The 144,179-nt window shown below is 42.5% G+C and overlaps 1 protein-coding gene and 1 long non-coding RNA gene across 12 annotated transcripts in view; one reads left to right on the top strand and one right to left on the bottom strand.

Moving 5' to 3' along the window:
• LOC116421777 overlaps positions 1 to 9,938 on the bottom strand; it is a 10,472-nt gene extending 534 nt beyond the window's left edge. The window contains exons 1-4 of one of the 3 annotated variants that reach the window (XR_004232305.1): positions 9,905 to 9,938; positions 5,515 to 5,606; positions 739 to 858; positions 1 to 189 (exon numbers count right to left, since the gene is read on the bottom strand). The exon at positions 1 to 189 is cut by the window's left edge and continues 534 nt beyond it. This is a non-coding gene — a long non-coding RNA (uncharacterized LOC116421777). The remainder of the gene's footprint in view (positions 190 to 738; positions 859 to 5,514; positions 5,607 to 9,904) is intronic. The other 2 variants (XR_004232306.1, XR_004232307.1) reach the window with 2 other exon arrangements.
• A 45,266-nt stretch (positions 9,939 to 55,204) lies between these two features.
• SIRPA (signal regulatory protein alpha) lies at positions 55,205 to 130,561 on the top strand. Of its 9 annotated transcripts, none has more exons than XM_031954617.1 (10): positions 55,205 to 55,425; positions 56,814 to 56,910; positions 74,401 to 74,754; positions 103,378 to 103,692; positions 109,631 to 109,957; positions 115,966 to 116,070; positions 118,008 to 118,032; positions 118,766 to 118,861; positions 122,561 to 122,600; positions 128,214 to 130,561. In XM_031954617.1, the coding sequence occupies exons 2-10, from the start codon at positions 56,823 to 56,825 to the stop codon at positions 128,478 to 128,480; spliced, it is 1,617 nt and encodes a 538-aa protein (XP_031810477.1). In that variant the 5' UTR covers positions 55,205 to 55,425; positions 56,814 to 56,822; the 3' UTR covers positions 128,481 to 130,561. The 9 variants fall into 9 exon arrangements, with proteins under 9 accessions (XP_031810477.1, XP_031810482.1, XP_031810479.1 ...); XM_031954619.1 differs by lacking the exon at positions 55,205 to 55,425 and adding an exon at positions 55,645 to 55,903 and having other exon boundaries at positions 56,817 to 56,910; XM_031954616.1 differs by lacking the exon at positions 55,205 to 55,425 and adding an exon at positions 55,645 to 55,903.
• The last annotated feature ends 13,618 nt before the right edge of the window (positions 130,562 to 144,179 follow it).

Genomic DNA, 144,179 nt, shown 5'->3' with positions numbered 1-144,179 from the left:
TGGGTGAGCACCTCCCTTGTGTAAGATCTCCATAAAATAGTCTTTTAGGAAAGCGTACTTTTGGCATCTGAACATGATCAGCCCATATGACTGCATTCTCTGCAGAAAGTCAGAATGCTTGGCAGTTCAGCTGGAGAAAGGTGCTCAATGTCCTGGATCTTATCTTGCCAGGTGATCTTCAGAAACTTCCTACGACAATTAAAATGAAAGTCATTCCATTTCCTGGTATATGCTGGTGTATTGTCTAGGTTTTACAGGCAAACACAACAATGAGATCAGTACAACTCCTCTGCAGACTTTCAGTTTGGTAGGCAATTTAATACCTCTTTTCCCCTATGCTTTCCCTTGGACTTTCCCAAATATTGAACTAATTCTGGCAATGGACACATCAACCTCATCATCTATGTTGATGATGGAAAGTTTACTTTCAAGGTAAGTGAAGAGCATTCATTGTCTACAGCATTCAAAATCTCTCCATTGGTTGTAGCTGATGGAACACAAATAAATGATATAGTGAGGGCTAGTGGAGAACCTGTGGTTTTTTGGCTTTAATCATGAGGTCAAAATTAGCACAAGTGACAGAAAATCAATCCCTACTCTGTAGCATCACAACTTCAGAACCTGCATTGAGTGCACAATCATCTGGGAGCAAAAAATCATGCACCAACTCTCCCTCTACTTTAGTCTTGGCTTGTAGCCTTTTCAAGTTTTAAGTTTCAAGTACGTTAAATAATTTACCATCAGTGTGGTAGCTGACCTTGATGTCATTCTGTCCTCGTGGAAGGTGTTTGGCAATGTTGGTGAGAATATGTCCAAAGCATGGGAACAGGCACCCATCTTCCTTCACTCCACAGATTCCTGGGGAAGCACAAGAGCATCGTCCATCACCTAGGGCCTGCAAGCCAGGGACTTCCAAGTACAATACTAACACACTTCTTTGAGCCACCAAACAGCACCATCATTTTCCACAAGCCCTCACAACTGAATTATCAAAAGGCCTCTATTCTGCTCCTGGAATTGCTGGGCAGCAAACATTCTATCCACTGCTCCTTGGCCCTTTCTGAAACCCCAATGGCTCTTGGATAAGTGGCCATCCTAATGGTGAAGGAGGTCAGTCTGTTCTCGTAAGGAGGACTCTGGCAAGGATCTTGCTGGCAATGACTAGGAGAGATATCCCCCTGTGGTTGACACAAGACAAACTATTTTCTTTTCCTGCACACAGTAGGCACTTGATAAATGTTTGTTGATTTATTGGTTATTCAAAGTCTCTAGTGATTCCCCACCTACTCAGAAAAGTATAACATCCTGACTTTAGAATTCAAGGACATCCACAAGATGGTACCAAATGAACTTTACAGAACACATATCTCCTACCACACAACAGCTCTTCATTCATGTGCTCTATATCCAGCTAAACTAGATTATTCTTCTTTATTTATCCTCACATCCTCCAAGTGAGAAATAGACTCCCTTATTCCTCTCCCTTATCCATCTTTTGAAGTTCCTCCTTTTCCTTCAAAGCCCAATTCAGGTTCCACACATTCTGAGAACCCTTCCTGCATGACCCCCAAGTGATAGGGATCTCTCTTTCCATAAACTTCTCATGGCACATTGCCCAGATCCCTCTATTATATCTATGTTCCTCTTCTTGAAACCTATAATACCTTTGTCCTTACTCCATTCGATTGTAAGCTCCTTGAGAATTGGGTCTATTTCCTTTATCATTAAGGACAAAGATGGCTTTTAATCAAAGATGGATGAATTGAATTGAATTGACTTCTTCTCTTTATTATTACTCTGCTGGATCCTGGACTCATCAGATTGAATTTTCCCCCTGTCATGACATCCTACCCCTCAAGAAGCAAAAGACCCACAGCTCAAGCCCCTTCCCAGGGACTTTCCCTCTGAGTAATGCTCATGAAAAGAAAAACAATCATCATGAAAAAGAACAAGAAAAGAGGAAGAATAAATTCAAGAAAGAGAAGTGATCTAAAAAGCTTTTCTTAGGCAAAGTCACATACACAACAGGTCACATGAAGTTTTTATAGTAAAAATAGGTCCTAAGTTTCCAGTGGAATTGGCATTTTCCTGAACTATCTCCCATGTTCTTCTCCCAGTCTCCCCACCATAAGTGAGTAATTGAATGCTAGGATATCAAAGCTGGAAGGACGCTTAGAATGCAGAGCATAAAAGGAATACAGACTAAGAGCTTAAAAGGAACTTTAGACCATAAAATATCAGAACTAGAAGGAACCCCAGAACATACATGAGACTTGGAAGGACATAGAATGCCAAAGCTAAATGAGACCTGAATTTCAGAGCTGAAATGGGCCTTAGAATATAAATGGTCAAAAATGATCTTGGGAATTTGAGTGTCAGAATTGAAAATTTTCACTTACTCTAACCCCCTGTTTTTTTATAGTGGAAGAAACTAAGGGTTTTAAGAAGGGAAGTAAAACCATACATCTAATCAACAATAAACTTGGGGCTAGACCCCAGGTCTTATGAGGCAGTCTGGAGCATATTTTCACAGAGATGAGAGATCTGAACCTGAATTTCTGACAGTGGATGCATCTCTCCTGATTAGCTCCCACTTACTCCAGAGAAAGGCAGTCATTGCCTCTCCCCCCACCCCCCATCTATCTCTCCCCAAACAGCTGCCTTCTGAAGCCACAAACACCTTCCAGCCCGCCCCGAGCCTGGAGGTCAGGAAAGGTGAGGTACCCACAAAGCCAGAAATCACAACTGGTTTCCTACACAGCTGTTTTATAATTACAGTACTCTGAATCACAGCCTATCCAGGCCCCACAGGACTTGGACCCCGGAGCCCAGCTGAGCACGTGCCTGGGGATGGCTTCCAATTGAATTTCATTATCAACTCATTATAGACCATGAAAACCCAGGTCTCTCTCTGGCATAGACTGAATACCTCCACATAATCTTAGCTGACAATAATAAGTGAAGTGGTGGTGATGAGAGGGGGATGGACTAAAGAAGAGAGAAAGAGGAATTGAGGGAAGATACGGATCTTAGACTCCCAGAAGCATCTTCAGGGCTGCTCTCGGAGGCAGGATAATAAAGTAGAAAGAGCAGCGAATAAATAACTTGAAGTCTCAGGGGTCTGTCACTATGTGACCCTAAACTAATCCCCTTCTCTCTGTTTCTGTCTGTCTCTCTGTGTGTATGTGTATGTATGTCTCTCTCTGTCTCTCTCTCTGTTTCTCCTCCCTATCCCTGTTTCCTATTCTTAAAATGCACAGCTCCAAAGTCCCTTCCCACTCTACTCTGCGGTCCTCTGACCCCTTCCAGCTCTGACATTATATGAGCACAGAGCTGTACACAAGAGGCACTCCATAAATCAGTGAGTTTCTAAGTAAACAACAATATTAAGGGACGAGGTGGAACGCCAAAGGACAGACAAACCCGCTAAGTGACTGCTCTGGTTGGATTCCTCTGCTCGGTTCTGTGGGGGAGGAAGATGAATGAGGGAATACAGCCACATCTTCTTTCCTCTGGGGAAAGTGGCCCATTTCCCCTCACACTTCATGACTGAGCAACAAACGCCCACCCCTTCTACCCTGCCAAGAGCTGTCCCAATGACAGCCTATAAACTCCCATGGGGCCTGATAAGCTCACTGAGAGCATCCCCCCTGGATGCCCGCGTCTCCTCCTGCTTTTTGCTGGGCGTCCCGGGAAGCCAATGCCTGTGAGAGGGCTCTCTCTTCCTCTGGGCCCAGGAGCAGAAGGAGGAAGTCGCTTGGCTGGGGGTGGAGGCTCTCTCCCTCACACTTGGCTATGCTCCGGCTGGGTCAGCTGGGCTTGTTACAGCCCAGTGCCTTTGATTTTCAAAGCAGCTGCTCTTCCCGGGACTCACTCACCCTGTGTCTGCTCCGAGGAGCTGGCTTAGAGCAAAGCTTTAATGAGGTCAAGGTCACCAGGGCCTTGAATGCCGGGCAACTGGGGCAGGGGTGGGATCTAGAGCTAGAAGATCTTCCAAGATCACTGAGATGAAGTCCTTTCATTTTACAGAGGGAGAAACTCAGAGGAAGTGACTGCACCTGGCCGCACACCAGACAGAGCCACCAAACTAATTCAGAACCTCTCCATTAAAGGCCTGTACTCTTTCCACTATCCCACTAGGGAGTCCATAATAGCGGGTCCCCAAGACTGAGACCTGATTGGACGGCTCCGGATAACATAAACGCTGCTATTTGTCCCACAGGTGTGATGGATGAGCAGGCAATGGCTGCTCCTACAGCATCCGGAGCCCTCTCCAGGCCTCTTGATTTACATCCTGCCACCGGCCCCAGATGGTTCTGGAGGGGAAAGTGAGGCAGGTGACCTGGCACAGTCCTCCCTACTTGCATCCAATTCCCCTGCATGTGACGGCCTCCCCTCCCTGAAGTCACGGTCCTCTTAGAGAACGACATCCATCTCTGCTCCAATGGCGTTTGATTATTAATTCCAGTTTTTACAAATGAGGAAACTATGGATGGTTGGAGTGACTTTCCCCACAATCAATTCAACAAGCTGGTCTATGCACACAACTAATAAGGAGCAGAGTGAGAACCAGAGCCCAGGAGAAGCCTCAGAAGGCAGAGTCCTGGGTGCAAAATCTCCCCCTACTGAGGGATTTTCAAGGGAGAGGTAGCATGATATAATAACTGGAGAGGGAGTCTTTGCCAAGGAAATCCCCTACGTGGTATGGTCCATGGGGTTACCAAGAACAGCAATAAAGCATAATATAGTGCAAAGAAAAACAGGTTTGGGTTATAAAAGGAGTTCAAACTGTGTGACTGTAGGATTATCTTCTTCCCTTCCTTGGATCTTAGATTCCTCATTTATAAAATTAGAAAGTTGGACTAGATTAGAAGTTTTTAAGCCAGGTTCTTACATCTCCCTCCACCTCCAAGAGATCCATGGAGAGCTATTAGGGTAGGGTCTATGAACTTGGATGGGAACAAATTACATCTTTATTTTCACCAATCATTGGTTTCTTACCAAATTTTATGTATTTAAAAACTTTCTGAGAAGGGGTCTGTAGACTTTATTTCCAAAGGGATCATGACATAAAAAACATAGTAAGAGCCCCAGATGAGATGTTCTCTCCCAGCTTCCACATTCTGTGTTCTTTATTTTAAGGTTCCTTCCAGCTCTAAGATTCTAGTATAATTTTCTAATTCTGCATTCTCTTGGCTCCTCTGGTCCTCTGTCTGCCCCTGAGCCAGGCCTTTCTATAGCCCGACATAGCCCCGAAGGAGGCCCGTTCACTACATGTCCACCAGCAAGCAGCTTCCCATTGCCAGTATCAATCGGTCCTTGGAGACAGGAGATCTCACACAGCTGTGGGCCACCTGGAGCTCCCTCGGCTCCCCACAGGCACCCTGATCCCAAGAGGTTTCACCTCTGCCAGAATTCAAGGGCTTTGTTACATACTCAGAGCACAAATGGCAGCTCGGCTCAGCCAGGAGAACAGAGCAACCGCAGGAGCCCCTCACCTCTGGGCAGCCTTACCTTGCTCTGCACCTGCCCCTGGATGAGAGCTTATGGAATAGCTGGGGAGGCCATGGAGTCATCACAGTCCTGCTCTGAAATACTGCCCATTGCTAGAAAATAGGAAAATAAAAGTCTTTGGTTTAAAAGCAGAGGTCTTGGGCTCCAGTTATGACCATACTACTTCCTAACTGTGTGATATTGGTTAGCACAGTTCATCCTTTGAGCCTCAGTTTCCTCAGTTGTAAAGGGCTGGAATATGTGATTTCTAAGGCCCCTTCTAACTGTAAATCCTAGACTCCCCTGAGTCCTAGTATCATTGAAAGGTCTTTCTTCCCAAACCTCTTCCCCATCTTCTTATACCCCAAATCTCTTGCCCCATCAGCCTCTCATCACATCAAATTTAATGTGATGATGTGGGGAAAGCCTTGTCCTTAAAATCAGAAGACAAGAGATTCCACTTCACAATTCACTGACTTTGTGACTTTGGGCAAGTGATTTCACCACTTTCTGCCTTACTCTCCTCCTCTGTAAAATGGAAATAACATTATTTGCAATACTAAACCTCAAAGCTCTGTTATGAGACTCAAATGAGATAGTAGATATGGAATGCTAGAAAACTGTAAACCTCTTCCCAAGGACTCCCTAGCACCTCTTCTGGCTGCCCATCATCCTACTCCAAACTCAATTTGCCCAAGGTGCCCAAATTCCTTATCGTGGCTCTTATAAATATAAATATCTTACAAATATCACAAGATTCAGTGTTCAAGACAGTCAGAGAGGTAAAAACTCAGGGGCAGGAAAGAATCCTAAGGACTGAGACAGTTAGGGAGGTTTCCTGGAAGAGGGATTTTGAGTTGGGCCTTGGAGCATGAGAAAAATTTGAATAGATATGGGGAGGGAACAACAGGCTGCTGAGTTCTTGGATGCTCTACCTGGCCTGCTGAGGGCATCTGATAAATCTGGGGGTTTATTTCACTCTTCTCTTCCCAGAATGTTGCAGCTGAGAACACAGATTGTTAGAAATGGAAAGGGCTTAAAAGAATCAGGGTTCCAATTTTGGGGAGGTGGAAATGTGGGGCCCAGAGGAAGGTGCTTCCCCAAGGCCACCTGGCTAATCAAGAGAAGAGCCAAGATTCACACACAGTCCGATGCTGCTTCCCCTGCTTGCCCAGGGAGAAGGCGCTCCCCCTCCCTCTAAAACTTTGTTGTAAACATAGCTAACACTTAGGCAGTGTTCTTGGCCTAATTTCAGGCCCTTTGATTTTGACCATCTCTGGGAGGGTGAGATGTCGGATATGTTGGAGAGAGTTCAGAGAGGCTCGATGCAAGCGATTGAGGAACCGTAGGGATATATTATTAATTATCATGTAACATTTATTAAGAGCCCCTGGTGCACCCGGGGCTCCACAGAGTGAAGGAAGCACACTCATGCTGCCTGCTTGGAGGAGAAGCTGATTAGCAACATTTGGAAAAAAATATTCATCACATCGCAGAAAGAAGAGAAAACACCTCGGGGGTATGTGGGATCTCCCTCTCCAGGGATCTTTCAGAGCAGTTGGCAACAATCTGGAGTGAGGAACAGAATGGAGGCTGAGGAATGGACAAGATGAATTCGTTCCCCTTCCTCTGGCTCAGAATTCATTCATTCTCTCATTCATCCAACAGGCATTTATTAAATGCCTCCTGTGCACCAGGTACTGTGCTATGGGATTCCTCTGACAGGGTATCAGGCCCAGCAAGAGGCCCGGGCCCAGATTCATAACTGAGTTAGTCACTCTCTCTCTGGCTGTGTGACCCTGGGCCCCAGTGTCCCCTCTAAAATGAGGAAATTAGTCTAGTTATATTAAAGATCCTTTCTAGCCGCCAGTGGAACACACCAGTAAAGTTCATTAATACTGGCTGCCATCTCTCGAGTCCATTACAGACTGGAATTACAGGTTGGAATGGGAGCGGCTTGGCAAAATGGAGAGAGACCTGGACTCAAAGCCAGTCAGTCAGTAACCAATTATTAAGTGCCCACATACAAAAAATACATGGAAAGGCACTAGAACTGAGAAAGACCGGGGCTCTGCCCTGACACACTTTGGCTGTGTGACCTGGCAAATCATTCAGTCTCTCCATGTTCTAACCAATTCTCTAAGATTTGGGGCTGTGAGAAGAGGAATTGCTGCTTTAATGGAGAGAATTTCCTCATGTGGGAGTCCCCTGTCTCCATGAAATCACAGGCCCAGAATCCATCCCTATCACAATAGGGTATATTCATCACAGTACACTCTATGATAAGGTCAGCAGTACAAATATCATTATATTTATTTTGTAGATGGGGAAAACTGTCTAGTTCCTGGCACATAGTAGGTGCTTAATAAATAATGCTTGTCCCTTACCCCCCCCCCCCATCCAATTTCATGGCATTTTATGTTCCTCTTGAGCATACTCATTTTGATTTATATGTATCTTATTCTTATTATCCTCTCCTCTCTTTCCACTGATTTTAATAGTCCAAACTATGTCTTGCTTATCTTAGTGTCTCCCCCACTGCCTGGCACATAGTAGGTGTCAAATAAATACTTGTCCCTTACCCCTCCCTCATCCAATTTCATGGCACTTTATGTTATGTTTTCATCCTAACTTATAGTATTTTGATTTGTATGTATCTTTTTATCATCTCTTCCTTTGCCATAGATTTTAATAGTCCAAATCATGTCTTGCTCATCTTAGCGTCTCCCTCAGTGTCTAGAATGGGCTAAGGTCTCTTAATAAAGATGTACTGCATGTCCTGGGGACAATGGTCATCTCACCCATTTACATTGCAGCTAACTTGTTTCTGATGCTGAAAATGTCATTTAACCCCTCAGAGTTTCAGTTTCTTCATCTATAAAATGGGGATAATGATATTTTCACTTCCCACTTCACAAAAGTAAAAGCTATTATCTGGGGCCAGAGTTTCTTTCTGCAACTGAACTTGCCTAACTCAGACTCACAGCCTTCATACAGACTCACGAACCAGCCTCGGCTTTTAGGGGAGGAGAGGAGACCCTGTCCTGAGATGTAAACAGTCTAGACTCTCTACTGGACCATAGGCAAAAGGACTTGTCATCTCTGAGATTATTTTTCCATCTGCAAACTAGCGACCAGGATATACATGTCACTTAGATTAAGACACAAGGGATAAACTCCTTTTCCCAAGAAATAGGTCTCCATTACTTCAGAAATGCAGAAAATATTAGACTAGGAAGGGACTTTTAAATATAGATTATCAAAGATGGAAGTGACCTTGAAATGAGTATTCTGTGAAATCCTGTCAGAACTTAGAAATTTAGATCTGAAGTACAGATCAGAATTAAAAAGGATCTTCTAGATTACCTACTCCAACCACCTCATTTTACAGAGGAAGAAAATGAGGGGAAGAGTTATTCATCCAAGGTCATACAATAAGTCAGTAGCAGAACCAAGATTAAAAACCTGGATCTCCTGATTCTCAACCCAGTACTATGTCTATCCTAGAAAGAACTAGCGTTTACTGAATATCTACTCCATGCATCCCTCAGCAGCTATGCCATAAAGGACACAAAAGAAGTAGATTTGGTCTCTGCCCTCTGCCATAGGCTCTCTGGGGAACCAAGACTCATATATAGGAAACAATTAGAGAATAGTATGAGACAGTATTGCATATAATTGTATTAAATTGTAGGTTGCAGGCTAAATAGTTTAGGAATTTAAAGGAAAGGAAAAGTTAAGGTGAGAAGGTCTGGGAAACCTTCCTGGAGGGAAGGAATTTGAGCCAGGTCTTTACCTATGAGCATTTAGGTTGGAAGAGATAAAAAGGGAAAATGGTTCCAGACATCTCCAGCTATGAAAATTGACTGAGAGAACTATTGTAATAAGTAGTGGGAAGTATGTAGAAGGCATAGGCTCATGGAGTTAATAAGAACCTTACGGATCATTGAGTTCAAATACCCTTCCTGTTTTCCAGATGGGGAAGTTAACATCCAATGAAGAGAAATGACAGTCCAGTGACATATAGCTCCTCATGAAAAGCCCCAAGATACAAACCCATGTTTTTAGATTCTGCCATTAACATATTCATCATTAAATGAAAACTATTCTCTTCAAAATCACAATTGATGGCAAAGAATTGGCCACTGAGAAGATACCCATCATTTGAGAAATAGACAAACAAATTGTGGTTTATGATTGTGATAAAATACTACTCTTGTTCTATAAAAAATGATGAAAGGGATGGTTTCAGAAAAATTTGCAAAGACTTTTATGAACTGATACAATGTGAATTGAGCAGAACCAGGAGATCATTGTACACAGTAACAACAATATTATAATGATAATCAACTGTGGAAAACTTAGTTACTTTGATCAAAACAACAATTCATGACAATTCCAAAGGACTTACCATGAAAAATGCTTTCCTCCTCCAGAGAGAGAACTGATGGATTCTGAGTGCAGATTGAAACATGATTTTTCTCATTTTCTTATTTCTTGCTTTTTTTATAGAACACACCTAATAAAAGAATATGTTTTGCATGACTTCATATGCATAATAAGTATCATATTACTTTCCTCCTCAATGGGTGAACAAGGGACTGGAGGGAGGGAAAGAATTTGGAACTCTAGATTTTTAAAAATGAATTTTAAAAATAAATAATTTCAAGAGTATTTTAAAAAGTTATCCTCGGAGATGGTCTTTTCTCATCCTTCTTGACCTCTCTGCAGCATTTGACAACACTGACCTTCATTGCCTAGATACTCCTTCTGTGGGAACTACTTTCCTAGTTTTCCTGATATCTGTCTGTCCCTCTCTTCTGTATCCTTTCCTGGGATCCTTATCTATATCCCCAACAGGGAGTGCACACCCCAGGGCTTTGTCCTGAGGCTTCTTCTCATCTCTTTTTATTCTCTCCCTTGATGATCTCATCAACTTGCATGGACTCAAATACCACCTCTAGGCATGTGATACCAGAATTATAAATCCAGCCCTAGTCTCTATCCTGAGCTCAGGCCCCAGATCCCCAACTGGCTTTGAGATATTCCCCACCCAATGTCTCTTGACTAAAGCAAAAGTACTAAAGCAGAGGCCAGTGGCTCTCCCTACAAACCCACCTGTCTTTCAAATCCACCTATTTCCATCAAGGACAAGACCAGACTTTTAGCCATCCAGGTTCCAAATCTCAAAATTGTCCTTGGCTCTTCCTTCTTCCTATCCCTTATATCCAATCAGTTGGAAAGTTTTATTAATTCTACCTTTTCAGCGTTCAGTTCTTCTCTCCTTACACGGCCAATTATACCTAATCAGCCCCAAGTATCTCCCCACATCACCCCCCTGCTCAAGAATCCACAATGGCTTCCTCTTGTCAAGGATCAAAAACAAATTCCTCTGTTTGTCCTCAGAGTCCTCTGTGGCCTGAGTCCAATGGTCTTTTACAGCTTATTATACATTTTCCCCTTCATGCACTCCACAGTCCAGCCAAACTGGCATCCTTGCTATTCTTCAGGCATAAATATTACATCTTCTACTTCTGTACCAGTGCACAGCATGTCCCCCATGCCTGGTACATAATAGACACTTAAGAAATGGTTGTTGATTGGCTGATTGATCATTTGGCACACTGATCATTAACATGCAATTGTGTTTAATCAAGAGGTGGAAAGACTTTGCCTCTTTAGAGAAAGACTGAAAGGTTCGGTGTTTAGAGAACAAAGACAATCTGGATGTTCAGGTTATAGATGGAAGTATATGGATGGAGGGAAGCCAGGAGCCTTGGATATGCTGGACCTGAAATGATCCTTCCATTCTGTGATGTAATAGTTATCCTAAATCTTTCTTCTGCACTAAGTTTGTACTCCTGATTCAGGCTTGTACTAATAATTGTGCTACCATGTGAGTATTCCTCCCACTCTCTCTCACTAGCCGGTAAGTCCCATACCTTCTCTAAACGTTGTGCTGCTTTCAGCATCAATCCAGCATAGTGCTTGGAACAAAGCAAATGTTTTTGTTTGTTTGGTCTTTATTTTATTATTCTTTTTATCCCCAAGGCAATCAGGGTTAAGTGACTTGCCCATGGTCAGCAAATGTTTAATAAAGGTCTGTTTAATTGAATAAACTCTATATGGACCCCATGTGCTGCTGTTTTAGAGATAAAGAGATTCAGATAAAAACAGAAAAATGAAAGGCAGAGACAAAAAACAGAAATAGACTGAGAGATAAGAGACAAAGGACCAGAGACATAAATAGAAATTAGGAAAAGGTGGGGAAAGACCAAAACAGATATGGACAAAGAAACCAAAACAAAAGCTGACCTAATGAAAAAGGAATTTATTATACTTTACTATGTGCTAATACTGTACTAAGCACAGAGGATACAAAATAGTCCCTTCTTTAAGGAATCTACAGTTTAATAGGGGAGAAAATACATAAACGGGAATGTTGGCCAGTGGTACTTGAGACTAGAGGGTTCCAAGAATAGTGTATGAGACTTCAGGGGACTAATGTGACATTCCCATTCAGCCTCAATGACAGAGTTGATTTGATAATGATTCATGTTTCCAAAAGGTCCCCATGTGAAAGGTAGTGATTGGGGCTATGGAAGAGATAGCTAAATAATTGGAACTGAAATGAAGTGTGGTTGGAGCTTTTCCTGAAAGTCAAGAAAAGCAATCACCAATCAAGGAAGATGACATTAATTCAGAAAAGGCATCATTTTCCCCTTTGTGGGGTCACTGCAGATCCAAATAAAACCAATTTTATTCATTATCTTCTCCTCCCTTCCTTTTCACCACAGGGTAAATTTAGGCCCATGGGCCCAAATTCCCATAACCCAAATTCACCAGAGACTGAGACTGACTGATGAACCAAATGTGTTCATTTATATTGAGCTGGGAGTAGGGGGGGAGGGGTGTTTGCTGTAGAGCCAGACCTTCAGCAACCAGACGTTCACTTTTTCTCTCCAGGTCCCATTCAAAGAAAAGGATATTGTCTGTGATGTGCAGGAGTCAATTCATACCAGCTTAAAAGAGCCAGTGATTACATTTTCAGTGTGAACATTTACATCCCAAATTTTTGGGAGCGCTACAAATCAGGGCTTGATTTATTGTTTTGTTGATTGTCTAAACTTAACAGAGTGATGGAAAAAATGTTAGTAATACAAATTAAACTTAAGTGTGTTATGCATATATATATATATATATTTTTTTTTCTTTTTCTTTTCTGTTCCTCCCAAAGAACTAGTTGAACATTTGCCAGACTATCTTTGGTTACCATCATCAGAAAGTTACTTTGTGAGCCCAGCCTGAGAGTGATGGAACTTGGCTGATCTTGAGAGGCAGTGCCTACATCTGGTGCAGAAGCTGGAAGACAGAGCCTGCATCTGCCCCACTAAAAACCTCATTTTCAGGAAGATGATAACTGACTTCTATAGGACTTTTAAGATTTACAAAGCGTTTTCATCACAACACCCTTGGGAGGGAGAGAAGGAGAAAGGAGGAAGTAAAAATACTCATTTCCCCATTTTATAAATGAAAAAAACTAAAGTTCAAAATGGAAAACCAACATCCCTCAGCACCCAGCTAACTAATCATTTGCTCTATCATCCTAATAAAATCGTCTTGTGCCTCAGTTGCCCAATCTTTTAAAAGAGTGAATTTGGACTGGTGTGTGAGAGACAAGTTCTGTAATGGGAAAAGTACTGGGTGACTCACTTTGAATCTTGCCTCTGCTACTCATTTGCTCTATGACCCTCAATAAATCATCTTGTTTCTCTTATGCCTCAATTGCATATTCTTTTAAATAGTGAGGTTGGAAGGGATACCCCCTTTGGGCTCTTAGATGCTCAAAACTCCATCCTTATTGAGTCACAGGCAAGATTCAAACTCAGTTCTCTATCTCTACATCCATTACATCCCATTGACTCTTCTTTCTAATCCTGCCCTTGCCACGGCCATTTTAATCAAATGAGAGATACATTACTAGGATAACTGAGGAGGGGGCAGGCAGAGGAACAAGGGGCTGATTGAGCCCTGAGCAGAGCAAGGCTGACCTCAGGACAGGCAAAGGCGGTGGTCACCTACGGAGTCCGGCTTTAGGAGCCACTCTGCAGACCACCAGGCGCCTCCTTAAGAATCTCCATGCTTGGCCACATGCCCCAGGAAGCTGGCAGAGCCAAGTAGGCATCCCCAGCTCTCCTTGGCCAGGAAGCCAAGAGAGGAAATAATGTTTAGAAAAGGGAAAACAGCACTGAGGCCAAAAAAGCACATGGACAGGGGTCACCGGGGACAGGCTGATGGGGGCAGGTCAGCCTCCACTGGAGCCCCAGTGCCCAGGGCACAGCCAGGGAAGCTGGCGCCAGCTCTGACTAGAAATCAGCAAAACGGAGAAGAACATCACTGGTCCCAAGGCTTAGCCATTTCAGAATTTTTCTCCTTTGTGGCCCCCATTCCCACTACCCTTTCTTAATTAAAACCTCCGCCCAAAGAAGGCACAGAGCTGTAATGGCAGGCGTAAGGGACTTAAGTTTCAGAGGTTACCTGAGCCAGGGGAAGTTCAGGGAATACAGAGCATTTTGGAACATGGAGACATTAGCAAGCCAAACACCTTTATTTTACCTGTGAGAAATCTGTGGCCCTTGAGGCAGGTACCAATGTGTTCAAAGCCACACAGGAAGTAAATAACAGTCAGGATTCAAACACAGGTCCTTTGTGCAGTGAAGTTAAAACACTGGCAGGCAGGATGCTGAGAATTCTGCAGGAAAAATATTACAGGAGGGATTCTTAACCTTAAAGCACTCCACCCACACAAACTCGGAGAACTAAAGACATCGGCCTTATTGCTGTTCCAAAAACAAGACACTCCAGGTCCCAACTGCGGGCATTTTCCCTGCTTGTTCTCCCACTCCTGGAATGCTCCCCCTACTCATCCCCATCTGGCTTCCTTAACCTACCAGCTAATAACCCACCTTCTACAGGAAGCTTTTCCTGATTCTTCCTCATTCTAGTGCCTTGATTATTTTCTAATTATCTAGTATATAGATGCTCTGTATGTAACATGTTGTCTCTCCCACTACACTAAGTTCCTTGAGAAAAAGGACTGCTTTTTACCTTTCTTTGTACCACAAGTGCTTAACAAAGTGCCTGCCACATAGAAAACTCTGAATAAATATTTATTGATTAACTGGGATTCATGAATCCCAAGAGTTTTTGAATAGATTTTGAATGGAGAAAAATCCATCTTTATTTTCACAAATCCTTAATATAAACTTAGCCTTTTCTTTAATAATCTTAATTTTTTTAAAGGAACTTTCTAAATACCAGACTGCCAAAAGGATCCAACAACACTCACACACATTAGCAACTCTTCCATCTAGAAAGCTAGGTGGGACAGTGGATGCAGTCTAGAAGACCTGAGTCCAAATTCATCCTCAGATGCTTACTAGCTACATTAGCCTGGACAAGTCACATAACCCAGATGAGGAAGAATGGATAGAACATACTATATAGTATATAGTATAAACCTCCCCATTCCAGCCTATCTGAAAACCAACCGCAAACTGCAAGGGGATTTTCCAAGGACTTCCTCCCAGTTAGCTCTATACCTATACCCATAGACTACATCTTATTTACATTTCAGTTTGGCCCAACTAGGAGGGCAATCGCACTGCATCCTGGGAAATTGAATGAGAGGTAGATTGCTAACTTAGTATTTCTTTCCTTCCCCCCAATTGTCTAAGGGTTTTTCAGCATCTTTTAGCCTCTATAATAAGTCTATATAATAAGGAAATATATATTTACCTCCTGCAAGGGAAAGTTTCCCTAAAGGAAAAAAAAAACTTCCCCAAGTGCGCTACCTCTACTTCCAATAAAAGCCATTACTCTACTTGGAGATGCTCTGAATTCTGGGGCACACAGCAACCCATGAGCCTGCTCCCCTCAGTTCTGTTGGTCTCAGTTTCCTCATCCATAAAATGAGCTGGACAAGGAGATGGCGAGTATCTTTGCCAAGAACAGCCCAAATGACTGAGCAACCATGACAATGGACAGCACCAGGCCGCCGTCCTGTTAGACCGGACACTGAACATTAGAGAAGGAGAGGACCCTGCAACATAGAGAATATTGTAATGGCAAAGCTTCTCGGAGATCATGAAGCTCAGATCATCTGACTCGGAGTCCAGTCGGATAAAGAACTAGACCAGTTACTCTAATTCTTGACTCCAGTAGAAGGCAACCTATTCCACCTCAAAAGAGACAACCTGGGACTTGGAGGGGTAGTCTGGGACGGATTCTCAAAGCTGCTTAAAAACCAAGTAAAACTGAGTTTCTTAATTATTCATCATCTCCAGACGAGCCCAACCAGTTCTTACGTTTTTTTCTGGACAATCCCCATGAGGGGGCTGGGATAATTAGCCCAGTTCTGCTGACAGAGGCTCTTCTACTCTCAGCCCACAGACCATTCCTAGTTCCCCTGTTCCCCAGCTCCTCCCACACCAGCTCCAGTCAGAGTGAGGGGTAATGTCTCCCAGGCACGGCGCTTCAGACAAATGCCAGTCATCTCCCTCCTGGGCCTGACTTCCCCTGGCCTGCACCCAAAGGACAGGGACTGGAAGTCCCCAGGTTGCTGATGGCCCTCTCCGGGGGGCAGGAGGAGGAAGAGCTCAGCTCAGTAACAGGAACTGCCATGTCTCTGGGGGTTTTAAGATCTGCCAAGTTCTTGACCTGCCATCTAGCTGTGGTGTAGTGGAAAGAGCCCTGGATTTGGCTTGGGGGAGAGGGGAAAAGGGAGGGAACCAGCATTTCCCAAACTTCTTGTTACTTGTCCTTCGTTCTGGAAGGAGACCAGGACCATCAGGGAGGGGATGCTGGGATATGCAAGTGAGTTGGGCTTAAGTGAGAGAGGCTGGGTGAGGTCTCCTGCCTCACCTTCCCCTCCAGAGCTGTCTGGGTGATTTAGATATAGATCAGGATGACTGGAGATGGCCCTGATGCAGTGGGAGCCCCTGACTTCTAAACTGCTAAGAGCTTAATAATAGCGAACATTTAAGTAGCATCCACCATATGCCAGACACTATGTCAAGTACTTTGCAAATATTGTTTCATTTGATTCTTCACAACAATCTTGGGAGTGAGTGTTAATGTCCCCATTTTATGGATGAAGAAACAGACAAACTGAGGTTAAGCAACTTGACAAAAATCACATTGATAGTTAATTTTAGTTAGCTAGTTAGGGGCCATATTTGAATTCAAGTATTCCTGACTCCTGTGTCAGCTCCTTGCTTCTCTGAGGAGCTGGGTTCAAATCTGCTCCTGGCTCCCTTTGTGATCTTGAGTGCTGACTTGACTTGTCCAGGTCTCAGTTTCCTCAAATGGAAGGCAAGTTTTGTTCTAAATGCCCTGTAAGAAGTCTTCAGGCTCCAAATCCTCCATCCTAAGGAAATAGTCCAGACCTTATCTCCCCCATTTTACGGTGAGCCACTCATTTAAAAGAGAAGCAGACCAAGGCGAGCTGGCATGAAGTTCAGAAAAGCTAAATGATTTATCCACAGTCATTTGACATCCACTAGCCATGAGGTGTCAGGAGGGAATCCCTCTCCCCAGACATGCTGACTCCTCACTGCTGATATGGTTGAGATCCACCCCCACAAACTGGTTTTTCCCCCACCCCCAAGGCGGAGAGTGGGCCTCCCATGCCCCCTCAGGCCACCCTGCTCTGATCTCACTTCCCTTTCTTACCTGTGCCAGGATGTTCATTATATCTGGGTTTCACCTGGATAACATAATTGGAGGGCAGGGAGATGGGTGAGTAATCCGACCTCCTTCCCCCATTATCATCTTTTAATAGACAAGTGTCAGATCTGGGAAGAGCCAGATAACAGAGAATGTCAGAGTCAGGACTGACCTGCAGAGGATTGAGCTGGGACCTGAAAGACCACCCAGCCCGACCCTCTCATTTTATGGACACCCAGAACTTGTCCAAGGTCACACAAACACTCAGCTGCACAAGTGGGGCAAGAACCCAGAGGTCCCTGACTCCCGGGCTAAGAACCCTTCCCTCCGTGCTTCCCTACTTGTTGGATGATTCATGAACTGTAAACAACAGCTCAAGGTCAGGAGAGGGAAAGGGACTGAGCCATGGCCACACAGCCCCTGAGCAGGAAAGCTGAGAGAGCTTTCAACCCCAGCTTATGCCTTCCTCTCCATTGCTGCCTCCCGAGTGGCTGCTCCAAGAATTCAGATAATCATGAGAAGTGAGACAGAGGTCTCAATCCTGGCCCTGCATCTGGGAACCATGGTTACGTGTCCCTGTGATTGGCAGATGGTGGAGCCCAGATTAAAGTAGCCTCCTTATTCCTAGAGGTCACCCTGGAAGTCAGGCCGAGGGGCCCCGGTGAAGACAAACCGGGAAAAGCCTATAGGCTCTGGGATAACAAGAGCCTGACCTCCAATCTCCAAAGACTTCAGCCGAGCGCCTTTCACCACCGAGAAATCCTTTTTAAAGCGCCGAATTAAAAATAAATTTGCAAGCACATAACCAGATGTTACATAGGGAAAAGATAAATAACTCGGCCTGTCAAGGAACTGCCTCATCTCAGTCAACCCTCTCTCTTTCACAAGGTTTTAATTTTTAATTTCACAGTGGTAGCTATAGCAACCTGCAGAAATAATATATTCCATAGCAAAACAACTTTTCTTGGCTGGGGTTTGGTGTTTCCTCGCTCTGCCACAGCTCTCTCTCCTAACTTGACTCAGGTCAATCTCCGTCTTCCTGGGCCCTGCCCATGTCTCTGAGCTCCTCCCTCGAGACACGGGAGATCCACATGGTACCAGAGCTGCTGCCACCCAGGCAAGACTACGGCCAAACCCTGGAGGGACTTCTCGGTCCCCATTAATTGAAAGAAGGGAGAGACAGAGCGTTAGAATGGGAGCCGGGAGACATGACTCCAGCTCTGGATCTACTTATTATGTTATGTGTCATTTCCCTTCCTTGGTCCTTTAAACATTCTCATGCCTTTGAGTGCTCATTCTGCCTTTCATTCAATAAGGGTTAAGGCAGCCTGGGAAGATGGAAAGAACAGGCTTGGACTTAGAAGGCCTAAGTCTGGTCCCAGGCCTCTGCCAAGGGACTTCACCTCCCCTCACAGGGCCTGCTTCTCAATATGTAAAATGAAAGGGTAAAAGAAGGAAGGAGGGACAAAGGAAAGAAGGAAACAAAAGAAACAACCATTTTTTAAGGACATAGTATTTTTCAGACACTATATTAAGCACTGAGGATATAAAAACAAACCAAAGAAAGACTTTTCCTTCCCTCAGATAGCTTACATTGTAATCAGGAAAGACAATGTATGAGAGGAGATGGGGGAAAGAAGGGGGTAGTGGGAGAAATGACTTATACAAACCCTGTATACAGGATTTGGATCCTGAAATCCAAAAGTTAGGGACAGAGTCAGGAGAGGAACGAAGGAGGCTTCTCCACAAAATGCAAGTCCCAGAAGGGACTCACCAGTGGGAGAAAGGGGCAGAAATATCACAGGTTGGGAAAATCACATGGTCTAAGGGGAAGAGAATCTAGGTCCTGATGGAAGCTCCAGGATGAAACAGCAGGTGTTCCAGGAGTGGGGAACATGATGACCTCAAAGGGACATTCTGGCTTTTATGATCTGGGTTCTAAGATCTCTTCCTGCTCTAATATCCCTGCTCTAGCATCCTCTGCAGCATGGTACAGTAAAAGGAGGGGCAGCTAAATGGCACCATGGATAGAGCACTGGACTAGGAGTCAGGAAAACTCATCTTCGTGAGTTCAAATCCACCGCAGACATTTAGGGGCTATGTGACCCTGGGCAAGTCACCTAACCTTGTTTATCTCAGTTTTCTCATCTGTAAAATAAGGTGGAGAAGAAAATTATAGACTACTCCAGAAGTTTTGCTGAGAAAACCCCAAATGGGGTCATGAAGACTCAGACAGGCCTGAAAAATAAAACAATAGCAATACACTGCAAAGAACCCTAAGTTTGGAACCTAAAGACCTGAGTTATAACACTAGTTCCATCACTTACTACAAGTATGAATCTGGTCGAGTTACTTACTGATGCTTTTTAATTCTAGTGCTTTACCTCTCTTAGTTATTTCCAATTTAATCTATATATAACTTGTTTCCATGTTGCCTTCCCCCTCTATTTACCCTAGTATTGTCAGGGTTTAGCATCTTATTTGACACATAGTAGGTGTTTTACAGGTGTTTACTCATTGACTGGGGTTTACTTTTCTCGTTTGTAAAATGAGAGAATTGGGTTAAATGATTTCCACTTTCCGGCATTGAACCTCATAGTTGTACGAATTTATGTACAAAGGTTCTTCCAGCTCTAATGTTCTGTGATTATAACAAGTATTTATTGAGCACTTACCATTCCACAGAGAGAAATGCTGACAGGCTACTAAGCAACACAAAAAAAACATGCTCTCATCCCCTGGCCCTTGATCTCTCAGAATCTAGATTTGATGACACAGCGACAGCTGTTGAGAGGTGATGGCCACAAGGAGACAAAAGAATGAGTAAACTCCCCATTTTCCTGTCTCTCTGAGGTGGAGGTTCAATGAAAATCTTCAAAAGTACAGTTCAGAAAGTCCAACCTTTCCCCGATTTCCTTCAGACCAACTCAGTCTCTTTTCCAAACTGACAGGACAAGTGAGTACTTAACCCTGCTCCTTGGCTGCCCGTGCCAGATGTTAACCAGGAGAGGAAGGAGGGTTCGAGGACACCTTCCTGAAGGGAGGGATGCACTGATAATATTCTTTCTCATGACCCTGGAGCCCAAGGATGTGTGTTTACATAGAGACATCCTGGAGTCTCTATTGCTTCTGAGTGGTTGTCCTGGGGTTGGGGGTGGGAAGAGGGAAGGGGACTGATTCCCAGAAAAAGGAAAATTGGTTATTCATCCTGGGACTGCGTCCACAGCAGCATCTTCAGCCTGCACCAGCCAGAGACTTTGATGTAGAGATTTGATAACATGATCTGTGTAATTCTAAACAAATAAATAGAAACAACCCTGAATATAAAATCTCTCACTATTTTAATTTGTCCTGAAAGGAATGTTTCTGGAACGCGAGCTAGGGGATTGGGCTGGCTGCTCAAAAACTCAATGTTCAAAGCTCCCTTCTGGCTCAAACATTCTGTTTCAGATCTAAAGGCTACCTTTTCCAGATCTGATATTTTAAAGGCCTTCCAGCTGTGCAATTTTATATTCTAATGGCCTTTCTAACTATTAATATTCCACGGCTGAAGATCCTTCCCATTTCAAAATTCTGTGTTCTTTATCCTAAGAATGGGTCAACATGGAAGGCAACAAGTTATACAGTCTACTCAATGTTAAAGTCATGGGAGAAGTAAATCAGAATGAGTTTAGGAGCCCTTATTGGATAGGATGCATAATTAGTCAATTAGTCAACAGGTATTTTTTAAGCACATACTATATACCAGGAATCAATTGTCCTAGATGCTGAGGGATATTCAGAAAAAAATGAAACAGTCTCTAGCTTCAAGGAGCTTACATTCTATCATATCAAATTTTTTGCCCTTCTCAATGAGTGAGGTAAGTGACAAGCAGGAAAGAGGAAGAGAATTTACAACTCAAAATTTTTTTAAAGAAATGTTAAAAAAAAAAAAAAAGAAAGAAAGAAAGAAAGAAGCAATAATTAAAAAAAGAAATCAAATGAGAAATTTTAAGTAACTTTTTCTATCTCAAAACTGCACAAAAGGCTACTATAGATAATAGGAAAAGGGCGCCCTCAAATAAAGCCAGTGTCAGCATAATCGGAGACTGGACATATGTATTCTTCAAGGCTTTCTAAAGGCAGAAAGCAGAAAACTCTTCAAAAAAAACCCATTGTGTTCAAGAAGCCCTTGGATGGAAAATTTGGAAGCCCCCAGATTTAGGATAAATAATCTAAAAATCACTAGCAAGATCATAAATGAAAACTACCTAGATATCTTAAAACTACAAGTCAAAAAATGGAAAAAACCCATTGATCACCTTTTGAAAGGAACCCCCAATAAAAAATTTTAGGAATGTCATGAACAAAATCCAGAGTTCCTATGTCAAAATAATAATAATAATACAGTGCAAGTACCAAGGAACTGGAGACAGGATCACACAAGATGTGGTAGCTTCTAATAAAAAGAAGAGGAAATTTTGGAATATAATATTTTAAAAGGCAAAAAATATAGACTTACAATCAAAAATGCAAAGCTAAATATAATTCTACAGGGAAGGAAAATGGATTTTTAATGGAATAGAGGACTTTAAAACATTTCTGATGAAAAGACTCAGAGCTGAGTAGTAATTCTGAAATACAAATACAAGAGAAACCTGGAAAAGTAAGATTATTTTGGCAGTCGAAAGGAGCTGTATGATACTATTGTGCTATCATTATAACAGAGGGAGAAGAAACAAGTCTTGCTAAAGAAACTTAAGGTTTTCAAAAAGCATCTAGGAAGTTATGTAAGAAAAACAAAACTGAGAGTAGATTGTTTTTGGTATGGTTTTTTTTTTTTTTTTTGAATATTAAAGAAAAGGAAGGGTAAAAGGAAGAATACACAGTATAGAAAGGAAAAAAAAGAAAGTAGAACTTGCTATTCCTTATAATTGGGATATGAAAGAAGAATATACAAATATGAAAGAAGGGATGAGGTAATGGGCATCAAATGAACTTTATTCTTACTTGAAATAGTAAAAGGAAAGTTGAACACACAGAGAGGCTGGCTTAGAAATACATCAAATTCAACAGAGAAAAAAAGCAAGAATGGAAGTATGGGGAGAGTAGTAAAGGGAGAATAATACTAAGGAAGAAATAATTAAAACAAACTTCCTCATTTGAAAGGGGGAATTAAAAAGGAAAAAAGAAATATCCATCCTTTTTCATTAGTTTCCTGCCTCCCTGTTTAACTATAATGATTTGTTACAAGCTTTTCCCAACCCTCCTTTTCTTTCTTTCTTTCTTTCTTTCTTTCTTTCTTTCTTTCTTTCTTTCTTTCTTTCTTTCTTTTTTCTTCCTTCCTTCCTTTCTTCCTTCCTCCCTCCTTTCCTTTCTTTCTTTCTTTCAATTAATGGAGGTAAGAAGAGAGTCAGGAGGGAAAGAAAGGTTAGCGATAGTATCCCCCCCTCCAAAAATGAGGGCCATTCTGTATATTTTAAAATACAGAAGAAAACAGAACGAAACACGGATTAACAGGACAGTTTTGAAAGTAATGTGTAGAATTTAGCAAATATCTAGATATATAAAAAAGCAAATGGCATAAAATGGAGATTCATGGTTTCATATTGAATCTTCTTTTGATATTCTGTTGTATCTATGGAAATATTCTTTTAGTTCTTTTAAGTTCAGAATAAAAAAAATATTTTTAAAGAAGGGAATTGTTGCAAGAGATCCAGGCAAGACAAGCAGCTGGTATTGGGAGTCAACAAAGACAAAGGCAAGCAGTAGTTCAGATGTAAGCTAAAGGCTCTGGTGTCCTAGATCAAAGAAAACTTCAGGTAGCAGCAGTGCAGGACCCTCCATAACTTCCTGGGAGAGGAAATGCTCTCGTGGACCTCAAAGGTGCAATGAAAACTTTTATCCTCAGAATTCTAAGCCTTCGCAGTTAGTTTGTCTCTGACACGGGGACTTCTGAAAGGCCCTACCTTCTTTCTGACAGCTTTGTTCTTAAGAACTGTGGAAGGGGAGAGCTATTCCCACGAGGAAACCAACATCACCACAGAAAAGACAAACAATCCCATCCCCAGCCAGGTTTCCTTCTAGCAGCGGCCCGGAATGGAGAGAAGAACTAGGAGCAGTCAGTCAAGGCAACCAAAAATAAATGAGACATTTGTAAAAAGTGCTTAGCACAGAGCCAGGTACACAGTTGGCATTCTATAAATGCTCATTCCCTCTTTCTCACCTCTCTAAGGACCCCAGCAGCACAGCACAGCTGGGACGAGCTCAGTGAAAGGCATATGAATGAATACATACCCATTCCACAAAACATCTCCTTGCCATCCCTGTGTTAGGTACAATGGGAGGATTCATGGGAGGATTCAAGAAAAGATAAAAAAGAATCTGTCAAAACTTACCCTTTTGTCTCTGTAGGTATTCCCTGTACAAAGGAAGGCTACAACCCTACTAAGACTTATTAGTATACCGCTGTGGTATAGAAAATGATGAGTTGATTTAGAAAAACATGGGAACGGACCAGAGAAGGAAGACACTATCCATCTAAGAGAAACAGATGCTAGGAGGACAGGAGCAGAGTATGGCCTACATATATGTGTGTGAGTATATATGTGTGTATTTATGGACATCTATATTATCTTTAGGGTGGTGGGGGAGGAAGAGTGAAAAATAAAGTAAAAAATGCTCAGGAGAGAAGAAAAGAAAACCATCAAGAAAGCAAAGCTGGATAGCTTTGAAAACAATATGTAGTATTTATTATATAGGTTTCTTTGAAATGGAAATTTATTATTTTATATTGAATTCTCTCTTATTGTCTGCTGTGTATATGGCAGCTTTTTTTCTTTTCTCATTTTCTATTTGTTTGCAATAAAAAAATTATTGGAAAAATAAGACTTAATAGTTGTCAACTTTTAGAGTTTAATATGTTCCCCTTTCTTCTTCCAGGAAAGAGAACTGCATCATGCAGAATGTGTCATGCACTATCAGCCATGGTCACTGTGTTAGTCAGCTTTGCTGAAAAGGGTTTGTTTTACAAGGGGTTGGAAGATGGGGGACAGACAGGGATTGGAGAGAAGGAGTCTCCTTCCCACAGGACAATCCATACATCTACTTACCATATATATAAGTATTTCTTTTGCCCCTTATCCCCCACACAACGCAAAGGGAAAAGGATACCCAGACTGCCCAAGCTAATGTCAAGATAACATGTCCTGGGTTCAAATCCTACCTGCTCAGACATTTACTAGCTGTACAAATCTTTTAACTTTTCTTCACCTGTTACCTCGTCTGTATAAAGAGGGAGGTGGTCTTGAGCTCTAAGATCCATTCCAGTTCTCAGTCTATGATTCCATGATTTCATGACTATAAACTAAAAAGAAACTGCAACGGAAACTTTACATTATTAGCAGTGCCCTAAAATTCATCACCCTGCAGCCAATCTGATGAAGAACCTCTCTTCACTTGGGGCTGGACTAGACAACAAGCACACTGTCCATTATTAGGCCTAAATTCTGGGACTTATATCTCCTGCTGAGCTTATGTTCCTCTAGCATATTCTTCAAAAACCTAGGCTCACCCCCATGCACCAATAAGAGCTTTAACTGAGGAATAAAAATAGTCTTATTTCCTTACTAGACTATAAGTTCTACCACGTTTTAGTATGGGTTTTTTGTTTTTTTTTTTTGAAGATTAAAGAGAAGGAAGGGTAAAAGGAAGAATATACAGTATAGAAAGGAGAAAAAAGAAAGTAGAAGTTGCTATTCCTTATAATTGGGATACGAAAGAAAAATATACAAATATGATGTTATTGAAAAATCTATAACTGAGGTACCTATTCCAGGCCTCTGCACACATTAAAATTAATAAATGGTTGTTAAAAATTGTGGCATATAAATATAATGGAATGCCATTGTGCTATAAGAAATGGTGATCAAGAGGAATTCAGAAAAACCTGGAAAGATTTACATGAACTGATGCTGAGAAGTAAACAAAACCAAGAGAAAGTTGTACACAGTAACAGCAAGATTGCATGATGATCAAGTGACAGACTCCGCTCTTCTCAGCAATATAATGACCTAAGACAATTCCAAAAGATTCATTATGATTGAAAAAATAGAATATAGAATCTGAATGCAAATCAAAGAAAATACTGTTTTCACTATGTTTGTTGCTTTTTTCTTGTGGTTTTTTCCTTTTGTCTTTATTCTTCTTTCACAATATTACTACACTGGAAATAAGTTTAATATGATTGTACATATATAACCTATATCAGATTGTTGTCTCAGGAAAGGGAGCAGAGAGAAAAGGAGGGAAGAAAATATCTGGAACTCAAAAGCTTATAAAAGTGAATGTTGTAAACTATCTCTACATGTAATTGGAAAAATAAAACTTTAAAAATTTTAAATGACTGTTAAATGATTAATGTGAAAATATATTTAACATGATTTCACATGTATAACATATTAGATTACCTCCCATCTTAGGGAGAGGAGGAAAGGAAGGAACTCAAAATCTTATAAAAAATCAATGTTGAAAACTATCTTTACATGTAATTGGAAAAAATGAAATACTGTTCACAAAAATAGAAAGTTCACTGAGCTTGGTGGAAAGAGCACTCTGTTGGCAGACAGAAGACCCCGTCTCGAAACCCAACGCCATCCCTTAATGTGTGCCTGGGCAATTTCCAACCTATTTGGCTTTCATTTTCAACATATGTAAAATGGGGGATTTGGGCCTGTGAATCCCCTTTCTATGTTCGTCTTAGACAGGAGGAAGCTGAGGTCTGTTTGCCCAAAGTCACACAGCACAGGGAGAATGGGGAAAGATCTGAGGAGAACCACAGCTCAGAAATAAAAGGAGGAGAGAGACCCCCTGGGACCCAGGGCCCAGGCTCCTTCATGTCCACATCCCAGCCATTTGTGGCGGGTTGTACAGAAAATGGGAGAGCAAGAAGCAAGGGAATTGACTGGAGGAGGAGGCAGCCTTGCTGTGGCGCCAGCCAGCCAGTGGGTGACGAACCCGAGCCCCAGCTGGGAGAGGTTCGGTGACACTCAGCAGAATGACACCGGGAAAAGAGAGCACGGGTGGGCGAGCATGATTGCGCCCTCGCCCACGAACGTGCTTCTTCTGAAGATCCCATGTTGAGACTGCTGCCGATTCAGAGTTGGGGGCTGGGGGTGGGGAATGACTCCATGTTTGGGTGGGAGTTTCTGCTGTGACTAATTACGGAGGGGAACTCCCTGGGCCCCCTCCCAGGGACCTGGGGGAAGGGGAGTCGCTAGCACTCCTTCCCTTCCCGGACTTGTTTCCCACTGCCGCAAGTTAAAACTCATAGGCCTATGGGACTATGGGACGTGGTGCTGAAAAGGTTCTAAGCCAAGTTCTTTCTTTTACAGTCTCAGAGAAGGAAAGTGACTTGTTCAAAGCCACACAATTACTAAGTGACCTCAAATGTTCTTTCCGCCATCACCCACCCGCCACTCTTCATGATCTAGCATGGCAATAGAAACCTCCCCAATCTGGCCCCAGCTTGTCTTCCCAACTTTATCTTTCACTGCTCCCTACAATGATGGTCTCATCCAACCATGTTGGTCTCCCCATTCTCTCTCAAAACACCAGGAAGGGCGAGGGCAAACCTAGACTTTGCCCATCACCGTTAAGTGAAACACTCAGGTCTACAGTGAGAAACTGGCTCTCTAAGGACGCTGAGTAAATTTTCTTTTTGGGTTCAGGAAATGAAAGGGAAAGCCTCAATCCCAGGGTAGTACTCTTAAGTCAAGGTAACGGATAGGCCCGGAGGAGAAGAAAAACCCATGAGATGAATGCTGTTGTTTTTTAAAATCTAAACAAGGTATTATACTTTCCCCTTGGGGGAGGGGAGAGGGGAGAAGATCATACTCAAAGTAGAACTATAAGTATAGAGCATTATCTTATTTGTAGGAGGAGGCCCAGGTTGGATATCCTTTTATGTTTTTCTGCAGTTTTGACCAATTAAATAAAACCTATCCTACATTCAATATTTTGTTAGCCTGGGTGCTTGCATGGAATCTGGGGTTCCTTACTTTTTCAGCAATTTGGGTATGAGCCGAATTCTGGTATTCCTAAGAGAAATCCTGGACCAAAAAAACAAACAAACAAACAAACAAAACACACACACAAACCAAAAAGGTACTAAAAAATCACTAAAATTGAATCATATAGGTAGCTGAGAGCCAGTTCATCTTGGTAGAGAGAACACCAAAATTAGGAAATCCTGACTCAATCTCTTTAGGCTTCATTTCCCTTTTCTGCAAAATGAGAGTAATAATAGCCCATATATTCCTGGGTTGTTAGTAAATGGAAATAGCCCTGGTTCTGGAATCAGATTTGGGTTCACAGTGATCTCTGAAGCTTACTGTCTAATGTAACCAGGGGTAAGTCTTGCCCCTACTCCGTTTATTTAATATATTTATATATATGGCAATCCCAATAGACTGGATAGAAAATGTCATCTGTATCCGGACTGGTGATTCAATGTAACTCAAAACATGTTCACTTCTTTTTTCTGTTTTTTTTTTTTCTCTTCCATGTTTTTTCCCTTTTGTTCCGATTTTTCTCTCCTAACATGATTCATAAAGCAATGTGCCTTAAATTCATTTTTTTTAAAGGACAAAAGAAAAGGTTGGGGTGGAGTGGGATAATTGGGTTTTGAGTTGAATTAGATGGACTAATAGTGACTCTCCGAGCCCTTTGTCACATTTTCAGTGTGAGGATCTGCCCCTCGGAAATGAGCCAAAACCAGGACTGGATCTATTGTTCTGTTGATTGTAGACACCGAAGAAAGTGACGGGGAAAAGACGAGAATAAAGCAGAACAAACTTCCAAGAGCTTCCTGTGCACAGTTTTTTCTGGAGCGCGGGTTGTAAAACCTTCACCAGAACACCTCGGCCTCGGAAGTCCCCTTGCCTTCCTAGGCCTATGAAGCTATGCAAAGTGCTGCACAAATGTCAGCTATTGTTATGTAAATCCAAAGTTGCCGCGGCGGTGCACAGGTTATACAAAGTAACGTCAGCCGCACTTTATGTTTCAGGGCCCAGCTCCGGGCTTAGTAACGCAGATGCCCAAGAATGGAATTAGCTCAAGACCCCGCCAGTCTGCCAGCCGTGTAACTTTCTGTGCCGTGACATTGCGGGGCGCCGGACGCCCCTCGGCGTTCCAAGATCGCCCCCTCTGCCCCCACCCCGGCCAGCTCCTGCGTGCTACGTTCGAGACCCCCAGGCTCCCCTCCCCCACCCCTCGCCCCCTCCGCCCCCCAGCTCTGGCGCGGTCCTAAAAGTCCCGGGAGCAGAGATCCGCAGCCTTTTGGGGGAGCCTGCCCCGGGGTCAGTGACGCAGTCCGGATCGGCGTGGCTTTCGGAGGCTCCAGCCCTCCCCGCTTAATGAATCTCCTCCAGCTTCGCCCGGCGGGGCCCGGTGGGTGGAGAGCACTGCTGCAGTGGTGCGGGCGCGAGAGGGGGGAGAGGAGAGCGGGGAGGGCCCCGGCAAAGGCCGAGGAGAGGGTCGGCTGTGAGCGCCGCGCCGCCCGCCCGTCCGGAAGCGGAGCGTGTCCAATGCGGCCGTTTGCATTCAGGGACTGCCGCCCTCCTGCCACCTCCGAGCAAGGAGAGGCGCGCGGGGGTGGCGGAGCCGCCGCCCGCGGAGCTCGCTGGGCGCACTGGCTGAGCCAGGAGCCCCGGGCACCGTCCTCCCCTCCCCCGCTCCGCCTCTCTCGCACCCCCAGGGAATCGCACCCCCCGCTCGCCCCTCCAGATGCGACCTTTCCTTGCAGGGAGTGGGGGTCCCGAGTGGCGTGGGGGTCCCGGGCCCCCCCATCCCCTGGGCCAGAGGCAGTCAGTCTCTGCAAGGGCTGCGCATCCGGGGCCTCCCGGGCTCAGGGGGAGTGGGGGAAAGGGAATTGTTCATTCTAGGTGATCGGTTCCGCCGCCACACCGAGCATCATTACTGCGGCCCCATCCCCGGTCACCTGGCCCGAGCAACCCCTACAAAAGGCACTTCCTTGAAGGATGTCACCGAGTTGTCCCAGTGAGTGAGAGCTAAGGATGCTCCCCGGGCCCTCCCCGCGAGGGATCGCCCCGCACTCTCGGATCTGCCTCATCCGAGCTCCCGCACTACAAGAAGCCACTCTGCTATTTAATGTGGCTCCCGCCTGTTCCACGGCTTGCTTTTCTGTGTTTCAGACTAACGCCAGAAGTTCTGACCCGGTCATTCCCCTGCTCAGAGCTTACCCGGGCCTCCTGTGGCCCCTAGGATAAAAACATACAACTCAGCCTTAGCACTTAGCAACGGGTCATCATGAAGCCCCAACCTGCTTTCCCAGACACATCCCTCCGAGTATCCGTTAGCACCCAAGCGGGCCGCTAGACGCTTCTCTGACCCAGCGCCCCATCGGGTCACTCTCAGAATCTTTATGGTCTTATGTTCAGTTCAGGTGATGCTTCCTCTATGAAGAGTTCCTGCTCCCAGGTTCCTGATTATTAGGAGGCATATGTTCTCTTCCTCTAAATTTTCTGTTATTGCTGCCAATGCTGCATCCCTGGGAGCACATTAGCTCCTTGAGGTCAAGGACTTTTTTTATGTTCCCATTGCCTGAGCTTAATGCCATAGACCTTTATTAGGAACTTCATGTGTGTTTCTTGAATCAGGGCTAGACAAGCCTTTAGAATCCTGTAGATTGTCAAATCTTCTAAGAAGGGGTTTGAGGGCATGAGCAGCCCAGGGAAGGGAGAAAAGCTGAGCTCTGGGGAGTGGGGATGACTTACTCAGGAAAGCCGGAAAGTTAGTAAAAAGGCAAGGAATAGGACCAGGACCCTGACTCCCAATCCAGAAATCTTTCCAATGAATCTTGCTGTCTGGTTTACATTCTTGTTCACTTAAGTCTCTTGCATCACATGGTATCTTTTTTACACCTTTCATCTTGTTGCCCCAACTAAATGTAAACCCTCTGAAGATTTTAGCCAGATCTCTCCCTGATGCATTTCATTGGGATTAGAGAGCTCTTGATTCCTTTGGGTTTGTCTGTCTAATTTCTTTTATTTCTCTGTCTCTCTACCATTTTCTTTCTGTCCACCTTAGTTACTGTTTTCTTTCTCTCTACCTTGTTTCCTACGCCCTCCCTCACCTTTCTGTCTCTGCTTCTGCCAGTCATTCTCTTGTTTATCTTTGCTGTATTTGTGTCTGTTTCTCCCTCTGTGTATGTCTGTCTCTGCCTCTCTACCATTTTCTTTCTGTCTACCTTAGTTACTCTTCTTTCAATGTTTTCTTTCTCTCTACCTTATTTCACACAACCTCCCTCGCCTTTCTGTCTCTGCTTCTACCAGTTGTTCTCTTGTTGATCTCTGCTGTATGTCTATCTCTCTCTGTCTTTATCTCTCCTCTGCCCACTCCCTCCCCCCCCCCACCTCTGTATTTCTCTGTGTTAACCTGTTTTGTCTATCTTTGGGGGTCTCTTTCCCACAGGACATGTCACACTTCTACTTACTATGTAGGTATCTCTTTCGCCCCCTAATTCCCCACACAATCGAAGGAAGAAAGACCTGAACAGAGAGATGTTTTTCAGGACATGGAGGCCACCCAGATTTTCCAGATGACTTGTCGTCCCTGCTGGAGCTGGCAGCTACCAAGCTCTGAACTTCCTGTGATGTGAAGCCCTTGGTTCTCATATAGCCCCCATCCACCTGAGAACAGAAGAGGGATCTGGGGGAAGAGACCATCGTGAAGGTACAGACAACCTTGCTGCTATGGGAACCAATGCAGTTCAAAGAAATGATCCATTCTGGGGAGCAGTCTCACCTGGGAAGAGTTAAAACTCTGTGTTTTAATCATTGCCCTCCTAATTATATCCTGGGTGACCCTAAGAAAGTCAGTTAACCTCTGAAAGCCTTCAGTTTCTTTATCAGCTTTTTGGTCAGAAGCTGTGGATAATGAAGGCTAAGAATGATTGCATAAAGCTAGAAGAAACATCAAACTCATTTGCTTTCTTTGCTACAAGAGCAAAATATTTTAATAGCATCTTGTACAGCAACCTCCCTCCTCCCCTGAGCTTGAAGTTAAAATTCTTATTGCAGCTTGGGATTGATTTGGGGGCTACCTGCACACACACACACACACACACACACACACACACACATTCACACCTAGCAGGAGCTCTGCCCTTGCCTGGACTGTCAAACACCCAGCTTATTTTTCAGCAGAAGCTGCTGGTGCAGGTTATAAGGAGATAATCTCATAGCTGTGATTACGACATCGGCAGTGAGGCAGAAGGGCCCACAGCAGCTGTGGCTCTGCCTTATCAGGACAGACAGGCGGGAGAAGGCTACCCCCAGAAAGGACAAACCTGGCCTGGGATGCCTGAGAGGGTGGGAGATGAGGGGGGACCACTCCCCAAGAAACGAGGCAGGGGAGCGAGCACAGGGCCAGGGTCAGGAACACTGAGCTGGAGCCTCCACTCCACTGCTGGGTCCCACAATTGCTAAGCCACTTTGGGCAGCTCCCTGCCTTTTCTGGATCTCATTTTCCTTTTTCCATAAAATCAGGAAGCTGGGCTAGTTTTTCCCTAAGATTTCTTACCATTCTAAAGTGCATTCAGATCTTTGATGTTCTAAGGTCCCTTTTAGCTTCCACCCTCTTCTATGAATCTGCTGCTAATCATGTCCTGATAATGGCCACATGGTTTATGCTTTTGAGGCTGGGAAGATCTTAAAGTGCAGCCCTTTTCCCAATAGAGCAGAGTAAGACCAGAGCTAGAGCTGGAAGGGACCATCTAATCCAAACTTCATTTTATTACACGGAGCACTTATGGCTCCTGCCTCCTCCCTTCCCCCACCATATACATGGGGTCCCCTGAATAGCAGGTTCAAGATTCCTACTCACATGTCTACTTTTTCTCTAGTTAGCCACAATATTCCGGAAGCCTTCTCAACCAGGAAGATCCCTCTGTTTCTGTGATCCTTCCCCCTTATTGGCCCATTCCTCCCAGAACTGCCATAGTTAAGCAAGTGCCCAGGTCAGTTATGTACACTGGTTCATTGCTCTCAGATTCCAAAGCTGATTCTCCCCAGCTCTTCTAATTTTTCCCTCTACCCCCCAACTCCAACTTTTTTTTTTCCTGCTTCCTTTTTTTCTTGACTTTTCCCTACTTAGAATGGAAGCTCTCTGAGCCCAGGCACTATCTTTCTTTTTGCTTGCATTTGTATTCCCCAGTGCTTGGCACAATTCCTGGCATATTGTGAAGATTAACAAATAATTGTCACCTGAGCTAGAGAGATATAAATATAAAACAGAGGTAATCCTTGCTCTTAATGAGTTTGAATTTTAATAGGAAAAACAATACACATATATAATTTAATTTATATATTTTGTTAAATTTCTACATTTTATAACATACACCCATGGATATGTGCATACACATGTATAAAATATTCTACTAACTGTATACATGTGTATGGACAACTGAATATGGGAAGCTACATGGAGTAGTGGATAGACCACGGGCCTGGAGTCAAAAAGACTCATCTTCAGGAGTGCAAATCTGGCCTCAGATACTTAATAGCCAGATGACTCAGGGCAAGTCACTTAACCCATTTGCCTCAGTTTCCTCATCTATAAAACAAGCCAGAGAAGGTAACAGCAAACCACTGCAGTCAAGAAAACCCGCAATGGGGTCACAAAGAGATGGACTTGACTGAAATGACTGAAGAACAGTATCTGTGTGTTCCAAATATACACACATGATGTTGGTATAGATATATAAATCAGGAAAGGAGATTTTGTTCAGGAAAGCCAGAGAAAGGTACATTGCTATATAAGGCATTTCTAGAAGTGACACTCTTGATTTGATGACATTGTCCAGAGATGCAAAGCAGTAAGGAGGAAGGGAACAGTGACAGAGCAGGTCCAAGACTGAATGGCCTGAGTGATGAATCTCTGGCTAGCTGAGAGAAGGCCATCTCGGTCTTTGCCTGAAGCTAGGAAATAAATATAGTGGGCTCAATTACCAATTACCAGTGTCCTGGGCTGGATCCTAAGGTGGTGATGTTCGGTCTGTTTTTTTCCCAGCAATGTCTGATTTTTCATGACCCTGTTTGGGGTTTTCTTAGCAAAGGTACAGGAGCGGTTTGCCATTTCCTTTTCCAAGATTTGAATTCAGGAAAATAAATCCCCCTGACTCCAGGCCAGGCTCCCACCTCATTGGGCCCTAGGACAGGGGCTCCCAAGATGAGAGGAGTAAGCCCTCCAGAGATCTGCCATAGACTCTGCTCCTTCCCCAACACAGCACACCACTTAGATGCACAATCATTGGGAAGAATGGGCTGCTCAGAGAGCTCATCCCACCTGAGAGGGCCCCCGGGAAGGTGGACCTCCTCCCTGGGCCCTCCAGGATGCAGCCTGCTCTTAGCAGGCCTGCTCCCCACTTAAATGAGCTCCCTCTCAGGTATGGGGAGGCATCTGTCCTTGTCACTGTTCCTCAGTGGGCAAGGTGGCTTCCCTGGAGCCCGCCTGCCTGGGCATGGGCTTTCTGCCTCGCTGGGCCGCCAGTCCGGGACAATGCAGTGACCAGAAGGTGCCTCCGGGCCAGGCTGACCGACTTGTAGTCATCCCACCACGCCCAGCCAACCCAAACCAGGAGAGTGCTCAGGGCTGAAATGAGGTTGAGCCAGAGATCAGCGCTGCCTGGTACTGATAACGCCTTTCCCACTCAACCACATGAACCGGTCCAAGAAGCTCTCCCATAACAACTGGAGCAAGAACAAAAGGGGATGGAGGCAGGCAAGGTCTGTGCTCGCCATTCTCATATTTATTATGTACCTCCATCAACAATGAAGCTTCATTATGTTGGGGCTACATTCTAGCCGACTTCAATCTTCCTATGGATGGATGGTGAGACTGAGGCACTGGGAACTCAGATGGCAAGCATCGAGGTCAGATTCACCAGCATCCTCTGACTGCAGAGCCAGCACCTCTGAGGAAGGAAGGCCATCGCCCTCATGGAGTCTGCATTCGTACCCCCCAGTGTGGGGGATAGAGCACTGGGCCTGGAGTTAAGAAGCCTTGACTTCAAATCCGGCCTCTGAGCCTGGCTGTACGATCCTGGATAAGTCATTTAACCTGTCTGCCTGTTTTCATAACTGTAAAATAGAGATAATAACAGTACCTGACTTCCACAGTTGTTGTAAGAACCAAATGTTTGTAAAGCTCCACAGTCCCTGCACATGTAAATGATATATAAATGTTTATTATTATTATTATTATTATTAGCAACTAGGTAGCACAATAGACAGAGCTCCAAGCCTGGAATCAGAAGTCCTGAGTTCAAATATGATCTCAAACACTTACTGTGTGACCCTGGACAAGTCACTGCCTCAGTTTCCTCAACTGTAAAACCGACCTCTCAGGTTTGTTGTGAGGATTGAATGAGATAATATTTGTTAAAACGCTGGCAAAGTGCCTGGCACATAGTCCCCACATAAATGCTGCTTCCTTTCCCCTTCTCTTTCCCTTATTTGTCCAGAGATGACTTTAATCAAACCAAAGAAGTAACAGCTGACAGTGACCTCCCATCTCCATCCCAAATCAGGTACGGTGTTCCTGCTTTGGTTCCTTTGCTTTGGTCTCTGACCCATAGATGCGAGCCACCAACTGTCCCCAAAAGAATCAGCTTTTGGGGAGGTTCCATGGGTGAGTAGCAAAGTACTTGGTTCATTCCAAAAGACAGCAAGATAGCATAAAAAGCACCAGAGGCAGACCTCAAAGACCTTGGTGATATAAGGACCCAGGCCCTGCGGAAGCTACCTCCAACAGGTTCATTAGACCTGAGGGGACACCAGGGAAGGGGGAACTCCTGCCTCAGACACTCCAGAACACAATCTGCATCTCACAGCTGCTCTCAACAGGCTTGCTCCTGACTTAAATGTGCTATCTCCCTCAGGAGAGTTGGTGGTTCAATTTATAGCATGAATATTTATTATATTATATATTATAACTTGGGAAATTGGCAAATGCTACTACTCAAGATTGGTATATTGTTTACATTGATTATATAAGCTTAAGAAAATTATAAAGAAAATGCCGTTTATGCAGATTAAAAAAGTGTATTCTGGGTACATTTTTTTTTTTCCAAGAGAGCTAATAGCTAGCTCTCTATCTAAATAGTTAAACATTTACCCATACAACTTTGTGTAGATCCCTTTCACAATCTGATAAGGACTACACAGCCCTTCTTAGAATAATGTTATTATGTGCGTGTGAGAGAGAGATTAAAAATAACATATATGTGTGTGATTTAAAATAATATATTTTAAGTTTAGTAATTTTATTATTAAAATTAAAATTATTAAAATATTTAGTGTAGTTAATTTATTATATATTACATATTATAAAGATAAAATGAAACACACAGAATTACAAATTATTATATTAATTATATTAAAAATAAAAGTGTCATGTTTGCTTATCCAAGTGTATAGACTACTTGAAATATATCCACAAACCCCTTGGGAGTTCTATGAGCCCCAGGTTAGGAACCCCTATTCTGAGGTCTCTTCTAGATTCAAATCCTAGGATCTATGCAGATAAAAATGCCTTGATGTAGGAAGAGAATTATAGGATTTAGAACCAAAAGGACCTGAACATCATCTACTTTAATCCTATCATTTTAAAGATGGAAAAACAGGCTAAAGGAGTAAAGACGTGACTTTACCTAATTGCATGAATTGGGATTCACAGCTAGATTCTCTGAAGCCAATTCAGGTTTCTGTCCACTGTGGCCCACTGCCTCCAGACGAGGCTTCTCCTTGGCCCCCACACTTTCCCTCACTGGGCCTTGCATTCCCCTTCTCAGGGGGCTTTCACATGGGGCTCTGGGCTGCTCGGTCCCACCACTGAGCCGGAAGCAGTCCGGCTGGCCTTCCGGGCTCCCCGTGAGAGAATTACCAAACCAAATTCCACAGAGCCCACAGGGAGCCAAGGCGAACAATCGGGTGCTGTTTGTGAGAGAGAGGGCTGGCTGCAGCTCAGCCCTACACTGAGTCCACTGCCAAAATCAGGGCTGGGCTGCTGCCTTCCAGTGCCAGCCCTCACGTGGAGGGGGGCCATGAGAGGGAATTCATTTCTATCCTCTTCAGAACCCTTGCTGAGGGTCAAAGAGTCCCCGAACACTTGGCATTCCCTCCCAGGAACAGGTTTTCTCAGGGCTGGGAAGCTTCTCCCCACAGCCTTTAACAAGATTCCAACAGTGGGCTTGATTATCACAGAATCACACAAGTTTAGAGCTGGAAGGAGCTCTTAGAACCTAGAATGTAAGAGCTGAAAAGGGCTCTTAGAACCTAGAATATAAGAGCTGCAAGGGGCTCTTAGGACCTAGAATGTAAAAGCTGAAAGGGGCTCTTAGAACCTAGAATGTAAGAGCTGAAAGGGGCTCTTAGAACTTAGAATGTAAGAGCTGGAAGGGCTTTTAGAACCTAGAATATAAGAGCTGCAAAGGGCTCTTAGAACCTAGAATGTAAGAGCTGGAAGGGCTCTTAGAACCTAGAATGTAAGAGCTGAAAAGGGCTCTTAGAACCTAGAATGTAAGAGCTGGAAGGGCTCTTAGAACCTAGAATGTAAGAGCTGAAAAGGGCTCTTAGAAGCTAGAATGTAAGAGCTGGAAGGGTTCTTAGAAGCTAGAATGTAAGAGCTGAAAGGGGCTCTTAGAAGCTAGAATGTAAGAGCTGGAAGGGCTCTTAGAACCTAGAATGTAAGAGCTGAAAGGGGCTCTTAGAACCTAGAATGTAAGAGCTGGAAGGGCTCTTAGAACCTAGAATGTAAGAGCTGGAAGGGCTCTTAGAACCTAGAATGTAAAGCTGGAAGGGCTCTAGAACCTAGAATGTAGAGCTGAAAGGCTTAGAACCTAGAATGAAGAGCTGGAAGGGCTAGAACCTAGAATGTAAGAGCTGGAAGGGCTCTTAGAACCTAGAATGTAAGAGCTGGAAGGGCTTTTAGAACCTAGAATGTAAGAGCTGCAAGGGGCTCTTAGAACCTAGAATGTAAGAGCTGGAAGGGCTCTTAGAACCTAGAATGTAAGAGCTGCAAGGGGCTCTTAGAACCTAGAATGTAAGAGCTGGAAGGGCTCTAGAATAGAATGTAAGAGCTGAAGGGCTCTTAGAACCTAGAATGTGAGCTGAAAGGGCTCTAGAGCCAGAATGTAAGAGCTGAAAGGGCTCTTAGAACCTAGAATGTAAGAGCTGAAAAGGGCTCTTAGAAGCTAGAATGTAAGAGCTGGAAGGGCTCTTAGAAGCTAGAATGTAAGAGCTGAAAGGGGCTCTTAGAACTTAGAATGCAAAAGCTGGAAGGACTCTTAGAACCTAGAATGTAAGAGCTGGAAGGGCTCTTAGAACCTAGAATGTAAGAGCTGCAAGGGGCTCTTAGAACCTAGAATGTAAGAGCTGGAAGGGCCCTTAGAACCTAGAATGAAGAGCTGGAAGGGCTTTAGAACAGAATGAAGAGCTGAAGGCTCTTAGAACCAGAATGTAAGAGCTGGAAGGGCTCTTAGAACCTAGAATGTAAGAGCTGCAAAGGGCTCTTCGAACCTAGAATGTAAGAGCTGAAAAGGGCTCTTAGAACCTAGAATGTAAGAGCTGGAAGGGCTCTTAGAACCTAGAATGTAAGAGCTGGAAGGGCTTTTAGAACCTAGAATATAAGAGCTGCAAGGGGCTCTTAGAACCTAGAATGTAAGAGCTGGAAGGGCTCTTAGAACCTAGAATGTAAGAGCTGAAAAGGGCTCTTAGAACCTAGAATGTAAGAGCTGAAAAGGGCTCTTAGAAGCTAGAATGTAAGAGCTAGAAGAACATAGAATGTAAGAACTGGATGGGCTCTTAAAACATAAGAGCTGGAAGAACATAGAGTATAAGAGCTGGAAGGCACCAGTCAGTCCACTAATTGACTAGCATTTATCAAACACCTACAATATACCAGAGACTGTGCTAAGCTTTAGGGATATAAGAAAATATCTGGTCTCTTCTCTCATGGAGCTCATAGTGTGCTGGGGAGGCAGCATTCAAAACTATAAAAACAAGATATATACGGGACAAACTGGGGTCATGGCGAAGGGAAGGCCCCAGCATTAACAAGAGCCTGGAAAGACTTCTTATACCAGGTGGGATTTTAGCTGAGGCTTGAAGGAAAACAGGGAAGCCAGAAGGTGGGGATGAGGAGGGGGAGCATTCCAGGGATAGGGAAACAGCCAGGGAAAATGTGAGACAAGAGCTGAAGTGTCTGGTTCAGGAAACAAAGAGACCAGTGTTATTCAGCTACAGAGTACAGGCTGGTAAGGTGTCAGAAGACTGCAAAGGTAAGAAAGCACCTGGTTATGAAGGGCTTTGAAAGTCAATATTGAGTTTTATATTTGACCTTGGAGATGAGGGATGTTAAAAAATCAGACAGAATCTTGAGGCTAAAAGTGATGTTATTGTTGTTCAGTCATTTCAGCCATGTTCTCCCCTTCCAGAATTTCATTTGGGGTTTTCTTGGCAGAGATAACTGGAATGGTTCACCTTTTCCTTCTCCAGCTCATTTTACAGATGAGGAAATTAAGGCAGAGTTAAGTGATTTGCCCAGGGTTACACAGCTAGTAAGTGTGTGAGCCCGGATTTGAATTTGTGTTTTCTGGACTCGAAGTTCAATGCTATATCCATTGTATCACCTGGTTCAATCCCCTCAGCTTATATTGTATAAAACGAAGACCAAAAGAAGGGGAACTCTTATTAAAGATCACACACGGAGTCATAATTCCTAGCTCTGTACACTTCCATGTTGTTGTAGAGTTGGCCCTTGGCAAAAGTGGGAGCTGGAGGAGTGCTTTGGGAGCTTTGACCCCTCTGGTCCCCAGAAGACCTGAGTACAAGTTCCAGTTCTGCTTTTTACTCTCTATGAAACATCGGACATAGTCTTACTGATCCTCAGTTTCCCCATCTGAGAAGTAGGAATGTTAATCTCTTGCCACACCAATTTTACCCAGTTGCTTTGAGGGAACTCCCTGAGAGCAGGATCTTACTTCTGTCTTTTCATCCCCAAGACCAAGCCCAATACCTGTCACGGAATAGATGCTTAACAAAAGCTTGTTGACTGAGCACCCAGGAGCCTCCATCCTTTCCTTGATCCTTGGGCCCAGCAGGGTCTACCAGGGCAGTAGCTCCACTTGGCTTGGGAGTAGGAATTAACAGACTAGTGTGAAAACAGGAGGTCTCCAGTGCTTGGAGAGCTGAATAATAAGGAGTGAAGCAGACAACAAAAGGCATTTTCATCAGAGAATGGATAAAGTGACTTGTTATTTCATTAACAAATGTAGCCTGTAAGCTGAGAAGAAAAGGGCTGAAGATCCACAGTGGGGAAGTGGGACAGTGGAAGGAGAAAGAATTGAACTTTCAAAGATCTAAAAGACCCTTATGACTCCCCCAAGAAGAGATAATGGAGCATGAGCTCTGGAAGAGTAAAGTCTTGGAGTTGTCAGAAAATCTTATTTTGATTTCCAGCACAGATATTGACTGACCAAATCACCCTCTCTTTGGCAGCCTCAGTTTCCTCATCTTTAAAATGGGGACGATAATACTTGTTCTGAGAAACAATGTGATAGTGGACAGAGAGGTATCCTGAGTCATGAAGATGCAGGTTCAAGACTTGTCTCTGATACCTACTATCTATATTAGAGATTCTTAAACTTTTTCCATTTGAGGCCCCTTTTTGCCAGAGAAATTTATATGACTTTGGGTATAAGATTAATAAAATAGGGTTACAAATCAGATATTTACTGATAATAAATCATAAAAATTATTTTCAAATAATTTTTGATATATATATATATAATTTTACCATTTATTAAAAATGAAAGCAAATTTGCATATTAACAAGATGAATGTGCTTGTTTATTTTTACATAAAGAAGTAAACCTTGGTGGAATATTTGATATCTTTTACTGTTGCCTAATTTTTCATAACCCCCTCATTTCAACCTCATAAGGGGTCATAACCCACAATATAAGAAGCTTTGATCTCAGGTAAGTCATTTAATCTTCCAGCATCTCAGGTAACTCTCTTGTGCATAGCTTACATCAGGGATCTTCATGATAAGGGAAATTATTCTCCACCAAGTTCTCTATACCAAATCACATCATATTAAAAAAAAAAAAAAATCCACTCATCCCAGAGGACTATTGTGAGGGAATCCATTATAAACTGGAAAGCATTTGAAAGGATAAGCTAATATTACTGGCTATGTGACCTTGTACAAGTCACTTCCCTTGCTCTGTCAAATGTGGAGGTTAAACTCTAGTTAGACTAGATGTTCTCCAGGGTTTCTTCCAATCCTAATGTTCTATGATTCAACCTAGCAAGATGGATGACAGGATCCAGTGACATATTGCATAAGAAAATCCCTTGGAAGCTCTAAAACTCTATATGGCTGTGAGGAATTCTCAATGTAAAAGTAGAGAGAATCTAACCCTCTCTTGACATTGCTGCTACCCTAACTCTCCATCCCTGCACCTAGACAAACGTTAGGAGAGCACACAATCACAGCATCATGGATATAGCTGGAAAAGGCTTCAGAGCCCATTGGAGGACAGCCTCCTGATTTTATGGATGAGAAAAATGGGGCATAGAGACCTTGGTTTTCACACCAGCATCATAGGATTCAGAGCTAGACAGTCCTTAGAGACCCTTCAGTCTACTCTCCTTTTTACACATGAGAAAATTAAGGCTACAAAAATAGTTAAGTGACTTGCCCAAAATCATAAAGATAGCAAATAGTGGAGCCAGAAAAGGTTCTCTTGGCTCTTTCTCCCACCCCATGATGAAATGGGACTGGGACAGAAACCTTGGCCATTCTCTGTCACAGCCTCATAAGGTCATAGATTTTGATCTGAAGGAATCTAGAGGGTCATCAGAGTCCATCCATTCATTTTATAAATGAGGGAATTGAAACTCAGAGAAGTCAAAAGAAGACTTGTCCAAGATCTCTCATCACATAAATGTCAAAATGGGGGTTTGATCCAGCAAACCTTTGCCACACTACATCATCCCAAAAAAATCCAGTCTCCACCCTGGACCTCAGTTCTCTCAACTGCAAAACAAGAGTGTCGGACACAATGCTCCCTAGAGCCTCTTGTGAGTCTGTGATTGGTTAGGTAATGTGCACTGCAGCATGAAGGACCCTGCTGATGCCAGTCAAGGTCGGCCTTCTTATCAGACCCTTCTGTACCACAGAGACTGCTGTCAGAGAGCCTTGAGCCACTCCATAAAGGCTTGGCTACTCAGGGTAACATACTCTCTGCTTATGTTAATAAGGTAGCTCTAGGTTTATAAAGGGTTTCCCTCACAACAATCACCAAGCTCATAAATCAGAGATCCTGGAGTTACAGGAGACCTCAGAGTCCAACCCCCTCATTTCACAGATGGGGAAACTGAGGCACGTGGAGGTTAAATGACATGCAGTAGCCAGTACAAGGGTTATCGCTTTATTTACATGTGGGAGAACTGCCTAGATTTGAATCTTGACAGGGTTGCTATGTGATCTTGAGCAAATTGTCTGTTTGCTTACAGGAGCCTAAGAGGGACTGGGACTAGAAATCACCTATAAGTTTCCTTCTAGCTCAGTGTCTTATGATTCTATGCTTTTAACAAAGTCATCACCCTTTTGGGAGTCACAGTTTCTTTAACGATAAAATGAAGGGTTGGATTCTGAGATAACTTCTATTTTTTTTTTTTTTTTTTTTTGGTGAGGTAATCTGGGTCAAGTTGACTTGCCGAGGGTAGCCACAGTCAGTAAAGTGTTAAGTGGCTGAGGCTGGATTTGAACTTCGGAGATGAATCCTAAAGTCCCATCCAAGCTAAAAATCCGGGATGAGAACATGAAACTTGGATTGGTTAAGTGATTTGTGGAGGCATGCAGAGCTCGTTCTAAGTCGGGATTGGAACTCGGCTCTCTGGACCCCACACTGAACGTGTTTTCTACTGCTCTGGCCCCCCAGTCCCCAGACCACTCTTGATCCTTTCCCTTCCTCTGGGCACTGAAGGCATGAGCCAGTGGGCCCATGGGGGCCAACACCAGCCTGCTGGAGGGGTCAGGATATTCCCATGACACGTTGGGGCCCTTGTTCCACTGTCGACAACCCCCAAGCTCTCAGCCTCCCCTTTCCAGAGCTCGCTGGATTGGCGGGGAAGCCAACATGGTGATCGGTATAATTACTTAACCTCTGAGCACTTCCAGCTCACTCCAGGCCAAGTTCAAACAAGAGGCAATCAGGGGCTTAAGTGGCTGCCAGGAAGGGAGAGCAGCTCAGTTATTAAATATTAAACTAGGTTGGAGACATATAATTGTAAATGAGAACCGTAGGCAGATGGGCCAATTGGGCTGCTTGGCGCGGGAATTTCAGCTCGCATGGCTCACTGACCAAAGCTATGAAGCCCGCAGCCTCCCTGGGTGACCACTCTGTGGCAGGCCCGCCGTGCCCTGGAAGCCTGCTGGGGTTTCACAGGAGCTCCTAGGACAGGTTCGCTTGGCGTTCTCCCGGAGGATAACCAAGGGAAAATTGATATGAGAAAAGCAATTATGGAAAGGAAACACAATCGCCAAATATTCTCATGTGTTCTGGGCCAAGTGAGGCTTAGAGTGACTGGGGCCGTCCAGTGGTTCAGGCTTGGGATTGAAGTAAAATGAGACAAAGTTATCATTTAACAAAGGGAAGTTTCTTTCACAGCAGCATGAAAAGGCTATTTGGCAAGGACACGGTGCTGGTTCCTTTGGACACAGTTTTTAGACTCTGATTTCGCCATGATGGTTATTCAGAAGGGTATGCTGTCCTAGGAGTTACCCAGAGACAATGGGAAGTCCAACAAATATGAGAAGGCCAGATTGGACTGGAATTTTATGCTTGAACAACAGGAAATTTTGTTAAGGATGAGGGCCTTAGTCCTCTTAAGTCTTGAGAACAGTTGACTCTGGCAATAGGCCATAGAGGATTTCAACTTCAGGTTTGGAGGGAGAAGAAAAGAGGCAAAAAAAGAAAAGAAAAAAGAAGGCAAAATCCTGGGAGTAGCATAAGCAAAGGCAAAAAGCAAGAGAGGAAGGCCCCCGCTGGGGAGATAGAAAGCAATTCAAGTTGCCTTGAGGTGCAGGATAAGGCTTGATTGTGATGACTCTGAATGTCAAGTAAAGAAATATGGGCTTCATTTGATGGGCAATGGGGAGCCACAGCATGTCAGAGCTGGAAGGAAACTTAGGAGGCAGAATGATCGAACTGAAAGAGACTTCAAATCAGAGACAACAAACATTTATTAAACTCCTACAGTACAATAGACTGTGCTTGGTATACAAAAATGAAAAATCTACTTCTGAAGAAACTTACAATTGAATAGACTTAGAACATAGAATGTTAGGAGCCAAAAAAGGAATCTTATAAACATGGACTATAGAAATAAAATGTTAGAGGTAGAACCTCTATCAGCAGTGTGCTATATTTCCTGCTCTTCTGACATGTCTCATGAGCTCTGATTATTAAATTTTCAGCACAGAGAGAGCTGGTTGTTATAAGTTTTCAGCTCACACATTTACAACTGGTAAATCAGCAAATGCTACATATCAAGGCTTGACTTATTATTTTTTCAAGATTTAAGAAAGTGATAGAGAAAATACTTTAGGCTAAATTTAAAAGGATATCAGGTACATTTCCTCCCTTCAGAGAACCAGTTGTAAAAACATTTACCAGCACATCTCTGGTTCAAGACCATGATTGAAGGGTAAGGCTTGTTAGAGACAAGCAGACTCTGAAAGTCAGGTAACAAACAAATTTTATTGAAAAAGTTCAGAGGAATCCGACATTTCTGGCCAGAAGCGGAGTCTGCCCTTCTGCTGGGAAGAGGGAGCACTAGGTACAGAAGCAGACAAGCTTTATGTCCTTAGTTCAGGGCTGTTCCCTCCCCCTCAAAGATTGGATTGGTCAGTTCCCCTTGGGGCCACATCATCTCTTGCATGCTACTCCTAAATATGTTCCCTCTCCCCCATCATGCATCCCATGTTCTGTTAATGAGGTTTTAATTCTATTTGTGGAGTGTCAGTTTAAATGAATGAAGCTTATTAAGCAAGTGCAACAAAGAAAAACCCTTTTCAGGTCCTTCATCCTGGTCAGTTTAAACCAGTTTTCAGCCTAGACGAAAAATTTGGAGGCAAGTGAATCTCTTCTTCTGAGAGCTCATTGGTCAGGGATACTTAGAGTGTGAGATATTACATCACTTTGTGGCTTCACATTCTGTGAAACCCTCTCTGCTCAGGGTTTGGAGGAACCTTAAGGGTTCTGTGGAACTTCACTTTAGGTTGTCTCTCAGAACCCCAAGTCATAGGGTCACAGATTTGGCAATGGGAACAACCTCAGATGCCATTGAATCCAGTAACCCCATTTCACCATTGAGAAAGCTGGATCCTGGGCAGAGAGGTTCAGTAACTTGCCTGTGTTTGCACCATGAAGTGGCTGGGTCACAAGTTGAATCTGGGTCCTCTGAAAATCCACCCACCTTTCCACACCTCAGGGCAAGGGAAAGTCATTCCTGAAGCCTGGAGTGGGAACTCAGAAAAACCCGAGTTCAAACATGGCTTCCTAGCTGGGTGACTCTAGGCAAGTCCCTTCATCTTGTCTGCCTCAGTTTCCTCAACTGTAAAATGAGCTGGGGAAGGAAACGCCAGAGCGCAAACCCAAAGGGGACTTGAAAGGGGTGGACCGGATTTAACAATGCCGAAGAGGAGATAAACCATCTAATCCCCATTTATGAAGCACCCACTCCATTCCAGGCATTGTCTTTAGGCAGCCTGAGAAACCCTCACAAAAGCCAGATAATCCTTGCGCTCTAGGAGTTAATTTTCTCCAGATAAGATATACCGGATCAGACCCAGGGCTTCCGGAGAGAATTACGCTCTCCCGTGACTCTGGCGGCAGGCTTGTTTTTTTCCTCTCTCCCTTTAAAGTGGATCCTCTCTCCCTAGTGTCTGTGGGATTCCTGCGGGCCTCCAGCCCTCCTCCTTTCCAGTCTGGCAGCAGAACATGGGCCATCTGCATATAACCCACTGATTACGGCGGGCGGGCCCAAGCTCCTCCCAGCCTGCAGGCACCTCTCCTTAAGCCTAATAAGGTTACTCTCCGGAGCCCATGGAGGTTTAGTTTGAGAAATGAGAGCCCGCCCAGCACAGACGGCCTTCTGGTCTCCCTGGTCTGCCTTCTCCCCAGCAGCCCCTTCAACAGGTGAGCGGAGGGGCTCCAGGCTCCTCTGCCTCCCAGGGAGGCCCAGACAAGGGGACCGAGGCTCCAAGCCACAAAGACAGGCCTTCTCGTTTCAAATCCAGCCCACTCCACTCCGTTCCAGGCTGCCTCTCAAGATGAACACTCATGAAACCGCAGTGAACGATCCATGACAAGGTATAATTAAGTGCTAAATTGTGTAGTACTGACTCCGAGTGATAGAAGAGATCCGAGGAGGGAAATTAGGAAGGCTACAGAGGCCTTCAGGAAGAAGTCGTTTGAATTGGGCCTTGAAAATCAATCAAAAAAGCAGTTATTAATCACTTATTATGGGCCAGGTATGGTGCCGGGTCCTGGAAATATAAAGACAAAAATACAATAGTGTCCCTGCCCTCAAGGAGCTTACAATATTAGGCCAATGCCGTACAATTCTTTTTAATAAATGTTTGTTGAATGAATAAGTTACGTGAATGACTTTCTCTAAGTCCTATCTAAAATCTTATCTTCTACAGGAAGCCTTCGCCAACCCCTCTAAATTCCGATGTCTGTCTTCTATAATTATTTCCTATTTATCCTCTATATATCTTATTTGAATATATTTATTTGCCCTTCATTTCATGGACTGATGGCCCTCCTTGAGGGCAGAGCTGGCCTTTTGCTTCTTTTTACATCCCTGGCACTTAGCACAATGTCTGGAGCAGGGTAGACATTTGATAAATATTTATTGCTCGAATGAATGAATGAATCATGTAGTAGAAAAAAATACTAGTTTTAGAGTCAGAATATGTAGATTCAAATTTCATCTCTACTCTTAGGGGAAGCAACACACAAATATAATAATTAGTATTACATAACACCTTAAGGTATGCAAAGTGCTGAGCTTTTGAACTTGGGTGACAAGGAAAATGGTAATTCCCTTGACAAAAATAAGAAGGTTTTTAAAAAGGCTAAGTTTGGAGGAAAAGATAATGAGTTCTGTCTTGGATACATTAAATGTGAGATGTCTGCTGGGCATGCACTGGGAAATGCCCATAAGGAAATTGCTGATCTTAAGGAGTACCCAGAGGCTGCTTTTAGAAAAGCCTGAAAAAACTTACATGAACTGATGCTGAGTGAAGTGAGCAGAACATTACAAGACTATGTGATCAACCGTGATGAACTTCAACAATGCAGTGATTCAAGACAATTCTAACAGACTTGAGATGGAAAATGCATCCAGTCAGAGAACTATGGACATTGAATGTGGATCAAAACAGTATTTTCACCTGTTTCTTATTATTGTTGTTTGTTTGGTTTTGTTTTCTTTCTCATGTTAGTTTTTTTCCCCTTTTGGTCTGATTTTTCTCATGCAGCCTGTTAAATATAGAAATATGTTTAGAAGAAGTGTACGTTTAACTGCATTGGATAGTTAGCTGTCTTGGGGAGGTGGGGAGGAGAAAGAGGGAGAAAATTTGGGGAAAAAGAACAGCTCAGGAGAATGTCACCAAGCATTTATTAAACACTTAAATGTGTCAGCACACAGAAACTCAATCAACTTTTATTCTAATGAGCAAAAAGAAATTAAAAAGCAGATCAGGGAGAGGTACTTATATGGGAACATGATGATGAAATACATAGAATGAAGGATGGTGAGTGTGGTAATTATCCTCAAAATGGAGGTTTGTGGTGGAACGCGTCAATGGAAGAAGGAGATCCAGGAGCAGAAGGAGAAGGCAACCAGAACATGATTTGGATGTGCAAATCTGGAAGTCCTCTCCATAGAGATAACACACAATATTATGGTGAAAGGACAGTAGGTGCTTGTTGTTCAGTCACTTCAGTCACATCCAATTCTCGTGACCCCATTTGGGCTTTTCTTGGCAGTGATAACTGGAGTAGTTTTGCCATTTCCTTCTCTGGGTCATTTTACAGATGAAGAAACTGAGGCAAATAGAGTTAAGTGATTTCCCCAGGGTCACATAGTGCCTAAAGTCAGATTTGAACCCCAAAAGATGAGTCTTCTTGACACTCCATTCACCACATCACCTAGCTGCTCCTGGGACAATAGATATATGTGAGCCATTTAATAAAGGTTTACAAAATGAATGAATGTGTAGTAGGATGGACAATGGCTTGGGAATTAAAACATGTGGATTCAAATTTTATCTCTACTCCTTACTACCTGTACCACACTGCAAATCCTCTGAACATAACACAACAGTATAGATTGAGGGGCTACAGAGGTGTCAGTTGTCAAAAATACAAAAAAGTCTATTTCTGCAAAAATTCCCACACAAGCATAGGACCTCATACCTCCTCAGTGACTAAGACCAATTTGTAGCTAGATCCCTAGAGTCACCCTCTAAGATATGGTCCCATCAATGACTCTCTGCATCTTGCTTTTCATCAAAATTTTACTATCCATCTAGCTCACATTCTCTCCATCTGGTCCACTTGGATAATACAAGAAATGTTGTTAAATGTTCTGCTGAAATCCAGGTAAGCTCTTATGTACAAAATTCCCCTGATTGATAGTCAAAAAAGAAAAAGTTTGGTCACTCATAATCCCTTCCCAATGATGCCATAATGTTTCCTAGTAATCACTGATACCTTTTCTAAATGTTCACAAACCATCCCTTTAATAACAAGGTCTAGAATTTTGCCAAGAATTGGAAATCAAACTCATTGACCTGTGGCTGCAGACTCCACTCTTTTTTTTTTTTTGAAAATGGGGAAATATTTGCCTTTCTCTAATCATCCAAAACCTCTTCTATTCTCTCTGATCTTTCAAACATCAGTAGCAATAGTTCAGCCATCACTTCCTGATATTTCTTTCAAGATATTAGGATATAGTTTATCTGGGTCTGCAGACAACTCAGCAGCTAAAGCAGTTAGAGGCTTTCTTACTATTTCCTCACTTATCTCAGGTTTCAACTACTTATTAACTGCTTTTATTAGGTCCTTTCCAGTCCAAGATCTTTCTTTTTGGCAAGAAAACAAGCATAATAAGTGTTAAGTGGTTCCCACCCCCTCATTTTGCAAAGGAAGAAAATATAGCCCAGAGAAGTTTAGCAATTTGCAAAATCACACAGGAGATAAAATTTGAATCCAAGTCCTCATATTGGAAATCCAGCACACTTTGCAACATGTTTACTGGCCACATGGCTGTCAAATCTCCTAATCTCTTGGAGCCTCTGGGTTCCTCCTCTAAAAATCCGAGGACAATCCGGTTCTCCCCATCCCACAGAACTGTTGGGACAAAAGTGCTCGGCAGGTTATCATTATATCATTACTACTTCTACTACTACTACCACTACTATTACTACTACTACTAAGTTCCAAAGTGTTAGGGAAATGTCAGATGCTAATATAATTAATAAATGCTTGTGGAATTGTTGCTCAGTTGAATTGAACAGTAGGTGCTGAATAAATACTCATTGACTTAGCATCTGAAACAGACCTACTGCTACAGCTCTTTGAATACAGACTGTGGCTTACTTCATGGGGACATCATTTAGACACCTGCTCTTAGTTACAGGCAGGAATGCCGTCTGGCTGTGGACACCTGCAGGCCTCAAAATTGAACCTCAAATAGACTCAGCTCAGGAGAAGCTTTCTGCCGTTCAACAGACGAATGGCGACTCACCTACTACATGCAAAATGAACTTTCCCCCTTAAGGCAGCTGCTAAGCAGTGACCTGTTAACAGATTTTGTCCCCATCCCTTCTTTCCTATGAATCAAGAGAACGGGTCCTGAACCTGGTTCAGCCACAACTGGCTTCGGACCTTGGGCGAGGAATTCTGCTTCTCCTTATTTCTTCTGTAAGGAGGAGACAGTGGTCCTTTCTGATTTCCTCAGAGGATGGATGTTAACTTCAAAAGCAAACAGAATTTACACAGGACCCAGTACTGTGCAATGGTTATTTATGCATTAGCTCATTAGATTCCACAACAATCCTGTGAGGTACATGCTACAGGTTATATTATCCCCATCTTATTAATTTTCCCCCAACTGTATTTTATTTTTCCAAATACGCATACTTTACCCCCTCCCCAAGACAGCAAGCAATCTGATTATCTCCATTTTAGAGATGAGGAAACTGAGGTTCAGTGACTTACCTATGATCACAAAGGTAGTAAATTTCAGAGGTAAGATTTTACAACCAGTTTTTTTGACTCCAAGGCAGGGACTCCGTCCACTCTGCCAGGTCACAGCTATGGAATCAGAGAACCTTAGAGCTTAGAAGGTACTTAGAGCTCATGTATGGCCCAACTCTCTCATGATGGAGAAAATTTGCCCAGAGTGGCAAAATAACTTGCCCCAAATCACAGGGTTCTTTTGTCACAGAGCAGGAATCAGAACCAGATCTCCTGGCCCCCCTCCACTGGGGCAGGAGTCGGGGCAGATCTCCTGGCCCCTCTCCCCTCCACTGGGGCAGGAGTAAGAACCTGATCTCCTAGCTTCCCTCCATTGGGCAGGAGTCAGGGGCAGATCTCCTGGCCCCCTTCCATTGGGGCAGGAGACAGGGGCAGATCTCCTGGCCCCCCCCCTCCACTGGAGCAGGAGTCAGGGGCAGATCTCCAGGCCCCACTGTGGAAGGTTGGTTGATTTGTTTTTCCTCTCCCAGCCTCCCGCTGGCCTCTCTCTGAGCCCCAGACTTGTGTCCCCTGGGGGGTAGGCTCAGTTAGGGAACAGGGAGGCTTTGCAGGGCCTGGATGCCCAATAACTCTATTTCAAACCTGCAGTCCTTAGCCCACTCCCCCAGGCCCCTCTCCCACCCGGCTGATGAATAGAACAGCAAGCTGTCTGCAGAGCTGTGGGTGTTGCATTCCGAAGGAAACTACTAATTATGGCGTTCTGTCTCTAAAACAGCTCAGGACTCGCGGCACTGTCAAAGCCAGGCGCCTGGCTTCAGAGGGAGGTGGAACTTTCATCTCAGCTGATGACTCTGAACAGGCAGCCTTGCCACAGCCCAGATGCCGCTCCCCAGAGCTCAGCTCCAAAAAGTGCCATTTGCTTGAACGGGGTGATGGTGGGAGGGAGCCAGGAAGCCCTGGGGGGCAGGACATGGACAGACGGCGGCCCCCAGGTCGGCGTACCTTTTGTTTTTACTATGAGAGAGAAAACAACATCCTCTTTCTCGCCTCTCTCTTCTCTGCCTCCCCTCCCCCTATTCTCTGTCCCTTAATAGGATTTAGAGCTGAAAGAAATCTTAGACCTTAGAATGTCAGAGCCCGGAGGGGTCTTAGAACACTGGGTGTCAGATGTAGGAGGGTCTTGGAACATGAAGTGAGAGAGCGGGAGGGGTCTTGGGACATGGAATATCAGAGGAGGGGTCTTAGAACACTTAATGTCAGAGCTGGGAGGAGTCTTAGAACATGGAATATCAGAGGAAGGGTCTTAGAACACAGAATGTCAGAGTTGGGAGGAGTCTTAGAACATGGAATATCAGAGCTGGGAAGGATCTTGGAATATGGAATATCAGAGCCAGGAAGGGTCTTAGAACACAGAGTGTCAGATGTAGGAGGGTCTTGGAACATGAAGTGAGAGAGCCGGGAGGGGTCTTAGAACATGGACTGTCAGAGTTGGGAAGGGTCTTAGAACACAGAATGTCAGAGTTGGGAAGGGCCTTAAAATACAGAATGTCAGAGCTGGGAGGGGTCTTAGAACACTGAGGGTCAGATGTAGGAGGGGTCTTAGAACACAGAGTGTCAGTGCTGGGAAGGATCTTGGAATATGGAATCTCAGAGCCAGGAGGGATCTTAGAACACGGAATATCAGAGTTGGGAAGGGTTAGAACATGGAGTGTCAGAGCTGGAAACAGTCTAACATAGACTTCAATGAATCTATAATCTCATAGATGTGAGTTCTTCCTCCATTCATTCAGTTGGCAACTTGTCCACATCTTCTCGTGTCTTATGCTTCTTGTTCATACCCTCCCATAAATCCGTGGAAGATCTATTCATGTATGGGATACCTTTTTCTCTAGTTCTTTTAACATACTTATAAATAGTCATGGTAGTCTTTTAAAGTAGCCTACTCATGAAAACGGCTCCAATCTCGCATTTCTATAGTACTTTAAGGCTTCCAACGTGACATCTCCTCATCATCATCATAACTTTGTGAGACAAGGCAAATAATATTATCCCCATTTTACAGATGAAAAAATGGAAGCCCAGAAAGATTTAAGTGATTGGCTCCAGAACTATTATCTCTTTCCACCTCACTGAGTGGCTCTGTATAAAGACATTATTATTATTACAATCCAGTTAGGTCCTTAACTCTCCTCTAAGTCACTAGCCAGGGCTACAATTTGTATTAATTACCTGTAGAAACAGCCACATTTTAGAGCTGGCAGGGGCTATGAACTAACTAGTCCACTTTGTAGCTGGGGAAACTTGGGCCTAGAAGAGAAAGCAGTTTTTCTGAGACCCCTTTCACTGTTTTGCATTAGGTTTTACAGGTATGGGTCACATAGCCCCTGGCAGATAGCTGGCAGACAGGAAAATCTAAAAGCAGCAAGATGCCCCAAGAGCGGGATAAGGGGCAGCACGCGCTTACCAAGTCAAACCCCAACGGCCACTCTGACCACCACTGCTCTTCAGACCCCATATAGACAGCCCAGGTCCCTGAACCCGGGCTTCCAGACCAGGGCCTCAGCCATCACCTGGAAAGCAGCTCCTGGAGCAACTGCTCCCCAAATTACTCCAGCCTACCCCCGAAGACCCAGTTCTTGCCCTCAAAGTCCTCGACTCCATCCCAGACCGTTAAGGTTGCATTCATGGAAATGTCACTGGAGAAGAGGTCTGACCATCTGCTCTGCCGCTGCACCACGGGACCTTTCTGTCTGACCTGTAGCCAAAGCGTACACCCCTATGAGAGCTTCTTGAGGGCAGGGCCCATCTGACTTTTCTGTTTGTGTTCCCAGAGCTTTGTACATGGTAAGCACTAAATACATTCTTGAGTCGTTGATTCACTCACCCAACAATAAGATCTTTGAAAGCAGAAACTGTTTTTCATTGGGCCATTATATCTCTCTACCTCTCAGAAAAGGTGACTTGCAAACAGTCAGTGCTAATTATACACAATTTGGGAAAAATTTGTTCTGGAGCCAAGAGTATTGGCACAAAACGCCAGCTTCCTACTGTCCAGAGAGCTGGTAAGAAGGAAGGAAGCCCCTCTGCAATGCCCTGAGAACTGCCTAAAGAAAGGGGCTTTTTATAAATAAATAGCAGGTGGTGTGATTATCATCCCATACTAATCCCCCAGGCCTCCTAATCCCTTCCTGGTGTGTGTGTGTCTGTGTGTGTTTTGCATCTTGGTGAGGGTAGATCTTTCGGAAGTTTGGGAGGGTTGATACTGAGGTCTCAGCAGAAAGAACAATGGATTTGCAATCAGAAGACCTGGGTTTGAAACTTATCTCTAGATCCTCATGGCTTTCTCTAGGACTCAGTTTCCTGGTCTTTTCAATGGAGTGGAGCAATGGTTCTCAAACTTTTGTCTTCAGTATCTTTATCCTATTAAAAATTATTGAGGATATCTCCAAAGCATTTTTGTTTATCTGGATTATATTTATAGGCATTTACCATATTGGAAATAAAAACTATTTTTGAATTTGTAGATCCTCTAAAAGGGTTTCAGAGATCCCCAGGATTCTCTAGACCATATTTTGAGAACCACTGGGGTAGAGCATCAAAGGTTCACAACCTTCTCCACATAGTAGACTTCTTTAACTTCCTTCTCAGAGTAATGTTTTTTAAATGCATAAAATAAAATAGCAGGATTGCAAAGAAAACCAATTATATTGAAATATAGTCATCAAACTACTTCAACAAGTTCATAGAGCCCAGACTGAGATGATCTCTAAAATCCCTTCCAATTCTAAATCCTGTTAAAAGTCTACAGCAATTTAGTCTTCTGGGAAAGCTCTCTCCCATCCCACAAAGTCATCCAAACATCCAGGTATCAGCCAAGTTGGAGCCCAGGGATATTATCAGACTGATTTCATTGTGGCAGTTCTCAATTTCTTCCTGTCAGGAAATAGTAATCATGACTCACACTTTTGATGTTATTTTGATTTCCGAGTTGCTTTTCTCACAAACATCCTATGAAGTATGCCATAATATGATTTCCATTTTACAGATGAGAAAAATAAGGCTGAGAGAGGAGAAAGCCACTTGTTCAAGAAAGAAAGGGAAGAAGAGCCAGAAAAGGAGGAGAAAAAGAGGAGGAAGAGAAAAGGGAAGCAAACAGAAGTTAAATGATTTGACCAGGATCACACAACTAGCAAGAACCTGATTTTGGATTTGAACTCAGGTCTTTCTGACTCCAGGACCAGATCTCCATCCACTATAGCACCTGAATCTAAGGTGTGAGGGGGTGTCTTTCCACTACATCACCAGTCTAGTTGACATGTTCTCAGAACAGATAAGAAAGACTTTTCCCAAGAGATGGAAAATTAGTTTCCTTTTCAATTCACATGCTACCCAGAAATCTCCACGCTTCTCGTAATTTATATTCAAAACTTAACTAACACTCCCAACAACCATTTTCAGCTTCCACAATTCCCACTGACCTTCAGATATTAGCACAGGACAAGAAATGAAGTAGAAATCAGGAAAGCCAGGTTTGGGTTCCAGCTCAGACATTAACTCACAGTATGATCTTGGATAAATCAATTTCCTGATCTTGGCTTAACTTTTTTCCTCCTACTTCTTCCAACCCCTTCTTCTGCCAGTTATCAATATAGAATCGGATTTTCTCCAAAAAAAATTTTTTTTAATGGTAATCAAGGTTTCTCAGTCCTGTTCTCATCCTCTCTCAGCTACCCTTTCCTCATCAAAACATCATAGATTGATGTCATTGATAATAGATTGCATTTAAAACACACTTTCAACTTTACAGAACACTTTGCTCAAAACCTTCAGAGGTAGGCAGGGGAGTGACTTGAGCATAGTCACATGACTAGGAAACATTAAACTATGAAACAATCTTGGAAATTATCTCATTTCTCCCTCCCTGTTTGTTTTTTTTTTTTTCCCAGGTGAAGGAACCGAGGCCCAGAAAGGGGAAAGATCACAGGGTCACAAAGACATCATCTTCAGTCACCATCACATCTGCAGAATGGACTGGAGTCCAGAGTTCTAACCTAGCCTAAAACCTAGATTTTTAGAGCCAGGAATCAAGTGTAAACTTGATTCTACTTTCTGAGTCTGACTTCCTTGCCGCATGACTCACCTGGGATGATCTGGCCCTCCACCAGGTGAGGACATACATCATTTCTAGCTATAAGTAAGGCATCCCTTTTTACTCTCCCAGCTTGCCATCCGTTGCTTCCCTACCCCACCTCCTCTTCTCCTTTCTCTCCATCTTCTCTTCCTTTCCCTTCTGCTTCTTTTCCAAACGGTGTTGAAGTCCTTCCTACACACACTCTATTTTTGTCCCTATCACCCTACCCTTCCTCCCTTCCCCCCTCCCGACATACACACTTCCCGCTCTTCCATCTCTCTTTCCACCTCAGGAAAGCTTTGAAATAAACAGCCATGGGGGGAGGGGAGGGCGGGAAGGGAAGGAGGAAGGGGCCCTTCGTTGTTCTGGCTGGAGGAAAAGTGGGGAGGCAATGGGGAAGGAGCCCTGCAGAGTCGGAGGCCCGAGGAGCGCGGGGGTCAGGCTTGAGCATCTCTACATACCTTTTGTGATCTTGGAGAAGTCATTTTACTTGTCTAGTTCAAAGTTTCTTATCTGTAAAATGAGGGCATCGCTTATTGGTCCTTAGCCCCGGCTGCCTAAGCTGCTTCTCACATCTAAATTCAGACGGGGATGAGAAGGATGGCCTAGGGGCGGCGGGGATGCCCCTGGGAAAGGCGGGCTTGGGAAGCCCGGGAGGCCCGTTTCGGCTCGGCCCAGGACTACTGCATGGGGCACCGACTCGCTGGAAGGGTTCCCCAGGGCCAGGAAGGTAGGCCGGCCAACTCTCCCAGTCCACCTTAAGAGAACAATGTTTAAGGCACACCGAGATGACCCTACAAAAACAAGTTTGCTCCAAGTGTAGCAGTGCCCTCTGTCTCCCGTTACTCCTACCAGTTGCCTTTTAAACTACCTTAAATCCATCCCGGGCTGAGCCTTCTCGGGATGGCTGGGGGGGGGGGGGGGGGGGGGGGAGGTTTTCTGAACTGGTACATTGTTGAAAACCGAGCCCCATTTAGTTGCGAATGCTAGGCAACGGCGGAGTGGGGGTGCTGGGAGACGTTATCGGAGGAATCGAGAGAGGAAAGGCAGCAGCCGGAGAGGAAGGGGAGGAGGAAGAGGAGGACCCTGCTGGGGGAAGCGGGACTGAACAAGAGGGAAAAGGAAGCCTTTTGGAGCAAGGGAGCGGGCAGCTGCGCGCTTCCGGGAGGGCGCGGGGCTGGAGCGGCCCCAATCCCGGGCTATTGTAGGTGCGGCTGGGGGAAAACCGGCGCAGACTCGGGAGCGCGAGGGCTGAGCCGCTGTGGGGGTGGCGGGCGGACGGACTATGTGACTGCCTGTGCCAGGCGGCCGATTTCCCCGAGTGTTTGGGAAAGGCTCCTGAGCAGCGCACGGGTACCACGGCCAAGATTGACCAGGTCAGTGCAGCCGGCACACTCTCCCGCGCGCGCGCGGATACACACACACACACTCACACACACGCACTCCTCCTCCCCACCCCTTCCATCTCTCAGTCTCTCGCTCGCTCTGCCTCTTTCCCCTCTTCCTCTCTTTTCTCTCTTCCCCTCTCCTCTTTCTTCTTTCCTTCCTTTGCCGCTGTCTCTCTCCTCTCTCATGTCCAGGTCTTCCCTCCCTTGCTCCCAAGTTACCTCCCCTTTCTTCAGCTCTGGGTCTGTCTGTCTGGCTGACTCTGTCTCTCCCTCTCTCCTCCCTCTTTCTCCCTCCTCCTTTTCTCCCCCCCTCCATTCTTTCGCTCCTTCCTTCCCTATCTCCTCTCCTTTTTTGTCTCTCGCCCCCATCTTCTCTTCCCCTCATCCTTACTCCCTCCATCCTCTCTCTCCCCCCATCTTTCCTTCTCCCTCTTCCCCCTTTTCTCCTTTCACCCTCCTTTCCCCTTTCCTCCCCCTCGCACATGAGGGCTTCTCAAAAATAGCCGCGGCGTGGCATCTCTCTTGCTGCGCCAGGTCGGTTCCCTTTTCTGGTTTGGGAGGAGGAGGGGAAAGAGGGACGTAGGGGCGGAGGAGAGAGGAGAAGGGACGGGGGAGGGGCGAGGGAGGGAAAGGTAGAAGACTGTCATATTTCTGCTCCATCCACCCGTCTGGCTGCCCGCACCGGGCTCGCTCCTCGCTCACTTGCCGCTCTCCCCTCGATTCCCCACAGCAGAGCCCCATGGAGCCTGCCCGCGGCTCTCGCCGGCTCCGCTCCTGCTCCTGCTCCCTGCTCTTCCTGCTCCTGGCAGCGTCCCATAGCTGGTCAGGTAAGTGACGAGGCTCACCTGCTGCCAGGTGTCTCCAACGTGTGCATTTTGGGGTGGCAGTTTGGGAGCTTCCCTCTCCCCCTCCCTCCCGCCTTCCTTCCTTCTCCTCCTCTCTCTCTCTGCAGTCTGCCCTCCCTCCTGCTCTCCCCTCCCCAGTCGTCCCCCCTCTTCAACACACACAGTGGGAATGTTTTCCAGGCATTCTGCTATGTTGGGCACAGGAGGATTGAGTATTTAGAAAAGAGCACGGGGCTCGGAGTCAGAACTGGGTTCAGATCTGCTGCTTCCCTGCTACGTTATCTTTGGCAAGTCCTTTTCCCTTTCCAAACCTCTATTTCTTCATCTGTAAGAGGGGCTTGGACCCGAGGGCTCTTTCAGCGCTTACATTCTAGATTTGTAGGCACAGGGATGGATACAGGTGAGAAGGCCAGAGGCGCCTAGCAGAAATTGGAGCTGGCAAAAGGTTTAGCCCCTAATTACGAACTCCTGGGGCCTCCTCAAACCCTTCATACCAAACGGCTTCCATCCTTCTCTAAGAGGAAGGGCCACCTTGCTACCTACTGTCAGACTTCTACTGCGGTGCTTTCTAACCTGACCTAATGACTGTGCTTTTATACCCCCCCCAATCCTCCCCAATACACACACATCCCGTACCCCTCCCTTCTCAGCTACCCCCTTGCCAGAACCTCCCTTTGGGAATACAGGGGGATTTGCTGTACTGAACCTAGGAGGGTTCAAACATTTTCTCTCTGTCTCTGTCTCTCTGTCTGTCTATCTCTGTTTCTCTCTCTCTCTCCCCTTCTCTCTCTTCTTTCTCTCCCTCTTCCCCCCCCCCCATCACATGACCAGAAAGGGTGACTGTTTTGATGTAAGAAAGAAGGGATCTCTTTCACCTCAGCTGAGGAACCCTGGATTTCATTTTCATTAGTGTCTGGGGCATGGAAGGCAGATTTGAATGGGTGGTGGGGAGGGGGAGACTCCAGAGGGAACAACAACCCACACTTTCTTGAAATACTGTGACTTTTTCTTGTGGTCAGTGAAAGCATAGCATCTGATGTTCCCATTCTTTTTTCCCTATTTTTCTGTCTTGTTTCATGTGATTCTGCTACCTCCTTCTGCCTTCCTTCCCAACCAATATATCAGTAAACTCCACTCCTAAAGAGCCACTGTATTACGACCAGGGTGCTGGCTCCTTAGTGGGTATAAAGACCATCATATTTTCATATTGTTTTCTCAATGTGTGACAAGTCGCTTTTCCCCATCAATGACTGTTTACTCCTCTTTAAATGAGGAAGTTGGATTATATTCTCCAAGATTGCTTTTTCCTCTAATATTCTGTATCCTAAGGTTCCTTTCAGCACTGACACATCCTATATTGCATGTTCTAAGGTTTCTTCCAGCTTGTGCTCTATTTAGCAAAATCCCTCTCAGACTTAACACTCTATTCTTCTGCTCGAACATTATATCATGTTGTTTGTATATGATCTAAGAGCATTTCTCATTCTAATAATTTCACAAAGCAAAAAGGAATGTTACAATTCCAGCTTTTAAAAACAAGGTTCTTCCTAGAGGGGTTGATGCATAGAAGGAAATGGGACTTGGGAAAGGCTGAGGAACCTTAGGATTATAGAATTAAAAGTGATAACAGAGGCCATCTGGTCCAACGTCTTTATTTTACACATGAGGAAACTGAGGCTGAAGGGCATCAGTTTGTCCAAGGTCATAGGATGAATTTGAACTCAGGCTCCTCTACTGTAGAACTAGGGTTCTTTCCATGACGCCATTACCCTTTTGGGGACTCACTGAATCTGGAATATTTTCAGGCAAGCAGGAATCTCAGGTCTGAAGCAGGGGATGAAGGAAGGTGGATTAATATCTATCTCTGGCTGTGCCTTCACAATTTTCTGCATTGAGGGAGCCCATGGTTCCTTTCCCTCTGTCTTTCTACTCCATACACATATACTGATGCAGAAGGGAGTGAGTTAAAAGAAGGGGTCATAAATTTAGAGCTGGAAGAGCCCTGAGAAGTTATTTAGCCTACCCCCTACTCACTTTCCAGATAGAGACACGAATTCGCTGTCCTTTGCCCAGGGAGACTTCCCTGGCAGTAAGTGGCAGAGCTGAGCCCACCACCCTGGACTCCAAATGCAGTTTTGCTTTCCCCCTGCCTCAGGGCTGGTCTCCTCATCACAAACGCCAGCAGACACATTTCAGGAGGTGGAAGTTGAGCCAGTGCTGGGAGGAAGGAAGACTTGGAACATTTGTGTATTTCATGTCACCCTGCTGAATTACATCTGAAATCTGACCTTTCCCGAGCCGGCCAGATGTGCCCTAGAAATTCCCGAGTTACTCTCTTGCTATCTCTCCGACCATCCTTTTCCGGAGCCTGGAAAAGACATGATTCTTCCTCAGTGACCACTTGTTAATTTCCTAAGTGGTGGATTTTTAAGCTCTGGGCCTCGTGAGTTGCCCCTTGCAGATCTTTGCCTCTTTGGATATATTTGGTTCTGCCGAGCAGACAGTGACGCTGATTAACAAGTGTTAAGACTGGTTGCCTGTTTATTTTGGGTGACCATCGCCTGGAATACTAACACCCCTCTCCTATGACAGCCTTCTAGCAAATCTTCCCTTCTTTGCCTATAAAAACAATCTATAAACTGGCAAAGATTAAATCATAAAACTCCCGTTCCAATCCATTCAGCATCAATAGGCTGAGAAAGTGGAAACCGTGGAGGGGGCTGCATGAACGTTACAATAAATAAATCTTTTGAGCCTTAATTCTTTTCACAGAGGATAAATTTCTCTGCTGAAGAGGATGAATGGGATTGAAGGGGTTGGATGGTCACTGTCTATTTTTACCTCTAAGGCAAGGCCACCATAACTCACTCTCCCATTGTCAGTATCTTCCATTCTCTGTAGTAAGCCCAGGATGCAAAACCTGAACCTCAGAGCAATGCAGGGATTCCCTTCTGACAGAGTGGGTGCACAGAATTCACCTGGTTTGGCTGACTCACAGAGTCATTTTTTTTTATTGATCCAAGCCTGGGAGGGATAAAGCATGAGATGGTAGAAACAGCGTTGGAGTTTGAAGACCTGGGTTCAAATTATAGCTCTCCCACCTAAACGTTAGGCAAATTCAAATCCTTTTCCAAGCTTCGGCTCAGAAAACCAAGGGACTTGGGCTTGCTTATCTAGCTAAGTTCCTTTTCATCTCTGACATTCATTGGTTCAGTGAATTTATGAGAGGGCAAGAAAAGGGACTAGGGTAGGGGACAGAGGAGGTGGGGGGAACAGGCAAACAGTTTTTGTTCGAAACTGGGTTTGTTCAAATGAGAAACTATAAAATGTCTCGTTTGGAAGGCAGCTTCTAAATGAATGACTGCTGGTGTCTGATGCAGAACCTGCCATTACCGCTTGAAAATAGTAAGATCATGTGATTCCTGTCAGGATCACATGACGTGGGCTTGTTGAGGGTTCAGCATATGAATTTGGACAAGGAGGTGGTGCTCATCACAGTGCACAAGGAGGGGTTCTAGGGAGGTACAAATAAACTTTGTCCTTAGAACCAAATAGAGCCAAAATGTCCAAAACCAATTATAGCTCCCATGGCGTAGCTCAAGAGATAGGATTTCCATTTCCTCACTCTCTTGGATTCCCAGAGCTGAGATTTGGGGGTCAATCAGTTGGCAACTCTTCCATGATCTTCATACCCCGCCTCCCTCAGTCCCAGTTTCTTCCTCTGGAAGTGTTGGTTTAGAGAAAGGGCTTCATTTTGAAGCCTATGGGCTCCTTTTATAAAATAATGTTTTCAAATAACTGAAGGAAATGCTAAATTTCAGTTAGAAGTTAATGGAAACAAAGATGTAATTTCTTTTCTCTCCAAGTTCATAGATCCCCACAAATTCACCCGCAGACTCATTAGGTATCCACAGACCCAGGTTAAGATTCCCAGAGCTCCCGAATCTTGCATCATTTGGTTTTTATGTCCTAACACCTTGTTTCTCCATACTTGTGTTTTGCCATGCTTGATGTTCTCTCATTCAGCATTCACGGTCCATTCTTGAGCTAAGTTTCTGCTACGTTCTGTGACCAAGTGGGGGTTGAGTTGGCATCTGGCCGACAGGTGGAGATTTGGTCCTGACAGTGACCTTTGACATTTCCTCAGCAGCATGACATTTTGCTAGCAGTTTAATTTGCTTAAGTCTTGGACCTCATTTCATTTCCTCTTTCATGGGAAGAAAGAATTTTACCACCAGTGTATCAGAAGCATTTTTAAACTGATGGGGTATTTTTCATTTATGATTGAGCAATTATGTTTTCTAAGTGCTTTTTGGTCATTAGCTGTTCATTGCTGTAGACTTAAATCCAAGCCCAGCCCCATTCCCTTGTGGAAAGAGCCTGGATTGGGATGAGATTGAGTTGAAAACTGATGAGTTAAAGTTTCTGGTGATACCATTGTACGACCCAGGGCTCTACTCTAGCACCCTCAGCAGAGTCGGGAGATGGGTCCAAATGACCTCCCAGGACTTTTCCAGGTCAGATATTTAGGTTCTGAATACAGACAGGCACTGGCGGTTGGGAGACAGAGGCTCTAGTGCTGCATCTGACTGACTCCATGAGCACGGACACGGTTCTTTTCTCTCTGGATCTCAGTTTCTTGCTCTGCCACACAAGCAGATTGTCCTGGGTAGTCTGCAAGGGGCATCCAGTCATTTGTGGCACCTTGTGTGTGTAGCAGCAGAGGTAAATCACTCTCTCAGTGACTCAGAGCTGGAGGAAGGTTTGGAATTCCTGGCTCCCAAGCGCAGCTCCTCCGGGTGCAGCCCTGGCAAATGTCTCCAATTGAAAAGGCATCAGAGTTTGGGGTGCTCAGGGAAGGGTATTCATGGAATCCCTGTGATTGCAGCTTCATAGAAGGGGTTTCAGCTCAAGGCAATGTTTTATGACTAAGTTACAGTTCATTTCTCCGAAATCCCCAGCTGATCATGGAAACAGTGACAGACCCTTGGCCTGCATGAATAATACATCGAGTATGACTTAACCATAGCCAGCCCATTGACGAGGGAGCCCCAGGCCCAAGCAGGAGCTGGTTTCTCACCAGGAGTCCTAGCAGTGTGAGGAATTTGGGAAGCCAAAGCTGGAATATTCCTCCTGTAGTTTTTCTGTGCCCTTTTTCCAGCAGATGGAGAGGAGGTGGATGAGGAGGAAGGGAGTTCTAAAAGTGTTACATGAATCCAACAAGCTTGTGTTCTCGTTGCTTTGGTTTGCTGAGAGCGACAGGTTATTTTCTTATGTGGGATCTTGAGCCGAGGGTCTTTTTTTTTTTTTTTTTTTTTTTTTTGAGTTGTTGGGTTTTTTGTTTTGTTTTGTTTTTAATATGCCCAAACCATTGGCTTCTAGGCTTTTTTTGGGGGGGAAAAAAGGTTTCCATAGCCTTCCTACTTGGTGGGGGGAGGGAGAGGGAGCAAAGAATCCTAGCAAAGATAGTATAGCTGTGAAGTGAAGGGAGATTTTGGCCTGTTATGAGGAAGGCCTTCGTAATAACCAGAATCTAGCCAGAGAATCATTAGCCCTAGTAGGCAGTGAGTTCCCTGTCACTGGAAGTATTTAGAGATTGGATGTTCTCTGAGGTTGCTTCTAGTGACACAATTCTATGACTGTTAAAGTGTGATGTGGTGAGATGTGACATGGCAGAGTGAAAAGAATGTTGGGTTTTGAGTCAGAGGATCCAAGCCCTGGTTCTGCCATTAGCTATTTATTTGACCTTAATCTCTCCGGGTCTCAGTTTCCTCAAGGGTTAGACTTTCTGTGGTTGTTGTTTTAGTCATTTTTTCAGTCGTGTCTGACACTTCATGACCCCAGTGGAGTTTGTTTGTTTTTTTTGTTTGTTTGTTTGTTTGTTTTTCACGGAAATACTAGAGAGGTTTTCTATTTCCTTCTATAGTAATTTTGCAGATGGAAAAACCAAGGCAATGTTAAGTGACTTAACCAGGATCACACAGCTAGACCATGTCTGAGGCTGGATGGACTAATTGACTTCTAAACTCCCTCTTAGCTCCAAATCAATGTTCCTAACATCCTACCTCCAGTTATCTCCTGGGAAAATGGAGGTTGGAACAGATGGCAGTTTTCACAAGGTCTGGATTCATAGAGCATTAGAGAGACATTAGAACACATGCAACTTTAAGAGATACTAGGGAAAGGAAAGGGAGAGTATGAGCATTTATATGGCACCTACTGTATGCCAGATTGGTTTGGTTTTTACAAATATTATCTCATTTGATTCTCAATGAGAAATAGGTGCCATTATTGTTCCCATTTTACAGTTAAGGAAACTGAGGCAAAGGGAGATTAAGTAACTTTTCCAGAGTCAAAGAGCTAGTAAGTATGTGAAGCTCTATTTGAATTCAGGTCTTCCTGACAACGGGCCTGGTGCCCTACATACGGTACCACCAGTTGACTCTAGAATAAAATATTGAGATTAGAAGGGATCTTGGCACATAAGACTATCAGTTATATAATGAAAGATATTCAGGCTCTAGAGTTAGAAGTCCTGGGTTCAAATGTCACCTCGGACCCTTTATGATCAGGGGCAAGTCGCTTAATTCCTTGGCCTCAGTTTCTTAAATCTGTAAAATGAGATTGGAATAGAGGTCCTTTCTAGCTCTAGATTATGATAGAAGGGATCTTGGAAAACAGAAATTTAGAATAAATTTTTCAGACCAAGATGGGACTTGGGAAATCTAGTTTAATGCCCTCGTTTTGCCAATAAGGAAACAAAAAAACCAGTTTGGCTAATTTGGTTAGCCAAATTCTCACTTTCTCTGCATTTTTCTCTCAAGTGTTCCTGTTGTTCAGTGAAATGGGGCAGGGGCCATACAGCAATCCCCTAGAGTTCTTCTGAGAAGTGTTACTATCACAGAACAAGAGAACCAAAACGAGTTCCAGATCCATGCAACTATGAAGGAAACATTTATTTTCACAGCCGAAAGTGTTTTCCTGTTAACTTCCAGAGTTCCTGGGACAGAACATCCTTGCTGAGCCTATTACAAGATATATTTACCCTGCTGGGCCCCCAGTCCAGAGGGATGCAAAATAGCTGAGCTGGAAGTTGGAAATGATGAGGATTGGTTCTTTATGTCTAAAATTTTCTAGCACATTGGTTTTGAGCCATTGGTGGATGGCCAAGGCTTAGAGCCATGGCCACGAGATAAGATCAGGTGGACATGAAAGGGAGGTAAATTAGAATCTCTGAATGAGCAATGAACTTTGGAGCCAGGAAAGATAGTGGAGACAGATGGGTGGTGATCACAGAACCTCACTGACCATAGTTCTGAGAGCCCAGCTGTAACTCACAGAAGCCTAATGCGGGAGTTGGAAGGTGTTGGGCCACAGAAGAGTAGCAAAAATGGAAGAGGCTCAAATATGTTGAATCCAGCCCCTGACAGGAGAAGAAAATGAAGGCTGGAGAAGTCTCTTATTAATGTTTCTCAACTGCTTAGTCACTGAGCTGGAATTAAATTAAACCCAGGTCTCTGAACAGCTTGTCCAATGTTCTTTCCATGATCTCATACCCACTTCACATGACCATCTACTCCCTTAGCTGACAAAAACAACAGTAATCATACTGAAAAGATAAATATTTTGTCTTTTCATCTCGTATGAGCTTTACACCAACTCTGTGAGGTAGGAACTATAGGAATTATTTGTCTCCATTTTTCAGATGAGGAAAATGAGGCACCAAGAGGTCAAGTGACTTTTTAAAAGGTTATTTTTATTTTAGATTAACAAATATCAATTAACATACAGAACAGAAAAAGAGGGTTTGTCCATAAAACTGCGGATCTCTATTACGTATGGCTTGCTTTTCTTTTTAATTATATAAGGTCAGCCTTTCAAAGCTGTCATGATTGTCTGTGCTTCTTTTTGGTCTTCCTTTTGTTCTTCTCAATTAAAAAAAATGCCTCATTGATTCTCTTTTCCTTCTTTCCTCACTCTCTTAACCCACCCTATCCCCCACAATTGGAAAAAAGAAAGAGAAAAATTATAGTCAAGCCAATAAAAAAAAAAAAAACCACATTGTTTGTGTCTGGAAATGTGCATCTACATCTGGACTCCATCCCTTCTCTGTCAAGAGGTGGGGAGCACATTGTTCCTCTGAATTCCTGGTGGGTCATTACATTGATCAGGCTTCCCTTGTCTTTCCAAGTTGTTTCCCTTTATAATGTAGTTGTTATTATAGAAATTGTCTTACTGGTTCTACCCACTTCATTCTCTCAGTTCATAGAGATCTTAACATATTTTGATCAAGAGGGTGTTGCTTGTGATCACATAGGTAGAAAGTGACAGGCGTGAGATTTGAACTCAGCCCTCTTTCGACTCCAAAAACAAAGTTCTTTTTTCTGTAAAATGAATATATATTTCATCGTGAAAAGAGTGTATTGGGGGAAAGAGTGGACTAGAGTTTGGTCCCACTGGCTTTCCAGGTCCTTCTGACCTGTCTCAGTCATGAAATGATTTGTACATGAATACCCGCTGGTCAGGGTCAGAATCCAGGACCGGTTCTGAGGGTCCAGTGCCTTTTTGCTGAACCACAAAGTCTTTATGGGAATAACACACAGGCTGTTGATTTTGCATGTGCGAGACATGGGTACAAATGCATATGTGTTATACCCAGAAGTACAGAACGATTAAGTCAGAGAGGTCAAATTCAAATAGAAATAGGGCCACTTTGGGTTTTTCAGGCTGCATGCTGATTTAGAAAACAACACAATACATTATCTTTGTTCTTCCTGTGTTTTTATTTATTTAGTTAAATGTTTTCCCAATTACATTTTAATCTAGGTGAGTCTTCACTCAGAGGTCATGAGGCCTGGGAGCTGGATGTTTGACACCTGTGCCTTATTTAACTTAGAGTTAAGATATCTGGTTATCCGGAGACTTGGCTGTGATACTTACTGGCTGGGTACAGATCACTTAATTTCTCTTGAGCTTCAGTTTTCTTATCTGTGAAATGGGTTCACATTTCTGAAGTTACCCTTTCTCAGAGTTTGGGAAAGGAAAACAGAAATGCTATTAAATGTTATTGTTTTGAGAGAACTGGGAGTAGAGCACTAGTCTCAGGGCCAGAAAACTTGGGTTCAGGGTTTGCCTCTGATTCATCCTGACTTTGTGACCATGACTAAGTCACTTAACCCCTCATGGCAGACACAGACGAGGCGTCGGGAAAAGGTGTGTTCCAGGGATTCTCTGAGCCAAGGAAACCACATTGTTCTTTAATTATTTTCAGTCATGTCTGACTCTTCCCTGACCTGGCTGAGGGTTTTCTTGGCAGAAACATTGGAGAGGTTGATTTTATTTTACAGAGGAAGAGCAGATTAAGTGACCTGCTCAGGGTCCCTCAGCTGGAATGTCCGGGGCTGGATTAGAACTCCCCAAGTGAGTCTGTGATTCTCAGCTGCGGCAGCCCCGGCGGCCCAGACTCTCACCCCGTCTTTACTGAGACAGCAGAGCGCAGACCTTGGACTTCGAGTCTGTGCTCCTGGCTCCACCACTTGCTAGCTGTGTGGCCTGGACAAGTCACCCCCTTTCTGCTTTTGTAAAATGAATGGGGTAGCTGGGGGTCTTCCAGCTCTGATGAGCTTTGCCCTCCTCCCTTTGATTCTGCGTCATCTTTCTCTTTCATGAAACATTCAGCTCTCTGGGACCCAAGTTTTTCCTTAAAGGAAAAGGGAGCCCCAGCCATGCCCGCTGGAGCACCGGCGTCGGGAGCACAAATTTGGGGACGAGCAGACAGAGGGAGAGGTCCGTCCTTGTCCCGAGGTGGCCGGCCCAGCCACGGCGGCCATGCTGACTGTGAACAAGGCCAGCCCAGCTTTGAGAGGTGCAGAGTTTAGCCAACACTTGGCTCCTGGCTAAGGCTTGGGGCTAACCACCCAATAGAAATGTGCACCTTTAACATGACATAAATCTGAATGAGAAGCATGAGTGTAACAGAAAGAAAGCCAAGCCCTGAGTCCGGAGAATGTGGTTCAGGAATCACCTCTGACCCTTGGGGTTGGGGTGAATCTCGCTTAAATTCTCATTGCTCCCAGGCAGCCTCCCTCAGCAGAGAAGGCACCCTTTGTCATTGTTAAAGACAATTTCTCTGATTAAAAAGCAATAAATCTGAACAAAATTCATGCCAAGGAGGAAGAGTTGTCAGTGGCAGCCAAATTTTCTGGGAAGGCTTCTCGGAGGAGGCGTCGGAGCAGAGCTTTGAGTGGCGACTGAGATGACTGCCTCCTGAGCTTTTTGCCGGCCGGAAAGTAGCCAGCAAGCTCTCCCTGAAAGCAGGACAGGTGTGACTATTTAAAGCTAGAGAGTCTAGCTTCCCGCACCTGCTCCCGCTACCCCCAGCATTATCATTCCGTGGAAGCCTGTCTGCTCACTTCACAGTTTTAAAGTGGTAGATGTTGATTTCCCTGAGTGATTTCTCATTAATGCCAGCTCAGAAGCAGGATGCCAGCTGCTGCCACCACCAGGCCCTGTTAGTCTTCTCCTGTACCAGAGTACTCATCCATTCATTCCCCAAGGGTAGCCGGCTAGAAGTGCTTTGGTTACTCGCGGAAAGGGCCCCACGGCTAATCATTGTGGCTCCAATTTCTATTTCACTTTATAATTTACAAAACACTCTGCTGACATCCGTTCTGTGAAGTCAGGGGGCTGAGCGTTGCAATCCACATTTTGCACATTTTACAGGAAAAGTAAGTGTGACTTGCCCAGGACCACCCAGTTTAATTAGTGGCAGGGCTGGCACTTAAAACCGGGTCTTGTGGCTCTGATACCAGGGCTCCTTCCTCCGCACCATGCTTCTTGAGGAGTCCAAGGTGGGCTGCCTTCTGTTTTGGACCTTTGAGGAGCTGTCCCAAGCAAGGTGGAGGGGTCGGGATCTTACCTGCTTCCTCTGCCGCTCCATGCCGACCAAGTCACTGAAACACATCCCCCTCAGGGAGGAATCCCAGGGCCAGATCAGGTCTCATCAGAAGCTCTTAATTCTTGTTCATTTGACCGGCCCAGGACCTGCTTCAGCCCCGACATGCACACTTTCACTAGTGGGATGTTCCCACTTAACTAATGTAGGACAGTCAGAACATTAGAACCAAGCAGGGAGCTCCTAGAAGGAGCTAAATGGCCTAAGTGGAGAATCTCAAAGTAGGGGAGTCCGAAAGCTGCTCCAGCCATCAAATTAGCTAGCCTCAGTTTCCTCATCTGTAAAATGGGGATATTAGCCCCTGGCTGACAGGGTTGTTGTGAGACTCAAATGAGATAAAATTTATAAAGCACTTTGCCAGCCCTAAAGTGTTTTATATATAAATGCTTGCTGAAGACAAGTTCAGAGACTGACTTCACAGTCCTGAACACTAGATTAACCTGAGCCTTTTACGGAGCGGGGAAGGGACTTCTCACAAGGGAACTCCGCTTTTCCCAGGAACATAAAAGAAATGACTCATTTGCCCAGAGAGTTGTCCCAGGAGGAAGCCCGACCATAACCCAGAGGAGAGGGGCAGCCAGTACCAGACGCTGGCAGGGCAGAGTTCTAGAGGAGAGCAGATTCCAGCAGGAGCTCCTGGCCCAGTCCCCCTCAGAGGTGTGCCCGAATCACTCACCGAGGCTGGAAAGCAGCCAGGTGAGCTAATGAGCACAGAGGCTCCCGCTCCAGAGCTGTTGCTACACAGCTGCCTCCCAGGACAGCAGCAGCCCCATGCTGATCTGCCGCAGGTATCCCAGCATGGGGCATGGCCATTCCCAAGATCCTCTGCCAGGGTGGAAGATGAGTCACAGGATGAGAAAGGCCCGTAGGAGAAGCAGAGGCCCGGCTCTGAGTTTCACCACTGTGGCTGATGTGAAATGAAAGGGCTGACGGCAGGGCCCCTGTTTGACATTCTCTGGCTTTACCAGTTGGGTTCCTTGTTACCCAGAATTACTCTTCATCACCGTACCTACTTCCCTCATCAAAACCTCGTTCCTTTCTCTGGAAAAGGACTTGCTGCGAGTCATGTCTATCTCAGTATGAGTCTGAGCTTCCTTCTCCCAGGAGTATTTGAATTTCTCCCCTCATTGGGGCATCCCTGGAGCATCTCTAAATCCCAGATGTCAGAGTGGGAAGGAACGTAGTCCAGACTCCTCATTGTGAAAAACGAAGCCCCACCCTGTAGGCAGCTGGCCGGCCTGCCTGTGGGCAGAATTGGGGCAGACTTGAGGGGCAGAGAAACAATAGGAGTGGATGTTGCAGAGACAGATTTAGGGAAATTTTTCTAAGGATTGAAGTTTAGTGAAATGGGCTGCCCGAGGGGGTGGTGAGTTCCCTGCTGTTGGGGGTCTTCAGACGGACTGTGCGATGGACTGAATGGGGGCTACATTTGAACTAACAAATGCCATCACTACCCCTTGCTAACATCATGACTCTGGCCGAATGATTCAGCCTCAATGTTCTTTTCTGTAAAATAGGGATAAAAATAGCTTCTGCCTCCCTGAATGGTGGTAAGAATCAAATGAGATCATGTATATAAAGTGCTTTGGGCACCTGGAAGCACCGAGTCGACGCCGCTCATTAATACTGTGGTGTGGGGGGGGCGAGGGGGAGTTCAGAAAGTCTTTGCAATCCTTTCTTTCTGGGAGTCTGTAATGATTCCATGATGTCCTCTCTTGCTCTGCGCTAAGCTGAACAGGAAAGCTGAGCTGTATTATCTGGCCAGATCCTCAGAGGCTCACCTATGAGGCTGCTCTATTTAAACTATTGATCTTGCATAGAACCTCAGGCCCGCTCCCATCAGATCAAGTCAGTGCATTAACCCTGGCTGCCAGAGACATGGACTACCTGAGCCCTGGAGGGCAGAGGTTATGTGCTGGGGGAAATACAGATTTCATTCATTCTTGCATTCTTTTTAATCAGCATCGACTCATGGAATATCAGAGCTAGAAAATCAGAATCTAAGCTGGGAGAAGCTTAGAAATCACCTAGTCAGATAAGGAAACTGAGGCCCCCAGAGGAGAAATTATCTACAGCTAATGAGTATTGTATGTAGGATCAAAATGTACCTTCTGAGTTCTGCAAATGAGAAAACAAGCGTCCCAGAGAAGGCTGGGGACTTGCTGGAGATCACATGCAGCTAAACCATATCCAAGTCAGCCTTGGAACCTTGGTCTGAAGACTCCAATATTTGATTGTACCAAACTGCTTTTGTTTGTTGTTTTTCAATTGTGTTTGACATTTTGTGATCCCATTTGGGATCTTCTTAGGAAAGACCCTGGGATGGCTTGCTATTTTCTTCTCCAACTCATTTTATAGATGGGGAAACTGAGGCAAACAGGGTGAAGTGACTTGCCTAGAGTCACCCAGCTAGTTCTGAAGCTAGATTGGCCTGTCAGGTCTTATTAATTCCAGGCCCAGCACTCTATCCACTGTGCCATCTAGCTGCTTTTCCCTCCATGAATATTATTCCTCCAGAGGAGGAAGAGCTTCCCATGGGCAGGAGTGATGAGCAAAGGTCCCCTGGAGGAGGTGGGAATGAAAATGGGCCTTGGGAGGGTTGGTTCTGAAACGACTTAAAGCCCGGGGCACTCTCCAAGTCCAGCTGAATTGTTGGGCAGGATGCCCACCTCAGTCTCCTATTTCCCCTTAGCTCTTTGAGTTTACTCAGTCTCCGAGGTGGTATTCCATCCCCCCTCACCCCGTTTTCCCTTTGGTGTCCATTGTGTGATCCCTTCCATTGGAGGCATCCAACGAGGTTCTGCTCAATAGGGCGCTTTGAGAGCCCCTCCACACACTGAGGCGCTTCTATGGAGACGGGACTGGCTCCCAGTCTCAACAGAAGTGTCAGTGAGATGCCCATCCTGTAGGAGTCTGGTTTTTGGGAAACATAAGTTTTAGCTTCATTATTTTAGCAGCGAGGGATGTGGACCCACGAGAGAAGGACACCATGAGGATTATGGGAAATGAGAGCAGAAGGCCACACTGGCTCTCTGCTGGGTCCCTCCGCCAGCTAATTTGAAGCCCTCTGTAAGCAGTGGCTCTCCCTGCCAAGACCCTGGGAGGAGATGGGAAATCGTGGGGTTTGGTTTGATAGTGAGAGCACAGTGACTGAGAACGCCACATGGAGGATTTTTAACAAGCCTTTCCCTAAACAGAACATGCAGAGAGAGGGAGGAGGGAGAGAGGGGGGAAAAAACTACCCTTCCTTGGTAAACAGATTAAAATAATACTTGGCACTTATGTAGCGCTTTTAAAAAAAATCCTTCAAACACTTTATAAACACTAGCTAATTAATTGAGCCGGCTAAATCTGTCTGCAGTTGGTGGAAAAAGTGTGAGAAGAGCTAAAAAAAAAAAAAAAAAAAAAAAAAACCACCACATAATTCTACAACATTCCAACTTTTATCATCAACTGAATGGTGTCAGAGCCTTCCGGGCACCTTTGAAACTTCTCCTGCTCTGACATGCAGGATTCCTGACACCGACAGGCTTCTTGGTACATTTTAGGGCCTAAATGGGAGTCAGCCATCCAGCTGCTGGTTCCCTGCCTGATTTGTGCATCAAACCTAGATACAATAGCTGAACAGAAACTGGGGAGCCCTGCTCCAAGCTGGATACTCAGAACAGCATTTCTAGGTCACCTGATCTTTCTTCTTTTTTACTCGCAGATGAGGCATTGGGAATCTGAGGGTTCGTTCACTTAGGGAACGGTCTGGGACCATGGCATCTTGGAATCCCCCAGTCCTGTTGCTAGAGTGGGCTGGAGGGAACTTTGGGTCATAGAACTGAGAATGATAGAATTAGAAAGGATTTTAGAACATAAGAACTTGGAGCAATTCTATGCTAGTAAATATGAGAACTTAAAAGAAGTAGATGAATATTTCACAAAATAAAATACCCAAATGAGTAAAATAGGGTGTGGGTCATGTAAATTGGTTAATTTTGGAGAAATCAGCCATTTAATAGCAGCCCTGCAAAAAAGATATCAGGGCCATACTGATTGACAATTGAGCTTCACTTCAAAAGCCAACTATTTTTTTTTATTTTGAACACCAAATAAAATTAGTATTTCCTTTAAAAGGTTGAACAGAAAAAATTATACATGAAATTGTGACTCTCTGTTATACACTGCTTGCTTTTCCTCTTCAGTTTATCATAAATTCACTATGTAACTTTCAAAGCTGTCCTACTTGTCTGTGTTTCCTTCTGGCTTTCTGTCTGTTATAGAGCATTAAAAGAATATGCTTCAATGATCTGGCTTACTTTTTTTATTTTTAACCTTTTTTTCTCTGCTCACCCCTTTCCTTGCTAACTATCCCCCCCAAAAAAAAGAAAAAAGAAAAAGAAAATTCTTGTAGCACATATGCACAGTCAAGCAAAACAAATCCCCACATTGGCGGTGTCTGAAAATGTTAGACTATTTCTAAATATAGAGGAAGATGGTAGGCGACTCATTTCCTTCCATGAGAATAATATAGTTTGGATCCCTAAACCTGACAAAATCAAGTCTGGAAAAGGAAAAAGAGCCAAGGAGTGGGGAAAGGGAGAGTGTTAGAACTAGAAAGAATCTGGTTGTTCGGCACCTTCCTTTTGTAGAAGAATCTCAGGAAAAACAGCTTGTTGTGGTGATTTAGTGCCTAAGCAAAGACTAGAACTTGGTTCTTCTAAGCCCACAGTTCTTTCTACTACACTGGGATGTTTAGGTAGTAAGCAGGGGGACCTTTATGGAGGTTGCTTCCCCACTCTGGTGCGTCTTAGCTTTCTATGGAACTCTGGGGTCTCAACATTTTCCCTGTGCTACCCCCAACTTCTCTTTCTACTCTAGCTACAAAATGAGTATGTGTATGTGGTCTCTCCCTCTCTCTTTCTTTTTCTTTTCTTTCTTCCCTCCTCCTTCCCTCTCTCCCCTTGCTCCTCCTTCTCTCCTCCTTTCCTCTATCTCTTTCCCTCTCTTTCTTTTTCCTTGTCTATCTCCCTCTGTCTTCCTCGCTTTGAGTCACATATAATATCTTTCCTTTCTTCTTTCCTCCCTCCCTTCCTTCCTCTCTTTCTCTTTCCCTGTATTTTTTCTTTCTCCTTCCTTTTCTTTCTTCCTCTCCTTTTCTCTATCTCATGCATATGTAGCACTCCTTTCCTCTCTTCTTCCCTCTTTCCATTTTTCCTTTCCTCCATTTCTCTTTCCCTATCTTTCTTACACACACACACACAACACACCCTCCCTTATTTCACATATTTTTAGAAATAGAGAAAGGTTGCCATTCTCTTATTAGTATGAGATGTATTTGACAGGAAATAATATCCTATATGGTTTTCATTTTAAAAATTTGAGAGGAAGTATGCAGAAGACCTGGGTTCAGAAGTTGACCAGTCTTAAAATGAAGGGCTTAGACTCCGTGACCTAAGGTCCCCCCCAGATCTGGAGTTATGACTTTTATCATTTTCCCTACAATAGGAAGTTCGCTGGACTTGGAGTCAGCTGGTTTTGAGTTCTGGCTCTTGATGCCAGCCATGTGGATGGCCACAACCGGCAAATCACTTCCGTCCTGTGAACCCTTTGGTTTCCTCTTGTAAGAAATAGGGACCATGAGCCCCAATTCCCCCATCTCACAGGTGTGGCCAGAGTCAACCAAGCAAGAAGTAGCAGTCAGGATCTGAATGCAGGTTTTTAAATTCCAAATCTAGTATCTATTTCCCTTTATTCTGCCTTCCTCATGGTATCATAAAGAAAACATCTATAAACTTTAAAAAATAAAATTGCTATCTTTTGTTTCTCCATTGCCTAAATTTCTACATTTATACCTTTTCCCCTCCTTTCCCAGAAAATCATCCCTTATTTTCCATTCTTTTTTAATGTTATGCATGTACATTCATTTTTTAAAAATCATTTTTTATTAATGGGAAACTATTCCTTATAATGAAGTTTTTTTTTTAAAAAAGAAGAGAAAAATAATTCAACAAAATCAGTTGATACACTGAAAGCCCCCTGATATTATATGTGGCTCTCTTCCTTCCCCAGACCTCCAGCCTCTGCAAAGGAGTAGGAGTAGGAAGTTTTCTTTTCTTTAGAGGCAAGCTGTTTCTGCAAGCCATTGATGGGTATTGAAATGTGGAGCTGTTATTACTTGTGATTGTTTTATGCTCCGTGTTCATTCCCTTAGTCATCAGGAGCTAGCTTCCTGCTAGGCGGAAGTCTCCTTCCGCACTCTATCCTGCCATGCTTGTTTTGCACACTTCCATAAGTTCCCTGTTGGCCCCTGGGTCCTTTTCCTCATATTCTCTGGCACTCCAGGCCCCGGAGGGTGACTTCAGCACCGTCCTCTAGGGCTGGATTGGGAGATAGCAGGGGTCTCTACACATTCCCATACCCTCCCCAGCCCCTCCCCCTTTGTCCCGAGGGATGCTGCCGGGCTGGCCTTGGCCACCCAGCCTGCCCCGGGTCTCTCCTCATGACACATGTGTTTTTTGTCGTTGTTTCAGGAGTGCGAGGTCAGGAGGGGCTTCAGGTGCTGCAGCCCAAAGACCACGTGTCCGTGGCCGAGGGCGAGACCGTGGTCCTGAACTGCACGGTGCCTGGGATACCTCCTCCGGGGCCAGTGAGGTGGTTCAAGGGAAAGGAGCCCCAGAGGCAGGAGATCTACAATTTCAAAGGAGGCTCCCACCCACGGATTAAGCCAGCTGCCCTACGCCCCAGCAACTCGGACTTCTCCATCAGCATCAGCCACATCACTCCGGAGGACTCGGGCACCTATTACTGCGTGAAGTTCAAGAAAAATTTCCAGGATCCTGACACAGAGCTTAAATCTGGAGAGGGCACCATGCTCTCCGTGACGGGTGAGTACGGCCTGCTGGCCGGGGTGCCACGAGGGGGAGATCCTTCCACCCCCCACGGTGGGCCAGGTTGCTGCTCTTTCAGCCTATGCTCACCCCCAGAGCCGCTTAGAACCCCTTGCCCAACCCGGGAACTGGGGCTGTTTTGCCCCTTTGTTTTCCATTGTCCCAATGTGCCAGAAGCCATTCACTGTGGAAATCTGCTGCTTGGAGAGGTTGCTTTGACTGACTGCCTCAGAGCTAAGCCCAAGTGTTGTACAGGCTTTGGTCAGAAGGATCCTGACAGGCCATTGGGCCCAAACTTCTCATTTAATTGAGGAGGGAGTTCAGGCAGGCCCAGGGTGAAGGGGCTTGGCCAAGGTTGCACAGGTGGTGCTTCCTAACTCCATATCCCGTGGCATTTCCAGGGCAGCTTCCTGCGGGTCCTCCTTTGGTTCTTTAACTCCACGTTTTTCAGTGGCTCAATCAGTCACTAAGTATTTCTTAAGCTTTAACTGTGTGTGCCAATAAGCATTGGGGATGTAGAGACAAAGATGACTCGAGGGTTAAGTGAGCCATTTGTAGTCACGGACAGCTCATATGGGGTGATGATACTGGACTGTCCATCCGTTCTGTCAAAGAATAACTCCTCAGCACCCAGCATAGCATCTCAATATATGTGTGCCAAATCCAGGTGAGTCAATGAATATGTATTAAGTCACTACTATGTGCTAAGCACAGTGATAGGTGCTGGAATTAAAATAAAGTCCTTAAAAGACAGTCCTTATCCTTGAGGTCACACAGCTAGTAAGTATCTGAAAATGGATTTGAACTCTGGCCTTCCTGATTCCAGGGCCAGAACTCTTTTCACCCTGCCACCTAGCTGGCCCAAAGGGCTCATATTCTAATGCAGGAGATAACATGGAGACAACTATGTAATGAAGATATAAATATATATATGTATATATATAACATACATATGAGATATCATAATATTATAATAAATAACATATTAACAATTTTATACAATATTTTATATAATTATTAATTATAATGTTGTTCATATAATTTATCAGTATAAAATATTAACAATATGTGTTGATACATATTATCACATGATAAATGATGGAGACGGGAACCTATGGGATTGTCTTCAGCTCAGCTAGAGTCCTCCATCCCACTGACTCTTGTAGATATCTCTATTTCCAAATTTGTTTGCTCATCTTCCCAGAGACGGTTGTGATGTAATAGAAAGAAAGTTGGATTTGTCATTAAAAGATCTGAATTCAAATGCAGGTTCTGCTACTTGCTACACTGGTGATCTTCCCCTTTCTGGATCTCATTTTTCTTATCTATAAAATAAGGCACTTATACTAAAGTCCAAATTTCCAGCTCTAAACCCTATGAACTTGTGTGTTAAGGCCCTTTCCAACTCTGCTCTCTTGGGTACTTAGGTCCTTCCCAGTTCCAACATTCTTTGTTCTAATGTCACTTAGCTGTGACATTCTGTATTCTAAGGATGCTTTCTTGCTGAACATACACTTTCTGTAATACTGAAGAACTGGGGGCATTTTCACTGGTCTTTTTTGCAGAAACAAAACCTGCATGTTACAACCATAGGCTGGTGTAGACATAGGGTGCTGACTTAAGCACCCAGAACAGGGGATGGTAGAGTAGGGGCATCCTCGATCTCAAAAAACATCCCCTAGGAAGCTTTTCCAATCTTGAGAATGTTTCCATCTAAACAGACTCCAGCATAACAACAAACACTTACTGTCCAAACACACAAAACGTGGCTGTATCAACCAGCAGAAATGTCACTGAGAATCTGTCGAAGCTCAGAAAAGTCTCCCTGCATTCTGTAAATAGCAAACCCGAAAGGAGAGCATGTGATGTGGGCTTTGTTTCACCCGGTCCCCAGAGCAGCTCCCTGGTGGCTGCTACTGCTGCTGGGAGGTAGCTTTGTCTGTGGAAAGAGACCAAGAGACGTACCTTGGTAACAGAGATCTGGGATTCTGTCCAGCCTTGTGACTACGCGTAGTAATAATAACTCCAACATCATAGATAGATTAAGTCTTGAAGTTTTAGAAGGCATTTTCTATAAAACAATATAGTGTTGCAAGCATGGTATTATTGTCCCCATTTTACAGATGAGGAAACTTAGCCTGGGACCTTTCAGAATGGAAGTGTGGGACCTGAAAAAAAATAATGATATTAATTCTTATTATGATAACTAGCTATTATATAGTGCATACTGTGTGCCAGTCACTGTGCTAAATGCTTTACAAATATTATTTCATTTGATCTTCATCACAACCCTAGGAAGTAAGTCCTATTATCCTATACACATTTTATAGATGGACAAAGAAAGCTTCCTGACTATAAATCCAGCAAGTCTTTTCTTCTTTCCTTCTAAATTTCCTTCTCTGTTGAAAGAGGAGTTAGACTAAGTGATTTGTAAGGTCCCAACTTTAAATCTTATGATTTTATGACTGGATAATCTCCAGTGACCATTCCAACTGTTTACACTCTGGTGGTAAGCTTACTTTTTGGTCACTGAGGAAAAAAAGATTTCCAGTACTTCTAAGCCTGTCACTTTTCAATTGACCTTACTTTCTCATATTTTGATTAAAAATAGATAATAAACAGATCTTAGAATCATAAAAAGATCATAGACTTGTAGAGCTAAGAGAGCCTTTATAGAGACCATTTCTTCCCATCTCCTCCCTTTATAGATGGGGAAATGGGCCCTGGGAGAAAAGTGACTTACCTAAAATCACTGTCAATGTCAGAACTGGGACCTGATCTTGATCTCCTGACTTCTGGACTAGACTAGTCCTGGACATTTCATGAAAATTCACATCTCTTCCTGTTATAAATGCTTACCCTATTATTTTTAACAGTATGTTTTACTTAGATGATTCCTTTCTTGGAGGATAAAAATTAATGGGATAATATAAACATAGGTAAGTGAAACTAAAAGTGTGCTATAGTATGTTAAATATTTACAAAACTGGCTATAAAAACAAGTAATTTATCTTTAAAAAAGGTAATAATTAACAACTAAGCAGTCCCAAGTTAGTCTTTCTAACTTGGGCCAGTGTGGATAGAAATAACCCATGCACCTGGACTCTCTAAGTATTGGTCCAAATTGACTAGCCCTTCTTTTTTTTTCACTGTTAATAACCATTATGTACAGTGACCCACCAAGTAGTTCTGAAAGAACCCTTTGCTTTTGCCCATTTGTGCCTTTCCTCAGACTTGACTGTGGCCTCCCTCATGGTTAGTGCAGGGTCACAGAACACAACCTTGTGACAGCCAATGGGATGCCCGGAGTACCTAGCGGGCCTTCAGGAAGGACTTGAGTTTAGATCTGGTAGGAGCTTTTTTTTACCTGGCAACGGTGGGCCCCTTCCTAGGCATGGTGGTGGGGCCTATGGAGGCTCCATCATCAGTGTTCTTCCGGATGACCAGCACCCCTGGGGCTGCCCGTTTCTGCCAGAAGCAGGCGGCTCTGGGAGCCAAGTCCCTGTGCGGGTGGCTGCCGGTGGCCATGACCTTTGTGGCTCCCTGCCCTCAGAGAGGCCCTAGGCAAGGCCTCACTTGGTGGTGTTTGGGCCTTAGTGAGCTTAAGTCAAGTAAATGGCAGTTGCGTCTGCTTTGGCCAAAAACCCTAAGGGTCGTCCTCTCTCAGACTGTTTATTTTTCCCTTGGTAAAGGCCATTCATTCTCTGCCTCTTTTCTTAGCTGACCTTACTCATGGATTGGACATTGTCTCAATCAAACTAAGACCCATTACAGACCTCAGGTCTCCCCTGCCTGTGGGGCCATCTCCGTGGCCCTGGTCAGTGTCTGGCTCCTGGGCCCAGATGGCCCTCGGGGAAGGTGCGGCCCTCCCTCCTGAGTCCAGGTCACCTGTGTGTCAGGTGGTGAGACTGGCACAGGCACTAAATGGGGGGCACTGAGTGGGGTTTGGTAGCAGCTCTCATGAAAGAACTCACAAGGCTTTCTCCTTGACAAAAGGCACATGTATTTATGAGAAGAGGTTGGACAAAATGAAGCGGTAAAATAGGCACCAGGAGGGGTAAAAGTGAAATAGAGTCGGGAGAACACACAATGAGCAAGAACTGGGACAATCCCATGAGGGGGGAGTATATCACTGACTGGCAGGCTAACGCCTAAAAGGCACTCAACACCCTAAAAGACTTAACTATAACAAGGAGAAAGAGACTATGAGACATGGGGGAAAGGTGGGGGAAGGAGGAAAAAACCAAGAGGCTTGAGAGAAGGATGGGGAAAGGAGAAAGATACTCGGGGAGCTAACCCCAAAAAGGCTTAAGCAAAGATGGCGAAGGCTGCGGACAGGTTTGACGTCCTGGACACAGCAAGGTGGGGTTAGCTGCGACCTCCCCAGGACCAAGCCTGTAAGGCCCCACCAGTGCTCTCCCTGCACCTCAGTGAGGAGCTCATGGAGGCTCTCTGCCAGCCCCATCCAGTGCCCATGGCCCGATGGAGCTGCCCTCTGTGAGAGGGAAGGACAGACGGCGCCTTTGTGAACATCCTCTTTCTGGACGCTCCTTTCATTCTGGTTTTGTGTCCTCTCTCCTGCTTCTTCTCCTCCCATCCGTCCGACTGCTCCTTCTCACCCCGCGACTCCATCCAGGTCCCTCCTTCTCCATCCAGGTCCCTCCCCTCCCCCCCCCCCAGGTGTCCCCGGGCTTCTGCTCTGGGCCCTCTTCTCCTTCCATACTGTTTAGCTGGGTGATCTCATCAGTCCCCGTGGTTTCCATTATTATTTCTCTGCCGCTGACTCTCAGATTTATATATCCAGCCTTAATAATTCTTCCCTAAACTCTAATCATGCATCTCCAGCTGCCTGGAAATACCAAATTGGACGCCCCATAATGTCATAAGCTCAACCTCCCCCAACGGAACACATTCTTTTCCCTCTGAGACTTCCCCTTTCTAGCTTCCTTAACACCAGTCTTTCTCCCAGTCATCCCAGCTCTCAGCTTACTCCTTTACTCCTTTGCTTCCTTTCATCCCCTTTATCCAGCCTGTTGACAAGTTTTATTGACTCTTGTTTAATGGCACCTCTGGTGTGTCTCTTGTTCAGTGACACTGCCCTCTTCCCCCGGGGCAGGCCCTCATGACCTCATACCTGGGCTGTGGCGGCAGCTGGTGCTTAAAGGCTCTCACCCCTCTGGCCTGTCATTCAGGCAGCTGGCAAATGGGCCTCCCGGAGGTGCAGATCTCCCAGGAAAACCCTCCTTTGGTAAATTCCAGGGACTCTCTGTTCTCTCCAGAATCAAATTTAAATCCTCTGTTTGGTTTTTAAAGCCCTTCATCCCCTGTCCCATCCGACATGCAGTCATCTTACAATTTGCCCCCCATTCTCCCTTCCTCCATCATGTACTCTGGCAGCCAGTGACACTGGCCCTGTTACTCCTCACAGAAGACACTCCTGACTGGGCATTTTCACAAATTGTCCCTCCGACTCTCTGCCTCCTCACCTGCACCTTCCAGCTGTCTTCATCCTCTCCCAGAAGCCTTTCCTGGGCCCTCTAGACGTGTGTTTTCTCTCCTGTTACATCCAATTGACTCTGAATATGTCTTGTTTGTGCAGTTTTTTCATGTTGGTTCTCCCATCAGTGAGCGACCATCTCGAGAGAAAGAACGATTTTTTGCCTTTCTTTGTATCCCTAGTTCTTAACACAGTGCCGGGCACAAACTAGGGATACAGAGAACATATATGTATATGTATAGGTATAGCTAGATAGAGACATAGATAAAGACAAAGAGAGAGACAGAGACAGACAGACAAAGAAAGAGACAGAGACACAGAGAGAGAGAGACAGAGAGAGAGAGGGAGAGAGGGAGAGGGAGAGAGAAGGAAAGAGGGAGAGAGAGGGAGAGAGGGAGAAAGGGAGAGAGAGAGAAAAGGAGAGAGGGAGAGAGAGGGAGAGAGGGAGAGAGGGAAAGAGAGAGAAAAGGAGAGAGGAGAGAGAGGGAGAGGGAGAAAGGGAGAGAGAGAGAAAAGGAGAGAGGGAGAGAGAGGGAGAGAGGAAAGAGTGAGAAAAGGAGAGAGGGAGAGAGAGGGAGAGAGAGGGAGAGAGGGAAAGAGAGGGAAAGGAGAGAGAGAAAGAGGGAGAGAGAGAGAGAGAGAGAGAGAGAAAGGTGTGTTGTTTTTTTGTGGGAGGTAATTGGGGTTAAGTGACTTGTCCAGGGTCACATAGTAAGTGTCTGAAGTTGAATTTGACCTCAGGTCCTCCTGACTCTGGGCCAGAGTTTTATCTACTGCACCACCCACCTATTCCAGTGACATGCATTTTTAAGACATGCTGGATGTGAGATTATATGTAGTTTGTATACATTGTTATAGTTCACAATTTTATTTTTTAAGTAGTCAGAGTTAAGTGACTTGCCCAACTAGTGACTTACAACTAGTAAGTGTCTAAGGCTGAATTTGAACTCAAGTCCTCTCAACTCCAGGACGGGCTCTCTATCCACTGCGCTACCTAGTTGCCCCCACAGTTCACAATTCTCATTGTTCACATTTCAACACCATGCTATGCTTTACCAAGCACTTTACTCACAATAACCTGTGGGGGAGAGTAGTTCATATATTATTAATAGTCCCCATTTTACAGATGAGGAAATTGAGGTTAAAAGAGTGGAAATTGCCACATAGCTCATTTAATTGGTGGATCTGGGACTCAAATTCAGATTTTTGACTAAAAGTTCATGGATCCCTTTTTTTTCCATGTATTATATTGTGTTTAAAGCTAATAACTCTTTCCCAACCTCCTGGTTTTAGTGGTAGAAAGTACATCAGGGGAGCTTGGTTGGCTTAATGAGGTTAAAGTTTGCCATCATTGTTTGAGATTTTTATTATTTCTCCATGGGAGGCAGGGAGGACTTTGATTATGTGTCATAGATAGGGAAAGAATATCCCCCCTGAGTGATTGATAGTTTAATTGGATTGAGTTATTATAGCTTTGAGCTACGAAGGCCCATGGAGCGGAGTAGACAGATCTGCTTTGCGGACACTGAGACAGAGCAGCTCCAGGGAATAGTGTGGTGGGGAAGCAAAGCCTGTGTAAGACCGTGGGGCCTCTTAGTCCAGCCTTAGCCCTTCGGAAGCAGCTGGTGAGAGGCCCCTGGCGAAGGGACAGGTTCCCTGTGCCCCAGAGAGGAGAGAAGGGAGAGAAGGGCACTCCCCGGCCTGGGGGCTGCAGCCCCCCTCCCCCCCCAAGGCAGGGAAGGCTGAGGGGACTGGGTTGGCTCTGGGTGAGTGCTGAGTTACTAAGCCAATCTCCAGGTGAGAAGAGGAGAAACCCTGGGGTTTCAGCACCCAGCCTGTGTTGCTCTGGCCGTGACTCCCAGGCCACCCTGAAGCATATCCCCCTGCAGGGGGGTACTTTGGAGCTGGAAACCTGCACCGTTCCTTGGATGGGAATGTGGGCTGTGAAGGGAGGGAGTTTTTGTTTTCAGCTTGTTTTTAGGTTGTGTCTTTCTGTTTTTTTCCTCTGCTCAGCCCTGGAACTTTAACCTTGTCTGTACCAGGGGCAGTTCTGCCCTCTGAAGCAGTCCCCTTCTTCTATGGGCTACCTGCAGTGATGCAGTTTCAGTATAGATACCTGGCCAGCTTTAGCCCATCCTAGCCCAAGGCCCCTTGGGGAGCTGGGTGGTTGGTTGTTGCCCCTGGTTCTGAGAACCAAAATGACCTCACTGTGTTGGATCAAGGTACAGTGTGTCCAGGCGTCTGATCAGACCAATATGAGCTCAGAAGGCTCTACTCCAAGTGGGCACAAATAGTCTGTGTTTCAGGAATGCACCACCACACTCAGCAAGAACTGTTTTTTTGTTTTTTTTTTGGTTTTTTTTTTGTTAGTGGGCTCCTGTTCGAATTAGTTTTGCATTTTCTGTGGAACAAAATCAAATATACATAGAACTGGATGCTTGAAAGGAAGATAGTATTTTTTAAACCTGTATCTAAAAGACCCAGACATGTTCTGAGATTCCCAGGAAAATTGGTGGTTTAATAAACCAATAAATAAATAAATAGTCTAAACAAATAAAAACAAATAAATAAGCCAGTAAACCAAAGACATGATTTTGTGAGAAGCCCCAATAGGTTACTTACAGATGGAGAAACTGAGGCTTTACCTTCCAAACATGTCCAGATCTCCATCCAAAAAAAATTCCCTTCTCCTAACCTTACCATCCCTTCAAACTATTGTCTTCCTTCCTCTCTCAGTGCTTCAACTTTCTTACCTTCCAGTCATTTTTCAATTCCTTGCCATCTAACTCCACCCAACCATCTTGCCCCCAGATGAAATTGCTTTTTCCAAGGTTATATATGTTTTCTTCATTGTTATATTCAATAGCAAAAAAAAAAAAGTCAATAAATAATTACATGTATCCAATGACCTTTCCTTAGTGCTCTTTCTTCTTAACCTCTCTGACACTGTTGATCCATTTTCTACTTCCTTGGCTGCTGGGATACTGCTGCCTTTGTTTTCCTACTGTATGTGTGACCACTTCTTCTCATTCTCTTTTTCTGGACCATCCTCTGTTTCCCACCCTCATAGCCTTACCAGTTCTGTCCTGGACCCTCAGCTTTCTATTTTTTGGTAATATTCACCAACTCCCCTGGTTCAATTAAAGGTTACTCCCAAATCTATTTAACCAACTCTAATCTTGCTACTGAACTCTAGCCTTGCATTTACCAACTGCCAGCTGGGCTTCTTCCCCTGTATGTATCCCATCACCATCTCAAACTTAATACATCTAAAAATAAAACTCATAATTTTACCCAAACTCGTCCCTCTTCCAAATGGGCCTATTTCTGTTAAAGGAAGCATCACCCCGCCAATCACATTTGCAACCTCAGAACCTCATGCTTGATTTTCCCTTTTCCTTTGCCACCAGCACAATTCAAAAGCATCAATTCTGTAGCACTCAGCTTTCCTTATAATCCAACCCTCCCAGCCATACATTGCTACTGGAAAGACCAAAACTTTGACATATAAGAACCTTTGTCAGCAATGTGATATCTCTGTCTTTTAGTATTCTGTCCAGATTTGCCATCTGCAGTGATCTTTGAGCCCAACAATATAAAATCTGACACTTCTTTCATTTCTTCTCCCTCTGTTTGCCAGGAAATGATGGGACCATATGGGACTTAGTTTTTTTTTTTTTTAATGTTAAGCTTCAAGCCAGCTTTTATACTCTTCATCTTTTACCCTCATCAAAAGGCTTCTTAATTCTTCTTTACTTTCTGTCATCAGACTGATATCATCTGCATATCTGAGATTATTAATATTTCTCTCATCAAACTTAATTCTGACATTTGATTCATCCACCTTCACATTTCGCATGATGTACTCTGAATATAAGCTAAGTAAATAAGGTGACAATATACAAATTGTCATACTCCTATTCCTATCTTAAGCCAATCAGTTGTTCCATGTTTGGTTCTCACTGTTGCTTCTTGTCCCACAGATTCCTCAGGAGATAAACAAGATGGTTTGGTACTCCCTTCTCTTAGAGAACTTGCCCTTTTTGTTGTGAGCCACCTAATCAAAGGCTTTAGTATAGTCAGTGAAGCAGAAGTAAATGTTTCTTGGGAACTTTCTTTTTCCATGATCCAGCAAATGTTGACAATTTGGTCTCTAGTTCCTCTGCCTCTTCAAAAACCAGCCTTCTCTTCTGGTAATTCTTAGTTCACATATTGCTGACTTGCAGAATCTCCAGCAGAGTCTTGCTGGACTGTGAAGTGAGTGCAATTGTTCAATAATTTGACATTATTTGGCATTGCTTTTCTACTGAGGAGCTTTCCAAATTGGCCAGTTTATAGAATGCAGCACTTTAACAGTCTCATCTTTTAGGATTTTAAATAGCTCAACTAGAACTCTGTCACCTCCACTAACTTTATTGTTAGAAGTACTTCCTAAGGTCTACTTGACTTTATCTTCCAGGATGTCTGGCTCTCATCTGTTACAAGTTATTTTGGTTATCAGTGATGTTAAGATCTTTCTTGAATTATTCTTTTGTGTATTCTTATTCCCTCTTCTTAATTTTTTCTGCTTCTTTTAGTCTCAAACATTCTTGTCTTTTATCATGCCCATTTTGCATGAAATGTTCCCTTAATATCTCTAATCTCTAAAGAGATTTTTTCTTTCCCATTGTATTGTTTTCTCTATTTCTTTGCATTGTTCACTTAAGAAAATCTTCTTATCTCTCCTTGCTATTCTCTGGAATTTTACTTTTAGTTGAATAGTCTTTCCCTTTCTTCTTTCCTTTTCCCATTCCTTCTTTCCTCAGCTACTTATCAGGCAACCATTTGGGGAGTTTTTGCTCTTCTTTTTCTTTCGATTGTCTTTAATTATTGCTTTGTGAACTATCCATAGTTCTTCAGGCACTCTACTACTTCATATTCATAAGGGATATTATTTAGATCATAATTAGGTAGTCTAATGATTTTCCCCTACTTTTTACAACTTAAATATGAACTTTTCAGTAAAAATCTCATGATCTGAGCCACAGTCAGGTTTATGCCTTGTTTTAAGTAGATGAGGAGAGCTTTTTCACCTTTGGCTACAAAGTATATAGTTAATGTTTTTGATATTGATCATCTAGTGATGTCCATGAATCTACAGACTCATCTTTTGGGTTGTTGAAAAGAGTGTTTGCTATGTCTAGCTAACTAGCAAGCCTTTATTACTTTCTGCCTTGTTTTATTTTGTATTTCAAGACCAAACTTGCCTGTTACTACAATGATTTTTTAATTTCCTATGTTAATAGGAAGTTAATAATAGTCCCTTATTATGAATGTGACATGTTTCTTGATGGTAGTTCTAGAAGATGTTGTAGGTCTTCATACACTTGGCAACTTTGGTCTTTCCCCATCAGTGGTTGGAGCAAAGACTGGTATCATTGTGATGTTGAACAGTTTGTCTTGGATTCAAGCAGATACCATGTTATCGTTTTTGAGGTTATGCCCCAGTACTGCTTTTCCCACCCTTTTATTCAAGGATGTACTCCATTTTTCTAAGGGATTCTTGCCCACAACAGTAAATGTAATGATCCCTTGACTTCAGTTCACCCATTCGCATCTAAGTAAGATGTCAGTGTTTAACTTTCCATCTGCTGCTCGACCACATCCAGCCAGTAAGATCATCAATCTTGTACTCCTGGTTCCTATACACTGTTGCTGTTTGCACACCAGACTTGCCTTTTATTTCCTGACGCACCTGCAGCTGAGCTTCCTTTCAGCCACTTCATTTTTTCTGGAGTGACTTGTAGTTGTCCTTTGCTTTTCCCCAGCAGAGTGTTGGACACCTTCTGATCTGAGGGATTCAGCTTCTGTTGTCATGTCTTTTATCATTTTAATACTGTATGGGGTTTTCTTGGCAAAGATATTGGAGTGATTTGCCACTTCCTTCTTCAGTGGGTCACCCCTGAACTATGTCCTGTTCATCTTGGGTAAACCCTGCATGGCAAAGCTCATAGTTTCATTGAACATGTAAGTCCCTTTGACACAATGATTCAGGAAGGGTCCCTTAATCCACTCTATTTCTTGTTTCCCCCTCTTCCCTCTCACTCTCTTTTTTCTCCTATTGAGTGAAATATATTTCTTTAAGGTGTACGTGTGTTTGTATTCTTCACTCAATTCCTTCTACCCTTTCCTTCTTTATACAAACCTTTAATTATTCCCTAATGATGAGATAAATTTCCTTATCCTTTCTCTCTCTTTTTTCCTGCTCTAGTGTATTTCACCCCCTCCCTTTCTATTCATTTTTTAAAGATCATCAAACAAACAAACATTCCAGGTACTCTCTCTAATTAAACTCACCCCACAAACTCCAGTTATGACCAGATTTTAAGATGATATGTGTATCATCTCCCCATATAAAGGTATAAAGTTAACCTCATTTAGTCTCTTAAAATTATTCATTAATGTTTATCTTTTTATATGTCAACTCTTGTTTACACTTTAAAGTTTCTACTTATTTTTGGTTTTTTCATCGAGAATGTTTAAAAGTCTTCTGTTTCATTAAGGGTCAATTTTTGTCCCTTCTAAGATTATGATCAGTTTTGCTGAGCAAATTTTTCTATGTGTCTTCTGGAATACTCTATTCTGATTTCTTCTTTCCTTTGAAGAGATGACTATTAAATCATATGTGATACTGACTATAGCTTCTCAGTACTTAGATGCTTTAAATATTTTGGCTGTGATGTTACTGTGAGTTTTCATTTTGGTGTTTCGTTCAGGAGGTGTCTAGTAGATTCTTTTTTCTTTTTTACACTGTGGTTCTGAAAGATCTGGGCAGTTTTCTCTTTATGATTTCTTGAAATCTGTTTTCTAGGTTCTTTTTTGGTCATGGCTTTCAAATTATCCTTAATCTATTTTTTAGGCCAGTTGTTTTTGCTATGAGATACATTTTCTCCCAGCCTTATCACTTTGTTTTAATATTTCTTCTAGCCTCATAGAGTTGTCATCTTCCATGTGTTCTATTTTAATTTCCAGGAATTTGTTGTTTGGACAAAGTTTTGTATCTCTTGTGCCAAATTGTTAATTCCCTTTCCAAATCTTTCTTCCAAAGCCCTCATTCCTTTTTTTCTTTTTGAGTGCTCACATTTTATTTATAAACATTTTTGAAACTATTTTTTAACTCTTCATTTCTCCCAGAAATTTCAGTTGCCCTTGGGCTCAAGCCCTATTTTTCTTTGAGGCATTGCTTATAGATGTTTTAGAATCGTTCTCTTCTTCATGATTTGTATCTCCCCAACATCATAATAGCTTTTAATGGCTGGATTCCTTTTTTGCTTGCTCATTCTTCCAGCCTACTTCCCGTACTCAGACTTTTTTTTTTAGGGTGGCTCTTCATATCTTTGTAAGTCTTGGCTACACTGCCTTGTTTCCCCTAAGTTTCTGTGGCTACTTTCTTGGGATATTGAGTGTTGTTTTTCTAGGATGTAAAGGTTAGCCCAGACTGAGAGCTTTCATGTGCTCCCCAAATGATCAGATCCAGCAGAAAGTCTGATCAATACTCTCCTGGTTTAAACTCTGCAAATTTTCTGGTTTGGGTTTGAGTTTGAGCAACACATATGTTGTCTTGCCCCATGGGAGTACCAGTACACTACTCCTGGACTCAACCACCATCAATTAGGTAAAAAGTGTTGCTGATTCAGAGGAACAGAATTGTGGGATCCCTTTTGGTGGGATTCCTATCCTAGGAATTTCATTGCAGGCTGGGCTGGAAGCTGGACTCTACTTATGAGGTCAGAGCCACAGAGCTGTTTCATGTTTCTGAACTTGTTTCTTACTTAGCAGCCATCCTAGGGCCCCTGACCAGGGCTCATCCTGAAATGTCTGCCCTGCTTCTGTGACCTAGAATGGGCAGTGAGCTGCCAGTTAATGCCTATTTCTATCCAATCACAAGGTCAGGCCCTTTTATGCTGAATCTGGGACCCCTTCTTGCCATGATTCATGGTCTTTCCCTGTTCTTAGTATGACCAGTCCTGCTTAGCTTGACCAGGCTCTAGTATCCACACATTTCCCTGTCTGTATCATTTTACTGACCTGGACTGGAAGAATGATTCACTGCTTTTTTTCTTCTTGATTAAATGTATTTTCTACCTTTGTTTAGAGAATTTGTGGGATAGAGCTCAGCTATACTTTCCATTACCTTCCTTTCAACTTCCATAGCCTCTGCCTTAGTTCAGGTTCTCCACACCTAATACCTGGAGTGTTACTATAATGTTATTGGTCTCTCCTCACTCCAAACCATCCCACACACAGTTGTCAAAATGATATCCTAAAATATATGTCACCAAATCTCCCGATACACACACTCAGATTATCTGCATTACCTCTTTATTGCCTCTAGAATAAAATAGATCGACTTTTAATGCCCTCCATGATCTGATTTTCACCTACATTTCTAGTCTTTTATTATTGTGATTATCAATACTCCTTATAATCACTATTCCAGGTAAAATTGAACTGTTAGCTGTCCCTATATATGATATTCCATGAATTGCCCCTGTATCTTTCTACCAATAGTCCCCTTTTTTGTGAATATTTATTCTTTCCCTTACCTTTTGCTTAGAAAAATCTCAGGTTTCCTTTGAAGCAAAGCTCAGCAGCCACATCTTCACAAAAACTTAGCCAATTCCCTTGTTCTGAGTGTCCTCTCTCTCTTGAAATGTCTCTATTACTTTGTATGCACTAATGGGCACATATCGTATCTTTCCAACAGAAGGCAGAGAGAGTTTCATTTTTTCTTTCTTTGTATCTCCAGTGCTTAAACACAGTGCTCTGTACGTACTAAACATTTTAATATTTGTTGGAATTGAATTGATACAGCTTGCCCATGGTCACACCAAGAGTAAACAAACAGCAGAACCAGAACTCAACCACATCATCTCTTGAATCTGTTGGAATTATCCTTCTAATTGTTGTCAGCCATATTTCTTCCCTTTAATAATTAAGATATTAAATCATCTTTACATACACCGGTGATATACTGTAGGATTTATTTTTCAAAGTTCTACAGATGGATGATATTGCTCTTAAACAAAATGCAGCCCTGTGATAAGTGAAGTGCAGCGGGCTGTTTAAACAACATTAGTAACTACATTCCAACTTACCCCCCTGCATCCTCATCACTGTTATTGACATAGTGCCGACCATGTGCCAGACACTGTGGCAAATGCTTTACAACTATTATTTCTTTTTTTATAATAAATCTTTTTATTTTTAAAACATACACATGGATAATTTGACAACACTGACCCTTGCATAGTCTTGTGTTCCAGATTTTTTCCTCCTTCTCCCCACCCTATCCCCTAGATGGCAAACAATCCAATATATGGTTAAACATGTACAACTATTATGTCATTTGAGCCTTATGACAACCCTGGGAGGTAGGTTAAGTTATTTACCCAGAGCTGCCTAGCTAGTTTGTATGTGAGACTAGATTTGAACTTGGGGCATCCAGACTTTCCACTGAACCACCTTCCTCCAAGGCTCCAGAACAGTGACCTCCTTAAAGTTCCTTGAAGAAGACATTCCTCCCCTCTTCTCTCAGTTTTCTCTGGCTGTCCCCATTCCTGGAATTCTTTCCTCCCCATCTCTGCCTATTAGCTTCCTTGGCCTCCTTCAAATTCCAGTTAAAATACCATCTACAGTAAGAATTTTCCACTTTCTTATTTCAGTGCCTTCTCTATTATTATTTATAATTCTTCTAGTATATGGGTTATTTGTACATAGTTATTTGCATATTGTCTCTCCCATTAGATCATAACTTTCTTTGTTATCTATAGCACTTAGCACAGTATCTGACACATAATAGGAGCCTAACAAATGTTTATTGATTATTAACCTAAAATTACCACTTATTGACCCTATGTGACCGTGAATGAGTGACCTAACCTCTCCAAGTCTCATCTTCTTTTTCTATAAAAATAGGAGTAATATCTCTTATAAATTTGATTGTAAAGAATAAATAATATAATGCCTGAAAACATTTTTATTAAAATGCCATGTAAATAAAAGATAAAATCATTGGTTCAATCACCATAACATTTATTAGGCACCTACTGTAAACAATTTTTTGTGTGTGATATTGGGGGAGATACATAGTTTAGATAAATCAGTTTAATAGATACTTATTGTGTAAGTGTTGAAGATTTTAAAAAGTTCCTGACCTTAAGGAGCTTGCATTTTATTGCAGGAATACATAGATAAATGTATACAAGATAAGGAATAAAGGGGACAAAGGAGAAACCAGTCAAAGTATTCCAGGACAATTTGGTGAGAACAATAATTAAATGGGGTGAGTTGGAGTGGGGAGAAGCAGATGGGAGAAGGATCAGTGAAGGCTTCCCAAAGGAGATGGCAACTGATTGAAGACTTCAAGGCTTCAAGTAGGTTGACCATTATCATCAAGGAGAAAGACTTGTGGATAGGCAAACAATTTATGAATAAACAAGAGATAGAGAGCAGTGTGCAGTGTAAAATAGATGATTTCAATTACATTAAATTAAAAAGGTTTTGTAAAAATACAAAAAAAATTTGTCCAAGATTTGAAGGAAAGCAGAAAATTGGGGGAGGGAATTTATGGACAGTTTCTCAGGTAAAAGTCTCTTATCTCAAATATATAAAGAACTTTGTCAAATATATAAGAATACAAATAATTCTCAATTAATAAATGGTCAAAGGATATGAACAGGCAGTTTTCCAAGTGAAGAAATCAGAACAATTTATAGTCATATAAAAAATGCTCTAAAAATCATTATTGATTAGAAAAATGCAAATTAGAACAACCTTGAGATATCATTTTATACCTATGAGATAGACTAAAATGATTGAAGAGGAAAGCAACAAATATTGAAGAAAATATGGAAAAATTGGGACACTAATCCACTATGAACTGATCCAACCATTTTGGAGAATGATCTGGAATTATGCTAAAAAAAAAAAAGTTATTAAACTGTCTATACATTTTGACTCAGTAATACTAGTATTAGGTCTGTTTCCAAAGCTAATTAGGGAAAAAAAGCAAAGAACCTATGTGTTCTAAAATATTTGTAGCAGCTCTCTTTATGGCGGCAAAAAACTGAAAATTGCAGGAATGCCCATCAATTGGACAAGGCCTATACAAATTGTGGTATATGATCATGATGGAATACTACTGTGGTGTAAGAAATGATAAACTCATTGATTAGAGAAAAACATGGACAAACCTGTACAAAATAATGAAGAATTAAATGAGAACTAAGAGAACATTGTATACAGCTATAACAATAATGTTTGCAGAACAACTTTGAGCAAGTAAGTCATTTTGGCTATTATAAATACCCAAATTAACTAGAAAGAACCTGTGAAGGAAGGCATTGTCTACATCCAGAGAAAGTTAGATAATTAGAAGTATACACAGAATAATTTTACATATTTGTGTCTAATGGTAGCCAATGGGTAGTGAGTGATCAGTAGGCAATAGGTGGGGGTGAGGGGAAGGGAAAAAAAAAAAAGGAAAGATGAAGAATTTCTGATATTGATGCCTTTACCTTGGGATTGATTCCATTCCCTGGGCTTGGGAAAGTTGGGCCCCATCTGTGATTCCTCTCAGGTCCTGGTATTAGAGACTTTCTCAGTTCTGGGCCTTCTTGGTTTCCATTTACAGAGGTGGCGTCTGTTCCACCCTCCATTTTCACACGGTAGCCATTAGTGCTATGGGAAGTACCCCATACTCTTTTCATGGTGAACCCTATGAAGTAGGTCCTCAGGAAAGGTAAAATACACCAGAGAGGAGGAGGAGGGCTTAGTGTCTTCCCAGAAAGGGAAGAAAATTTCTCTGATTGCTGAAAGGCTCTGATTGCTAAGCCTATTTTGTGCTTTTTGTTGTATCAAATAGAATCTGTCCTATATCTCATATCCTCTTTGCCTGAATGCTTACAGGAGAGCTTTCTGTTGTTCACGGGGGAAAACGGGCAAAGGCCCAAATTATGAAGGTTAATGTTGAGAGGGACCCTCAGAGTAAACCCTGTTCATCATGTCAGGGGACAAGAAGAGGTGAATCTCTATAGTAGTAGAAGCTGTAGGTGTGGAACTTGCAATATGTTGGTACAACATGAATAGATATAAGAATCATCTATGTAGAGAAAATAATTAAAGCCATGGGAATGATCAAAATTTATAAAGGGTGGAGAGAGAGATAGACAGAGACAGAGAGAGACAGGATGGGGAAGGAGAGACAGAGAGAGATAGACTGGGAGAAAGAGAGAGAGAGAGACAGAGAGAGACAGGGTGGGGAAGGAGAAACAGACAGAGAGACTGGGAGAAAGAGAGACAGAGGGGAGAGAGACAGAGAGAGAGACAAGGTAGAGAAGGAGAAACAGAGAGATACACAGAGAAACAGAGAGAGAGAGACAAGGTGGGGAAGAAAAGACAGACAGAGAGACAGAGACAAAGAGAGAGATTGGGAGAAAGAGAGACAGAGAGACTGGGAGAAAGAGACACAGAGAGACAGAGAGAGAGAGAGAGAGAGAGAGAGAGAGAGAGAGAGAGAGAGAGAGAGAGAGAATATATATATATAGAGAGAGAGACAGAGACAGAGGGAAGAGAGGGGGGGAGGGAGGGAGGGAAGGAGGGAAAGAGGGAGAAGCAGAGAGGCAGAGAGAGGTAGAGGGAGGCAGTATACAAAGAGGGGAGACTCAAGGACAGACTTTGCAGAATATTCACAAGAAACCAGCATAGGAAACAAAACAAATGGAGAGGTTGAAGAGAACCATTTTGTTATTTAAGCTACTGAAGAAGAGCGAATCCAGAAGGAAGAGGTGGGCAGCAGCATAAAATGCTGCAGAGAGGCAAAGGATTTATGAAATCAATTGATTTCAGTTCAACTAGCACTCTAGTATGGACTGTGTGCAAAACACTGCTAGACTATGGGAATACAAAGGCAAAATAGAAGCCAGTGCCTGCCCTCAAAAAACGTGTATTCTGCTGGGATCATAGAGCATAATTTGAAAAAGACAGCACTAATATTGAGGAAGCTTTCTACAGAAAATACAACTTCCATTGGCTCAAAGCTAAGAATTCTAAGAGGTGGAATGAGAGCACGTCAGGCATATAGTACCATTGGGGCAAAAGCCTGGAGACTGGAGATGGGATGCCAGATTTGAAGATCATTAAGTAGGTCAATTTCTCTGGAACAAATAATGCATAACAAGGGGTAACATGAAATAAATCTGAAAAGATAGGTTGGAGTCAGTTTTCAAATGGCTTTAAATGCCAAGGTGAGGAGTTTGTTGTTGTTTGTTTGTTTCATTCTATTTTTGTTTTTTCTTTATCCTAGAAACAATAGGGAGCCACTAAAAATTCTTGAGCAGGTTAGTGTTATGGTCCGTCAGATTTTTGCAGTGTGAAGATTATTTTATTATCAGTGTGGAGATTGAACTCAGTATCCATCCCAAAAAAAGTGAATGAATGAATGAAGAATGCCCAATGTCCAGACTGTAATATTCAGTTTGGACATCCTATAAAGCTTGTCTGCGTGTGTGTGTGTGTGCGTGTGTGTGTGTCCAAGGCTCATGCCTTGGACTACTGCTGGGGTGAGGAATGAGCTGGCCAGATTGACCAGAAGAAGGAGCAGCACAGTCTGGATGCCTTTGGGAAATTGCAGAGTTCTTTTAATGGCCACAAGGTTCTCCCTAAAACAAGGTCCATCTTTTTAATACCAGTATTCTTCCAGTGACATATGGGTGTGAGTCACAGAACGGCATAGTTGCTGAAGAATTGAAATTGAGGGTCATGCAGAGGCCAGCGAGGAGGTGTCTGGTGTGAGGAGGCTGCAATATGTTACAAATAGGGAATTACTAAGGAGAAGCCGTGGAAAGGGTGTCACTAAAAAACTTATGAACCAAAAAATTGGGTCAGTCATATGGTGAAAATGTGGGGAAGTCATCTGATGGACAGGCTGTGTGCACCAAGGTGCCCCCTCCGATGTTAAGAGAACTTGAGGAAGGTGGAAGGATAATTAATAATAATAATAATTGGCATTTATGTAGCACTCTAAGGTTTACAAAGTGCTTTGACAGACAGTTTCTTATTTGATCCTCAAAATTGCTGTGAGAGATAAATATTATCATCCTCGTTTTAGAGCTAAAACTGAAGCCGGCAGGGGTTGAAGAAATGATCTTCGCAAGGTCTCACAGCTCTTAAGTGTCAGAGGCAGGATTTGAAGTTGTCTTGCGGACTCCAGACCAAGATCCATCTAATTGCCCCAATGCATGGGCTATTCTTGGGCAAACTTCTGGGGAGACTCAATTGGGCCAGCCCAGATGGACTGGGTCTGTGTTGTTGAAGTAATAATGAGGTCACAGATCTGGTGCAGCTTTACAATGGGGGATGAACTGAAGAAGGTAAAGGGGAGAAACCAGGAGTCTGATTGGGAAGCTCCTGCAGAGTCAACGCTAGCGCTGACGAGAGCCTGAACCAGGAAGGTGGCCGGTGTAGAAGCTTGGGAGACAGGGAAGGACTTGTAGAATGAGGCCTCCGGCCAATCCCAGTCTGCCTCCTGGTGTCCTGGCCACCCCCACCCCAAGGCAGAGAACACGCTCCAGACAGGGCAGAGTTTCTTACCTCAGGCACAGGAGTCTCTAGTTATGGCTCTGGTAGTGAGGTGGGTAGAACAAGAATCAGGAGAATGAAAAAGATGTGCAGGGGAGATCTCCAGGTGGTAGGAAGGGTAATCAGTGGCAGAAGCTAGTCAAGAGTTTGTCAGCTTTGGGTGAGCAGTTTAGGTGAAGGTAAGGGAGAAAATGAAGGCAGCTGATACATATATATATATATATATATATATATATATATATATATATATATATATATATATATATATATATCAGTGTATTCTGAGCCCATCACTTCTTTATCATATTTTCTCATGAGTCCTCCCGAATCATGGCTGGTCATTATACTGCTCAGAGTTTGTAAGTTTTTAAAAATTGTTTTTGCAGCATTGACATTGTATAAATCATTCCACTGGATCTGCTCATTTCATTCCGCATCATTTCATACATGTCTTTCTGTGTTTCACTAAAATCATTTCTGACTGAGCAATAGTATTCCATCACATTCATATACCATAATTTGTTCAGCACTTTACCAATTGATAGACATCTCCTCACTTTCCAATTCTCTGCCACCACAAAAAGAGCTCCTATAAATGTTTCTGTGCATCCTTAGAGTTTGTTTCGGTTAAGATGAATCCCTATTTAATCTACCTTTCTTGGGTTTTTTCTTTAAATAAAAATATTATTTAATTATTTTAGTATTCTTTTTATTTTTCGTTTGAGTTCCAAATATTCTTCCTCCTTCCCATCTTTTTCTACCTACTGAGAAAATGAGCAAAATTATAGCAATTATACATGTGAAATCATGTAAGACATTTTCATATTAGACATATCACAAAAAAGCAAAAAAAAAGAGAGAAAGTGAGAAAATTCAATTTACACTCAGAGTTCATCAGTTCTCACTCCAGAGGAGGGTACCATTTTTTCATCATGAGTCATTTGGAGTTGTCTTACATGACTATATTGATCAGAGTAGCCAAGACTTTCACAGTTGATCATCATTACAACTTTGCTTTTACTGTATATGATGATTTCCCTGTAGACCATATAGGACTTGCCATGATTTGTTTTGTTTTGTTTTGTTTTGTTTTTCAAACCATCCTCCTTGTCATTTCTTATGGCACAATAGTACTTCCATTACAATCATATGGCACAACTTGTTCATCTGTTCCACAATGATAAGCACTCTCTCAATTTCCAATTCTTTGACACCACAAAAAGAGCTGCTATAAATATTTTTGTAAGATAGGTTCTTTTCACTTTTCTTTGATCTCTTTGGAGTACAGACCTAGGAATGGTATTGCTAGTCTCTTTTAAAAAGGAGTTGATGTCCTTTGAGCATAGTTCCAAATTGTTCTCCAGAATGGTTGGAATAGTTCACAATTCTATCAATAGTGCATTAGTGTCCCTGTTTCTCTTCTCCTTTCTAGTATTTGTCATTTCTTGTGGGTGTGAAGTGTTAGCTCAGAATTGTTTTAATTTGTGTTTGTCTAATGGCAATGAGTACTTTTGATTTCATCTTCTGAAAACTTCCTGTTTCATATCCTTCGACCACTTAACAATTAGGAGATGGCTCTTCAGTAATGAACTGAACCAGCTATGCCCAGAAAAAGAACTCTGGGAGATGACTAAAAGCCATTACATTGAATTCCCAATCCCTATATCTATGCCCACCTGCATTTTTTATTTCCTTCACAAGCTAATTGTACAATATTTCAGAGTCTGATTCTTTTTATACAGCAAAATAATGTTTTGGTCATGTATACTTATTGTGTATCTAATTTATATTTTAATGTATTTAACATCTACTGGTCATTCTGCCATCTAGGGGAGGGGGTGAGGGGTAAGAGGTGAAAAATTGGAACAAGAGGTTTGGCAATTGTTAACGCTGTAAAGTTACCCATGCATATAACCTGTAAATAAAAGGCTATTAAATAAAATTTTTTAAAAAAGGAGATGGCTCTTATTTTTTATAAATTTGACTCTGTTCCCTATATATCTGAAAAAATATGACCTTCACCAGAGCAACATGCTATAAGAAAACTTTTAATATTACTTCCTTGTCTATGATATCTATTAGTAAAATATAGTTTCCCTGATTCCTTTTTTAAAATTGGGTCTGTTTTTGCTTTTGCTTTGTATGCTATAATTGCTTACCCCTGCTTTTTTATTTCACCTAAAGCATAACAAATTCTGCCCTAGTCCTTAATTTTAACTCTGTATCTATTTCAAGTGTGTCTCTTATAAACAACATATTTTGGGGTACTGGTTTCTAATACATTCTGCTATTTTATGGGTGAGCTCATTCCATTACCATTCACAGTTATGATTATTGACTATGTGTTTCTTTCCATCCTGTTTTCTTCTGTTCCTTCTTCTTTCTCTTTTATCCTGTCCCTCTTCAAGAATCTATTTGGCTTCTAACCACTGCCTCTTTTCATTTTTGTCCTCCCTTTTATCATCTCCCTGCTGCTTCTGTCTCTTATTCCCTTCCCCTCTTATCTTCCTATTAAATAATATAGATTTCTGTACCCAAGTGGCCCTCTTTGAACCAATTTCAGTGAGAATGAGACTCAAGTTTTGCTTGCCACTCTCTCATTTTCCCCTTTACTTAAAAAAAATCTTTCTTTCATGCCTCTTCTATGTGAGAAAATTTTCCCATTTTGCTTCTCCCTTCCTTCCTTTCCTCTCCTTTCCTCTTTCTTACTCCTTCATTTTTTTATATTATCTCAACAAAATTGATTCATACTCATGTCTCCATCAATGTAGATTTCTTCTAACAATCCTACTCATGATAAAGTTCTTAGGAGTTAAATATATTATCTTCTCATATAGAAATGTAAAGTTTAACTTTATTGAATCCCTTATGATTTCTCTTTTGTGTATACCTTTTTAATCTTTTCTTAAGTCTTGTGTTTAAATGTCAGATTTTTATTCAGCTCTGGTCCTTTCTTCAGAAATTCTTGAAAGTCCTCTAGTTGAATTAAATATCCTTTTTGCCCCCTGAAGTTTTGCTGGATAGGTATTATTGGTTGTAATCTTAGCTGCTTTGTCTTTTGTAATATCATATTCCAAATCCTTCAATTCTTTAATGTAGAAGCTGCTAAATCTTGTGTGATCCTGACTGTGGCTCCATAATATTTGAATTGCTTCTTTTGGGCCATTTTTGTTTTTTTGTTTTTTTTTCTTTTTTTATTATAACGTTTTATTTACAAGATATATGCATAGGTAATTTTTCAGCATTGACAGTTGCAAATCCTTTTCTTTCAACTTTTTCCCTCCTTCCCCCAGATGGCAGGTTGACCAATACATGTTAAATATGTTAAAGTATAAGCTAAATACAATATATGTATACATATCAAATAATTAATTTGCTATATAAAAAGAGTCGGACTTTGAAATAGTGTACAATTAGCCTGTGAAAGAAATCAAAAATGCAGGCAGACAAAAATAGAGCGATTAGGAATTCTATGTAGTGGTTCATAGTCATCTCCCAGAGTTCTTTCACTGGGTGTAGCTGGTTCTGTTCATTACTGCTCTATTGGAAGTTATTTGGTTCATCTTCATTCTTGAAGAGGGCCACATCCATCAGAATTGATCATCATATAGTATTGTTGTTGAAGTATATAATGATCTCCTGGTCCTGCTCATTTTACTCAACATCAGTTCATGTAAGTCTCTCCAGGCCTTTCTGAAATCATCCTGCTGGTCATTTCTTACAGAACAATAATATTCCATAATATTCATATACCACAATTATTCAGCCATTCTCCAATTGATGGGCATCCACTCAGTTTCCAGTTTCTGGCCACTACAAAGAGACCTGCCACAAACATTTTTGCACATACAGCTCCCTTTCCCTTCTTTAAAAGATCTCTTTGGGATATAATCCCAGTAGTAACACTGCTGGATCAAAGGGTATGCACAGTTTGATAGCTTTTTGAGCGTAGTTCCAAATTGCTCTCCAGAATGGCTGAATGTGTTCACAATTCCACCAACAATGTATTAGTGTCCCAGTTTTTCCACATCCCCTCCAACATTCCGCATTATCTTTCCCTGTCATTCTAGCCAATGTGACAGGTGTGTAATGGTATCTCAGAGTTGTCTTAATTAAATTTCTCTGATTAATAATGACTTGGAGCATCTTTTCATATGGCTAGAAATAGTTTCAATTTCTTTGTCTGAGAATTGTCTGTTCATATCCTTTGACCATTTATCAATTGGAGGATGGCTTGATTTCTTATAAATTAGTCAATTCTCTATATATTTTGGAAATGAAGCTTTTATCAGAACCTTTGACTATAAAAATGTTTTCCTAGTTTATTGCTTTCCTTCTAATCTTATCTGCATTAGTTTTGTTTGTACAAAAACTTTTCTATTTGATATAATCAAATTTTTCTATTTTGTGATCAATAATGATCTCTAGTTCTTCTTTGGTCATAAATTCCTTCCTCTTCCACAGGTCTGAGAGGTAAACTATCCTATGCTCTTCCAATTTATTTATAATCTTATTCTTTATACCTAGGTCATGAACCCATTTTGTCCTTATCTTGGTGTACGGTATTAAGTGTGGGTCAGTGCCTAGTTTCTGCCATACTAATTTCCAATTTTCCCAACATTTTTTGTCAAACAGTGAGTTCTTATTCCAAAAGCTTGGGGTTTGGGGGTTTGTCAAACACTATATTATTAAAGTTATTGACTGTTTTGTCCTTTGAACCTAACCTATTCCACTGATCTACTAGTCTATTTCTTAGCTAATACCAAATAGTTTTGGTAACCGCTGCTTTATAATATAATTTTAGATCTAGTACAGCTATTTTTGGACATTTTTGAATACCTTCTTTTGCAATATTTTCTCCTTGATCTGAGAGATCTCTAGAATGTGCCTATAATATTCCTGGAAATTTTCACTTGTCAATCTTTTTTAAAAGGAGTTGATCAATATATCAATATATTCTTTCTATTTCTATTTTGCCTGCTGGATCTAAGATATTGGGGGTCAGTGTTCCCTTATAATTTCTTGAAATATGATATCTAGGCTCTTTTTTGTTTTGTGGTTTTCAAGTAGTTCAATAGTTCTTAAATTAACTGTCCTTGATCTATTTTCCAAGTCAGTTGAACTTTATTTTTCATTCTTTTGTTTTGTTTCTTGAAGTCTCTGGAGTCATTAACTTCCATTTGCCAATACTAATTTTAAGAAATTATTTTCTTTAGTAAGTTTTTGTATCTCTTTTTCCATTTGACTGAATTTGCTTTTTAAGGAATGCTATTCTTCAGTGAATTTTTGAACTCCCTTTTCCATTTGGCCTATTCTGCTTTTTATTCTTTGTCCTGAAACTTTGATCCAGAACTACTCATGGGCAATAGAGTTGCAAATCAGCACTAGTTGTAACCAGTGTGAGCAAAGGGTCCCCTATAATTTATTTTTGAGCAGTTGTCTGACCCTTTTACCATCTCTTGACTGAGAGCTCCTGAAGATGCTATTATAGTTCCCTCCAAGGCCCACCACAGCCTATGCTGAGCTCTGAACCAATCTCCATCCTTAGTGTCACATACCTATCTCCTAAATATTCTTTGACTGGAAAAGTGTCTCACTATGATATTTTGTTGACTATGCCATCCCAGAATTTGATTTGAAGAGTTTTTTAAAGTTGTTTGGAGGATAACCTTGGGAGAGGTTACCTCTACTTACCATCTCGACTCTACAGCCTTGAAGAGTTATCTTGGGAAAGAGGAATAAGGCTTGTTTTCCCTGACCTGAGAAAAAAGAATTAAGTGTGATGCAAGGAAATTGAAGAAGATGATTTTAACTCATTATAAGAAAAAAAATCTGAGATGTCCAAAAAAGGATGGGGTTGTATTAGGAAGTCTTCCCATCACTGAACATTTTCAAGAATGGCTGAATATTTACTGCTGAGGAAGTTCTAGGGGAAATATTTTCCTTAGAAAAGGCTTTGGCTTAAATCATATTAAAATTTCCTTTAAACTCTGCAATTCTATGGGTTTAAAGCATCATGGGTAACCAGGAAATATAGTCACTAGATATAGGCATACTTTTTTTTCTTTTTGTGTAACTTTTCTTCTTTTCAGTTAACAGACTTTTTTTCCCCTCTACCTCTCACTTCTAACTTCCCATTCTCAAGGGGGTGAAAGTGGAAACCTAATAAATATACATCATCAAATAAAAATATTCCAGAAAAATTCCCATATTGACAGTGTCCAAATACACACACACACACACACACACACACACATATGTATATAATTCTGCATCTTGAGGCCATTGGCTGTCCATTAGGAGAAGCATCCTCATTGGTCCTCTAGAATTGTGGTTTGTTCACTGAACTGTTCAGAGTTCTTGTCTTTCAGAATTATTTGTCTTTTCAATGTTGTTATTTTGATATTTGTTCTTTTCCCTTCATTCTAACCAATTCATATAGGTCTTCTCAGGTTTCTCTGAAACCATTGGGCCTTAGACACTTAATAGCTTTGTAACTGGGAAAATCACTTATTTCTCTTTGCCTCTGTTTCCTCATCTATTACTTCACAGAGTTGTTGTGAGACATTAAAAATAAAAATTAATTATTTGTAAAAAGTATTTGGCAGAAAGGCTGGCACGTGGTAGGTGCTACAAATACTCCTTTTCTCCTTTCCATCTTCTTCATAATTTCTTTATTTAATGTTTTTATTTGCTTCATTAAATATTTTCTAATTACATGTAAAAAAATTTTAACATTCTTTTTTTGATCTAAAGTTCCAAATTCTCTTCTTTACTGCTCCTTGCCCCCCACCTTGGGAAAGCAATCAATTATACAATGAAGTAATATAAAACATTTCCATATTAGCCATGTTACAAAAAGCAAAAACCAAAAGTACACACACACAGACAAAATAAAATTTTAAAAGTATGCTTCATCAGTACTCAGAGTTCCTAATTTCTCTCTCTAAAGGTGGAAGCATTTTTCATCATGAATCCTTGGGTATTGTCTTGCATCTTTGTCTTGATTATAGGTAGCTGAATCTTTCGTGGTTGATTGTTGTTACAATGTTGCTGTTACTGTGTACACTGTTCATCCCAGTTCTGCTCATTTTACTTTGCATCAGTTCATATAAGTCATCTTAGGTGTTCGGAAAACATCCTGCTCATCATTTCTTACAGCAGGGCTTCTTGAACTTTTTCCTCTTGCAGCCCCTTTTTGCCTGAGAAATTTTTATGTGCTCGGTCTTGAATCTGAGCTGAGGGGTTGTAGGGAGCATCCATGCATGCACAGGGCAATGTTTGCATGTGTGTTCAGAACTGAGGCTGCAGGGAAGTTATGTGATGCAATACAGGCAAACAGTGCAGAAACACCTCAGACCCATTACGCAGTTGATTTTGAATTAGTTTTTGGTCAGTGCTTTCAGAAACCTTTTACTGTTATCATATTTTTCACAACCCTCACATTTAGTCATTTGAGCCCATATGGGGCCACAACTCACAACTTAAGAAACTTGGTCTTAAACCACAATCATATATCACAACTTTAGCCATTCCCTAGGTAAGTTTTCATTATTTCTTATGCCACAATAATATTCCCTCATAGTCCATGATTTTTCAATCATTCCCAAATGATGCATACCCCTTCATCCTCCATAAAAAAAGAACTTTTGGAGGAACTTTTTTCCTCTTTCTTCCATCTCTTTAGCAAATAGGCAGTATAGAGCTTTTCTAAGAAAATTAGTGATCACAGGACTGTAGATCCTGGAGAAAGGTAGTTAGTCCAAACCCGTTATTTTATACATGAGGAAACTGAGCTCAGGGTGAGTTGAATGACTTGCACAAAATCACATGAATAGTAACATCTGACAGAATTTGAATCCATGTCTTTTGACTCCAGAGGCAGTGTTCTTTCTACCATGCTTAGCTGAATAGAGTAGAATAAGCTCCTTCTTAGGACTGAGAGCACCTAAGCATATTTTCCTTTCTCTGGCACTCTTAATAAAGAAGATTTATGTAAGTGAAGTTTATGCATTGGCAGACTCACATTCTTGCTATTTTCTACTATATTTATAGTTTTAAAAAAGAAACCCTTTTTCTGTATCTGATGGAATATTAAGATGAAACTAGATAGCAGAAATTTAAAATAAATAACTAAGAGACTGAGTTTTGGTAAAAGATTCTTTTGTATTTATTTGGTATTTTTTTAACTAATGAGGACTTTTATTTCATAGACTATTAAGATGAAGCCAGGTAGCAGAAATAAAATAAAATTAAAAACTAAGAGTTTTTTGTTGGTAAAAATTCTTTTGTGTTTATTTGGTATTTTTATTAACTAATGAGGACTTTTATTTTGTAGAGTATTAAGATGAAGCCAGATAGCAGATATTAAAAAATAAAAAAAAAACAACAACTAAGAGACTGGGTATTGGTAAAAATTATTTTGTATTTATTTGGCATTTTTATTACCTAATGAGGATGAGGACTTTTATTTCATTGTGTTTTTTAATTGTTTCTATGTCCAGCCAAACCTTCTGTACCTATGGTGTCTGGCCCTCAGGAGAGAGTAAATGTTGAGCACTTGGAGAATTTCACCTGCAATTCAACCGGCTTCTCTCCCAAAACTATCACCTTGAAATGGTTTAAAAATGGGAATGAGATCCCTGCCCGATGGATCAAGGTTTTCCCTGAGGGGGATAGTGTCTCCTACAACATTACCAGCGATGTGCAGGTGAAACTAGAAGCTAGCGACGTCCACTCTGAGGTCATCTGTGAAGTGAATCACAGCACATTGCAAACTCCTCTTCGAGGAACAAAGAATTTGTCAGACATTATCCGAGGTAGGTGAACCCTGGCACGGCATATTCCCTACTTCCTACCCTATGTTCCCTCAGTGGCTCTGGGTCCTAGGCCCAAGAATGGAACTGTCTTCTCCCCTTTTGTATATCTCCAACTCTTAGCAGAGTGTCTGGTACAGAGTAAGCATTTAATAAATGTTCATTCACTGACTAACTTGACCCAGAATTGCCTCAGAAGGCTAACTCTTAATTATTAACCATGAAGCCCAAATATAACCTTCTGATGTATGCTTATTCTTTGCTCACAACATCCCTGCTCTTGCTTCCTTTAAATAATGGAGATAGTAACAGCTCCTAATCCACTGAGAATTCATAGGACAGTCCTCTCATTGTGAAGGTGCAAATATTAATGATTCCCATTTTACAGATAAGGAAACTGAAAATTTAGAAATTGGAAGTGACTTCCTGAGGGTCTCTCACCTCCTAAGCTCAAATTCAGGTCTTCTGATGTCAAAACACCCTCGAGTTGCTTCCCAACTCAACACTGGATGATGGAGTGTCCTTGGCAGCCCCAGGGTGAGACATATGCCAGCAAGGCCTCTGCCTCCCAATGCCAGAAAGGAGGAGAACCAGGAGTAAGAAAAGGAGTCAGAACACTGGGATCAAGGCCTGTTGACCGTGGGCCAGATATTAAAACTTTCTGATACTATTTCCACATCAGTAAAATGGGGTATAATAATACTTGCACTACCTCTCTCTGAGCTATGGTGGAAAAAGTGATGTATAAACCATAAAGCCCTAGGGAAATATGAGCCATTATTATTGTTGGGTTGTAATATTGAAGGAAGACTTATTTATTAAGTTTTACTGTTTGCCAAGCTTATGTACTAAGCTTGGAAGGAGGGGTTAGTACACAAATACAAAAGCAAAGTAGGGCCCCTGCCCTCTGGTTACAAATGGCTCACATAGCCACAGAGAGAGAGAGATAATTAGGTTTAGAGCATTATGGGGGAGTTTGGGGGCACCAAGTCGAATTGCTTAGGACTTCAGAACTGACTGTCCCTCATTCCTGGAATGCTCATCTCCACTGCTCTGATTACTGATCTCCTTGGCTTCTTCTGAGTCCCAGCTACAATCCCACCTCCTACAGGAAGCCTTTGCCTACCCCCTTAGTTATGCTGCTTTCCCTCTGTTTATTAGTTCTGTATTTACAGAACTTTTTTATTTATTATTATTTATTATATATATATTTTTATTTATTATATATATTATTATATAAAAACTGTTTACTTGTTTTCTGCATACTTGTTTGTTTGTTGCTTTGATCGTATGCTCCTTGAGGGCAGAGACCACTTTTTTGTATCCCCAGAGTTAAGTACATTGTCTGGCATGTAGCAGACACTTGATAAATGTTTATTGATTGATTGAACTGAAACGAGGCGGGATTTGGGACAGTGTGTCTGCTGCTCCTCATGGTGATTCATGAGGAAATGGCTACAGGGTAGGAATACTAGAGATGAGAGTTATAACTACCTGGCAATATAGCGGCTGCTGAGAATGAGGAGAAAGACAAGGGCGGGCATTTATAAAGCTTCTACTGTGTGCCAGGCACTGTGCTAAACATTTGAAATATTATCTCATTTAATCCTCACAACAGTGCTGTTAGGCAGGTATTATAATGATCCCATTTTACAGTTGGGGGAAATGAATTAAGCAGACTTGTCCAGGGTCATACAGTAAGTATATAGGGCTAGACTTGAACTCATCTCCCCGTCTCCAGGCCAATGCTTTCTCCATTGTAACTCCTAAGTGCCTCAAGCCCACACCAAGGATTGTAGATCAAGAGAAAATCCCAGTCATGAGGCTCCCAAAAGGGTCACCTTAGTGTGATAGGACTGGCAGACCTCAGATTCCACTGACCACCCAGAGTTTCCAATGGAGATACTGCCAATCAGGGCAGTAGCCAGCTACACTCATGGTCTTCCCTGCTGCTTTACAGGGAAGATAAATCTTAAAGGTCTTAGAGACACAGAGGGTGAGCTCTGTCTTTATGAAGGTCGCTGACTCTAAGATCCCTGTGAGAAAGGCAGGGCAGCCTGAGGCAGAGGCAGAAGTGTGGAGGGAGGGCCTACATGTGCTCGGGGGCTGTGTTGCGTATTATGTCCTGCCTGACTTACTGGGACCCCCATTAGGGTTTTCTCGGCAAAAACACTGAAATGGTTTTCCATCTCCTTCTCCAGCTCATTTTACAGATGAGTAAAATGAGGCAAATAAGGCTAATTAGGAGACTTGCCCAGGGCCCCACAGCTGGAAAGTATCTAAAACCAGATTTGCACTCAGGAAGATGAGTCTTCCTGACTCCATCCACTGCCTGCCTTTTGCCATCTAGCTGCTAATTTCATGTTATATGGAGGTTCCTTCAAAGGTAAAAAACCGGACTTGGTCTATAAGGATAAGAATGCTTGTACTGTATGCTGCCCAGAGAAAGCTGGGTCATGCAATGGACAGTGTTGGACCTGGCATCAAGAAAACCTGATTTCAATTTGGCCTCAGATGCTAGTAACTGGGTAACTCTGGACAAGTCAGTTATCTTCTCTCTACCTCAGTTTCCTCCTCTGTAATTGGGGATAATAATGGCACTTATCCCCCAGGATTGTTGTGACAAGCAAATGAGATAATATTTATATATAAGTGCTTTGATATAAAATGGCATACAAATACTAGGTATTTTTATTGTATGAAGTTTCCAAGTTGTTTGGTGTCCCTGATTTCCTTGCTTTCCCAGGCCATCACCCCTACTTGGTCTTGATCCTTTCCCTCTTCTTTCCCCTTCACAACACCTTCAGTTAATCAATTTAACCTGACATTGTCACTGATCTTTGAAACCTCTGTCCCACCGTCCTGTCACTGTTCAGCTTTTTTCAAATCCCAACCTGTATTTCTCCCCCACCTGCTTCCTTTTCTCTCGCTGCCCCTGTGCTCCCAAGCACCTCTGGAAGATATTGCACCACGGGGCTGTGTGGATCCTGAGTGTTACCCAGTCTCCACTTGGCATTCACTGCTACTTATCATTTCTTTTCCTATTTCCTGCCTCCATTGGATTCCCTCTTCTTCTTCAGCTCCCCTCTACTTTAACCTCCCTGTTCCCACTAGTCCTCTGATTAGTGCTTCACTAAAAAAAAAAAAAAAAAAAAAAAAAAAATTAAGTCATCCTTCATGCACTACAATCTCCAATTCCACTCTTCAGTTCCTCTTTAGCATCGACCTTCCTCTGTTCTTAGAGGACAAGTTGGTTCCTCTCTCTGCAACCAGCAAATTTTCTTCTTGTATTCTTGATTCCATCCTCTGCTGCCTCCTTCAGGTGCTTGCCCCTTTGATCATTCCCTCTTCTTCCTGAATTTTCAACCTCTTCTTCCCCACTGACTCCCTCCCTGCTGGCTTCAAACATGCTCAAATCCTTCCCATTCTTTCAAAAAAATCCACTTGACCTTACCATCCCCTCAGGCTGTCATCCCATATCTCTCCTTCCTTTCACAGTCTGTAACCTTTCACAGCCAAACTCTTAGGGAAAAAGCCTTCTCACTGATTTCAGTTTTTCTCTCAGCTCTCACTTGGTAGCAAAGTCCCACTATCAGCTTTTCTCAGGCACTTTTTCCACCCCTTCCTGTTCCAACCTCAGCCCCAGATTGCAACCATTCTCTCCAGGGATCTCTGTATCCCACAGCCTTTTTTTAGTCCTCTCTGCCGTACTTGACCCTGTCAGTCACGCCCCTCCAGACACTCCTGAGTTTTGGGGGCTGTCTTCCCACATGTCGGACCAGACTTCCTGTTCTCCTTCACAGGTTCATCTACATCCCACCATCTATGCCTGGGTGTACCATAGGGCTAACCTCTTCCATCCCTAGAGTATCTTTTTGTGATGTTATCTACTACCATAAATTCAATTATCATCTACACGTAAAGGTCTCTAAAATCTACACATTCAACTGTCATCTCTCCTAGAATCTCTGGTCTTAAATATCCAACTGCCTTCTTAACATCTCTCCCTACGTGCCCCACCACAGTATCTCGAATGTACCATGTCTTCAATAAGACTCATCTTTCCTCCTGCTGCTATTTCCTCCCCTAATGTTGTTGTTCCCATGTAGGTTACCACCATTCTCCCGGATACCTAGGAGTCTCCTTGAATCTTTAGCCTTCCTTGCCTACACTATGCAGTCTATTCCCCTCACTGTCCTCCATTACATCAAGGTTTATCAATTCCATCTTCAAATCTCACATTTGTCCCCTTCTCTCTTCCAGCACTTAGCACGGTGCCCCACACATAGTGGGCGCTTAATAAATGTTTATTGGGTAACTATTCTGTCGACTCACATTTGTAATTGGAATTCAAGACCCCATCATCTCTCATCCTATCTTTGGCATTGGATTCCCAAATTGTTTCCCTCTTTCTGTTTTTCCCTTTTCCCTTTCATCCTCCAAAAGTGATATTCCTATTGCATAAGTCTAGCCATAAGAAGCTTCTGTTGCCTACATCTAATATAATGCATATTACATATATATATATATATATATCTCAACATATTTTGCTGAAATAGAAACTTCTGTATTTGGCATTTTACGGTTCTTCCCAATCTAGCGCCAGCCAAACTTTTCCAATACATTGATTATTACATTCACTCTTGCAATCTTTGCTCCAAACAAACTGGGCTCTTTTGCTCCATACCCAACATTCCATCTTCTACTTTCTTGCTGCCTTTCATCACTGGATTAATTTTGTAGATAGCCTATATTTACTTATCTGGGAATATATTGTAGTCTCCTTGTAGAAAGTTAACTCTTAGATAGTGGGGACTGTGTCACTTTTGTATTTATAGTCAAAGCATCTAGCATAGGGCTCTGTGTATAATAGGGGCTTATTTAAAAATATTCTGGTTGATTCATTAACTGCTTGAGGGGTGTGGCAAGGACTAACATCAGTGAGAAACCAGACTCTCATCTCAAGGTACAATATGGCTCCAAAAACTCTCTGGTCACATTTGACCCCTTCTGCCAAACAGTCAAGTTTCTATAGACAGAAACAAAGTGACTAATAACCTATTATTGTAAGTGTGGAGCTCCTGCTTCCTTAAGCTTTTCTATGATTTGTACCTTCAAGGGTGTCTGAGATCTGCTTGTTCTCAGTTGGTATATGTACCAAGGGTTCCCATCCTGACCACCATATGCAGCATAAGCCCCATGTTCAAGAGCCATTCAGGTCAGTCTGCAGCCCTGACAGAGCTGACCAGCTTCTGGTCAAACCTCACATGTGCCGTGGCTATCCTGAAAATAAGAAGAAAGGGTCATAAGTGGTCATGTCACAGACTAACCCATGCTTTCCCTAAGCCACTGACATTATCATATTACTATATCAGTTCCCTGTGGTTATGAACTGTGTTTGTTTCCTTAAGTCTTACAATTCCTGGTTAGTCCTAGAAAAGGGGGTTCTTTCCTTCTCCATCCCTGAGGAAGAAATTCTCCTTAGCTATAAATCCTTATCTCCTGTGTTGGTGCTAAGGAAAGCACATCCTAGGAGCCAGGACAAGAAACTTAATCTCTCATGTACCCGAAAATCCAGTCCTTGAATCCCACTTTGAGGAACGTGTCATACAACCCCAAGAAAAGCAGCCCAAAAGAATAAGCCCTAAACTTTGAGAAGGAAAGGGGACAGTCAGGGAGGGGAATAGACTCCGTATTTGGTGGTTGTCAGTCAATTGAAAACAACAAACATTTGTAGCAGATCATGTGTAGGACACAGTTTATATGCTGGGGATACTGCCCTCAAGGAGCTTACAGTCTAATGGGAGAACTCCTGATGTGGGAGACTCTCCAGGAAAGCCTAGGGAGACCTACTGACAGGTGAGGCTCCATGGCAGCCCAGGGGACAGGACAGAGATAGGCCTGCACTTGGTTAACCTAAAAGCTTTGCCTTTTCTTCTAGTTGTACCTAAAGTGAACATTTCTTCTCAACCACTTTCCTTGAACGGCACCAATATCACCTGTCAGGTGAAGAATTTCTACCCCCAAAATGTGAGTGTCATCTGGCTAGAGAATGGCACCGAGCTTGAGAAAGGCAAGACTTCTGAGCCCACAAAGAACAAAGATGGCACCTACAGCCTCAATATCTCGCTCCTGGTCAACACGTCTGGACAAAAGGAAGCCCAAGAGATCACCTGCCAGGTGCTGCACGACTCCCAGCTTCCCATCAATGCCAGTAAAACGTTCAGAGCCCCAGCCCCTTCTGGGACCATGGACAAAAAGGAGTCGGGTAAGTTCTTCTCTGCTGTGCTGAGGAGACCAGGCTGTGCTGCTCGATTTGGGCTTATCCCTGCGGGTCCGTCGCAGACCCACTGGGCCCGCTCTGACCAAGGAGGGTGGCCAGATGGCACTGTTATCATACCTCACATGGTACAAAGTCTTGTTCATTCATAAAGCTCTTTCCAACCTGTTGTTCCATCGTGATCCACCCTGCCCTGTCATGGGGCACTAGCCAAGAAGTCACTTGTCCAAGGTAACCCCACTAAGAAGCAATAGGACCTGGACTAAAATCTGAGCTTATTCCTTATCCAGGGTTCATTCCACTATTCCAAGACGTCAGCTAGCCAGGTGCGTTGGGTAGAGTGCTGGACTGTAACTTGAAGAATTTTGTGAGAATCAGATGGGACGATATTGTTAAGTCCATAGCACAGCACCTGGCACACAGTAGGCACTTAATAAATGCTTTGTTTTTCCCTTCCTTTTTCTGGATAGGAAATAGGATTTAACTGTATTATTGTTAAAGGTCCATTGTAATTGTTTTTACCACAGTTTTAATACTTAACTTATCACAGAGAATCAAACCATCATGTCACATGCTTCTGTTCAGTAACATAAGGCAGTTAGGTGGTTCATTGGATAGAGTGCCACACTTGGAGTCATTAAAACTTAAATTCAGATACAGCCTCAGATATTTATTAGTTGTGTAACTGAGGGCAAATCAGTTTACCTCTGTTTCCCTTAAGTAAAATGAAGATAATAATAGCACCCACTTCCCAGGGTTGTTGTGAAGATCAAATAAGAATATTTTTTAACTGCTTAGAACAGTGCTTGACACATAGTAGGTGCTATATAAATGGTAGCTATTATTATTTTTTATGGTATTATTATGCCTTTGAAAGAACACAGCATTATCGCTTCATAACGACTCAAAATAGTAGCGTCCTCTTTTTTGCATTCATTTTTAGGGCCACGCAAAAAATGAACACAATTACAAAATAGTTTTTACACAAATAAAGACCAATCCAAACAATTAAAGAAATATTAATTAATTATGGATAGGCTAGGCCAATATAATAAAATGACAGTTCTCTCTAAATTAATTTACTTATTTAGTGCCATAACCAATCAAACTACCAAAGAATTATTTTATGTCCTAAAAACTATAACAAAAATACATCTGGAAGAACAAAAGATCAAAAATATCAAGGGAATCAATTAAAAAATGTAAAGGAAGGCAGGCTAACCATACTAGATTTCAAACTATAATACTAAATGTTAATTATTAAAATAATCTGATACTGGCTAAGAAACACAGTGGTTAATTAGTGGAATAATAAATTAGGTACACAATATATAGAAGCAAATGACCATAGTAGCTTAGTGTTTGATAAACTCAGAGAGCCAAGTTATTGGGGCAAGAACTCACTATTTAATCAAAACTGCTGAGAAAACTGGAAGGTAGTCTGGCGGGAAGTAGACGTCATCAGTATCTCACACCGTATACCAAAATAAGATTAAAATAGGCACGTTTTAGTTATAAAATATATCATAAGAAAACTAATGGATTATTTAAAATGCTATCTGTCAGATCTATGTATAAAAGAGGATTTTATGACCAAACGAGATAGGGAAGAGGATCATGGAAGATTAACTGAATAATTTTGATTATATGAAATTAAAAAGACTGTGTACAAACAAAATCAGTGCAGCCAAGATGAGAAAGAAAGCAGAAAATTCAGGTGGGGAAGAGGCAAATTTAAGTAAGTTTCTTAAGAACTTCTTCTGAATTGATAATTGGTCAAGAGATTTGAATAGGCAGTTTTGAGAGAAAGAAACCAAAGCAGTCACAATGCAGACACACATAAAATGCCCTAAAACACTAATAACTGGAGAAATGCAAATTAAAACAACTCTGCAGTACCACTTCACAGCTGTCAGATTGCTAACATGACAGAAAAGGAAAATGACAAATGCTAGAGGGGATATAAGAAAATAGGGACACTAATATATCATTGGTAGAATTGTGACCCGATCCAATCATTTTGGAGAATAATTTGGAACTATGCCCAAAAAGCTATAAAACTGTGCATACTTATTTGTATCCCAAAGAGATCAAAGAAAATGAAAAAGACGTATTTGTACAAAAAATCTTTATAGCAGCTCTTTTTGTGGAATTAACATGGAATTAGAAATTCAGGGGATGTCCATAATTTTGGAAATGACTGACCAAATTGTGGTATATGATTGTAATGGAATATTATCATGCTATAAACAATATTGAATAAGCTGATTTTAGAGAAATCTGGGCAAAGTTATGCGAACTGATGCAAAGTGAAGTGAACAGAACATTGTATATAATAGCAATTATTATACTATGTCCAGCTATGAATGACTTAACTATTCTGATCAATACAATGATTCAAGACAATTTTAAAGCACTCATGATGAGAGAACCAATTAACTCAATGAAAATTGAAGCATCTTTTTTATTTTATTTTTCATGCTTTTTACATAGCTAATATGGAAATATGTTTTTACATAACCTCACATTTATAATGAGTTTCATATTATTTGCCTGTTTAACTATAGGAGAGCAACTGGAGAGAGGGAGAGAATTTGGAACTCAGAATTTTAAAATGAACATTTAAAAAAAGGAAAGAACCACACACAAAAATATAGGATAATAGATTTAGAGCATTAATCCAATCCCCTTCATTTTATAGATGAGGATCTCAAAGTTCACACTTTGTCAGAGTCCCAGAAGCAGAATTGGAACTTAGGTTTTCCTGACTCCTAGTCCAAAATTCTATCCATGAGACTGTGATACTTCCTACATATTCTTAAGATTTCAGGTTATCCATCCCTATTTGCTCAGAATCCCTTCGAGGATTGAGAAGGAGAGGGAAGGGGGCAGCAGTGTACATATATATATATATATATATGTGGAAAGAGAATCGTTTAAATTTTGGAACTAGAAGAAACTTTAGAACATAAAACATTATATTTTTATCTTCTGAATCCAATTCTTCCTGTGCAACAAGAGAACTCTTTGGTTCTGCACACATATATTGTATCTAGGATATACTGCGACATATTCAACATATATAGGACTGCTTGCCATCTAGGGGAGGGATGGAGGGAGAGAGGGGAAAAATCGGAACAGAAGTGAGTGCAAGGGGTAATGTTGTAAAAAATTATCCTGACATGGGTTCTGTCAATAAAAAGTTATTATAATAAAAAAGTTAAAAAATAAAAAAAGAACATAGAACATTAGAAGTTGAAAGAACCTTAGGTTCCTAATCTAATTCTATTATTTTGCTGATTGGAAAACTGAGCTCCACTTCGGGGAAGGATTTGCCCAAGATAATATAGAAAGTTAGTAGCATCACAAAAACACTTCTGAGTTTTAGTCTTTTACCACGATAATAGAAAGAGCTGAGAATATGGCAACTTTTTTCAGAGAAACTTGTTACAAAACTTTAATTTCCTCTGGCAATTGTTTCTCTTTTAATCCCATTATACTCACATACTATAATTTGTTTAGCCATTCTCAAGAAGGTGGGCATTCCTTTAGTATCCAGTTTGGGGCTACTATGAAAAGAACAAGCACACACACACACACAAAAAAAAAAACAGGATCTGTAATATACACTAGATACAAAACAAAACAAAACAAAAAACCCAGACCCTATTCTCAGGAAGCTTAAATTATCCTTTATCTGGAGTGCAAATATTAATTCCCTTAACAGATGTTAGTCAATCAACAAGCATTTACCAAGTGCCTGCTGTGTGCCAGTTATTGCAGCTTCTATGCAACTTACATTCTAATGGGGGAATGCAGCAAGTAGATTTATAAATATATGCAGTATAAAAAACATAAAAACAGACAAAACAGAATACAAGAGAGTCTGAGAGAGAGAGAGTGCAGTAACTATAAAATGGGGATAATGATACCTCCCAGAGTTGTTGTGAGGATTATACGAGATAATGTTTATAAAGCACAGGGCCTGGCACATAATAGGGAAAATAGAGATGCTAGCTATTATTATCATTTCCATTGTGTTGTGAACTCTGTGAGGGCAGGGACCATCTTTTGCTTCTTCTTGTATCCCTAGCACTTGGCACAGTGCCCGGCACAAAACAGGTATTGACTGAGCGGACTGACAGTTGGGGGGAATCAAGAAATGTTTCATGCAGTAAATGGTGTTTGAGCTTCCCTACAGGAAGAGGGAGATTCTTTGGCACATGTTGATCAGCTCTCACCAAAGCATGGAGAGGAGGCGGTGGATTATGTGTGAGGAACAGAGGAATCCAGGTTGGCCCAATTGAAGAATGAGGAAAAGGGAGCATGTTCCAGGGAGGTTGAAGAAATAGGTTGGGTTATGTTGTGAAAGACTTTAAGAGCTAAACATAAGACTTTCTATTCTACCCTAGAGGCAACAGGAAGCCATTGGAATTGATTAAATTGGGAAGTGACACAGTTATATCTGTGCTTAAGGAAAATTAGTCTGGCAACGGTGTTGGAGATAGAGTACCAAGAGCTTTGAGGTAGGAAAATACAGTAAGAGGCAACTACAAGAATGTAAGCAAGAGAGGATAAGGGTCACTGTACATAGAGAGAAAGAGTCAAGTGGAAGAGATGTGGAGGGAAAAGGGGCAGGATTTGGTAACACTGGGACTTAGAGGATGAGAGTCACTGGGAGAACAGAGGGATCTGAGACACAAGTAAGAAAGTTCAGAAGGGGGGAAGGTTGAAGGGATTGAGTTTAGTTTTGGACAAGTTGAATTTTAAATGTCTGGTGGGGAAAGAGGCAAGGTAGCAAATAGATACAGTACCAGCCCTCGGGTTAGGAGATCCTGAATTAAATCCAGTCTCATGCTTACTGGCTGTGTGACCCTGGGCAAGTTATTTAATCCTGGTTGCCTGGGAGAGAAAAAGAGGTCTCTGGGATGTCCAGTTTAAATGTCCGATTGGCAATTGCTGAAGCTCAGAGGAGAGACTGGGTTTAGAGAGAGAAGTAGAGATGGAGATGAAATCCAAGATGGAGAGAGAGAGGTAATGTCAGTGATATAGTTGGTAGTTAAACTTGGACACAAATAAAGTTACTGATAGAGAATATAGAGAGACAAGAGAGGACTGAGAACAGAATCTTGAGGAATGCTTAGAGTTAAGAGTATGCAGAATATGGATGATAAGCTAGAAAAAGAAAATGAGAGGGAATGATCAGATTCAACAGAACTTTTTTTCCTAAAGTAACCCAGAAAGCAGAAACATGAAGAAGGAAATGGCAAACCACTCCCGTATCTTTGCTAAAAAAAAAAATCCCTAAAGGGGTCATGAAGTAAACAACAACAACAAACAACAACAAAAAAGAATTTAGTGACAGTTTTCCAAAGGTGGAGGTCAGACTTGGACATGCTGAAAGCAATAGAGAAAGAAGTGGTATGTAAAGACAGGTTGAAATTGGAAGAAAGTGATTTGATGAGGTACTTGCCTTGAGATGGCAAAAAAAAAAATTTTTTTAATTCTTTTTGGAGCCAAACTTGTGATTTCCTTGACCTAGGAACCTCTCTCCCTTAGTGCAGGTTGGCCCGTGCTTTGCAATTATGCCAGAGAGTTGCCTGGAAATACTGAAAGTTTCAGCGATTTGCCCCAGAGTCAAATTGCTAATATATGTCAGAGGCAGGATTTGAATCCAGATCCTCCTTACTCTGAGACTAGCTCTATCCACTGCATCATATTGTCTCTCTTCAAAAAGTGATGACTTAAAAAATAAAGCGATTCCCTTGGAAGATTTACATCATTTATTCTTCATCATCTGTATAGGAACGTGTGCTTAGCCCACTAAATCTGCCCACGCATCTTAGAACATCTGAAAACACACATCCAGATGCTAAGGCTTAATGACTCTTATTTAATATAAGAAGCATCTCTTTTTTCTTTCTTTTTTCTTTTTCTATTTTTTAAATACATGGAACACCTGCTTCCTGTAATTCCTGCAAGCTTTCTCATTTCAGAGCCTGGATCCCAAAACATCTTTATTGCAGTGGGGATAGTGTGTATTTTGCTGGCAGCTCTGCTGATTGCCACCATCTACCTCATCCGAGCCAAACAGAAAAAAGGTAAGTGTGAAAACCTCTTTCATTTTCCCTGTTCAAAATCATAGATTTCTTTTTAAAATCTGGATCTCTGATTTCCTTGGTGCAGACCAGTCCTGCAGAGGAACCCCTCCATCCTTCCGTCAGTGAAAATAAACAATTTTGGGGCAACTATAATCTTAGAACTTGGTCTCTGAGGCCCTGGGTAGATCTCTGAGATTATATGTTGCAGAAAAATTGCCAATCTACATTGGAAGAGGAAGTTTCCCTGCTGGGAGTTCTCTATGGTGATGAAACAAGTACAGTAAAAAAAAAAAAAAAATAGAAGAGAAGGAAATTTAGAAATCCTATGTTGGGATGGATGTTGTAAACTTTGTGTAGATTTAGAAAAGACCTTAGAGGTCATCTCCTCCAACTCCCCTCATTTAGCAGGAAATAGTTTGTTTCTTCCCTCAGGCTGTTCAGCCGCAGACTGGCAGGATCTCCACTCTTCAGACTGAGGGTTGCGGCCTGCCCAGTCTCGTTGTGGTTGGGCATTTGTCTCGGGACCCTAGATTTCCTCCGTTCCTATTACACACAGCTTTGGATGTTAAGTTTCGGGAGGCATTCTGACCCCAGCGATCCGTTTCATTTATTACTTGGATGCAGTGTGGCGTAATGGGAGAAGCCCTGGGCCTGGTGGGTCAGAGGGTCGGGATCAGGCTGGCCAGGGAGATGTCCCAGCTGCGAAAGCTCTCCGAGCGGCAGCCTGTGGAGCAAAGCGGGGAGGAGGGAACAGAATGCTGCTCTTGCCTGCGGCATGTTCACTGAGCCTAGACCACAGTCGGGCTGCGGGCACAGGGACGGTGAGGGAGGGAAATGCAGCTGCAGGTGCACCCGGAGAACAGCTCTGGGCGTCAGTCGCACAGAACACGAGGCATCTGGTTGGGAAGTTCCCTTCCCCCTGGCAGCTTGCACCGCTTGGCAGTCTGCCTCCGGAGGCAAAAGTTCCGAGGTGACTGCTTCTGAGCCTAATCACAGTGATAACTCACACTTACATCGCACAAGGGCTTGAATGAGTGGTCATTTGGTCCCCCACAACAGTTCTGTTAGGTGGATAGGGCAACTATTATTACCCTCATTTTTATATATTTTTATACATTTTTATGAGACTCTACAAGTGAAAGTAATTTGCCTATGAGGGTCAGAGCTGGGAAGAGGACCTGGGCCTTTTTAATTCCAAATTCCACATCTGAATCTATAGTTTTAGCAAATGTAATCATTCAAATTAGCAAGGTAGAGAATGTGATGGATTTATAGTTTAAAAGATCTGGATTCAAATGCTGTTGCTTTTAATCAGTCTCTGTGAGGCCATGGACAAGTCAATTAACATCTCTAAAGCTCATTTTCCCAATCTGGGAAATGTTAGGGTTAAACTAGATGATCTCCAAATTCTATAATTTTATCCTTTGTTATTTTGTTATTCTGTCATTTTTGTTTTGTCCAATTTTTTGTGACCCCATTTAGGGTTTTCTTGCCAAAAATATTCTTGATTTTCTTTTCCAGCTTATTTTAGAGAAGGGGAAACTGAGGCAAGCAGGGTTAAATGACCACACAGCTAGTAAGTATCTGAGGACAGATTTTAACTCAGGGAAGATGAGTCTTTCTGACTCCAGTCCTGGCCCTTTCTTCTCAAGGTTGTGTGGGCAGCAAAGAAGCAGCCCAGTGGGTCCCAACCTAGGGCCCCCTGCTCCTTCCTTTGTACCTAAGGCAGCAGACATGTTCCACATAATTTACAGTGGTTCCCTTTTCCTCTCGCCATCCTCACTCCCAGAAAATAACTTGTGTGGCTTTAAAGAAATACGGTTATTTTTCTAAGTTTTTCTAGAAAGCATTGAGAAGCCTCACTGCCTCCTGCATGAAGGTCAAAAGAATGGAACCTTTTAAAGAATAGTAAATGAATGGATTTTTTTTTCTTTCAGCAAAAGGTTCGACTTCTTCTACAAGGTAAGTACAAGGTAGAGGGAGAAGTGGGGATTGGGTTTGATTTTGTTTTCTTAAGTAAATGAAGTTGGGTCGTGGAAGTGAAGTTCCGATCTTGCTTCTAACTTTTCCTGGCTGTGTAATCTGGGACCAATTCCCTTAATTTCTCTGTGCTCCTGAGCAACTCTGCAGGACCAGAAGAAGCCGGTCTGCCCTTGTATTAGGTTCCTCACTGGGAGGACTCTGTACTGATAGAATAACAGATGGAGGGAAAAAAAGAAAAGCATTTGGCAACCCAAGGCCACACATGGAATGACACTTGCTGCCTTCCCACCTTGTACTCGGCTTTGTTACGACCCCCCCTGCTTTGGTCACCTTCCCTGACGTCCTTCTCATCAGAGCAGGGAAGGGATTCTGGGTTCTGGAAGGCTGTGCCAGGCAGGGAGTCAGTCAGGCAACGAGAACTTCCTGGGCACGTCCTATGTGCCGGGCAGGCTGGAAGGGAGCCCCGGGTGGGCCCAGGGGCAGGTCGAGAACGGCCTAAGCCAGGCCAGAGGGTGGCCACCGTGGGGAGGAGCAGCACAGACACAGTGGAGAAGGGTCTTCCCGTGTTGGGGGCCTGCCATCCACTGGCGAGAGCTCAGAGGCGCCGAGTGGTCTCCTGGCAGATATTAGAGAATAACCCCCGGGTAGCTGATGCTCTGTTCCTAGCACCTTGCAGTAATGCAGGCTCTAAACTCTCCAAACTGTGTGCCAGGCACTCTGCTACGTATCAAGAATACAAAGAAAGGCCACACAGTGCCTGCCCTCAAGAGGCTTGCAGTCTCAAGGGGAGAAGCCCACAGACCACCAGGTACGGAGGAGCTGGATAATGTGGGAGAGGACTAGAGCCTCGGGGTCAGCAAGGGCTGCCTGAAGGCCGGATGAGGCCGGAGGAAGGAAGCAGAGGATTCTTTCCAGGATCGAGAGAGGGCGGGCTCGTCCCTGGATCCCCAGATTTGTGGGAAGGGGGAGTGGGGAGAAGGGTAGGACAGCTGGAAAGGTGGGACAGCCAAATGGGGAAGGGCTTTAAATGCCAAATAGAGGGGTTCAGATCTAACTTGTGATTAATATAACATAATTAAATGTCCCTAGCAGGGCAGCTAAGCGGCACAGTAAATACAGCTCCAGGCTTAGCCTTAAGAAGATCTGAATTCAAATTCAGCTTCTGATATTTTCTAGCCATGTGTCTCTGGCAAGTCACTTAACCCCTACCTGCCTCAGTTTCTCCATCATCTGTCAATTGAGCCTAATAGTAGCACTTGCCTTCCAGGTTTGTTGTAAGGATTCCAAATGAGCTAATAATTAATGATAAAGTGCTTAGCACAGCGCCTGACCTACAGTAAGTAGATGCTTAACAAATGGTTTTTATTTTTATTATTATCACACAAGTACTAAATATGGCTAGCATTTAAAAAGCACTTTACGTATCCGCTAATTTGGTCTTCACAACCACCTTGGGAAGTAAGCGCAGTTATTTTCCCCACTTGACAGATGAGAAGACAACTGGGGAAGGTTAAGTAACTTGACCAGTCTCTCAGCTAGTAAATATTGTATCTGAGGCTGGATCTGAATTCAGGTCTTCCTGATCCCAGGCTTAGGGTTGTAATCAGCTTCCTAATAAGATAATTTTCCACTTTCTCAAATCCTATTTTATCTTCCTAAATCACCTCTTTTATCAGGTCTCTTCACCGCTTAACTCCCATTGCCTACGTAACAGCTTCGACAGCTTACCTTGTCCTCCAAGTCCCTTTGCATTCCGCTCAGTGTGGTATAATGGAACAAGCATTAGACCTGAATTCAAATTCCATTTCGGCTGCTACGGCCTGTGTGAATTTGGATGAAACGTAACTCCCCCAGGCTTCAGTTTTCCCATCTGTAATGTGATGGGGCTGGACTAGATGGTTCTGAGGTCCCTTCTAGCTATGGAACACTGATACTCTCTGATCTTATCTCCCATTGTTCCCCTGGGTCCATTTGGTTCATATACTGCCCCCCTCAATATGCTCTGAGCTTTTACCACTTCCACAGGACTGCCTGAGCATTCCTCCCTCCTCTGAAATGCCCTTTTCCCCCACAGAAATCTCTTCCAAAGTCCGCTTCCTTCCGGAAACCTTCCCTGACTGCCCCAGGTCATAGCCTTCTCCCTATGGATTCCCACATCTCTCCCTGGCTTTCTGATCAAAAGTCCACACAACTAAGTCCCAATTAGTGTAAATGACAAATCCCTTGAAGTGCTTGAATTCTTTGAATCCACACTGCATATTTCCATTGGGATGAAGCCAATTATCCTATTTTATATAATTATAACTTGGAACAGTGCAAACTTAAATTCAGCTGACCATTTCACAGGATGCATTGTTAGCGTTAATCGGGGCCTGGCTGCAGTGCCCATGGCCTTGGAGAATTGGTGATCTTTGTACATACATGCTTTATGTATTTCCCTTATTTCATTGTGAGCTCCTAAAGGACAAGGGTTATATCTCACTTTGTGTGTAAAACCAAGTACAGCATCCTGCACCAAATGCTTAACAACGTTTGTTGATCGATTTTTTTTCTCCCCAAAGAAATGAACAGTAGCCCCGATATTATTGTTCATGTTTTACACCCTTCTGTAGGATTCTAATGAAACCTCTCCAGGTGCTCTTTCATATGGCCAACTCCAGAATTATTTTGAGTAGAGGTTAATATTTACTTCCCATAAAGTATCCAAATCTCCTTCCAAAGTCTATCAGTGTTTAACTTCAAAGCAAAATAGCTCAACAGCCAAGTTGGGAGGCTCCCCTGTTAGACCCAAAACATCTGTCAGTAGGATTTCTCACTCTGTAGCAGGGATAATTAACCTGGACTCTACATATCCTGAAAGTTCATGAACTCAGATGCATGTCTATGCAAAGATAACTATTTCTCCAAAGTCATCCATACTATAGCCATCCAATACAACTGGTTTCCTTTGTAATCCTGTGTATTTATTTTATGTATTAAAAATTATTATTCTGAGAAAGGGTCTCTAGCTTTCACCAGATTGCCAAAGGAGTTCCTGAACACTTAAAATAAAAGTTAAGAATACTTGCTCTATAGGATCAGAGATTTAAAGCAAGAACAGATTTTACAAGCCATTGAGTTCAAATACCACCTTCCTCATTTTACAGATGAAGGCACAGAGAAATTAAGTGACTGACCTAGTGTTACACATCTAGTTAGTATCTTTTAAATTAATAATTAATATGTTTTATTTAATTATTTAAATTTAATTTATTTAATAAAATAAATAATTTTATTATTTAAACCAGTTCTAAGTGTTAATGCCCCATCCCCACCAACCTACAGTGTCTCTATAGAGAGGCAGAGCACGCTGTCCATAATCTATCAGGGCTCAGGCACATAAACACTCATTTAACAAACATTTATTAAGTATCTCCTGTGTCTAAGGCTTTGCTCTAGAGATGCTGGGAAATGCCAAGATGAGTAAGTCATGGTCCTTGCCTTAAAGAAGGCTGAAGTCTCCTAGGATGGAAAAACCAGGAACACACACGTAGCTGCAAGTTAGAAGACAAATGGCGAGTCCCTCCTTACTCCGGGGAGAGAGTCTGGTGTCGGAGAAGGATCGCTGGCCTTGGAGTCGAAAGCTGGGGGTTTCAGGCCAGGCCTTTAGCTGACAGCTCTGTGAGCTCAGGAAGGACACTTAATTTTTCTGAGCCTCAGCTTCCTATTAGCAGTAATTTAATTGGGCGCTGTGATTCAGGCTCTTCCAGGCAGGGGGACCCGTCCCCAGGAGGGAAGTGTTTCTGTGGAAACATGGGATTTGTCATGCTCGGTGATTGCTCTTTGAGCTTGATGCGCTGTCACAGCCAAGATTAACTTTTGTGGACAGACCCTGTTGCTTAACACTGATAATATCCAGTCTGTTGTCCCTTGGACCTCGAGATTCATGCTTGAAAATCAATCACACCCAGGCAGAATCACAGCATTTCTAAAGTGTTTGTCAGTTTCCACAGTGCTTTCCTTACCTAGATAATGCATCTCCATCCCCATTTTACAGAGGGGGAAGCTGAGGCTCAGGGACGTAAAAATTCACATGGCTGGAAAGGGTTGGGGCTGATAGTGTTCTTTCTACTCCAAGCTGCTCCTCTGGTAGATCTGAGGATCTGCACAGCCCTCGTGTCTGTTACCTTAATGTTACAAAGGGACTTTCTCCCTAGGGCTCTGCGAGCTAGGCAGTATAAGTGTTATTATCCCCTTTATAGAGTCAGGAAGCTGAGGCTTAATGAGGTGGGGGAGGTTCATCCCAATCACCTAGCTAGGAAGCGGGGCTCCTCCTCAGGCCCACGTTCTTTCCATGACGCTCTGTTGCGTGGACACCGAAGGCACAGGATGTCTTAGTCTGGACCCATGGGGGTCACTGTCCTTGAATAGCATCCATTAAAGTGAGCTATGTCACCGGTTTCTAACCACAAAACGAAGCCGTTTTTCTGATTTATCTGATGTATCCCTTCTTGGCCTTCTCTTCTAGATTACATGAGCCGGAAAAAAATGCCCGAGACCTAAGCCAGGTACGTACACTGCTTCCCGAGGCTCATTTCTGGAAGAATTCAGTGACAGAAATTTTTGTAAAAGGAGCCAGGCTAAAAATGAATGCTGTCTGGAAGCAGCATAGGCTGGGGGAGAGGGAATCTAGTTACTGTGCTGTGAACACCGAGACAAGAGGGCTGCGGCTTCTCTGTCTTAGCCCTTGGGAAGTTTGCCCCCTCAGAATGATCTGCCCTTGAATGACAGACTTCTTGGGCAGAGGTCCAGCCACTCCTCCTCATTTTGTGCCATTCTTGTCCCCGTCCTCCTAGAAATCTTCCCAAGAGGATTCTCCCAGTGGAGGCCCTTTTTGGATAGCTTTTTAATATTTCATGTAAACCAAGGTAGTACGTGTAAACTGCCAGTCTTTTACCCATCATTTCTGGCACATGACTGACCCTCTTTCTTTTCCCGTTATCCATATCCTTGATGGCTTAAAATGACAGAAAAGGGAATCTGGGTCACATATTGTGCTTGTAATTGCTTTGGAATCCAGATTCAATTCAGTAAATAGCATCTTCATTTGACTCTCTGGATAGGCAGGAAGTTAAGATAATTCACATTTCTTATCACTTCAAGGCTTAAAGTCACAACAATAACAATTCACATTTTTATAGCTCTTTACAATGTTCCATGCACTGTGCTAAATGCTTTACAAATATTATGTCATTCACTCTTCACAATAAGCCTGAGAGATAGGTACGACTCTTATCCCCATTTCATAATCAAGAAAACTGAAGTTAAATGTTTTGCTCACGTTCATTCCATTAATAAGTATCTGAGACACTTTGAACTCAAGTCTTCTTAGCTCCAGAGTCAGTGCTCCATCCACTGTACCTATGTCTTATTCCCCTTCTCTGAAGTAGGTGTTGAGGGTTATGGTTCTTGTTTTATAGTTTGGGAAATTGAGATCCACCCAGAAAGGTCATGTTAATTTCTTGGGATCACCCAGTTAATAATGGTCCAAGCCAGAATTTGAACACAGACCTTCTGATTTCCACATTCTTTCCACTGTGATACCTTGCCTTCTTCTGCTTGATAGTATTTCACCCAAGCTATTTCTAGAATTTTTTGTTTCTGCAGTTGTGAGATTGTGTGTAATTATCTTTTCTAGGGCCCAGTTCCTTCAGAAATCTTTCTAGTTTCCCCCCATTGATGACGGTTAGCTGGCCTTCCTCACCATGGATTTTATTTAATCCAGGTATATTACAACTGAGGTTATTACAGCTCTTGGGTCTGTCTATGAGCTTAGAATGCAAGAGTTCAGATCATGCTTGAAATTTTCCATCCTCACCTAAATTTTATGTTTAATCTTGGCAATGAATTTGGTGCTGGTAAAAGCACAGATCTGGAACCCCTGCAACATAGTATTCTGTTCTTTCATCAAAAACACAACAGACAACAGGCAACAATGGTTTTAGTTCACCAGTCATGGCATTGGTTCACCTTGAACAAGGATAATTATTAATTGGAAAGAAGTCTCTCTTTCAAATTCATGATTTTTTTATTAAGAGACCTGTAGAAAGAACGTTCCCAGTAAGAATGAGACCCAGCTTAAAGTCTCCACTATGTTGCTAACTGCCTTGTTTTGTAAGGTGAAGAACTTTTCCTCCTCAGGTCTCCGTTTCCTCCTTTGTAAAGTGTCTGTCTAGGATGGGGTGACTGCTGAGATCCTGTCTGATATGCATCTTAGATTTTAATAAAGCAGCATTCAGAGGAGTAATAGGTAGTATCTCACGGGCTAAAATTTTACAGAGGAAACCACCACAGGAGAGATGGCAAAGATCCATTAGGAAGTCACCAAATAGAGTTTTTTAAAGATATGTATGTATATGATTAATGCAGAAATATGTTTTTCATGGCTTCACATGTAAATCATATTGCCTGCTTTCTCAATGAGTGGGGAGGGACAGGAGGGAAAGAATTTGGAATTTAAAATTTTAAAAATATGAATGCTAAAATTAAAAACAATTATCACTAAAGATATGTACAGAAAATGGAAGGAACAGGAGATGGCAGAGGATGGCGTAGTATAATCCTGGTAAAATAGAATCAGGAGTGCCAAAGCTCAGAAGGAACTGAACTTCTTTTTGCAAAGAAGCAAAAGTCAATAAAAGTGGGAGTTTTCGTTTATTTGGGGAAAAAACAGAAGATCAATGAAGGGGTAAGGTTGTTGTTTAGAGCAGATAGGGCAAAAATAAAGAGCAAGCAGGGAGGGCTGTTCAATTCTTTTATTTCTCTCTTGTATTCTCTAAAATGGAGAATGCTCTTTGTACTAAAAATGACAGAATAAAAATGGCACCAGGAAATTCATGTCCAAATAAGTGAGGAGAGAGAATAAAAGAGCTTCCCTTTCCTTCCTTTTGCTTCCTCCCTACCCCCAATCCCAACTACCCTTGATGAATTCAAGGTATCTGGCCCCATTGAACTATATCTTTGGCCACTAAGAGAACTGACAGGTGCAGTTGCTGAATCACTGTTGGTGATCTTTGAAAGAAGGTGAAAAATTGGAAAAGTCCTGTAGGACTGGAGAAGGGCTAATGTCCCAATTAAAAAAAAAAAAAAGAAAAGGAATGATAAGACTACAAACTATGTACCAGTGACTACAGTTTCTGGGGTAAAATTCTCTAATAAATCACCAAAGAGCTGGTCAGTGAACATCTAGCAAAGGAAGCAATTATTACAAAGAGCCAGCATGGCTCATAGGCAGGTAGGTCATGCCAGACTAACCTCATTTCCTTTTTTTGACACTGTTGTTAAGCTAGTAGATCAGAGGAATGCTGCATATGTGGTTTACCTGGGTTTTAGCAAAGCATTTGATAAAATATCATGTTGTGTTCTTATAGAAAACATGGATGCTGGTAGATTAGACTAGAGATCTCAAACACGTGGCATGAGTCCTTAATGAGTTGAGTGGGGTCTGAACCAGAATAAAATGTAATTGGGAAATATTTGGCAAAATTAAAATGTAATAGAAAACAGATAATTTTTAACACAGAACAGCTGGGGGGTACAATGGAGTACCAGAGTCAAGAAGACTCATTTTCCTGAGTTCAAATCTGGCCTCTGACTTTACTGGCTGTAACCTCAGGCAAGTCACTTAACCCTGTTTGCTTCAGAATCTGTAAAAGGAGCTGGAGAAGGAAATGGCAAACCGGTGTCCTTGCCAAGAAAACTCCAAATGGGATTGTAAAGAATCAGACACAACCAAATAACAATTTTTAAAATATAGCTTCCTAACTGGTGTTATGACCTGCACGGATCCTTAGTGGCCCCCGTTTCTATTTGAGCACTGGATGACAAAATCAGAATTTCAAAAGATCTTGACAAACTAGACCATTAGTGATAAAATGTAATCAGACAAAATTCAGGAGAGACAAATCCAAGGAAAATAAAGAGGTATCTTTGACTTACAGTCAGGTTCACAGACATTTAATCTAGAGGATTGGCTAATTAGTATCTCATCTGAAAAAGATCTGGGGTTTTTAATGAGCTGCAAGAAGTCAACAGAATAATGTGGCAGCTCCAAAAGCTAACATCATCTTGGGCTACATAGAAGGAGGCAGAGGTGATGTTCCTTCTGCACTGGGCCCTGGCCATTCCACATTTGCAGTGTATATTTCTGAGCATCAAAGTACAAGGAAGTTGTAGATAATCTGGGGTATGTCCAGAGGAGGCAACCAAGATGGAGAGGTCCTTGAGTCATGAGGTTCAGTTGGGAACCTCCAGATTTAAAAAGATAAAATTCAAAGGCAGGGTTTTCAGGTATTTGAAATCCTTTTGTTAGGAACAAATTTGGACTTGTTCTATTTGACCTCAGAACAAGATCATAGATGGAAATTGCAAAGAGATCAATTTAAGCTAGATGTAAGAAAAACATCCTAAAAATGAGAGTTGCCCAGAAATAGCGTGGACTGCCTCAGGAGGGGATGGGTTTTCCCACACTGGAAGTCTTTAAGTAGAGATTGGGTGACCACATGTTGGGTATGTTAGTAGGAATTCCTTTGGGTAAATTGGACTAGATTATTGTTAAATAACACTAATAATAATAGCTAATAATAACAAGTATTTATATAGCACTTTAAGGTTTGCAAAGCCTTACAACTCTGTGTGGTAGGTATTATTATTCTATAGATGAGGAAATTGAGGTTGAGATACTAATTGATTTGCCCATATAAGTCATTAGTTAGTAAGAACCTGAGGCAGAATTTGAACTCTGGACTTTCTGACTCCGGGTCCACTTCTCTATCCCACTATACTATACTTTAGCTGCTTCTCTGGGATTCCTTTCCAGCTTTAAAATTTGTAGTTTCTGTGATTTCCTGCAATTTCTGACAGTCTGTGTTCTATGGTCCCTCTCGGCTCTTTATTATTGATCATCATTCAGTTATATCTGATTCTTCATGATCCAAAAATCTTAGCATGACAGGCCTTCTATCCTCCACCATCTCTAGAAGTCTACTTTCCATGACATGTTTTATCTCATCCTTTGTCCTTTTGCTTTCCATCTTTCCCAGCATCAGGATCTTTCCTAATGAGTCTCATCTTCTCATTATGTGACCAGAGTATTTAAGCTTCAGTTTTAGTATTTGACCTTCCAGTAAATAGCCTGCATTATTTTCTTTAAATATTGACTGATTTGAACTCCTTGCTGTCCAAGGGACTTTCAGAACTCTTCTCCAGCACCACAATTTGAAAGTGCAGCTCTCAGTTTTTCCCACAGCCATACACTGCTCCTGGAGAGACCACGGCTTTGACTAGATGGACTTTGTTGGGCAGGTGATGTCTCTGCTTTTTAGTATGCTGTCCAGATTCACCATAGTTTTCCTTCCAAGTAGCAAGCATCTTTTAATTTCATTGCTTAAGTCATTATCCATAGTGGTCTTTGAACCTAAGAATATAAAATCTGATACAGTTTCCATTTCTTCTCCTATTTGCCAGGAAGTGATGGGACCAGTTGCCAACATCTTGCATAAGTGTGAGCTAGATTCATCACCTGCACCAAGTTCAGCTATTCAATTCCCATAGGATTCCTATTACCAGATAGCAGTTTGCTTTCAGGATCAGATGTTATTAGGCTACGTTTCCCATAAAACGAATGAGTCAGCCGAGCTCGGTGGGGACAAACCAGAGTTCTATAATAAGACGGAACCCTCCATTACCGTATTATAGCCCATAAAGGGGGCCATTTGTCACTCGCAGCTTAAAGGGAGGAGCAGTAGTTGGAGTATGTCCCCAGGACACAAAGCTAGAAACAGTGGTAGAGACCGGCAAGTCCGCCTCAGTACGGCTTGCTGTTTGACAAGCTTATTTCTGCTCGGACACTGTTTGTTGACTTCTAATCCCTAGCCACTTTCTCAAAATTCAATGCTTTCTATCAAGAGGAGGAAGAACCGTAGCGTTAAGTCAAAAAATAGGCACTCAAGCTTGCGCTCAACTACTCACTAGCCATAAGACCTTGAACAAATTATTCCCCCTTGTCCCCTCCCCTCCCTCCCCCCTGGCCGGTTCCTTCCCAGGAAAGGAGACGCTTGGGTTAGACGGTCTGTAGCAGCTTCTAAGGGCACTGACGGGTTCTCTGGTGCTCTCTCATCCAGATCCAGGAGGCAAACGATATCAACAATGACATTACCTATGCAGATCTGAACCTGCCCAGAGGGAAGAAGAGCGCTCCACGGCCGGTGGAGACCAACAGCCAGACGGAGTACGCCAGCATCCAGACGGGCCCGTCCCCCCAGCGGGAGGACACCCTCACCTACGCAGACCTGGACATGGTCCACCTGAATCGATCGTCCAAGAAGCCCACGACCAGGCCCGAAGAGTCATATTCAGAGTACGCCAGTGTCCAAGTCCAAAGGAAGTGAACGCCGCTTCTGGGTTGCTGATTTCCCGCGGCGGCGGAAGATCGGGAGGCTCTTGCTGGGCTCTCCGAAGTTGGCGGCATCGTCCCCCGGGAAGTGCGGTGGAAGTGCCCGCCAATCTCTGCTCGCCGCGAAGGCTGCGTCCTTTGGGGCCCATCGATGAGGGGGAGGACGGCCCCCACTGCTCTCCACCGCGCGCTAACTCGCGAGCTTGGTGTGCACTTCCACCGAGGAACCAAGGGCTTTGGGGCAAGCTACGTTTCTAACATTCCCAAATGCGGAGGGTGACATTGCAAACTAGGGTCGAGCAAAGGAACAGCAATCTGGGGAATTGCTGCCTCTCCCCGCTGGGGTGACTTCCTAATGGCCTGGGGGCACAAGTTCCCTTCCTGCCGGGCCCAGCTTGTCCTGCTGGGCCCGGGACATGCTCTTTAGACAGATCACCTTCATGGCTTTTCAGTAACACAGTCACTGACTCCAGTGTCCCCTCAACTCTGTTCTTCCAGGGCGAAATATGAAGGAAAAGCCTACTCTTTCTTCCCCCAACCTACCTGCGACTGCAAGGCTCTAGGAGAAAATTCTCCAGATGCTAGAATCTTATCTGCAGAGAGGCTGGAGAGACAACTATCTGGGTGACCTGCTCGGAGGGACTTGGCCAGGGGTGATGGTCGGGCTTCTCCGCTCCCCTGCTCCCGTCCCAGCACAGACTTGGAGAGGTAGACCTTCAGACGGACTCAGAACACCTACTTACACCAAGGGTCGCTTGGGACTTGACTCTCCCCTGGACAACCCTCCCCCAAACTCAGTTGTCCCAGCTGTAACTCCATACAGACACACCTCTCATTTCTAGACCTGAATTTTGCTTCCAGCCCACACTAACACAGCAATGTCTCGCTGCTGTTTACTCCTGTAAATTATTAAGAAATGTGAAATGTGCAATCTTGAAACCAAGGTGTTAGAAAATTTGATCTGTGGTTTTTTTTTTTTTTTCCTTTTAAGCATTATATTGGCTCTTTGTCATGTGTTAAAGTCCTGTGTTGCACATGGTCGAGTATTACAGGGTGTAGGAAGGTTTATCCTTTGCTGTTCAGGTTGAGTTTTCTTGAAGCAGAAACATAATTCTATACAGTTACCAGAAGATTATTGGGCAGATAGCCACAGTCCAGCTATTGTTTGGGGGCACCTAGATATCTGAATGTGATTAAATTGGTGAAAATGACTTTAGTGGGACGGAGCTAGTGCCCTATGGCTGATAGTTCTGCTAACCTTAGCCTTTACCATAAGCAGAGCTACTGAGACAACATCTCCAGCAATTGGGGTGGGGGGGGTGGGGAGTGGGAGCATCCTGCGTGAGCTAGTGGATAGCCTCTGCCTGAAAATGCCCAAACCAAGATCCCCCCACCTCCCACACTAACTTCCTACATGGCCCTCAAAGAGTCCCTTAGCCTGGTGCCTCAGTTTCTCCACCTGTAAAATGAAATGAGAAGATTTGCTACCAAACTCTATCAAGCACTTTATGATTCTGGAGTCCAGGTGAATTATATCTTTCTGGCAGGAGCAGCTAAAGAGCCAGCCCCACCTGCCTTCTCCGGGACATCCCCTTCGTTTCAGCCGGACCATCATGAGGAGCGGAGTCACTGGAGGGCACTGAAGCCAGTCTCGGCTCCTCCCTCATCCTCCGTCTCCAAAGCTGTAGCGTGGGCTAATGGCTTCTCCTGCTTTTCCAGCAGTGACACCAATTACCATCCTGTCATTCAGACTGTGAAACAGATCTTCTAGATGGAAGGCTGATGGGGTGAGGGGCCGTGGAGCCAGGAATCCAGGGAGGGCAGACGTTGCATGACCTGTTTGGACTGTGCTGACACATTAACTGTTCACTCTTTTTCCAGCTAAATGCAAATTTCCTCATTCTCCCAGGGTTCAAGAACTCTGCCCAGAATTCTTGGCTAGGTGAGTCAGAAACAAAAGCAGTGGCCTAAGGAGAGCCTTGGGCCCCGAGCGAGAACATTTTCTGTCCCGGGCACTAACAAGGTGGTTGGGGGGGGGACAAGGCTGGGTTCCCAGCCCAAGCCTCGGGCTGCCTGGTGCGTGAAGAAGTCAAGACAGTGTCCGATGAAACACAAGCACCGCTGTAATTGTTACTGCAGTCGGTGTCCTCTGTGGGGTTTGTTTTAACCAGCCACCAGCCAGGAACATCTGCGAAATCATCCCTCAACCCACGTAGGCCCTTCCGGAACCCAAAAACGTTGGCTTGCAAACTGCCTCCCTCATCCCCATGTAGCTTCCTTCAGTGGAAACACCGTAGTTTTTGAGAACATTCTCAAACTCTCTTGTTCTCTTGGTGCCATCATTTTTGTGTGTGTGTCTTTTATCGGGGCAAGGGTTGGTATTGGGGGGAGGGAAGGATGGAAAACACCAAAGCAGGGAACGTTTGCTGCAGCTCAGCTTCTTTGAGAGCGAATCTGTGTGGAGACAGTACGATGGCACTTAGGTGAGGAAGAAATAGAAATCTGAGAAGAAATGTAGTGTCCAGGCTTTCTTTGAAGAACACCGGAAAGGAGCCAGGCCCCGATTTGTATATACTTGCTTCTTAAACTTTTTTGGCTTGCAAAATATTTTTGTAATAAAGATTTCCGGGAAATAATAATTTGAAAAGTTGAAAAAAATCATCTATTGTCTGTGTCTGTATTCTTAATGGTTATGGTCTAAGTGGTTCCTGAGACGCGAACAGAATGATCTGAATGCTATAATTCTATCATTTTATGAGATCCCTCCCAGAATCATCCCTTGCCCAAGTCCCCCCATTCTTGATTGTGTCATGAACTTGATTCTGGGTTCCTGAAGGGGAGCACAGAGTCTGGGTTATCCCTACTGTGCTGAAAAGGAAGGAGCCAGTGATGAACAGAATGTGTCTTTGGAGGACCAGCTCCCTACTGACTGCATTTCACTGATTTTGTTCTTTAAGGTTAGATCACATTTTACCTGTTGCAACCTTTGGGCCTTGATTTTAATACCTAACATTAGGGAAAGTAAAGACTAAGCTCTACCCACTTCTATGGGTGAAATTTATATACTCTTTAAAAAAGGTATTCATTTTTCTTCTCATTGGGCTGTTTGTTCTAAATAGAATTTTGCTGAGCATAGATCCCAAATTTTGGCAGTGCTTGTTTGGAATGATTAAGTTTGAAGACTGTCACTACTGACTTCAGCCACAGCAATTCACAAAGAATGGATGTTCACAGTCAAAGGGTATGTATGGTCTGCATTGTTGGGAGAGTAGCCATCCAGAAAAAAAAAATCAGATTCTAGGAAGTGACAGAGCTCATGTGAACACTGAAGCACAGTTGGGCCCATCTCCAAGGTACAAATCTGAGCTGGTGCTAAATCCCTGCCCGGGGACCTCCTAGGACCATAGACTAGCAGGGATCTTTGGGACCATTGTCATAGCCTCTCATTTCACAGAGGAAGGGGTGGCTCAGCTCAGGACTCTTTCCACTGTACCATGATGCATACCTCTGTCTGTATTTGCTTACTAAAGGTACAAAAGCCTAGCTCCTGGGGAACTTACTGCTAATAATAATGGCTTACATTTAAATAGTACTTTTAAAAATGAGTACCACAGGAGAGGTATGATTAGCCCCATTTTACAGCTGAGGAAATAGGCTCAAGGAATCTAATGTGACTTGCCCACAGTCACACAGCTAGAATGTTTTAAATCCAGCGTTTGAACTTGGGGCTTCTCACTCCAGCCCCACTGCCCTTTGCAATCTTCTTGCCACCTTGGTATCCCGACTTTAAAATCATAGATTTAGAGCTGGAAAGGACATCAGAAGCCCAAGCCCCTTCATTTTAATGAACAGCAAAATTAGGGGATGGCGAGGTTGATTGCCCAAGACTACAGCTAGTAAGTGAGATAAGATTTAAATTCAAATCTTCTTGACTCTGGCTACCACACTACCCCACCTCTCAGTTTTTGGCAGGGGAAGGACTTGATTTCTAAGATTCTCTGACATATTTTCTTTTGAGTCCTTTCATGTTAAGTTTTTGTGCAGTTTCTCCTTCCTCCTAACCTCTCTCTCTTCAGCTGATGAGACCCAGCAGTGAAATGTCAGGAAGGCAAGTGGAGCAGAAAGGACATCCTGGCACTCAAACACCATCCTTGCAACTCCTTGGGCTGAGGGATGGACCTTGGGCATTATGCAAACCAAATGGGCAAAGTTACAGACAGATGCTCAATACAACCACCATGGTCACCAACTACAAGGCACTCCCCAGGGATCAAGACCGAGTAAAGCAGGGAAGTGACAGGGAAGTGATAAGAAGAAATATTTCTTTGACACTGAGGTTGTGGGACTGTAGAAGAGCCCCTTCAGGAGATAGAATTTCCTGCTTCTGGAAGAATTTAAGCTGATTAGTTACTCAACACTAGGAAATACTGTAAGTTCCTGATTCAGACAAGAACTGAATAAGATAAACTTAGGCCTCTTTCAAATCTAGGATTCTTCTAGGATTCCTGGGTAGTGAACTTGGGATTCTGGAATTTGGGTTCAAGCCTTGGCTAGACCATTAATTGGTTGCATGACCTTAAGGAAAGCCTCCGTTTCTGAGCCTCGATTTCCTCATCGTTACTTTGCCAGATTAGAGTAGAAGGTTTCAAAGTGTCCTTCCATCTCCAAGATTCTGTGATTTGTGTATATGTGGTACAGAAGTATTGTTGGTTTTCTGTGAAGGATGCACTCCCACACAATGGTAATATAATAATGAGGTATTATGGAAGATGCCATTAATGATCCACCACCAGGAGGGCATATCTTCAAGTTTATTTTTTTCCAAAAGGGAAGATGAATTCCTACTGGTATCAGAGACATAACTAGGGCAGGGTGACTGAGGCTTTTCCCCAGGGCACTAAATTTAGCAGTCACTGAAAGCACATGCAGTCCTTAAGAGCATAAAAACAATAGACTTTAGTGCCTAGTTAGCAATAAGAAAGCTAAAATAAGAAACTACCAAGTGGGCAGATTCCTCTCCCTATGGCTGTACTCCCAGAAGAGTTCCTCCTCTTCACTGTTTTCTTTTTCTTTTTTCACTGTTTTGCTTCTCTCCTGTCCCCTGGTTGCCCAACTGAACTGAGGGCATCATTTTATTTCATTTGCTTCATTTGCAACAATTGCCAGTTATAGATCTCACTGATATCACGAGAGAGAGGTATTTAGGAATATTTCAGCTTAGTTCTGTCACTGACTTGCCATGGGACTTTGGGTAGTCAGGTATTTCCTCCTCTAAACCTGTTTCATCATCTATACAATGAAACAATTGTTGTTCGGTCATGTCTGATCCTTTTGGAACCCTTTTGATGTTTTTTTGGCAGACACTGGAGTAGTTTACCATTTCTTTCTGCAGCTCATTTTACAGATGAGAAAACTGAGCAGACAAAAGTGACTTGTCCAGAGTGATTTAGCTAGTAAGTGCCCGAGACTGGATTTGAACTCAGGTTTCCTTGACTCCAGACCTGATGTTGGATTAGTTTGACTTCTAAACTCCCTCTTGGCTCCAAATGCATGATCCTAAGATCGTTCCTCCAGATATCTCCTGGGGAAATATAGGTTGAAATAGATGGCAAGTTTAACAAAACATGGATTAGTAGGATATTAGAGCTGAAAAAGATGTTAGAACATACACAATTTCAGAGTTAAATAGATAATGGGACACAGAACATAAGAAAGAATAAGCATACGAACACACACACCTTTTAAAGGTGCCTTTTACAAATATCTCACTTGGTTTTCACAACTATCTGTGAGGTAGATGTCATTAATTTACAGTCGAAGAAACTGAGGCAAATCAATTTTTCCAGTCACACAGCTAGAAAGTGTCTGAAGCTGGGTTTGAACTTATGAAAATGAGCTTTCCTGACTCCAGGTCCTGCTCTCTATCCACTGCACCATGTAGCTGACCCAACAAGAAGGTAAGACATTTCCTTCCAGCTCTAACAAGCTATGAAAAGTTTATCTTTCTAACTACAATCCATCCATATTTTCTCACTTAGTCCTGGCTCCCTTAGGGCCTCAGGAATGTATTTGACAGATAACTGACTTAAGGGATGCAGTCTATTCATCAAAAAGAATTCGATGATCCAGCTTCTACCTCTCCTACTCCAATCTGTCCTTCACAGCCCTGCCAAAAATATCTTTCTTCCTCATAGATCTGTTTATTTCTAAAGGTCAAAATGCTTCAGAGACTCGTTAGGTATTAACCTAATGCATACAATTCAAAAATTCCTTGGAACTCACCTCCCTCTGGAATTTGATGTCTCTTTGCTTTTCTAGTCTTATTACTGCCCTTCATTCATTTGCTCTTCCACCTCTCCCTTATGCCTCAGCCCTAACTAGGGAGAGGCAACGGGGCTTAGCCCCATATCACTGAATTTAAAGGGTGCTGAATGTAGAAGGTACAGACAACACTGTTCCTTCTATAGCACAGAAATAACAGCACGGCAAGTAGTTGGCTGGAATAAGTTACATTAGAAAGCCAGCAGGTAGAGAGCTATGATGAGCTCCTATACCTGATGCTCCAGCCACCCTCATCCCTGGGTTTCTTTCTCCCCACCAAGGTCATTATCCCCTTCCCCACTCCCCACCCCTTCAACACAGACAATATTCAAGGGAAGCCATCCCCTGTGCCATTTACCTCCAGGAAGTTTAGGTTGGTGATACTTGCCCAAGATGCAAAAGTTCCTAGCTATGGCTCTGCTTTTACCATCCCTTAGGTGTAGAATGATTCACCTTCTGCATCTGTTGAAGGCCTGTTTTTCAGATCTCAATTCACACATCATCCCTTCCAGGAAGCCTTCCCTGATCACTTATGTTGGTAACAATCTTCCTCAGACCTTGGTAATACTGCTTTTTTCACCTCCCTAATGCACCCACGTGGTAATGTTGTGTATGGAAGCTATCTGAGTTTTTTCAGGAGATCATAAGATCTTAGAGCACTTGAAGGAATCTTAGAAATTAGTCTAATCCCTACAACCCCCTCCCCTCCATGAAGTGACTTTCCCAGCATCACTCAGGAAAGTCACAGAGCAAAGATTTGGAACCTATTTTCTAACTGAATTCCAGCGTACTTTCCCTTTTTTACAGTATCATTAGCATATCATATTATAAACTTCTTGTGGGCAGGAATTTTGTCTTAACCATACTTTGTATCTCCCCCTAGGATCAGGCACCCCACTCTGTACACAGTAAGTGATTAATAAATGTTGACCAAATAAATGAAATGATTACTTGTGCTCTTAAGTGCCTTGGTAATACCAGCTCTGACAGCAGCTTCTTCAAATAAGGTGTGTGTTCTGGAGGATCCCACGGAAGGCTGAAAGAAGAGCAGGGAGGGCGGAGGTAATTGGAGAACCCCAAGAAATCTATCTGGTTGTAACTGAATGCTGCGTGAGCTCAAATACCAGCACCGAGAGAGAAACTCATCCAAGTAGTTGGACTGGAATTAGAGTACTCAGAATTCCTGGCTCTAAGCCCTTTTGGGTTCAGCCACTTTGCTTCCCCTGAGAAAAAGAGAGAGTGGAATAGAGGGACTATTTGTCAGAGAAAGAAACGTTTTAGGGAGTGGATCCAAATGGTTTGGGAAATAAAGCAGCTTTAAGAAAGTAAAGTAAGGATGTGCTGCCTGCAAACAGAAGAGAAAGACTTCTGGTTATGATTCATGTACTAGATATGATTCTTAAATGAGCAGATACTATCTATACAAATCTGGCTGGCTGGCTGGCTGGATGTTGGAGTGTGGAATTAAGCATTGAGCTGCCTCCTTTTCTAATGTGGACCAAGACAAATCTTCAGTGCTTTGGCTGATTCGTGACCTTGAAGAATCAGGCTGCCCTTCTCCGGAAAGCAGATCACAGCCAACCCATCGAACAATAAATCAGCCGACTGTTATTAAGCATTTACTGCTGGGTTACAAAAACTGCCCTGCCCTCAAAGACCTTACATTCTAATAGGGGAGACAACACATGGATAAATCAATATATACTAAATAAAATACAACTCTTCCATGCCTGAAGAGATAGTCGACATGTGTTCTTAAAGCTGAAAAGATATCATTCCCTGGTGGTCAAACTTCAAATAATGAACCTCTCCAAACTTAGATTGCCCTTGATGGCACACAGACAGTATTTGAGGCCTGTCCTCAAAATCTATTCCAGCTCAGTAGGGCCTGTCAGAAATCATTTTCCATTGGTGTAGCCTTGAGAACCCCTGGTCATCTCTACACCATTAATAACGAGAAGCATTGTAGGAAAACTTTGGTAGAGAAATTAATGACACAGTCTTCTCAACTCTATCTGCTCAAACCCCTCACTCCCCTAAAGCTAAGCTTCTGTACATAACTCGTGTTCATTCCATCCTTCCTAAGTCTTGCTTGATCCTGCCCCACCCATGGCTGCCATGTTCTTCCCAACTCCTTGAAATGTCACATCATTTTATCTAAATTTTAGTCAGTAATTTAACAAGAGGTTATTAAGTGCTGGCAATGAGCATGGCTCTATTGGGGGGAAGGAGAGCAGGGCAAGATATAAAGGGAGGGATGCAACACTGAAAGGGATAAAGGAAATAAGATTATTGGTTTGGGAGGAGAGATCATTCAACCTAGAGGATGAGGAAGACTTCAGTAAGAAAGAGAAACTGAGCTGAACTAAGGAAGCTGAGGGTTCTATGAGAGGGCAGTGAGGAGCAAATGCATTTCCAGCACAAGGGGAAGCCTGTGCAGCATCCCGAGGCAGGAGATGGGATGCTAAGGTTAAGAAACAGCAAATAGGCTGATTTGGCTGGAAATGATGAGGTGTAAAAGGAAATAATGTAAAAATAGGTCCAGAAAGGAGCATTGCTTTGCCCCAGTCACACCCTGCCTTATATTATACTTGTTTACACATCCCATTTCTTCCCAGGGGTGCTTCTGACTCTCAGGTCTTTCAGCCATGAATCAGCTGCCTTCTCACCCTGAAACTTCCGCAGACTCTAGGGCCTCCTACTCCCAGCACATCCTTCCCTACACTGACCCCTTTCTGCCACAGATGAGTTCCTTGGAGGGGGAGGATAGGCTCCCAAATCACTCTCCCAGATTCATCCTCCCCCTAATTCTGGGCTTCTGACTCTGCAGACTTGCTGCCATACCCAGCAGGCTTTTATATTCCCAGGGGCAGCTAGGTAGTGCATTGGATAGAGCACTGGTCAAGACCCTAGTTCAAATTCAACCCATCTATGTGGGGCACAAATCACTTCACCCTGTTTGCCCCCATTTTCTTTCTTTGTAAATGACCTGGATATGCAAGTAGCAAATTACCTCAGTATCTTTGTCAAGAAAACCCCAAATGGGGTCAAGAAAAATTGTAAACGACTGAAAAAAATGTGTACACTGTCTTCTCCCATTAGAACATAATCTCCCTGAGGGCAGGCATTTCTTTTTGCTTGTGTTAGTATTCCCAGTGCTTATCAGCGCCTGGCACATAATAAGCGCCTCCTAAATGCTTGTTGCCTTTCTGTCCCCCAGAAGACTGTAATCTCCTCGAGGGTACAGACTGTGTAGATTTTTCGGGTTTGGTTTTTTTTTTAATTTTATCTTTGTATTCCCAGGGCTGTGCACCCAGAAGTCACTTAATAAATGTTAGCTGGCACAGAGCCTGCCCTTGAACCGGGACTCCCGACTCCCTCCGCCCTGTCTCCTTTCCTGCCCAGTGAGTGTTCTTTCCACTACATCTTATCAATACATGCTTAATGATTGATCTCTCTCAGCATGTGGGCCTGCTACCGGGGAGAAAAATGTCCTCTGACAGCCAGGGACTCTAATAAGCCCTTGGAAGAAAAGCGCAGAGCACTCTATAGCCCGGAAACCAGGAAGGATTGGGCGTCGGGGAAGCTCTCTCCACCCCCCAGATTGCGCCCACTCGGGCACTCATTGCTGCTGAAGCTGGAAGGGGGAGGAGGGAAGAGAAGGGGAGGAGGAGGGACGCGAGAAAGCCGCAGGTGGGGTGCTGCAATAAAACTTTCTTCCTCAGCCTCCCTGGTGGGGCCGGCCGGGGCTCAAGGACAGTTGCTGAGCCCTGTTCCAGATCCTGGGGGACTCTAGATTCCAAAGCCATCCATCTAGACCTTCTGTTTCCTGAATCTCTCCATCCCCGCACCGGGCCGCCTGGGCTTGGGCATCCATCTCTCTGACATCATTCTTTGCAGCAAGGCTCCTATGTGTATCTTGGCTTACACGGTCATTAAATGTCACTAAAACACATTAAGGGTGAGAGTTTAATCACCCCCGTGATAGGGCACGTCAGCCACATTCTGTTATGTCTCCCTCCCGGGCTATAAATTGGACACTTTGCACATGCAGATTAAAGCATTAAAGTTAATATTATGTGCAACGACATAAAACTACTGCACGAGGGGAATGAACAGGCATTACTATAGGACCTTTCATTTGGAATTTCTTTTCTTGGGGCAATTAAATCCAGAGTCAGTCTTCTACAAGAAGCATATCTTGCATTTTAATTGTTCTTAAAAAGGGGGTGGGATGGGGGCACCGAAGGTGGGGGAAAAAAACAACCTGGTTTACATAATAATGGTTTACATTTCTTCCCCATCACCTTGTAAGGCAGACAATAATAATAATTACAAGAACCCTTATTGGGATTGCATTTGACAGTTTGCATTATTATCTCAATTGATCCACCAAACATCTTGACTAGGGGGTTAGAAATTATTATTACCATCCCTATTTCACAGATATGTTACTTCCTCCTCTCCGAGTCTCAGTTCCTCGTCTGTAAAATGGTAATAATCCTACTTGCAGCTACTTAATTCACAGATATATTGATTAGTCACATAGCTAGTGGATAGTTAAAGAAGAGACACGAGAACTGTATTCAATCCAGTATTCTTAATTAGATATCTTCTCCCATCAATTTAGTAGTGTCCTTAACCTAGGACTTCCTAGGGTTCCTTTATTTGTTTGTTTATTCATTCACTGTTTATGCATTCATCTATTTGTTCGTTCATTCATTCATTTATGTATTTATTTATTTATTATGACTCATCATTTCCTCTATTTGTACAAAATAGTGAATAATTATACCCTGGCTGAGGAATGGGGGAAAAAAACTGTGATTCCTGAAACATCTGTTTTGCAAGTTTGGGACTAGTAGCCTTAGCCCCAGTATCTTTGGGTTGGACGAAGGCAGGATTGGGGTTCCTAGGTTTAACAGACTTGGGATCCATGGGCTTTATGAACCTAGGATCAGATGTGGTGGCTTTGGGATCAGATTTGGCTACCCTGAGATGAACATGGTGTTAGCCTTGATAATGTCAAAGGCTTGGTAGCCTTGGGGTCAGTGGTCTTGGCAGCTTTGGGTTCAGCGGTCTTAGCAACCTTAGAGTAGGATTTTGTGTTTTTGAACCTGAGCATTTGGTACCACCTGGGCACTTGGGGTTGTCAAACATTGGTTTTGGAGGCCTGGATACTCAGGACTTTGATGATCTCTGCTGGAGCTTTGGCTTTGATTTGCTGATCTGCATCTTGTTTTCACTCCCTTCTTTTTGTGTTAGTTTGCAAAGTGCATGTTTCTATAGGCCCAAAACATTCTATTTGCAAGAAAAATTACAGAGGTATAACTCAGAGCTAATAACTAATTATTAAAGGGATCTTGGTCCCCTTTCATTAACAGGACTTCAGCTCTTCCTTGCAATCTGAGATGCCCCCTTTCTCCAGGGCTATAGTTTTATAGTGCTTGCTACCTGGACACTACAGGTGGAATGGTCAAAAATACAGTCTGATAGAACTCGCCCTTGACTCTCTTGGAAAGTCTACACAAAATACAGAATCCCATTGGCTGACAAATGGACTAGTGAGCAGATCTTAACAAACCTAATTTGACTTTTCAGGAAGCTCTACCAAAGTAGATGAGCAGGCTCATGGAGTTTGGCTGACAAATGGAAGTTAAAATATTTACATGGGCCATAATCTGGCAACCTAGATCACTCATTGGCCAAATGCTCATAACCATCTCCTCATGTTGAGCAATAAAGGAATAATGAAAGGTGGAAACAATGAAATGGTTGGGAGAATTTCCATGTCATTGAGTCACATCTGTCATGCTGGACTTGGTTTTCTGCTCAGCAGGAAGAAAGGGTCAAGAGATCCTCCCGTTAGATTCCTATGATTAGACAAGCAAACTTCTTAGCAATAACCTTCTGATTATGCAATATGCTAAAGCTTCACGTATACAAGTTGTGAAAAATTTGGCAACGTAAAAGGTATTAAATATTCCACCAAAATTTAATTCTTTATGTAAAAATAAACATATCCATCTCATTAGTATGCAAATTTGCTTTCATTTTTAATAGAATTATATGTATACCAAAGAATTGTTTTAAAATAAATTTATGATTTATTATCAATATATGTTTGATTTATATAACTATTATATACACCTTTATACCCAGAATCACATAAACACATCCTAGGTTAAAAAAAAAAAAAGTGGTTGCAAGTGAAAAAAGTTTAAGAATCTCTGTGATATATAGTTTGGGGCTTGCCACAAGTTGTTTGAGGCTTTTTATAAGAATCTGGGGTCCTTTATAAGAAAGAATCTATCCTATTTGATTATTCTGGATTATTTGGTTAACTAAATGTATATCAAAAAAGTATAATATATTGATTAACATACATATTGACAACATTTCTCAGAAACTTGACTTTCAGAGACTTACAGCCCTTATCTCAGTTTCTTGAGAGCAAGAGAAATGATCATAGAATTTTAGATATCATTTAGTCTAATCCCTTCATTTTCCAAAGAGGAAACTGAAAGCATAAGATTGATTACCTTCTACAGAAAGTTCAAGGTTACCTAATAAGATAAGTGGCAGATCCAAGATTTGAACCCAGATTTTGTGAGTCTGGATCTACTCCTCCATGGTTCACAGGATCATAGGTTTAAAGCTCGAAGAGACCTGAGAAACAATCAGACTCCTTCATTTTATAGATGGAGGAATCTGAGACCCAGACAGGTTAAGTTCTTTGTTCAGCATTACACAGCTACTTTTCAACAATGAAGTGATTCAGGCCAATTCCAATAGATTTGTGATAGAGAGAACCATCTATATCCAGAAAGTGTACTATGGAAACTGAATATAGATCATAGCATAGTATTTTCAACTTTTTTTCCCTTTTAGATCTGACTTTTCTTGCGCAGCATGATAAATATGTTTAGAAGAATTGTGCATGTTTTATCTATATTGGATTATTTGCTATCTAAGGGAGGGAGGAAGTGGGGAAGGAAAAAGAAAAATATATATGGAACACAAGGGTATTTTTTTGCAAGGGTGAATGTTGAAAACTATCTTTGCATGTATTTTGAAAAATAAAAAGCTATTATTAAAAACATAAAATAAAATAAAAATCAGAATTACATAGCTAGTCAGTATCGAAGATGAGACTTAAACCCAGTGTCTCCTACCTCCAAATCCAGTGCCTTGTGACTTTGATAGTGAGGTGTGATCAAAATAACCCTAGTTAATATTCATTGTTATAAACTTATTAATCAAATTAATTACTAATTAGAATGCCAGTCAACATTTCTACAAAATTTGCTGTTATGAAATACTTCACATATTTTATCTCACTCAATCCTCCCAACAACTTAATGCTGTAGAGAGAGCAAATAATAGTGATATTATAATATGATGTCATGGGAAAAAGTAAGGGAATCTGGTTTCTAGTCCCTCTTTTGCCACCAATGATGTGATTTTGTGCAACTTAGTGTTTTGCAAAATATTAGTTGATACTTTTATAGTTCTTTAGGGTTTCCTCCATATTTGATAAACATTGTCTTATTTGATACTCATAACAATCCTGGGAAATTCAGGAAATATGTTATTATCCTCATTTAATGAAGGAGGAAACCAAGGTATAAGAGAAATTATGTGACCCTTAAACAGGGTCACATAACTAATAAATATCTAAAGCAAAATTCAAGTATTCAATGTTTGTAAACTGGAGTGAGTTTATGCTAATATATTAGCTTCAATGCTGGCAAAGCTCCAGTCAGTAACACACTGAGAATAGAAGGAACCTGAAAGATTCTCATTTGAAAGCTATGCTATTTTCATCACTGTGAAAGGTCTATTTCATTTTTATTTTGGTAGAAAATAAATAGTTATTGCTAATAACTAAATTACTTCTAATAGCTAATTAGCTATTACAAATAACTATCACAAAATAATAGTATTAGCATTTCTACATGCAATGCTAAAACTCAAAAATAGTTGAAAGGGAAATCTCATTCAAAATAGCTAAATAAAAATTACACAAAACATTTAAGAGCCAATCTATTGAGATAAACTCATTTTTATATAAATACAATTACAAAACACACTTTAAAGAAATAAAGAATTATTTAGATAATTGGAGAATAGTCATTGTTCATGGTTGGGTCATGTCAATAAAATAAAAATGAAGACTATCTAAATTAAACAACATATTTTGTTTTATACTAATTAAACTACCAAAGAGTATTATAAAGATAACACATAAAAATTTCATTTCAAAAAACAAAAAGTCTATAATGTTAAGAAAAATAACAGGGAAAAAGGAGAAATAAAAGAAGAATAGCACTTCAGTGCCTCAAATTATATCACAGAACTATCTATAATTATCAAAATCTATTAGTGGTAAAAAAAAAAATAGAAAATTTGATCAGCAAAAAAGATCAGATAAAGGAGAATAAGAGAAAAGTTAAAATTCAATAACACATTTTCCTATAAATCTAAAAACACAATTACTTAAGGAAGAGCATCCTGTTCGACAGAAGTCACTGGGGAAAGTGGAAAGCAATTTGGTAGAAATTAAATTTGGAGCAACATTTTATACCAAATGCCACATTAAGCTCAAAATAAATAAGCAACTTGAATATAAAAAGACCCATTAGAAATTAGAAGAAAATATCTAATACTTCTAGTAGTTATTTTAGAGGAAATATCTTTAATAAATAAGAAACAGAAGAAAATACAAAAAGAAAAAAAACATAATTTTGATTACATCAAACTGAAAAGCTTTTGAGTGAATAATATCAGTGTAGACTAAGGTAGGTAATTTGAGAAGGAAAAGTGTTGACTGGGGTGGCGTAAGGGGGAATCCTTGCATAAAATATTCTGAAAAGGATATATTATCTAAGAAATAAGGAAAATTAACACAGATCAAGAGCTATTCACCAATGGATATGAACTATTAATTTTCAAAAGAATAATTTCAAAGATGGCTACAAATCTCTAATAAAAAATAGGCAAATCAGGACAATTTTTAAAGTTTTATATCACATCAGAAAATTAAAAATGATGACAAAAAATAGGGTCAATTTTATAGGGACTTTGTGAGATAGGGCTACTAATTCACTGTTGAAAGAACTATGTGTTGATCTACCCAGTCTGGAAAATAACTTTAAGTTTTTGAGAAAAAAGCAATTAGAATATCCATACCATGAGTCATACATAACATGCCCCAGAGATCCTATTCATAAGCAAAAACTTCAAAAAGGTTAAAGATAAAAACAAAGATGTCATATATACCAAAATATTCATAAAAAGACTTTTTTATGATAGCAAGGAACTAGAAGCAAGAGTTGCCTATCAACTGAGGAGTTATTAATCAAATTGTGGT

This window comes from Sarcophilus harrisii, chromosome 2, assembly GCF_902635505.1.
Source record: "Sarcophilus harrisii chromosome 2, mSarHar1.11, whole genome shotgun sequence".
Taxonomy (NCBI): Eukaryota; Metazoa; Chordata; class Mammalia; order Dasyuromorphia; family Dasyuridae; genus Sarcophilus; species Sarcophilus harrisii.
The sequence above is the reverse complement of the archived record's forward strand: the minus strand, read 5'-3'. Positions and strand labels throughout refer to the sequence as shown.

Bases quoted from the DNA above. Each gene is read 5' to 3' on its own strand.
- SIRPA (XM_031954617.1), top strand. From the start codon at position 56,823: ATGGAGCCTGCCCGCGGCTCTCGCCGGCTCCGCTCCTGCTCCTGCTCC. The intron at 74,755-103,377 runs GTGAGTACGGCC...TTCTATGTCCAG, and splicing joins CACCATGCTCTCCGTGACGG to CCAAACCTTCTGTACCTATG. The intron at 103,693-109,630 runs GTAGGTGAACCC...CTTTTCTTCTAG, and splicing joins TTTGTCAGACATTATCCGAG to TTGTACCTAAAGTGAACATT.